We start from the raw sequence: 144,179 nt of genomic DNA, 5'->3' as shown, positions 1-144,179 counted from the left end.
CAATGTCCCAATATTTATGCACCTGACTGTATATGAAGCTGATGGTGAAATAGTTTAAACAGGGAGACCGGGTGTTATTCACCCTAATCTATGTAGGGGGTGTTTACCATATCACTGTTTTGTCTTACAAAATCCTGTCTGTCCCAGATGTACATAGAGATAACTCACTACACACTGTCTGAGCTATGATTGCAAAACTACGGCCATCTTATCAGACAGGTATTAGTAATGCTCTGACACAGCGAGGCGCTGGCATCACACGCTGCCCAGGAATGTACAGGTAGTAACATCTGCCGGGGTGCACGGTGTCCTCGCGTTATCAGGAATCCCACGCGTCAGGCGGTGCCAGCATCCAGCTTGCATGTACTAGGCTTCATCTGTTCCCCATGTTCTCACTCTGCTTCTCATTTCTCATATCTCTTAAAGTGGGCGACTCCGGGAGCGGCGCTCTGTTATTTTTGGAAGAGGCGCGGAGAGCCTGACGCTAATTGAGTAAGCATGTTCACTGCAGCGGGGAGGCAGAATTGGGTTACTGGGACAAAAGGTGAGCCGTGGCCAAACCCCAGTAAGCGCAGGGATCTGCTTTCAGTTACTCGGGCAGAGCGGAGGCTGACAGACTGGGCACATTTTCTCATCCCAGGATGCCCATGCACGGCTTAACCCTTGCCGGGCAGGCAGCATAGGACTGTCCGTAGAATATGCATGCCTCATGCCTCTCCGGGCACGGTAATCATCGGGACACCTGTCCACCACAATTGAGACGCATGCGCAGTATTTACGTGCGTTTAGCGCCCAACTCAGAATCAGGCCCTTTGTCTTTGTAAACTCCTTTGGTTTAGAAAGACAATCTGGGGGTGTAATGGGGGATACTGTAACAAGGAGCTTACCATCTCTTGGCACCATTATAGAATCTGATCCAAAGAGCTTACATTTCAATGCGGTAATAGTTTACTGTAACAATATTTTACAGTTTTATTGTAGAATCTGTTCCAAAGAGCTTACATTTCAATGCAGTAACTTAGAATTGTAGAGTCAGACCCAAGAGCTTACTTTTACCCAGCATAACAAGAAAGGTAGAATCTAGTGGTATAGCTGGTGACTCTGATCCAAAGAGCTTACATTTCAATGTAGTAATTGGAAACAGTGACAAGAAGACAGCAGAAGATCTTACAATCTAAAGACATCCGTACTAACAGTTTACATTTTTGATCTACTAAAGACAGGAGCTCACAGAATTGCAATCAAGCTTTATAGAGGAAAGAGTTGTGACACGGAGCTTACAATTCTCTGACACATTTGTTTGAAAAGACACATGCAGCTTACATACTAATAATATAATGGCAAATACTGACCCACCAAGCTTGCACTCTAGTGACCTACAGAGAGACCCTCTGACTAGGATATTACAGTATGGTGGTATAATGGGAGACTTTCATATAGATAGCTAGCTGTCTATTGGTATAGTGGGGTGACTCTCGTCCAAGGAGTTTGCAGTCTAGTGGTACAACAGATTATTCACAGCATATTCTGTAGCTTAAGCTGGCCACACACATAGCGATATGTTACCCGATCTGGCCGATTCCGATACATTGGAACGACATCGTGTAAAATATGGGTAAATCGTGAGTCCCCTGTCACGATTACGATGCGATGCGAGTCCCCGCTGGTCGCACCTCGCATCATCAGATCTGCCGTGCAGTAGGGCAGATCTGACAATCTAGGACACAATATACTGTGACAGTCTGGATGCAGGAGAGATCGTATGAAGATTGGACACCATATTGTGTGGAGATCGTGTACAGAGCTGCCGGGGAGAGTTTCAAGTGTAATCGTACACAAATCGTGCACATCCGCTGATCGTGTGCAGATCGCCATGTGTGTGGCCAGCTTAAGTGTGATTATTGTCCTGTATACATTCAGTGCTGAATGAGAGGAAGGCCTGAACACTCCCTGCAGAGGTTAATATCCGCAGGAGAAGTCTAGAGAGTGGGACGGAAAATGAAAAGTGCCCAAAATGAGAGGAGTGTTGTAGGCCGGACGGATGGAAACGCTGAACTCTGGCACAGCGTGCATTGTCTGTGGTCCGGGCAAGACAACCACAAACGTAGGTCTGCAGTCCAGGACTGGCACAGAGTACATATCCCATACCTTCCTGGGAGACCAAGTATCACCATCTGTTATACAGGGAGCAGATCTATCTGTTATACAGAGAGCGGATTTCCTACCTGTGTTATACAGGGAGCGGGTCTCCTACCTGTGTTATACAGGGAGCGGGTCTCCTACCTGTGTTATACAGGGAGCGGGTCTCCTAGCTGTGTTATACAGGGAGCGGGTCTCCCAGCTGTGTTATACAGGGAGCCGGTCTCCCAGCTGTGTTATACAGGGAGCCGGTCTCCTAGCTGTGTTATACAGGGAGCCGGTCTCCTAGCTGTGTTATACAGGGAGCCGGTCTCCTAGCTGTGTTATACAGGGAGCCGGTCTCCTAGCTGTGTTATACAGGGAGCCGGTCTCCTAGCTGTGTTATACAGGGAGCCGGTCTCCTAGCTGTGTTATACAGGGAGCGGGTCTCCTACCTGTGTTATACAGGGAGCCGGTCTCCTAGCTGTGTTATACAGGGAGCCGGTCTCCTAGCTGTGTTATACAGGGAGCCGGTCTCCTAGCTGTGTTATACAGGGAGCCGGTCTCCTACCTGTGTTATACAGGGAGCGGGTCTCCTACCTGTGTTATACAGGGAGCGGGTCTCCTACCTGTGTTATACAGGGAGCGGGTCTCCCAGCTGTGTTATACAGGGAGCGGGTCTCCCAGCTGTGTTATACAGGGAGCCGGTCTCCCAGCTGTGTTATACAGGGAGCCGGTCTCCTAGCTGTGTTATACAGGGAGCCGGTCTCCTAGCTGTGTTATACAGGGAGCGGGTCTCCTAGCTGTGTCATACAGGGAGCGGGTCTCCTAGCTGTGTCATACAGGGAGCGGGTCTCCTAGCTGTGTTATACAGGGAGCCGGTCTCCCAGCTGTGTTATACAGGGAGCCGGTCTCCCAGCTGTGTTATACAGGGAGCCGGTCTCCCAGCTGTGTTATACAGGGAGCCGGTCTCCTAGCTGTGTTATACAGGGAGCCGGTCTCCTAGCTGTGTTATACAGGGAGCCGGTCTCCTAGCTGTGTCATACAGGGAGCGGGTCTCCTAGCTGTGTTATACAGGGAGCCGGTCTCCTAGCTGTGTTATACAGGGAGCCGGTCTCCTAGCTGTGTTATACAGGGAGCCGGTCTCCTAGCTGTGTTATACAGGGAGCCGGTCTCCTAGCTGTGTTATACAGGGAGCCGGTCTCCTAGCTGTGTTATACAGGGAGCGGGTCTCCTACCTGTGTTATACAGGGAGCGGGTCTCCTACCTGTGTTATACAGGGAGCGGGTCTCCCAGCTGTGTTATACAGGGAGCCGGTCTCCCAGCTGTGTTATACAGGGAGCCGGTCTCCCAGCTGTGTTATACAGGGAGCCGGTCTCCTAGCTGTGTTATACAGGGAGCCGGTCTCCTAGCTGTGTTATACAGGGAGCGGGTCTCCTAGCTGTGTTATACAGGGAGCCGGTCTCCTAGCTGTGTCATACAGGGAGCGGGTCTCCTAGCTGTGTCATACAGGGAGCGGGTCTCCTAGCTGTGTCATACAGGGAGCGGGTCTCCTAGCTGTGTCATACAGGGAGCGGGTCTCCTAGCTGTGTCATACAGGGAGCGGGTCTCCCAGCTGTGTTATACAGGGAGCCGGTCTCCCAGCTGTGTTATACAGGGAGCCGGTCTCCCAGCTGTGTTATACAGGGAGCCGGTCTCCTAGCTGTGTCATACAGGGAGCGGGTCTCCTAGCTGTGTCATACAGGGAGCCAGTCTCCTAGCTGTGTTATACAGGGAGCCGGTCTCCTAGCTGTGTTATACAGGGAGCGGGTCTCCTAGCTGTGTTATACAGGGAGCCGGTCTCCTAGCTGTGTCATACAGGGAGCGGGTCTCCTAGCTGTGTCATACAGGGAGCGGGTCTCCTAGCTGTGTCATACAGGGAGCGGGTCTCCTAGCTGTGTCATACAGGGAGCGGGTCTCCTAGCTGTGTCATACAGGGAGCGGGTCTCCTAGCTGTGTTATACAGGGAGCCGGTCTCCCAGCTGTGTTATACAGGGAGCCGGTCTCCCAGCTGTGTTATACAGGGAGCCGGTCTCCTAGCTGTGTCATACAGGGAGCGGGTCTCCTAGCTGTGTTATACAGGGAGCCGGTCTCCCAGCTGTGTTATACAGGGAGCCGGTCTCCTAGCTGTGTCATACAGGGAGCCGGTCTCCTAGCTGTGTTATACAGGGAGCCGGTCTCCTAGCTGTGTTATACAGGGAGCCGGTCTCCTAGCTGTGTTATACAGGGAGCCGGTCTCCTAGCTGTGTTATACAGGGAGCCGGTCTCCTAGCTGTGTCATACAGGGAGCGGGTCTCCTAGCTGTGTTATACAGGGAGCCGGTCTCCTAGCTGTGTCATACAGGGAGCGGGTCTCCTAGCTGTGTCATACAGGGAGCGGGTCTCCTAGCTGTGTTATACAGGGAGCCGGTCTCCTAGCTGTGTTATACAGGGAGCCAGTCTCCTAGCTGTGTTATACAGGGAGCCGGTCTCCTAGCTGTGTTATACAGGGAGCGGGTCTCCTAGCTGTGTTATACAGGGAGCCAGTCTCCTAGCTGTGTTATACAGGGAGCGGGTCTCCTACCTGTGTTATACAGGGAGCGGGTCTCCTACCTGTGTTATACAGGGAGCGGGTCTCCCAGCTGTGTTATACAGGGAGCGGGTCTCCCAGCTGTGTTATACAGGGAGCCGGTCTCCTAGCTGTGTTATACAGGGAGCCGGTCTCCTAGCTGTGTTATACAGGGAGCCGGTCTCCTAGCTGTGTTATACAGGGAGCCGGTCTCCTAGCTGTGTTATACAGGGAGCCGGTCTCCTAGCTGTGTTATACAGGGAGCCAGTCTCCTAGCTGTGTTATACAGGGAGCCGGTCTCCTAGCTGTGTCATACAGGGAGCGGGTCTCCTAGCTGTGTTATACAGGGAGCCGGTCTCCTAGCTGTGTTATACAGGGAGCGGGTCTCCTAGCTGTGTCATACAGGGAGCGGGTCTCCTACCTGTGTCATACAGGGAGCGGGTCTCCTAGCTGTGTTATACAGGGAGCGGGTCTCCTAGCTGTGTTATACAGGGAGCGGGTCTCCTAGCTGTGTTATACAGGGAGCCGGTCTCCTAGCTGTGTTATACAGGGAGCCGGTCTCCTAGCTGTGTTATACAGGGAGCCGGTCTCCTAGCTGTGTTATACAGGGAGCGGGTCTCCTAGCTGTGTTATACAGGGAGCGGGTCTCCTAGCTGTGTTATACAGGGAGCGGGTCTCCTAGCTGTGTTATACAGGGAGCGGGTCTCCTAGCTGTGTTATACAGGGAGCCGGTCTCCTAGCTGTGTCATACAGGGAGCGGGTCTCCTAGCTGTGTTATACAGGGAGCGGGTCTCCTAGCTGTGTTATACAGGGAGCGGGTCTCCTACCTGTGTTATACAGGGAGCGGGTCTCCTAGCTGTGTTATACAGGGAGCGGGTCTCCTAGCTGTGTTATACAGGGAGCGGGTCTCCTAGCTGTGTTATACAGGGAGCGGGTCTCCTAGCTGTGTTATACAGGGAGCCGGTCTCCTAGCTGTGTTATACAGGGAGCGGGTCTCCTAGCTGTGTTATACAGGGAGCCGGTCTCCTAGCTGTGTTATACAGGGAGCCGGTCTCCTAGCTGTGTCATACAGGGAGCGGGTCTCCTAGCTGTGTTATACAGGGAGCGGGTCTCCTAGCTGTGTTATACAGGGAGCCGGTCTCCTACCTGTGTTATACAGGGAGCGGGTCTCCTAGCTGTGTTATACAGGGAGCCGGTCTCCTAGCTGTGTTATACAGGGAGCGGGTCTCCTAGCTGTGTTATACAGGGAGCCGGTCTCCTAGCTGTGTTATACAGGGAGCCGGTCTCCTAGCTGTGTTATACAGGGAGCCGGTCTCCTAGCTGTGTTATACAGGGAGCCGGTCTCCTAGCTGTGTTATACAGGGAGCCGGTCTCCTAGCTGTGTTATACAGGGAGCCGGTCTCCTAGCTGTGTCATACAGGGAGCGGGTCTCCTAGCTGTGTTATACAGGGAGCCGGTCTCCTAGCTGTGTTATTAAGGGAGCGGGTCTCCTAGCTGTGTCATACAGGGAGCCGGTCTCCTAGCTGTGTCATACAGGGAGCGGGTCTCCTAGCTGTGTTATACAGGGAGCGGGTCTCCTACCTGTGTTATACAGGGAGCGGGTCTCCTAGCTGTGTTATACAGGGAGCGGGTCTCCTAGCTGTGTTATACAGGGAGCCGGTCTCCTAGCTGTGTTATACAGGGAGCCGGTCTCCTAGCTGTGTTATACAGGGAGCGGGTCTCCTAGCTGTGTTATACAGGGAGCCGGTCTCCTAGCTGTGTTATACAGGGAGCCGGTCTCCTAGCTGTGTCATACAGGGAGCCGGTCTCCTAGCTGTGTTATACAGGGAGCCGGTCTCCTAGCTGTGTTATACAGGGAGCGGGTCTCCTAGCTGTGTTATACAGGGAGCGGGTCTCCTAGCTGTGTTATACAGGGAGCCGGTCTCCTACCTGTGTTATACAGGGAGCGGGTCTCCTAGCTGTGTTATACAGGGAGCCGGTCTCCTAGCTGTGTTATACAGGGAGCCGGTCTCCTAGCTGTGTTATACAGGGAGCGGGTCTCCTAGCTGTGTTATACAGGGAGCCGGTCTCCTAGCTGTGTTATACAGGGAGCCGGTCTCCTAGCTGTGTTATACAGGGAGCGGGTCTCCTAGCTGTGTTATACAGGGAGCCGGTCTCCTAGCTGTGTCATACAGGGAGCGGGTCTCCTACCTGTGTTATACAGGGAGCGGGTCTCCTAGCTGTGTTATACAGGGAGCGGGTCTCCTAGCTGTGTTATACAGGGAGCCGGTCTCCTAGCTGTGTTATACAGGGAGCCGGTCTCCTAGCTGTGTTATACAGGGAGCCGGTCTCCTAGCTGTGTTATACAGGGAGCCGGTCTCCTAGCTGTGTTATACAGGGAGCCGGTCTCCTAGCTGTGTTATACAGGGAGCGGGTCTCCTACCTGTGTTATACAGGGAGCCGGTCTCCTAGCTGTGTTATACAGGGAGCGGGTCTCCTACCTGTGTTATACAGGGAGCCGGTCTCCTACCTGTGTTATACAGGGAGTGGGTCTCCTAGCTGTGTTATACAGGGAGCGGGTCTCCTAGCTGTGTTATACAGGGAGCCGGTCTCCTAGCTGTGTTATACAGGGAGCCGGTCTCCTACCTGTGTTATACAGGGAGCCGGTCTCCTAGCTGTGTTATACAGGGAGCCGGTCTCCTAGCTGTGTTATACAGGGAGCCGGTCTCCTAGCTGTGTCATACAGGGAGCCGGTCTCCTAGCTGTGTTATACAGGGAGCCGGTCTCCTAGCTGTGTCATACAGGGAGCGGGTCTCCTACCTGTGTTATACAGGGAGCCGGTCTCCTAGCTGTGTTATACAGGGAGCGGGTCTCCTAGCTGTGTTATACAGGGAGCCGGTCTCCTAGCTGTGTTATACAGGGAGCCGGTCTCCTACCTGTGTTATACAGGGAGCCGGTCTCCTAGCTGTGTTATACAGGGAGCGGGTCTCCTAGCTGTGTTATACAGGGAGCCGGTCTCCTAGCTGTGTTATACAGGGAGCCGGTCTCCTACCTGTGTTATACAGGGAGCCGGTCTCCTAGCTGTGTTATACAGGGAGCCGGTCTCCTAGCTGTGTTATACAGGGAGCGGGTCTCCTAGCTGTGTTATACAGGGAGCCGGTCTCCTAGCTGTGTTATACAGGGAGCGGGTCTCCTAGCTGTGTTATACAGGGAGCCGGTCTCCTAGCTGTGTTATACAGGGAGCCGGTCTCCTAGCTGTGTTATACAGGGAGCCGGTCTCCTAGCTGTGTTATACAGGGAGCCGGTCTCCTAGCTGTGTTATACAGGGAGCGGGTCTCCTACCTGTGTTATACAGGGAGCGGGTCTCCTAGCTGTGTTATACAGGGAGCGGGTCTCCTAGCTGTGTTATACAGGGAGCCGGTCTCCTAGCTGTGTTATACAGGGAGCCGGTCTCCTAGCTGTGTTATACAGGGAGCCGGTCTCCTAGCTGTGTTATACAGGGAGCCGGTCTCCTAGCTGTGTTATACAGGGAGCCGGTCTCCTAGCTGTGTTATACAGGGAGCGGGTCTCCTACCTGTGTTATACAGGGAGCCGGTCTCCTACCTGTGTTATACAGGGAGTGGGTCTCCTAGCTGTGTTATACAGGGAGCGGGTCTCCTAGCTGTGTTATACAGGGAGCCGGTCTCCTAGCTGTGTTATACAGGGAGCCGGTCTCCTACCTGTGTTATACAGGGAGCCGGTCTCCTAGCTGTGTTATACAGGGAGCGGGTCTCCTAGCTGTGTTATACAGGGAGCGGGTCTCCTAGCTGTGTTATACAGGGAGCCGGTCTCCTAGCTGTGTTATACAGGGAGCCGGTCTCCTAGCTGTGTCATACAGGGAGCGGGTCTCCTACCTGTGTTATACAGGGAGCGGGTCTCCTAGCTGTGTTATACAGGGAGCGGGTCTCCTAGCTGTGTTATACAGGGAGCCGGTCTCCTAGCTGTGTTATACAGGGAGCCGGTCTCCTACCTGTGTTATACAGGGAGCCGGTCTCCTAGCTGTGTTATACAGGGAGCGGGTCTCCTAGCTGTGTTATACAGGGAGCGGGTCTCCTAGCTGTGTTATACAGGGAGCCGGTCTCCTAGCTGTGTTATACAGGGAGCCGGTCTCCTAGCTGTGTTATACAGGGAGCCGGTCTCCTACCTGTGTTATACAGGGAGCCGGTCTCCTAGCTGTGTTATACAGGGAGCCGGTCTCCTACCTGTGTTATACAGGGAGCCGGTCTCCTAGCTGTGTTATACAGGGAGCGGGTCTCCTAGCTGTGTTATACAGGGAGCGGGTCTCCTAGCTGTGTTATACAGGGAGCCGGTCTCCTAGCTGTGTTATACAGGGAGCCGGTCTCCTAGCTGTGTTATACAGGGAGCCGGTCTCCTACCTGTGTTATACAGGGAGCCGGTCTCCTAGCTGTGTTATACAGGGAGCCGGTCTCCTAGCTGTGTTATACAGGGAGCGGGTCTCCTAGCTGTGTTATACAGGGAGCCGGTCTCCTAGCTGTGTTATACAGGGAGCGGGTCTCCTAGCTGTGTTATACAGGGAGCCGGTCTCCTAGCTGTGTTATACAGGGAGCCGGTCTCCTAGCTGTGTTATACAGGGAGCCGGTCTCCTAGCTGTGTTATACAGGGAGCCGGTCTCCTAGCTGTGTTATACAGGGAGCCGGTCTCCTAGCTGTGTTATACAGGGAGCGGGTCTCCTAGCTGTGTTATACAGGGAGCGGGTCTCCTAGCTGTGTTATACAGGGAGCCGGTCTCCTAGCTGTGTTATACAGGGAGCCGGTCTCCTAGCTGTGTTATACAGGGAGCCGGTCTCCTAGCTGTGTCATACAGGGAGCGGGTCTCCTAGCTGTGTCATACAGGGAGCGGGTCTCCTAGCTGTGTCATACAGGGAGCGGGTCTCCTAGCTGTGTCATACAGGGAGCGGGTCTCCTAGCTGTGTCATACAGGGAGCGGGTCTCCTAGCTGTGTTATACAGGGAGCCGGTCTCCCAGCTGTGTTATACAGGGAGCCGGTCTCCCAGCTGTGTTATACAGGGAGCCGGTCTCCTAGCTGTGTCATACAGGGAGCGGGTCTCCCAGCTGTGTTATACAGGGAGCCGGTCTCCCAGCTGTGTTATACAGGGAGCCGGTCTCCTAGCTGTGTCATACAGGGAGCCGGTCTCCTAGCTGTGTTATACAGGGAGCCGGTCTCCTAGCTGTGTTATACAGGGAGCGGGTCTCCTAGCTGTGTTATACAGGGAGCCGGTCTCCTAGCTGTGTTATACAGGGAGCCGGTCTCCTACCTGTGTTATACAGGGAGCGGGTCTCCTAGCTGTGTCATACAGGGAGCCGGTCTCCCAGCTGTGTTATACAGGGAGCCGGTCTCCTAGCTGTGTTATACAGGGAGCCGGTCTCCTACCTGTGTTATACAGGGAGTGGGTCTCCTAGCTGTGTCATACAGGGAGCGGGTCTCCTAGCTGTGTTATACAGGGAGCCGGTCTCCTAGCTGTGTTATACAGGGAGCCGGTCTCCTAGCTGTGTTATACAGGGAGCGGGTCTCCTAGCTGTGTTATACAGGGAGCGGGTCTCCTAGCTGTGTTATACAGGGAGCGGGTCTCCTAGCTGTGTTATACAGGGAGCCGGTCTCCTACCTGTGTTATACAGGGAGCCGGTCTCCTAGCTGTGTTATACAGGGAGCCGGTCTCCTAGCTGTGTTATACAGGGAGCCGGTCTCCTAGCTGTGTCATACAGGGAGCGGGTCTCCTAGCTGTGTTATACAGGGAGCGGGTCTCCTAGCTGTGTTATACAGGGAGCCGGTCTCCTAGCTGTGTTATACAGGGAGCCGGTCTCCTAGCTGTGTCATACAGGGAGCGGGTCTCCTAGCTGTGTTATACAGGGAGCGGGTCTCCTAGCTGTGTTATACAGGGAGCGGGTCTCCTAGCTGTGTCATACAGGGAGCCGGTCTCCTAGCTGTGTTATACAGGGAGCCGGTCTCCTAGCTGTGTTATACAGGGAGCGGGTCTCCTAGCTGTGTTATACAGGGAGCCGGTCTCCTAGCTGTGTTATACAGGGAGCCGGTCTCCTAGCTGTGTTATACAGGGAGCCGGTCTCCTAGCTGTGTTATACAGGGAGCCGGTCTCCTAGCTGTGTTATACAGGGAGCCGGTCTCCTACCTGTGTTATACAGGGAGCGGGTCTCCTAGCTGTGTCATACAGGGAGCCGGTCTCCCAGCTGTGTTATACAGGGAGCCGGTCTCCTAGCTGTGTTATACAGGGAGCCGGTCTCCTACCTGTGTTATACAGGGAGTGGGTCTCCTAGCTGTGTCATACAGGGAGCGGGTCTCCTAGCTGTGTTATACAGGGAGCCGGTCTCCTAGCTGTGTTATACAGGGAGCGGGTCTCCTAGCTGTGTTATACAGGGAGCGGGTCTCCTAGCTGTGTTATACAGGGAGCGGGTCTCCTAGCTGTGTTATACAGGGAGCCGGTCTCCTAGCTGTGTTATACAGGGAGCCGGTCTCCTACCTGTGTTATACAGGGAGCCGGTCTCCTAGCTGTGTTATACAGGGAGCCGGTCTCCTAGCTGTGTCATACAGGGAGCGGGTCTCCTAGCTGTGTTATACAGGGAGCGGGTCTCCTAGCTGTGTTATACAGGGAGCCGGTCTCCTAGCTGTGTTATACAGGGAGCCGGTCTCCTAGCTGTGTTATACAGGGAGCGGGTCTCCTAGCTGTGTTATACAGGGAGCGGGTCTCCCAGCTGTGTTATACAGGGAGCGGGTCTCCTAGCTGTGTCATACAGGGAGCCGGTCTCCTAGCTGTGTTATACAGGGAGCCGGTCTCCTAGCTGTGTTATACAGGGAGCGGGTCTCCTAGCTGTGTTATACAGGGAGCCGGTCTCCTAGCTGTGTTATACAGGGAGCCGGTCTCCTAGCTGTGTCATACAGGGAGCCGGTCTCCTAGCTGTGTTATACAGGGAGCCGGTCTCCCAGCTGTGTTATACAGGGAGCCGGTCTCCTAGCTGTGTTATACAGAAGAGAACACATGTAATGTTGTTATACATAGATAATGTATCTATTATTTTATTTTATTAACAGTTTCTTATATAGCGCAGCATATTCTGTTGCGCTTTACAATTGTAAACATTAATAGAACAAAACTGGGTAGTAACAGACAGATATATAGGTAGGAAGGCCCTGCTCGCAATCTTACAATCTATAGGGAAATAGGTATTGATACACAAGGATAGGTGTGTTATACAGAGAGCGTGTATCTAATCTGTTATACAGAGAGCGTGTGTCTAATCTGTTATACAGAGAGCGTGTGTCTAATCTGTTATACAGAGAGCGTGTGTCTAATCTGTTATACAGAGAGCGTGTGTCTAATCTGTTATACAGAGAGCGTGTGTCTAATCTGTTATACAGAGAGCGTGTATCTAATCTGTTATACAGAGAGCGTGTGTCTAATCTGTGTTATATAGTCTAATCTGTTATACAGTGTGTCTAATCTGTTATACAGTGCATCTAATCTGTTATACAGTGTATCTAATCTGTTATACAGAGAGCGTGTATCTAATCTGTTATACAGAGAGCGTGTATCTAATCTGTGATATAGAGCGTGTATCTAATCTGTGATATAGAGCGTGTATCTAATCTGTGATATAGAGCGTGTATCTAATCTGTTATACAGAGAGTGTGTACCTAATCTGTGATATAGAGAGTGTATCTAATCTGTGATATAGAGCGTGTATCTAATCTGTTATACAGAGAGTGTGTATCTAATCTGTGATATAGAGCGTGTATCTAATCTGTTATACAGAGAGCGTGTATCTAATCTGTGATATAGAGCGTGTATCTAATCTGTGATATAGAGCGTGTATCTAATCTGTGATATAGAGCGTGTATCTAATCTGTTATACAGAGAGTGTGTATCTAATCTGTGATATAGAGCGTGTATCTAATCTGTGATATAGAGCGTGTATCTAATCTGTGATATAGAGCGTGTATCTAATCTGTGATATAGAGCGTGTATCTAATCTGTTATACAGAGAGTGTGTATCTAATCTGTGATATAGAGAGTGTATCTAATCTGTGTTATACAGAGAACGTGTATCTAATCTGTTATACAGAGCGTGTATCTAATCTGTTATACAGAGCGTGTATCTAATCTGTTATACAGAGCGTGTATCTAATCTGTTATACAGAGCGTGTATCTAATCTGTTATACAGAGCATGTATCTAATCTGTGATATAGAGCGTGTATCTAATCTGTTATACAGAGAGTGTGTATCTAATCTGTGATATAGAGCGTGTATCTAATCTGTGATATAGAGCGTGTATCTAATCTGTGATATAGAGCGTGTATCTAATCTGTGATATAGAGCGTGTATCTAATCTGTTATACAGAGAGTGTGTATCTAATCTGTGATATAGAGAGTGTATCTAATCTGTGTTATACAGAGAACGTGTATCTAATCTGTTATACAGAGAGCGTGTGTCTAATCTGTTATACAGAGAGCGTGTGTCTAATCTGTTATACAGAGAGCGTGTGTCTAATCTGTTATACAGAGAGCGTGTATCTAATCTGTTATACAGAGAGCGTGTGTCTAATCTGTGTTATATAGTCTAATCTGTTATACAGTGTGTCTAATCTGTTATACAGTGCATCTAATCTGTTATACAGTGTATCTAATCTGTTATACAGAGAGCGTGTATCTAATCTGTTATACAGAGAGCGTGTATCTAATCTGTGATATAGAGCGTGTATCTAATCTGTGATATAGAGCGTGTATCTAATCTGTGATATAGAGCGTGTATCTAATCTGTTATACAGAGAGTGTGTACCTAATCTGTGATATAGAGAGTGTATCTAATCTGTGATATAGAGCGTGTATCTAATCTGTGATATAGAGCGTGTATCTAATCTGTGATATAGAGCGTGTATCTAATCTGTTATACAGAGAGTGTGTATCTAATCTGTGATATAGAGCGTGTATCTAATCTGTTATACAGAGAGCGTGTATCTAATCTGTGATATAGAGCGTGTATCTAATCTGTGATATAGAGCGTGTATCTAATCTGTGATATAGAGCGTGTATCTAATCTGTTATACAGAGAGTGTGTATCTAATCTGTGATATAGAGCGTGTATCTAATCTGTGATATAGAGCGTGTATCTAATCTGTGATATAGAGCGTGTATCTAATCTGTGATATAGAGCGTGTATCTAATCTGTTATACAGAGAGTGTGTATCTAATCTGTGATATAGAGAGTGTATCTAATCTGTGTTATACAGAGAACGTGTATCTAATCTGTTATACAGAGCGTGTATCTAATCTGTTATACAGAGCGTGTATCTAATCTGTTATACAGAGCGTGTATCTAATCTGTTATACAGAGCGTGTATCTAATCTGTTATACAGAGCATGTATCTAATCTGTGATATAGAGCGTGTATCTAATCTGTTATACAGAGAGTGTGTATCTAATCTGTGATATAGAGCGTGTATCTAATCTGTGATATAGAGCGTGTATCTAATCTGTGATATAGAGCGTGTATCTAATCTGTGATATAGAGCGTGTATCTAATCTGTTATACAGAGAGTGTGTATCTAATCTGTGATATAGAGAGTGTATCTAATCTGTGTTATACAGAGAACGTGTATCTAATCTGTTATACAGAGCGTGTATCTAATCTGTTATACAGAGCGTGTATCTAATCTGTTATACAGAGCGTGTATCTAATCTGTTATACAGAGCGTGTATCTAATCTGTTATACAGAGCATGTATCTAATCTGTGTTATAGAGCGTGTGTCTAAGCTGTTAGACAGAGAGCGTGTGTCTAAGCTGTTAGACAGAGAGCGCGTGTCTAAGCTGTTAGACAGAGAGCGCGTGTCTAAGCTGTTAGACAGAGAGCGCGTGTCTAAGCTGTTAGACAGAGAGCGCGTGTCTAAGCTATTAGACAGAGAGCGTGTGTCTAAGCTGTTAGACAGAGAGCGTGTGTCTAAGCTGTTAGACAGAGAGCGTGTGTGTGAGCTGTTAGACAGAGAGCGTGTGTCTAAACTGTTAGTCAGAGAGCGTGTGTCTAAGCTGTTAGAGAGCGTGTGTCTAAGCTGTTAGACAGAGAGCGTGTGTCTAAGATGTTAGACAGAGAGCGTGTGTCTAAGATGTTAGACAGAGAGCGTGTGTCTAAGCTGTTAGACAGAGAGCGTGTGTATAAGCTGTTAGACAGAGAGCGTGTGTCTAAGCTGTTAGACAGAGAGCGTGTGTCTAAGCTGTTAGACAGAGAGCGTGTGTCTAAGCTGTTAGACAGAGAGCGTGTGTCTAAGCTGTTAGACAGAGAGCGTGTGTCTAAGCTGTTAGACAGAGAGCGTGTGTCTAAGCTGTTAGACAGAGAGCGTGTGTCTAAGCTGTTAGACAGAGAGCGTGTGTCTAAGCTGTTAGACAGAGAGCGTGTGTCTAAGATGTTAGACAGAGAGCGTGTGTCTAAACTGTTAGTCAGAGAGCGTGTGTCTAAACTGTTAGACAGAGAGCGTGTGTTTAAGCTGTTAGAGAGCGTGTGTCTAATCTGTTATACAGAGAGCGTGTGTCTAATCTGTGTTATATAGTCTAATCTGTTATACAGTGCATCTAATCTGTTATACAGAGAGCGTGTATCTAATCTGTGATATAGAGCGTGTATCTAATCTGTGATATAGAGCGTGTATCTAATCTGTGATATAGAGCGTGTATCTAATCTGTGATATAGAGCGTGTATCTAATCTGTGATATAGAGCGTGTATCTAATCTGTGATATAGAGCGTGTATCTAATCTGTGTTATACAGAGAACGTGTATCTAATCTGTGTTATACAGAGAACGTGTATCTAATCTGTGTTATACAGAGAACGTGTATCTAATCTGTGTTATACAGAGAACGTGTATCTAATCTGTGTTATACAGAGAACGTGTATCTAATCTGTGTTATACAGAGCGTGTATCTAATCTGTTATACAGAGCGTGTATCTAATCTGTTATACAGAGCGTGTATCTAATCTGTTATACAGAGCATGTATCTAATATGTTATACAGAGCGTGTATCTAATCTATGTTATAGAGAGCGTGTCTAAGCTGTTAGACAGAGAGCGCGTGTCTAAGCTGTTAGACAGCGTGTGCGAGTCTAAGCTGTTAGACAGCGTGCGTGGGTCTAAGCTGTTAGACAGCGTGTGTGGGTCTAAGCTGTTAGACAGCGTGCGTGGGTCTAAGCTGTTAGACAGCGTGCGTGGGTCTAAGCTGTTAGACAGCGTGCGTCTAATCAGTGTTGTACAGTGAGGGTCCTATTAATTTACTAAGCATCAGTAGCCCCTTTCTCCAGGGTTAAGGCTGGCTTTTTATTGCTGCACCCTATAAATAACACTACTCCTGGGCACACTAGTGGTACTCAGCTGCCCCAGTCATAGTGGCCAAGAGCAGTACATTATAATCTAGCGCTTCCCTGCACCGGCCTCTGCAGCCTGCCCAGTCATGCGCACACAGAGGGGCTCAGAGCCCGCATGTGGCCTTTTGCTTCCATTAAAGGATGAAAATAATTTTTTCAGATAAGAGAACAAGATGTTGGAATCAGGACAGGTATTACACCCTGGTTATTGATTATTATAATGCATAGCCAGCTGTTGGGTAATATCTTTCCCAGGCAGGTGAGAGAAACCAGTCATTTGGGACCAGGTCTGAGACACGTGTAGGTGGAGGACGTGTATCCTACGGATAATAAGGAATCATTCTGCACCCTGGGTGTGAGCGATCTGACCTCCCCAATCTGCATCCTTTGTAGCAGAGCCCTCTTCCTCTGCCCTGCAGGTGACTAGACTGACTCCCCCTTAATCAGACGCCTTATTACACCTCCTGCTGCAGGAAAAGGATGTGCAATGACCGGGCGGGCAGTCCTCACATCACACAGTGGAGGGAAAATCATACAATGCCTTCTCTGGGTTCCCATTACTCAGAACTGCGGCAAGGAAATGACTTTTATCTAATATTGCTTCCTAAATTTCCGTATTGCTGGAGATTGTAACGGAGTGTGTGGGGGGGGGGTGTTTAGTGTGGGCCCTCGCCCTCCATACCAATCGTGACTGAGTGCGCGTCATGTCAGTACCTGGGACAGTTCATAGTGAGCTGAATCTGTAGTCGGGTCTGTACATGGTCACACACTGACCCCCAATGTTACCAATCCACCCCTATCACCGCAGCGTAACAATCACCAGCACACGAGCTGTCCCAGAGGCGGTAAGGGTTATAACATGCTGTTTCTGTAGATTTGCGTATGTGCATTGGAACTGAGAGCCAGGATTTGGGATTTCAGTTCTACTAATAAATAATACATATACAACCATGGCCAAAAGTTCTGAGAATGACACAAGTATTGGTTTGCACAAAGTTTGCTGCTTCAGTGTTTTTAGACCTATTTGTCAGATGTTACTGTGTATACTGAGGTAATGTTACAACATTTCATAATTGTCAGAGGCTTTTACTGAGAATTACATTGTTTATGCACAGAGTGAATATTTGCAGTGTTGACTCTTCTTTTTCAAGACCTCTGCAATTCGCCCTGGCATACAGTCAGTCACCTTCTGGGCCACATACTGACTGATGGCCGCCCATTCTTGTCTAATCAGTGCTTGGAGTTTGTCAGAATTTGTGGGTTTGTTTGTCCACCCGCCTTTTGAGGATTGACCACAAGTTCTCAATGGGATTAAGGTCTGGGGAGTTTCCTGGCCATGGACCCAAAATGTCTGTTTTGTTCCCCGAGCCACTTAGTTATAACTTTTGCCTTATGGCCAGGTGCTCCATCATGCTGGGAAAGGCATTGTCACCACACTGTTCTTGGATGGTTGGGAGAAGTTGCTCTTGGAGGACGTTTTGGTACCATTCCGTATTCATGGCTGTGTTCTTAGGCAGAATTGTGAGTGAGGGAACACAACCTTGATTTAGCTCTTATTTGGTGTACACGGTGTGATCCCAGCCTCGAATACCCTCTCACTGGTTTGTGCTCCGTGCTTTGCTGTGACCCCACTTTGCAGGTTATGGCCGCCTGGGGCAGGGACACAGCATGTGACACATAATTTAGGAGGAGGTGGGACACTCGTGTCTATCAGCAGGGGGAGCGGCAGGTGTGCACTCACCTGAAATCTCTCCTTAACCCCAGCTTGTGTATCCTGGCAGGAAATCTGACAGCATCTGTTATGTTACCTCAGAAGCTGTCATTCTACTTTCTCAGCCCTCACAAAAGTTCCCTCGGAACTGGGTGGGTGGGTGTGTGGGAGAGGGGTGGGTACTGATAACATGATCATGTACTTGTTGGAGGGGCCCAGGCCAACTGCTGACCGCACAAATGTCACTTTTTGCAGCGCGTTGCGCTGCGCATATTATTTTTTAATATTTTTTTCCCCATAGGGGACGCGGCCCACCTCCCTAATTAGACCACGCATCCAGTACTTTGGCCCTTTTCAGCTCTCAGTGGCCCTGTCCCTGTCTACACGCCTGCGTTCCTGTTTGACATGGGGGCGTCCTCTCCGTTGGGTCTGGCAATGGTTAAACATGGTTCGTTTGGTGGTGACTTGCAATGCAGAGGGAGGACAAGGACGGAAAGACAGATGAAAGGGAGGAGAGTGAGGCTTTCCAAAATATAGGAAGAGACCCAGGCGAGAGAACAGTCAGGCCGCAAATATAAATACATCGGGGTAATGAAGAGGGGACAACAGCCAGATGTCAGGAACAAAGGGGGAGGCAGGGAATTAGGAGATAAAACGCAGAATGAGAAGCCACAAAGCTAAATTAACTCTGTCTCCGCTTGTTTGGATTGTATATTAGTGAGACGCATCATCTAGTGACACTGGAAAGGATGCATAGCCTGGGACACGCTGTCCAGTATGGCTCTGTCATGTGTGCTAGCATGGGTCCACACAGGGGAGATCAATATAAGCAGTTACCGAATAGAGAGCATTATGTCTGATGCAAATTACAGTAACACGGGTCCCTCTCATTGCTGGTTGTGCTATGTGATGATGCTAAATTCACAGGGGTCCCTCTCATTGCTGGTTGTGCTATGTGATGATGCCAAATTCACACGGGTCCCTCTCATTGCTGGTTGTGCTATGTGATTATGCCAAATTCACACAGGTCCCTCTCATTGCTGGTTGTGCTATGTGATGATGCTAAATTCACATGGGTCCCTCTCATTGCTGGATATGCTATGTGATGATGCCAAATTCACACGGGTCCCTCTCATTGCTGGTTGTGCTATGTGATGATGCCAAATTCACACGGGTCCCTCTCATTGCTGGTTGTGCTACGTGATGATGCTAATATAACACGGGTCCCTCTCATTGCTGGTTGTGCTATGTGATGATGCTAAATTCACACGGGTCCCTCTCATTGCTGGTTGTGCTATGTGTTGATGCTAAATTCACACTGCTCCCTCTCATTGCTGGATGTGCTATGTGATGATGCCAAATTCACACAGGTCCCTCTCATTGCTGGTTGTGCTATGTGATGATGCCAAATTCACATGGGTCCCTCTCATTGCTGGTTGTGCTATGTGATGATGCTAAATTCACACAGGTCCCTCTCATTGCTGGTTGTGCTATGTGATGATGCCAAATTCACACGGGTCCCTCTCATTGCTGGATGTGCTATGTGATGATGCCAAATTCACACAGGTCCCTCTCATTGCTGGTTGTGCTATGTGATGATGCTAAATTCACACGGGTCCCTCTCATTGCTGGTTGTGCTATGTGATGATAAATTCACACGGGTCCCTCTCATTGCTGGTTGTGCTATGTGATGATGCTAATATAACACAGGTTCCTCTCATTGCTGGATGTGCTATGTGATGATGCTAAATTCACACGGGTCCCTCTCATTGCTGGTTGTGCTATGTGATGATGCCAAATTCACACGGGTCCCTCTCATTGCTGGATGTGCTATGTGATGATGCTAAATTCACATGGGTCCCTCTAATTGCTGGTTGTGCTATGTGATGATGCTAATATAACACGGGTTCCTCTCATTGCTGGATGTGCTATGTGATGATGCCAAATTCACACGGGTCCCTCTAATTGCTGGTTGTGCTATGTGATGATGCTAAATTCACACGGGTCCCTCTCATTGCTAGTTGTGCTATGTGATGATGCTAAATTCACACTGGTCCCTCTCATTGCTGGTTGTGCTATCTGATGATGCTAAATTCACACGGGTCCCTCTCATTGCTGGTTGTGCTATGTGATGATGCTAAATTCACATGGGTCCCTCTCATTGCTGGTTGTGCTATGTGATGATGCCAAATTCACACTGGTCCCTCTCATTGCTGGATGTGCTATGTGATGATGCCAAATTCACACTGGTCCCTCTCATTGTTGGCTGTGCTATGTGATGATGCCAAATTCACATGGGTCCCTCATTGCTGGCTGTGCTATGTGATGATGCCAAATTCACACGGGTCCCTCTCATTGCTGGATGTGCTATGTGATGATGCTAAATTCACACTGGTCCCTCTCATTGCTGGTTGTGCTATGTGATGATGCTAAATTCACATGGGTCCCTCATTGCTGGCTGTGCTATGTGATGATGCTAAATTCACACTGGTCCCTCTCATTGCTGGTTGTGCTATGTGATGATGCTAAATTCACACGGGTCCCTCTCATTGCTGGTTGTGCTATGTGATGATGCCAAATTCACACGGGTCCCTCTCATTGCTGGTTGTGCTATGTGATGATGCTAATATAACACGGGTCCCTCTCATTGCTGGTTGTGCTATGTGATGATGCTAATATAACACTGGTCCCTCTCATTGCTGGTTGTGCTATGTGATGCCAAATTCATATGGGTCCCTCTCATTGCTGGATGTGCTATGTGATGATGCTAAATTCACACGTGTCCCTCTCATTGCTGGTTGTGCTGTGATGATGCCAAATTCACACGGGTCCCTCTCATTGCTGGATGTGCTATGTGATGATGCTAAATTCACACGGGTTCCTCTCATTGCTGGTTGTGCTATGTGATTGTGCTAAATTCACATGGGTCCCTCTCATTGCTGGATGTGCTGTGTGGTGATGCCAAATTCACACGGGTCCCTCTCATTGCTGGATGTGCTATGTGATGATGCCAAATTCACACTGGTCCCTCATTGCTGGTTGTGCTATGTGATTGTGCTAACTTCACACGGGTCCCTCTCATTGCTAGATGTGCTATGTGATGATGCCAAATTCACACTGGTCCCTCTCATTGCTGATTGTGCTATGTGATGCTAAATTCACACGGGTCCCTCTCATTGCTGGTTGTGCTATGTGATGATGCCAAATTCACATGGGTCCCTCTCATTGCTAGATGTGCTATGTGATGATGCCAAATTCACACGGGTCCCTCATTGCTGGTTGTGCTATGTGATGATGCCAAATTCACACGGGTCCCTCTCATTGCTGGTTGTGCTATGTGATGATGCTAATATAACACGGGTCCCTCTCATTGCTGGTTGTGCTATGTGATGTTGCTAATATAACACTGGTCCCTCTCATTGCTGGTTGTGCTATGTGATGCCAAATTCATACGGGTCCCTCTCATTGCTGGATGTGCTATGTGATGATGCTAAATTCACACGTGTCCCTCTCATTGCTGGTTGTGCTGTGATGATGCCAAATTCACACGGGTCCCTCTCATTGCTGGATGTGCTATGTGATGATGCTAAATTCACACGGGTTCCTCTCATTGCTGGTTGTGCTATGTGATTGTGCTAAATTCACATGGGTCCCTCTCATTGCTGGATGTGCTGTGTGGTGATGCCAAATTCACACGGGTCCCTCTCATTGCTGGATGTGCTATGTGATGATGCCAAATTCACACGGGTCCCTCTCATTGCTGGTTGTGCTATGTGATTGTGCTAACTTCACACGGGTCCCTCTCATTGCTAGATGTGCTATGTGATGATGCCAAATTCACACTGGTCCCTCTCATTGCTGATTGTGCTATGTGATGCTAAATTCACACGGGTCCCTCTCATTGCTGGTTGTGCTATGTGATGATGCCAAATTCACATGGGTCCCTCTCATTGCTAGATGTGCTATGTGATGATGCCAAATTCACACGGGTCCCTCTCATTGCTGGTTGTGCTATCTGATGATGCAAATATAACACGGGTCCCTCTCATTGCTAGATGTGCTATGTGATGATGCCAAATTCACACGGGTCCCTCTCATTGCTGGTTGTGCTATGTGATGATGCCAAATTCACAGTGGTCCCTCTCATTGCTGGTTGTGCTATGTGATGCTAAATTCACACGGGTCCCTCTCATTGCTGGTTGTGCTATGTGATTATGCCAAATTCACATGGGTCCCTCTCATTGCTAGATGTGCTATGTGATGATGCCAAATTCACACTGGTCCCTCTCATTGCTGGTTGTGCTATGTGATGATGCCAAATTCACACGGGTCCCTCTCATTGCAGCCCGGTAAGGGTGAAGATCCCGATCGTTAAAAAGGTAAGTATCGCCAACCCTATTTTCCCCCCTAACCGTCCTTTAGGGGTGCCTAACCCTAACCTCCCCCCAAGTGCCTAACCCCACCCCCTTCCCCGCAGCCTACCCCGAAGTCTCCAGGGGTGGGTGCCAATCCTCACCTCCCCCCGGGGGTGCCTAACCCTAACCCCCCCTTCCCCTAGCCTAAACCTAACCCTCCCGGGGGTGCCTAACCCCAAGTCCCCCAGGGAGCCCTAAAACGTAACCCTCCCACCCGCAGCTGTCCACGTCCGGCTTACCTTCGTTCAGTATGTTGGGCGTCTGTCTCTCTCGGCGTAGGTCTCATGACAGGTGTCGAGTTTTTGCTGGGATTAGAGAGTCGGGAAGCCGGCGGTCAGGATTTAGACCGTCTGCTTCCTGACTACATCCCACTATGTGATGATGCTAATATAACACGGGTCCCTCTCATTGGTTGTGCTATGTGATGATAATATAACACGGGTCCCTCTCATTGGTGGCTGTGCTATGTGATGATAATATAACACGGGTCCCTCTCATTGGTTGTGCTATGTGATGATAATATAACACGGGTCCCTCTCATTGGTGGCTGTGCTATGTGATGATAATATAACACGTGTCCCTCTCATTGGTGGATGTGCTATGTGATGATAATATAACACGGGTCCCTCATTGCTGGCTGTGCTATGTGATGATAATATAACACGGGTCCCTCTCATTGGTTGTGCTATGTGATGATAATATAACACGGGTCCCTCTCATTGCTGGCTGTGCTATGTGATGATAATATAACACGGGTCCCTCTCATTGCTGGTTGTGCTATGTGATGATAATATAACACGGGTCCCTCTCATTGGTTGTGCTATGTGATGATAATATAACACGGGTCCCTCTCATTGCTGGTTGTGCTATGTGATGATGCTGAATTGATGGTAAAAAAACAAAGGTAAGGGTGAGGGGGACCAGATGCGGACTCCCAGCTGCCCATCCCTAGTCAAACAGCACAACCTATTATAATGCTTATATATTACATACTATGCGCTGATTAGCATGTGCTGTATAGTCTCAATGGCCAAGAATGTCATAGACCAGTGGTTCCCAAACTTTCCTGAATCACAGCGCCCCAGAGTATCAACACATTTTTTTCATGACACCCCTGGGCCAAAACCTGAGCAATGCAGTAAAAGTGATTAAACTAAGAAACCTGTCATCCTTAGGGTCAGATATTTGGTGGTGGACAATATTAACGTCTGCTCTCCGGGAGACGCCCAGAAAGGCGATTCGGATGACCACTTTAGGGGATGGGGACAGACTGTCGCATAATTATACCAAAATGCCGCGAATGGCAGGTCCGTGCAGAGTGGGAATGCTGAAATGGCGCAGTTTGAGTCATTTTGGTCCCACCCTCTCCATATGGACCCTCGATCATCTCCTGGTCCTACCCACTTCCCTGGGAAATAGGTGGGATGCCAGAGATCCGGCTACTCTTCCAGGGGCGCATTCATGAGTCGCCCGCAACTTTTGGGAAAGTAGGCAAGTATGAAGTGGAGGCGTTGTCCTTGGCAACTAATCAGATTCCCGCTCTTATTATATAGAACGTACTAGACAAATGATAGCTAGAAGCTGGTTGCCGTGTGTTGAAGGTTAATGACCAGCATGTTATGATATGACTGGCCACAGTGACCAGCGTGCTACGCATGCACAATGACCAGTATGTACTTTGTACAACCACCTAGTCCTGTGGCTACTGATTCCCCCCCCAACCCCCTCCTATTACCAGGACTTGGCCAGGACTTGAGGATGCTGCTATTATTGGCTATCTCATTAACTTGTAGTAAAGTGTATCCTCTGCACCTAAATTATCATGTAAATAAGCCCCAGAGCCTGCACAGTCCGTCAGAGCCACGCTATGGCCGACAGCGGGGGCAATATGCCCTAAATGTTGTACGATCTGTGCCCAGGGTTTCCCCCAGCTGCAAAACATGTCCTTTCGGAGCCCCTGTCGCCTGCATTGTGCTTTTTCATACATGTGATCAATGATAAATGGGCCACAAAGCGTGATCAGGCCTGGGCAGAATAGTCTGCAGTTCTCAGGAGCTTGCAGTCTACTTAGGCTGGGTACACACCTATTTATTGGCCGATCAATTGCTTGGCCAGCATATCTGCCAATGTGTACCCAGCAATAGGGTGCCTGGAATGCAGAGACAGAGAGATAGCAATACAGATACACAGGTAGTCAGAGCCCCCGGGAGCCCGAGACACCGTTACTTGCACGGGGTTCCACCTTCCGCTTCTCTCTCATTGCACCATCCCAGTGACAGGGAAGAGAGCCCCATACTGACGGAAGGATTGGGAAGTCCTGGGCTTGCACGCTTTCCCGCCAGCTGAGCCTGGGAACAGCCTGTTCTGACGTCTGACTCTGTGCTCATTCCTGGGGAGATGCAGAGAGCCTGCGAGCAGCCTGTAGTCATTACGTGTCCGCTCCGACTATTCCTGACGTCGTGTTCTGTACCAGGGGGATGAGTAATTATACAGCAGATCGCGAGGTCTGAGGATGTACCGTATGGGCATAGATAAACTACCCTGTACTGTAGTATAAGCAGGGAGGTTTTTCACAGTTGCCTGTAACATAAAGCACCAACCTGTCAAATGACCGGAGCGGATTGGTTGGTACTTTATCTCTACTTTTTTTCTCTCCAAGGCTTAGTACATAGGGCCTGATTCAGCAAGCAACACACGGGAGAGAACGCACGCACTTGGCCGATGGTTCCGTGCTGCGCATGAGCTAACTAGCCAGTGCGATGGGATAAGTGTACGCAGACTACACGCAGAGTGTACGCAGACCCCTTCAGATAATGATTGACAGGAAGTGCCGTTTATGAGTGGTGACGGGGGGGGGGGTAAAGGGAGATGGGCACTTTAATGTGGGGCTGGGCGTCTGCATCTTGTGCTGCGGTCTCTGTGCGTACGCATTGTTTAGCATATTCTTACAGTGGTTGGGTGCGTTCGTCTGCTGACGTGCGATCTTTGATGAATCAGGCCCCTAGACCCCTTACCTGCTAAAACGCAAACAGTGTTCACAATGGCGCAGCAGAAATATCTTGGATTTATATGAAATAGAACAATTTTAAATAAGAGCCTTTAAAAGGTGTTGTCTACTCTTCCTCAGAAACCCTCCCTCGTCTGTCGTACCCCTGGCACCTCCTCATTAGTGGGCACCAGTGGGTGACCTGCTGGGATTGGACACAGACATCCAGCGACAGAGCAGCTGCTGATGTGAGGCAAATGGCAACTGTGCGATGACAACTGCAGAGGGACCGTTTTATGTCCTGGTATAACACCGTAACCCCTTGTGTCCTGTATAATCAGCCAGAGCAGGCGTATTGCTCCCCAACTGTGCACCGACAACTGCAGAGGGACCGTTTTATGTCCTGGTATAACACCGTAACCCCTTGTGTCCTGTATAATCAGCCAGAGCAGGCGTATTGCTCCCCAACTGTGCACCGACAACTGCAGAGGGACCGTTTTATGTCCTGGTATAACACCGTAACCCCTTGTGTCCTGTATAATCAGCCAGAGCAGGCGTATTGCTTCCCCAACTGTGCGACAACAACTGCAGAGGGACCGTTTTATGTCCTGGTATAATACCGTAACCCCTTGTGTCCTGTATAATCAGCCAGAGCAGGCGTATTGCTCCCCAACTGTGCGATGACAACCGCAGAGGGACCGTTTTATGTCCTGGTATAACACCGTAACCCCTTGTGTCCTGTATAATCAGCCAGAGCAGGCGTATTGCTCCCCAACTGTGCGACGACAACTGCAGAGGGACCGTTTTATGTCCTGGTATAACACCGTAACCCCTTGTGTCCTGTATAATCAGCCAGAGCAGGCGTATTGCTCCCCAACTGTGCGACAACAACTGCAGAGGGACCGTTTTATGTCCTGGTATAACACCGTAACCCCTTGTGTCCTGTATAATCAGCCAGAGCAGGCGTATTGCTCCCCAACTGTGCGACAACAACTGCAGAGGGACCGTTTTATGTCCTGGTATAACACCGTAACCCCTTGTGTCCTGTATAATCAGCCATAGCAGGCGTATTGCTCCCCAACTGTGCGACGACAACTGCACAGGGACCGTTTTATGTCCTGGTATAACACCGTAACCCCTTGTGTCCTGTATAATCAGCCAGAGCAGGCGTATTGCTCCCCAACTGTGCGACGACAACTGCAGAGGGACCGGTTTATGTCCTGGTATAACACCGTAACCCCTTGTGTCCTGTATAATCAGCCATAGCAGGCGTATTGCTCCCCAACTGTGCGACGACAACTGCAGAGGGACCGTTTTATGTCCTGGTATAACACCGTAACCCCTTGTGTCCTGCATAATCAGCCAGAGCAGGCGTATTGCTCCCCAACTGTGCGACGACAACTGCAGAGGGACCGTTTTATGTCCTGGTATAACACCGTAACCCCTTGTGTCCTGTATAATCAGCCAGAGCAAGCGTATTGCTCCCCAACTGTGGTAGAACTACAAGTCCCAGCATACCGCTACAACCTCTTCCCTGGACATATTCTGCCACTATGTACTCTGGAAAATTACTCCCTCCACCTGAAAGGCAGCTCCAGGTATCCACTACCTGTGGCAAAGCTGCAATGCATTAGCGAGACCACATCCGCTATATGGTATGTGAAAGTCTCTCACATCCCCTGTAATACAGGATGGGGGGGGGATATTACACACATTACACAAACATCCTACTACCTGGATATGGCAATAGAGTTGCATCATATTACAGCAACAACAACAAAACAATGAAACAACCTTGCCTGTATAATAGTGACATCAATAGGGTGTAAGCTCCTAAGACAGGGTCTTGCAGCACGTCAAATCCTCAGGACACAGGACCTGATACTAAGTTGCACGCAAATCTGAATGGGAACGCATCTCGTGTTTTGTTTTGTTTTTGCAAACTGCACATGCGTTGCGGCCTGCTTAGAGCGTCTACAAACGAGTCATACAGCTGAATGCGCGTTACTGTGTGGCAATGGGGTATAGCATGTAGGAAAAGCGTTCCGTGGCTGTACATACAGAATTCCAACTTATTTTGAATTGAGCGTGGTGTAGATATTTAAGTGATGTTACTGGTGATGGCGGCTCGATGCGGTCGTATGGATGCGTCCAACTCTAGGCAGATGTTCGCATAGGACTTCCAGACCATGGAAGCGCCGGAATCCCAGCTACAGTATCTTATTTAACCACTAGATTGTAAGCTCTTAGAGACAGTGTCCATCATCACAGAGTAAGCCTGTGTTTTATATGGTTTTGTTTATACCACTAGATTGTAAGCTCCTGAGGATAGAATCTGTCATTATACAACTATACTGTAAATCCTGTAGCCTGGGAGGTCACGTAATACCATTATAAGCTAGCCCATGCGCTGCATTATCGGCCTGGTTCGGAGGTGGACAGTAACGTCTTAATTATGTGAATGCTGCAGCTGATGGGAGAGACCCCCACCTTCTGAGCCTCAAATTCGCCACTTTGTGTAATAAGTTGCATATCGATTGCACCATCGGGCATTAGAGCAGCCCTATTGTTGCTCATAATGTGCGTGGAAACATTGTACCAGTGCAACTGCAAAATAAAACGCAGTCGCCGGCCACGACACTCACAACACGCCCACCCCCCTGCTACCATCCAGTAGTGCCCACTGAGATGGTCTTTCTGCGTCCAAACTCGTTCTGCGTCCCCCAGCAGTAACCAACGGAATGCATGCGCAGTGCAACTCCGGATACGCAGACTGAAAACATCGGTCGCTTGCGACCGAAATCAACGCCGCATACACCCCTGAATCAGGCCCCGTATCACTTTACTTTACATATATAGGTACATTGATTGGTATTTCAGGAGCTGGTAACCTAGCAATCGGTGACGTGTAATTGGTGGAACAGTCTCCTGATACAGTTTGTCTCCATACTGTAACTTTACGTTTCTAAGTTAGACGCTGTCTGCTTTTTGAGTCTGAGACAATGGCTCCAAATTCCTGGTAAATTATAGCTTTTTGGGGAACAATAAACTTAGCAATTTAAATTTGTACAATACATAAATACATTTTTATTCCAGCATGTAAATCTCGTTAGTCCTGTCTTATTGCAGTTCAAGAGTGTTTTTATACAAGCAAACTCGATTTTTTTTTTTTATCCATAAACCAATTTCTCTTTATACAGTATGCAAGGGAAAAGAGGATCAATCAGTCTCCTAGGCTAGCGATATCTCGTGTGGTGGTCACTGAGGTCATATGAGAGAAATGGCTCTAGAGAGAGATGGACTAGGCTAGTGATATCACGTGTGGTGGTCACTGAGGACACACAGGAGAGATATAGCACAACGGAGAGATGTACAAGGCTAGTGATATCTCTTGTGGTGGTCACTGAGGCCACACAGGAGACATAGCACTAGAGAGAGATGGACTAGGCTAGTGATATCTCGTGTGGTGGTCATGTCACACAGGAGACATGGCACTAGAAGAGATGGACTAGGCTAGTGATATCACGTGTGGTGGTCACTGAGGACACACAGGAGAGATATAGCACAACGGAGAGATGTACAAGGCTAGTGATATCTCTTGTGGTGGTCACTGAGGCCACACAGGATACATAGCACTAGAGAGAGATGGACTAGGATAGTGATATCTCGTGTGGTGGTCATGTCACACAGGAGACATGGCACTAGAAGAGATGGAAAAGGTTAGTGATATCTCGTGTGGTGGTCATGTCACACAGGAGACATGGCACTAGAAGAGATGGACTAGGCTAGTGATATCTCGTGTGGTGGTCAGGTCACACAGGAGACATGGCACTAAAAGAGATGGACTAGGCTAGTGATATCATGTGTGGTGGTCACTGAGGACACACAGGAGAGATATAGCACAACGGAGAGATGTACAAGGCTAGTGATATCTCTTGTGGTGGTCACTGAGGCCACACAGGAGACATAGCACTAGAGAGAGATGGACTAGGATAGTGATATCTCGTGTGGTGGTCATGTCACACAGGAGACATGGCACATGGCACTAGAAGAGATGGACTAGGCTAGTGATATCTCGTGTGGTGGTCAGGTCACACAGGAGTCCTGGCGCTAGAAGAGATGGACTTGGCTAGTGATGTAATGTGTGGTGATCACTGAAGACACATAGGAGACAGTACTAGAGAGAGATGGACTAGGCTAGTGATATTACGTGTGGTGGTCACATTGGAGACATAGTACTAGAGATAGATGAACTAGGCTTGTGATATCTTGTGTGGTGGTCACTGAGGTCAAACGAGAGAAATGGCACTAGAGAGAGATGGACTAGGCTTGTGATATCACATGTGGTGGTCACTGAGGAGACACAGGAGACATAGCACTACAGAGAGATGGACAAGGCTAGTGATATTGTGTGGTGGTCACTGAGGTCATACGAGAGAAATGGCACTAGAGAGAGATGGCCTGGGCCAGTGATATCTCGTGTGGTGGTCACTGAGGACACACAAGAGACATAGTACTAGAGAGAGATGGATAAGGCTATTGATATTGTGTGTGATGGTCACATAGGCAACATAGCACTAGACTAGTGATATCTCATATGGTGGTCACTGAGAGAGTAATAGACTGGACTGACTATATAACAGTCTTTTGAAGACCCATTCGAAGAGCGACAAGGACCATACAGTAGATTAAACGCTTAAGATAAATGGAGAAGTGATGTCACATGTGGTAATCACTGGGGACATATTATCTGAGCAATATGGATGAGACGGGTGTTATTACTAGTGCCAGCCAGTGATGCCAGTACAACTAATCTTCTTCCATTTCCTCAAAATCTTTCCCTAAACACAACGGGATATTCAGCACAGGCTCCCTTCTGTTTCATGTTTGTGTGCTTTTTTTTAATAATTGTTTTTGTTTTTTTTCCCCTGAAGCTGTAGACATGTGTTGGCACATTATCAGAAAGGTGGCTCTACCTGTTGGCCAAGAGCTCAGTTTTAAGGTCAACTTTTTGTTTGTATCTGTAAAGAAACTGCTAAGAACATGTCCGGACCCACCTATATCTGGGTAAATGGGCATATGCCAGCCCCACATGGTGGCAAAGATTGGTAGAGTGTGACAGAGGCTTCTCCCCAAGGCCTATATGCCCTATGCCACCCCATACCATAGTGTAATGTATCTCAGATAGCTTTTGTGTCTTTGCCCTTCAGCACTGCTTAGTAAATGACCCTCTAAATATAATTATTGTATAAAAAAGAGCATTCATCAAAGGGACAGAGAAATATGGTTCAGAATCCAGAATTTCATTTAAACAGTTTATCGGTTGTCCAGCGTTTTACAAAAAGCCCATTCTCAATTGGGTGGTCCTGTACGGTCCGCCGGAGTAATCTTCATTGTAGAGAAAGTTATGGCAGGGCGGAAAACAGGGCGACAAAGAGGAGAGGGACACAGGCGGTTTGAGCGCAGTTATTCCGAGCTGGGAACGAAAGGCGAATGAGAGCAACTCAGACATACATTAAAACAGCTGTGTCAGAATTTGGCTCCTCGCCTCAATCTTTGTTTCTGCTGCCTTCTGAACTTCATAAAATATCCCAGGACTGTTGCCAACTTAACCCTATACTCGCTTAACAATTTCCTTTACAAGTTTTTTTTTTTTTATTTGCTCTGGCTATTTTTTTTTTTCTTCTTAAAAGAGGAGGATATTAATCATAATTTATAACCTGAGTTAAACAACAAGAAGACGAAAGCAAAAAAAAAGCTTGGACTCCCCCAACTGCGTCTGAGTTACATCAGTGCAATTTCTGTTTAGAGAAAAAAAAAAACAGTTCAACCAATCTCCGCTTCGCTGAGACAGCTGTTAAATAGAGCAACGCGGCTAAATGATCAGTCAGTTTGGAGAACAAGAGGAAAGGAGGCAGAGAGAGAGAGAGAGAGAGAGAGAGAGAGAGAGAGAGAGAGAGAGAGAGAGAGAGAACTTCTTGAAAGCAAATAAAGGCAAAGGGACTTCAAATATTTTCCAAAAATTCTCTCAAGAAAAATTGATTCACAGATCAAGACTTTATCTGGTTTATTCCACTGTGGATTCAATTGCCAGGGGTTTTTATTATTTTTTTTTCCCCCTCTCTCTTTTTGCAAGCTATAACTTTAAAAGCAAGAGAAATCGGCGTGTGGCAGGGAAACAGTGAAACATCATTTCTAAGAAGAGGGAAAAAAAAAAACATAAAAAATAGAGACTGCCCAGAAATCTGCTGAGTCCAAGGAGCTTGTTCAACATTCAAGATCCAACTTCTCCTAAGAAAATTACGTTATCATCTTGACTTCAAGTAACTTTGTTTTAATTCGGGTATAGTTTTTTTTTTTTTTTTTCAATTGATAGTTTTTATACTTATTTTGTATCTGCAGCCTCATATATATATATTTTTTTTATATCATTAGATTTATTAACAGTAGAAACAAAAAAATTCTAGATCCTTTTGTGTGAGTGCAGTTGAGTTGCTGTACAATGATGCTGTACATCAGTGTTGCTATTACCACTTGGGTACACGTGGTACTTGCTCTTGGAGAGAGATCCCAAGCCGGTTACAAGGAGGAAATAGTGTTTCCGGAAAGACTAAACTCAAGCTTCCGCCCGGAGCTGCCTGACTGGCCTGGAAATGGTTACGAGGCATCCTTGGACAGCCACCTAATTTTCCGACTTCGTGCTTTCGGAGAAGAACTGGTGCTGGATTTGGAGAGGGACCCAAGCTTCCTGGCGGAGGACTTGACGGTGCAGTACGTGGGCAAAAATGGACAGTCGGACGCCGATGGTCTTTCCGAATCTGGCAGCTATTTCACGGGAACTGTAAATTCCGACCCGGAATCTATCGTCGCGGTTAACTACAATAGTGCATCTCTCCTGGGAGTACTCCAGTTCAGGGGTACAGAATATCACATCCAACCATTGGACGGTGGAGGACAAAACAGCGTCGAGGGTGTTGGGGCACACGTAGTTCGAAAGAAGGTGCCGGAGAAGAGCAGCGGTCCTATGTGCAATGTGGGACCGCAGGTTCCCCTGAGAGTGATGGGAGAAGTCGGTGACCGTAATAATATTAATGCAGAGCACAAGGCAACCTCATCCAAAAGATCTAAGGTAAGAGCATGTGCATGGCTGAGAAATCTGTTTTCATCAAATCAAAAAGTTGTCTGACCCATTTTTCATCGAATGATTTACACTTTAAAGGTAACATGACTGCCAAAAAGATAAATAATGACTTTCTCAATTTAGGAGCATTGGTTATATGTGTCACTGTCCTGCTAACTCTTCCAGTAGTTGTTACTAATCCTATGTATCAGGAACAGTTAGTTAAAGCTGCACTCACTGGTAAGGATATTATGTAGTGGTCAGGCACTAACTGACTGCGTCTCTACACCAACATGACCTCATCCTGCCATGTCTACATGAGGCACCATAGAAATAATGACATCCCCAAGTCCTCTTGCGCCCCAGGCGGGTGCCTTGCTGCTGACCCACAGTCCAATTCACCGAATTTTGCCCGTCATTCTTTCCTCCCCCCCAAGCTCCAGTCATTGACCGCCACAGCCTTGTCCTTTTTTATTTTCTCTGGGAAAATGCATTTTAAATTTAAAAGTGAATCTTTTGTAACTTTTTGTTTTTCAAGTTCCATTGCTCCATTGGCAAATTGCAAGACTTATGAACACACTAAGGGGTATATTTACCAAAGTGCTGTTTTTTAGAAGTGGAGATGTTGCCCATAGCAACCAGTCAGTTTCTGCTTATCTTTTATGTAGTACCTTCTAGAAGATGGTACCTTCTAAAAACCTGCACTTTAGTAAATTTACCCATAGGAGTCTTTTTTTTTTTTGCATCTACCATCGTTTTAGTGGCTGAAGCAAGTTCCCCCCCCCCCCCCCACCAGGGTATGTCAGCATGCATACATCTCTTTCATCTGTATCTCGCCGCCTGGTACTCAAGGGGAGGTGCTTGGAGAGGCTAGTGGGCTGGTCGCGGCATTCAAAGAGATGTCTTGATTGTCCATTTAAATCATGATGGCAATATGGCTCCCCCATACACTGATTAGCTTGTGAAGGGAATGTGGGCAAGCTATAAATGTCCTCAGTTACACAGAGGCTGGAGAACTGGACAGATAGAGCAGCTGAAGTTCTGCTGGGTCCTACACATGGGAGGGGGGGGGAGGTAGACCATAAAACTCCCTCTGCTCTGCACGGATCATATAACGGATTAGAGCACACAGTGCTTGGTGCCAAGATGTGGGTTTTTACGTATTAAGGTAATTATAACTTAATAAGACAAGGGAGATGGGACAATTCTGTCCGTTGGAGCATGAATGGGGCTCTTGTCTTCTGCAGGGCTCACCGCGAAGGGTTCAGTTATAGAGAGACCCACTCAAGCTGGGGTTTTGTTTTTTTTCACCTGTCTTTGAAGTCTTGTAGTTTATTAATTTAATGATTGTTATATTGCCGCAGTGTATGATACACATGGGGATGTTGCGGCACTTATGCAAACTCCGTTTCTCTGCCTGGAGAGAGAAAGATGGAGGGACATGGTTTTTATTCAAGGCTCTCAATAATGGGCTGGTATCTAAACGTTACCATCTGATAGATGAGAGCAGCCGAATGATAATGAGAGGCCTCTTTCCATTCATCTCAGGCTAAAACACACACAGGGAATGGGCTCAGGGGTAGTGCAGGGATTATTTCATGATCTGGTTAGTGGAGTGTTTTAAGTTACATATAACTAATGCTGATTAAAGGTATAAACCGCTCAGCTCCCTGCCTCAACCTGCCCTACATTCCTCCCGATGTTCCTAAGGACAGATGCAGCGTACGGTGTCTTTGAACTGCGTAAACGAATCTTTCAATACCGTATCCATTGGACTGGCTGCTGTTCTGAGCCTTGACGAAGGGGGCAATGGACGTCTGCCATATTCGGTCACTCTGGTGCTGAACTTTTACCACTCTTTGCCAGCCTGTCGTTGGCTTGCTGCCACGGCAAATATCTCTGTTAAGCTGGAACAGGTGTATTTGTTATTAAACCTTCTAGAGAGGATAGGTTGAGAGGCTGCTCTTGGCAACCAATCGGCTCTCATGTTATGGAATGTACTGGGGAAATAATACCTAATAGCTGGTTGGTTGCTATGGGTAACTTCTCCATCTGGCCTCTTTAGAAGGTTTGATATTCCCCCTAAGTTAGTACCTTTTTAATAGGTAAGTGTTTTGGGCTTAGACTTCTGAAGTACTTGCACGGCCTAATTGATCCATTGAGATTCACCAACTAGTGATCTCCAAGTCAATTTATATAAATGTTTTTACTACAATCAGAGTTGTCAACATTTTAAAACTCGCGGCACGCTTTGCTAAGACCGAGTGCAGGCGTCGCTGCCTCTGCGGGCCATAACACTACTATTGTATGTCTAGCAGTGTACTTGTGGTCCCAATGGTAATGAAGTTTCCACTTAAACACCATTGGTGATGATTTTCCAATATCATTATTTTTTCAAGGTATTTTTTTAAAAACACAGACCTCAGTAAACAGGGCGCCTCCCCGTAGTTTGGAAACTTTGGAGTGAGAATGGTGGGAGGACCCTTCCGAGGTTGGTGTAGACGGAAGGCCGCTGGTAATGAGCGGAAGGATACCGGTAGACATTCCACTCCAGCAAGGAAGGAACTAGCCCATAAAGCCGACTGATGACTACAGCCATTGATGTCTCCCACTGGTTTCTGTCTGAGACTACTGTGGGGGCTGATGGGAGACGGAAAACTGACATCTCCTCATCTCTGGGAGCTTTGTGGAGACTTGGCTTGTCTGGGCCTGAGCCAAAGAATGTAAGGTTGCGTTGGTTAATGTCTTTACCACAAACCTATTTTCCTACAATCATCTGTTTTCCAACGGGTTGTTACCAAGACTGTATTTTCCGTCTAACCCAGATATACGAGTAAAAACGGAAAACCTTATTTATAACACAGCCCATCAAGTAGTTTTTTTTTCCTTTCCCCAAGCTCTGTTATATCTTCCGCAATTTCTACTTTACCATATTGGGTAGTGACATGAAATATGATGGACTCCAATCTGATGTACAGTCTGCCCTGAACTGCAGCAACCAGTCAGCAATCGGCTTTTATCCATCAGGTGCAAGTTAGACAATGAAAGCAAGTGTCTTATTGGTTGCTGTGTTTTAGTGGCCAGTTTGCACCTAAGTGTCACTACCTTCGCTGTTGCTACCATACATTTGACGTGTCACTAATCGGATGAGATCTGTTTATGTCTATAGCTCTAATAAAGAGCTTTAAACCAATGAACCCATTATTTGGAGACTTGGGCCCGATAGCAGACCCTAGAAACATCCCTTTACTTTCTACTACTAAAGAGCAGAGACATCATAACCTCTCAGCAGCCATCTTGGCTTTGCTAGGTATGGTCTCCCAAACACGGCCCTAGCCTATGGCGCCCACCTGAGCCATCCCCCTGTGTTTATTCCCATTTTTATAGAGATCCACATAATTGACCACGAAAAAGTTTTTTTTTTTTTTTTTTCTGCAACTCTCTTTAGTCCTTGTTTCCTAGAAAATCTATACTTGGATAATGTCCCTGGCCCAGAGACTAGCTCCTTTGTTTCGATCTTGCCTGCGACTGCAGAACGGCACAATCCGACCCCGCCTCTTGCCGTCTGGATTCGGCAGCCCAGCCCTGAGATCTGATACACTAATAATGTTGTATTTGTTGTTTGACTCCCAATAAGCTGACGATAATGAAAAGGGAGAGCTCGTGTCTCTTGTGGAGCCGCAGCAACAAAGTCGCAGAGCAGCTGACCAGATCTGTACTCGGGCCAAGTTACCTGCCCGGTCCCCCCACCCCCCGCTAGGCCTCCTGCCTGCCATCACTCACAGGCGGCCTATCAAGGTGTCTGTGATGTCTTTGATGTCCTGTAGGTTGCGTTGGCCAGAAAAAGCCTCTGGAGGAGAACTGGTGTTCTGCTACGGGGTCCTGCAACCTGGGCATGACAATGGCAGTGTCTTGGCACATTCGCAAAGGAAGAGCGTAGACAACATGGTGTGGACGCTTGCCAGGTATCACTCAAGGAGTCCAAACACGGGGCTCCAGTGTACGGTTCCTTACGCCGTCCCCGCAGACAGTGAATGAAAGAGTGTTCTCTTTGTACCTCTTGCAGGGATAGGGTTACAGCACAATGCTGAATAGGTGAGCAGCGTCCAGGTCATTCACCCATAAAATCCTGTGATGAGCGACAATCCCGTGCGGCTGGGATAGGGATACTTCAGGAAATGAATGGAGGGGGGAAAACGGGAGAGAGAGGAAATAAGTCTTTTGTCTGTGTAACTATACCGTGCAGATAACATCTCCAGCTAGGCCACTCAGAGGCTCCAACTAAACCAATGTCCTACATTTTATGGTGCACTTTGTATTATTTGTATGGAGATCTGGTTTCTCCACTTTTGAAGGGGATGACTTAATAGTTCCCGGCAGTGGCCCTATATCTCAAGAACCTATTGCCATCTGAGAGACAACCGTACAAGGTGACGGCAAGAGACGTACAACGCTGATGAGTCCAAACTTAAACTTTTATTTTTATTTGTCTTTTTCCGGGATTGCATGGGACATTTTACAAGGAACGCGCCGTTCCCATCATTTGTCTCCCCCCCCCCCCCCTCATGACACACACATACACACACATGCGTTAATGTCTATTACGCACTGTTTATGTAACACACGGCAAGGACATCCCATTAATACAGGATTTGCGCAAGTCCTTACACAACCAGACGTACTGTAGCAGGCGGCTGCCGGAGACCCTTCCAGGAAACTGTCATCATGATACATTGGGATGCGCCGGTAGATGGGGAGCCCCGCTCAGTGTTTGGGTATAGGCTCAGATGACTTACACTAGTGAGAGGTAGCAGTGATGCGATATGTCAGCAGTGATGTCATCCTTATATACAGAGTTGTATACAGCCAGATTCTGCTCCCAGGCCCCCCTCCCTTCTCCAAGTTCTTGGGATTAAGGCATTTCCAAACTCATAACTCACTGTGTGCAGCATTGCAACACTGCGTTCCTGTCCTCTGCTCTCGAAGTATCTGCCTAGCCTTTCCTAGTAACTATTTCAGGCCCATTATCTATGAGATTGTGTGTTGTATTGTTGCATCCTCCCCTATTTCAAGCATAGAACCCCCCTACGCTGCGCCCTCGCTTATCACGCATTTGCACTGATATGGAGGGAAGGTACCGATCCAGCGTTTTGGATGACGATTAAAACAAAAATTGCAGATAAACCGAGAAGATGTTTTGGGCCCTGCAGCTTGCAACACTGTGCCTTTAAATGAGATAACCCTATGCGCAGTCCTGCCAGGAGCTGGCGATAGGACAAATTAATAAAGGATCATTGGATACAGGACAGGCACACTGCAGATTTAAGTATTTAGCAGGGCCGAATGGCCCGCATGAGATTCTGAAAAGCCTGCCTGATAAATTGTATGCTAACAGTTCTATTCTTTATTTTTTTTATTTTTTCTTTCTTTTATTGTGTTGATACTCCATGAAATGATTTTCGCTTTTTTTCTTCTCCTCCAGCGCTTCGCCTCGGTCCCTCGTTATGTCCAGACACTGGTTGTCGCCGACGAGACGATGGCAACCTTCCACGGGGCAGGCCTCAAGCGCTACCTGCTGACAGTCATGGCGGCTTCCGCCAAGTTCTTTCGCCACCCAAGTCTGAAGAACCCAGTCAACGTGGTAGTGACACGGCTGGTGGTCATAGGCCACACGGACAAATCCCACACCTATGCGGGGCTGAAGATGACCACCAACGCCGCTGAGATGTTGAGGAACTTCTGTGAGTGGCAGAAAGGACTGAACAAGCCCAGCGACGACGCTGAACACTTCGATACAGCCATTCTCTTCACCAGGCAGGTGAGTGGTCGGTCGCTTGCACTACCAGGATTTCAGGAAGAAGCCAGTCTCAGACCGGTGCATAAGCCACACGTATGTTGACCTCATAAATGTGTTTTTGTATACAGAACCTCTGTGGAGTCTCCACGTGCGACACTTTAGGGATGGCCGACGTTGGCACCGTTTGTGACCCATCACGCAGCTGCTCCATCGTTGAAGATGACGGCTTGCAGTCCGCGTTTACCGCTGCGCATGAGCTCGGTAAGACCATATAGACTGATTGCAAATTAAACCGACTTGTTACTATTTAAAAGATAAATAAAAAAATAATTTCTATGTATGAATCCTGTGTCTTAGGCCACCCTGGTGCTCATTTTGAATGATTATTTCTTGTTTATATTGTAGGCCACGTCTTCAATATGCTTCATGACAACTCGAAGCCATGTGCGGATCTCAACCGCCAGGCTAGCAATACCCGACACATGATGGCACCGGTCATGTCTTACGTGGACCCAGAGGAGTTGTGGTCACCTTGCAGCGCCAAATTTATCACCGACTTCTTGGACAATGGGCATGGTAAGTCACGCCTACGCGCCATTCAGTCATCTTTTACCCCCCTGTGTGAACATGTTAGGCCTGGTTCTTCATCAAGACCTCTCTGTGTAATGTCATCTCTCTTGGAACGTCAGAGCAACCATGAAACGCGCCGTTAACCACATTTCCCTTCCCCCACAGGTCACTGCCTCCTGGATAAGCCTCGCTCTCCCCTCCGCTTACCAGTTCCCTTCCCGGGTAACGATTACGACTCTGATCGCCAGTGCCAGCTGACATTTGGTTCCGATTCTCGGCACTGCCCCAACCTGCACACTCCCTGCTCGTCTCTGTGGTGTACGGGCAAGATCGATGGACACTTCATGTGCCAAACCAAGCATTTCCCATGGGCGGACGGGACTCAGTGCGGAGTGGGCAAGACGTGCATGAACGGGCGGTGTATCAGCGTGGTGGAGATGAAAGCTTACAACGTGAGTACATTCCGCTGCTTCGTATTATGCCATTGCTGGAGACCACAAGACGGGCTGGTGGCGGCATGGTGTATATAAATATACAGCTATACTGTGTGCTAGCAGTTCTGTTGAACCTACAGTAGATCATTCTACTCTCTCAGCTGGCCAAATCCATACCCCCTCAATACTTTGCTTTACTATTGAAGGGGAGGATGCTGATTGGTCGCTTTGTACAACTGCTCCAACGGTTATTTCAAAGACTCTGCTAGATAAGTGACAGATGCTGATTGGTTGCATTGGACGAGGCTTTGATACATATCCCCCTCACAGTGTGTTTCACTTAAAGATCTAATACAGTAAATAGCTAAGTGCAATACTATGTTATACTTATTATCGGATGGGGGAGGCCTGGCTGGGAGGTGCAAGGAACGCAATGGCGTAAATCATGTCACTTCTCCGGTGAAGCGGGTGGATCAAGAAGGCTGGTTTACTCTTGTGGGAGCCCGGGAGATGTATCCAAAAATTCAGGAGTCTCCCGGGCATTTTGGGAGATTAATGATGTGGATTAGAGAGGATGAGAAAGAGCAGTGATTGGACGGAATAGTTTACGCTGTCATATTACATTTATGTATCTGTTACATGTCACGGAAAAGCAGTCTTTAGAACATTTGCACCCATCTTTCCTTACAGACACCAGTGAACGGAGGGTGGGGCTCGTGGGGTCCCTACGGAGAGTGTTCCCGGACGTGCGGCGGTGGAGTGCAGTTCTCTCACCGTGAATGCAACAAGCCTGTCCCGCGTAATGGTGGCAAGTACTGCGAGGGAAAGAGGACCCAATATCGCTCCTGCAACACCCGGGAATGCCCCTCCGGAAATGGTGAGTTGGACTTGGACATGCTCTTGCACTGAACACCAAAGAGTTTCTATCAAAGGATTCATCTTCACTCCATTTGTTGGAGCACTGTGAGGTGGTGCACCTGGCTTGTCCCGGGCCGCTGCCACATCACGTTCAGTGTGTTCTTACAATGGGGTTATTTAGTTTCATGAATTTTCCACCTCTAAACGACTGTAATTTGCTCAATGCTAATTTATATACATGCCTTCCTGCGATTATTACAAAGCTCCTTTTCCTATCTGGCTTCATCTTGTGATATTTAATAATGTCTTTATAACACTAGACAGATCTCTATATTGCCTTGGTATATAACGAATCTGCTAAAATTCCAATTCAGGGAGCAGAGTAGATCTCTGCCATATCCAATGGCAATGGACATAAGCAACCTTACTTGTTTCTGCCTAATCCTAACCTGATAAAGTAACGGGAAGGCGTGTACAATAAAATCATCTGAAGGTGTATGATCACTTTAAGAAGCGCTAAGACCTCTCCTTCCGTCCCTATGCAGCATTGACCTACAGAGAGGAGCAGTGTGCAGTGTACAACCACAGGACCGACCTCTTTAAGGGCTTCCCGTCTCCCATGGACTGGGCACCACGTTACAACGGGATTGCCAAGAAGGATCAGTGTAAACTCACCTGCCAGTCACGCCCCTTGGGATATTACTACGTGCTGGAACCACGGGTGAGTGTGAAACATAAATACTGGGCACGTAACCCCCATAGTTCTGTGGACATATAACAGAGGTGGTAACATCTGTAAGCATTTAAAGAGTTTTCCTAATGAACGCTGGAGTGATGACATCACAACTTACTGATTAGGAGCGATGACATCAGAGCCCAGTGTTTATACAAATATCACTGACCGTAGTTTATAGATCACTCGTCTTTTATATGTAATTACAGAATATTGGGTCTGCGGTAGATAGGTCTGGGGCATGGTGGTGCCCGCCTATAACTCACTAACGTTGGCGCTTTACCCCGCCCTCTACAGGTGGCAGATGGAACACCGTGCACTCCTGACTCTACCTCAGTGTGTGTCCAAGGACGCTGCGTACACGCCGGGTGCGACCGCGTCATTGGCTCAAAGAAGAAATTCGATAAGTGCATGGTATGCGGAGGAAACGGCTCCGCCTGCACGAAGACCTACGGATCCTTTGCCAAACCCAGGTGAGAGCTGTCTGGATTTCCCTCGGTCTTGCAGTGGCGTGACATAATGAGGCAGCGTTAGCGGCTGGTTTATTTGCGGAATACATCTTGCGTATTTTCACTCTGCACATGTTCCGTAGGCAAGCAATGCATAGTCGTACGCAGCTCGTCTGCGTCTCCACTTCCGAAGGAAGGGGCATAGTGGGGTTGTTGTTATAGGGCATTCTCACTAGTACTGAGACCCCTACTGGAGGCTTCGCAGATCCAAGCAAGTGCGTACAAATACTCAGCGGTAGTAGCAGATCCTTCTGTAATCAACCGTCGGAGTAACCCTGTGGTGGCGCAGAATGGCCGCAGTATCGGAGACACTGGTGCCAAATTTCCTGCGTACGGGATTATGCAGTCATATGCTGAGACATGCCCTGCAAATAGTGACAACACGACTGCATTTTTGCCGCCACCCCCAAATCATCCCTAAATGTCAAACAAGACCTCCTTGTGAACGACAACGGTAATGTACCTTGGCGCGTGCGCACTGTGACCATGCGCAGTTTGACGATCGCTGAAATGCGTAAATATCGGCATTGGATACATCTCTGAAACAGGCCCTCATTTCCCGGGACGGCCTGGATCTGCGTACAACTCTGCATTCGGACGCGTATGCGCTTTTAGTTTCTCTTTCGCAATTCAGGAGCGACTACGGCTGACTTGCGTTCCAGTCTGAACCCCCCCCTTCCCCCAAACACACACACTCACCCCTCCCCTTGAGGCTCTACAGGAAGTTTACACTTATAAAACGAACAATTTATTCTGTGCATATTAACGTTCAGGAAGCCCAGTGTGATATTCCCGCAGGCTGGAATTACACCAAAAAATTTTGTTAAATGTGATTATACCTCATTGCATTCCTAATTTACAAAAGAACAAGCCCCCTTACATAGAAAATGATTTGTACTTGTGTGGCCTCGAGGGATTACATCTCCCAAGAACGCACTTATGCACGCTTTGCAACCATTGCTGCTTACCGCAAGGCAATCCAAACAATAATATACAGTAAATGGTCAGATTTTTGGGAGAGTATCTATAGACGTGATGTACTTAACATTTACATTTGTTCTCCTCAGGTATGGATACAATGATGTGGTCACTATCCCAGCCGGCGCTACAAACATACTGATACGACAGAACAGCGGTTCATCGGCCACAAGTGATGGTGTCTACCTGGCCTTGAAACGGCAAGACGGGTCCTACGCCCTCAATGGTAACTACATCTTGGTGCCGTCGGAAGTGGATGTAAATATAGGAGGGCTGACCGTGCGGTACAGCGGGGCAACCAAATCCATGGAGACAATAGTAGGACGTGGACCCCTGAAAGAGCCTTTGACTGTTCAGGCTTTGGTAGTGAGTGACCAGAAGGCCCCACGTCTCAAGTACACCTTTTTTGTCCCCAAGCCCACCACACGCTTGACCCAAGCCAAGAAACCGGAAGAAAACTGGGTGAAGCAGAAAGAACAGATCTTCGAAATCCTGAGGAAGCTCAGAACCAAATGAACAGCACTTTCACTGGAGCATTGGTGACCGGAGAGCATCTTCTAGCCTTATTATATGAGGCCGGACATTGAGGTGTTTTGAAGACCATACATCTTCAAGCTATGTACACACATAAGGACTGGACGCAAGCACCTTACTAGCTGGTTCTCAAGTGTCCAGATCTGATTTTATGGCTGCCCGCTGTAGTCCATCATCAGGTTGGGCCATTTAATGATCTATCTTCTATGCTTGACTCCTAGAGCAAGTAACGTTCGCCACACAGACACTGGTAAATAATGGGTGATCAGCGGGAATACGGACCCGTTACTGGGAAAACTCTAAAACAAACTGGCTGACCTTTTTCAGTAGATCAAACGGACCCTGTACCTGGATCAAACTAGACTCTCCTAAGTCAAACATATACCTGTACGGTTGGCTGGTCCACCATTGGTGACTTCTCTCCAGACTTCATCCTCTTGACCTTCTGTTTTATTGGGTCATTCTTTTCTATGCCCTGTGGACTTTCAATGACTAAGGCATCAAAGGGACCACAACAGAATGTCTTCTCCAGTAGAACTTTGGGAGTCATAAATGCTCAATGCAGTGTGATGCCTCAAGCTCTATGGTAGCTTGTTAGAGGAGTTGGCTCCTCACCTTGGACTGAAAGTAGGGTCTGGATACCCGAATTATTTAATATGAACATGGAATTAATAGGATAAATGATAACTGATCCCTGAGTAACATCCTGAGAGTATAGGAAGCTATCCCCAACACCACGTCCCAGTTGAAGGATAACATTGATAGGTCACGGGAAGGTGCTCAGAATTCGTCAATAGCTACCCCGATGCCCAGTAGCCTTTGGCAGCCTCGAGGGTGTGATTAATGGATCTGATGGACCCTTTGCTACAGCAAGTGTGAGCACAGCAATCCCAAGCCCGATGCACTGTGCTGCTTAGGTGCAGCGTTAGCATATTAGACCATCGGGGGCCATTTGATTGTAGGTGTCCATGACGACACTTCCACCATACGATCTAGAGGTGCTAGATAGGGTTCTCCCTATCACAAGCCAACCTTGGTGCTAAAAATTGAAATGAAAATTTGCTTTACAAAATGCCAGGAGCATCCAAAAAACAACATCACGGTGGGAGGGCAAGAGCGTGGGACAATGACACTCAACCGAAAACCTGCTGCTAGGGATACATCAAGCCTTTAAATGGTGCTATTGTTACAAGGAAAATACAAATTACATGTCCATTACAGATCACTAATATGTAGCCACGGTATAGCCGATTCTATATTTATTCTGTTACCCCATTCTTAAGAGTAGGGCGTACAAGCTGGGCAATACGAGCGCACTTTTTATTATAGTGGCGATCTTTTACGGGAGACCTCGGGCTCACACTTAGAGCACCAATTCTACCGTAAAGCTCAATCCCGCTCAGTGCGCACAAAAATTTGATCTATTTTTCGATTTATTGCCTGTCTTGACTTTTGATGGCGTAACAGCCCCGGGTAACTGCAGAACACCGAGATCTATGCACACAGCTCAGACACTCTCGCCCCACCCACCCACCCACCAAAAAAAACAGCGTTTAAGATATTATAAAGGTATTTTGTTATTAAGATTACAAATAGGCTGAAGTGATATTACAGTGTAATAGGATTGTAATATCGGCATGTAGAAATTTGTCTGTCTCTGAAGCTGAATGTTGAGCAATTTTCAATTATTCAGCCCATGCAACAAGTGTTAGGATTCCTAAAGAAGGTACTACCCCACTCAGACTACTGCTTACAGTGACGGAAACCAGGCATCTATCTATGGTGACCTACGTGTTATGTACGCGCAGCACAGACCGGACTGGAGCCGCGGGAGGACCCCATGCACACAGCAGTGTGACCGCTGGTAACCGGGCTCCTCATGTAGATGGGACTCTCAGGACTGGTGCAGGGTTAGCGTCATGAAGGGACAGAGAACAAATCCTCAATTCAGTGTTCAATAATGATTTTTTATATAATTGTACTGTTTTGTATTGTAAAAAATGCACAAGATTATTTAAAAGCTATTTATATAAAATCAGAGTGTGCTCCTTCATGTGTCATGTGTTATTTCCTGCTGATCTATCTACTTATCATATCTATCTACTTATGTATCTATTTCATATGTATCTCATAGCTCCCTATTTCATATCTAGCTCACATCTCTTATATCTATTTACTTATCTATCTCATATCTATCCATCTATCTCATATCTATCCATCTATCTATCTATCTAGCTATCTCGTGTGTGTGTGTGTGTACATATATATATATATATATATATATTATATATCCATCCATCTATCTATTGACTAATGTATTTATCTCATATCTCCCTATTTCATATCTAGCTCGTATCTCTCTCTCATATCTATTTACTTATGTGTCTCTCTCATATCTATCTATATCTATCTCATTGCTATCATATTTATCTCTTATATATCTCGTATCTCTGACCGATCTCTCTCTCTGTCTGACCGATCTCTCTCTCTGTCTGACCGATCTCTCTCTCTGTCTGACCGATCTCTCTCTCTGTCTGACCGATCTCTCTCTCTGTCTGACCGATCTCTCTCTCTGTCTGACCGATCTCTCTCTCTGTCTGACCGATCTCTCTCTCTGTCTGACCGATCTCTCTCTCTGTCTGACCGATCTCTCTCTGTCTGATCTCTCTCTCTCTCTGTCTGATCGATCACTCTCTCTGTCTGATCGATCACTCTCTCTGTCTGACCGATCTCTCTCTGTCTGACCGATCTCTCTCTCTGTCTGACCGATCTCTCTCTCTGTCTGACCGATCTCTCTCTCTGTCTGACCGATCTCTCTCTCTGTCTGACCGATCTCTCTCTCTGTCTGACTGATCTCTCTCTCTCTCGGTCTGATCGATCTCTCTGTCTGATCGATCTCTCTGTCTGATCGATCTCTCTCTCTGATCGATCTCTCTCTGTCTGATCGATCTCTCTCTGTCTCGATCACTGTCTCTCGATCTCTCTCTCTCTCGATCTCTCTTATAGATCTATGTCGATCTCTCTCTTTCTCTCGATCTCTTAGATATAGATCTATGTCGATCTCTCTCTCGATCTCTTAGATATAGATCTATGTCGATCTCTCTCTTTCTCTCGATCTCTTAGATATAGATCTATGTCGATCTCTCTCTCTCTGATCGATCTCTCTCTCTCGAGATCTCTTAGATATAGATCTATGTCGATCTCTCTCTCTCTCGATCTCTTAGATATAGATCTATGTCGATCTCTCTCTCTCTCTCGATCTCTTAGATATAGATCTATGTCGATCTCTCTCTCTCTCTGATCGATCTCTCTCTCTCGATCTCTTAGATATAGATCTATGTCTATCTCTCTCTCTCTCTCTCTGATCGATCTCTCTCTCTCTCTGATCTCTCTCTCTCTGATCGATCTCTCTTAGATATAGATCTATGTCGATCTCTCTCTCTCTCTGATCGATCTCTCTCTCTCGATCTCTTAGATATAGATCTATGTCGATCTCTCTCTCTGATCTCTCTCTCTGATCGATCTCTTAGATATAGATCTATGTCTATCTCTCTCTCTCTGATCGATCTCTCTTAGATATAGATCTATGTCTATCTATCTCTCTCTCTCTCTGATCTCTCTCTCTCTCTCTCGATCTCTTAGATATAGATCTATGTCTATCTCTCTCTCTCTCTGATCGATCTCTCTCTCTGATCTCTCTCTCGATCTCTTAGATATAGATCTATGTCTATCTCTCTCTCTCTCTCTCTCTGATCGATCTCTCTCTCTGATCGATCTCTCTCTCTCTCTGATCGATCTCTCTCTCTGATCTCTCTCTCTGATCGATCTCTCTTAGATATAGATCTATGTCGATCTCTCTCTCTCTCTGATCGATCTCTCTCTCTCGATCTCTTAGATGTAGATCTATGTTGATCTCTCTCTCTGATCTCTCTCTCTGATCGATCTCTTAGATATAGATCTATGTCTATCTCTCTCTCTCTGATCGATCTCTCTTAGATATAGAGCTATGTCTATCTCTCTCTCTCTGATCGATCTCTCTCGATCTCTTAGATATAGATCTATGTCTATCTCTCTCTCTCTCTCGATCTCTTAGATATAAATCTATGTCGATCTATATCTAAGAGATCGAGAGAGAGAGAGAGATAGACATAGATCTATATCTAAGAGATCGAGAGAGAGAGATCAGAGAGATCGATCAGAGAGAGAGAGATAGACATAGATCTATATCTAAGAGATCGAGAGAGAGAGATCTATGTCTATCTCTCTCTCTCTCTGATCGATCTCTCTCTCTGATCTCTCTCTCTCGATCTCTTAGATATAGATCTATGTCTATCTCTCTCTCTCTCTCTCTCTGATCGATCTCTCTCTCTGATCGATCTCTCTCTCTCTCTGATCGATCTCTCTCTCTGATCTCTCTCTCTGATCGATCTCTCTTAGATATAGATCTATGTCGATCTCTCTCTCTCTCTCTGATCGATCTCTCTCTCTCGATCTCTTAGATGTAGATCTATGTTGATCTCTCTCTCTGATCGATCTCTCTCTCTCTCTGATCGATCTCTCTCTCTGATCTCTCTCTCTGATCGATCTCTTAGATATAGATCTATGTCTATCTCTCTCTGATCGATCTCTCTTAGATATAGAGCTATGTCTATCTCTCTCTCTCTCTGATCGATCTCTCTCGATCTCTTAGATATAGATCTATGTCGATCTCTCTCTCTCTCTCGATCTCTTAGATATAAATCTATGTCGATCTATATCTAAGAGATCGAGAGAGAGAGAGAGAGAGAGAGATAGACAGATCTATATCTAAGAGATCGAGAGAGAGAGATCAGAGAGATCGATCAGAGAGAGAGAGATAGACATAGATCTATATCTAAGAGATCGAGAGAGAGAGATCTATGTCTATCTCTCTCTCTCTCTGATCGATCTCTCTCTCTGATCTCTCTCTCTCGATCTCTTAGATATAGATCTATGTCTATCTCTCTCTCTCTCTCTCTCTGATCGATCTCTCTCTCTGATCGATCTCTCTCTCTCTCTGATCGATCTCTCTTAGATATAGATCTATGTCGATCTCTCTCTCTCTCTGATCGATCTCTCTCTCTCGATCTCTTAGATATAGATCTATGTCGATCTATATCTAAGAGATCGAGAGAGAGAGAGAGATAGACATAGATCTATATCTAAGAGATCGAGAGAGAGAGATCAGAGAGATCGATCAGAGAGAGAGAGATAGACATAGATCTATATCTAAGAGATCGAGAGAGAGAGATCTATGTCTATCTCTCTCTCTGATCAATCTCTCTCTCTGATCTCTCTCTCTCGATCTCTTAGATATAGATCTATGTCTATCTCTCTCTCTCTCTCTGATCGATCTCTCTCTCTGATCGATCTCTCTCTCTCTCTGATCGATCTCTCTTAGATATAGATCTATGTCGATCTCTCTCTCTCTCTGATCGATCTCTCTCTCTCGATCTCTTAGATATAGATCTATGTCGATATCTCTCTCTGATCTCTCTCTTAGATATAGATCTATGTCTATCTCTCTCTCTCTGATCGATCTCTCTTAGATATAGATCTATGTCTATCTCTCTCTCTCTCTCTGATCGATCTCTCTCTCGATCTCTTAGATATAGATCTATGTCGATCTCTCTCTCTCTCTCGATCTCTTAGCTATAGATCTATGTCGATCTCTCTCTCTCTCTCGATCCCTCTTAGATATAGATCTATGTCGATCTCTCTTTCTCTCGATCTCTTAGATTATTATTATTATTATTATTATTATTATTATCCTTTATTTATATGGCGCCACAAAGGTTCCGCAGCGCCTTACACAGTACATAAATGAGCACACAAGAAAAACAGTTAATAGTAATACAAAACAATGCAGGACAAGGACAAGGTTATAAACTCAGCTGCAAAACACAAGCAGCAGGACATGAGCAACCAGGTGTTAGGTGCCGTTGTGGGGAGTTAGGAGTAAATGATACTATAAGTAGGGGGAGGAGAAACACGAGAGGATGAGGGCCCTGCTCGTGAGAGCTTACATTCTAAAGGGGAAGGGCAGACAGACAGGGGCGACACAGAGGGGTAGATAGTGAAGAAGGAGCATGGAGCAGTGGGTTAGGATATGTGCTGCGGAATGTGTGTGTATAAGACGACCTGATGTTATGTAAAAATTAAGTCATTCATACATCTATCTCTATGATAGAAAATAGATTGTTTGTGTTATTTACATGAGAGATGTACAAAGTAAAGTAGAAGCACTTTAATTTGTGTGTTACATTTTAGCATCTATATACAGCCTGACAAGAAATGCAGCTATTATGGGACTGTCCCGCCATCCTAATACAGTAGTGACTACTTTAGTTCCAGCTGCTGGGTGCTATGCCATGCTCCTGTGAGTGGGTGCATCTCACATGCTAGACCCACTCACAAATGGGTGCAGCCATACATGATGTGGTCCCACAGGATGTTGCAGTACCCGGGCCCAGAATTTCTCTTGGCAGCCCTGGAGGTGACAGACAGAACGAGGAGGGAATGGGGCTTAGTAGTGGGGTAACAAGACCATGGAGGGAGGTGGTTGAGAGTGGAGGTATAGGAGAGGTGGGGGAAAGAAGCAGAGGGTTGGAAGCAGACTGATGAGAGAAAAAAAGGAAGAACAGCAAGTGGAGGAAACAGGAGGGGGAAGAGAGGGATGGATAAAGTAGAGGATTATGTGGACATAGAATATGGGGGTTGTGTGAAGTAAGGGTGTTCATGCTGTGGTCAAGGTAATAATTGAGATGTAAACTGGAGTGGAGGCTGTGAGATATAGAGTCAGTGTGGATTAAAGTTGTTAAATGTTCAAAAATACATGTAAAGAACAGTGCTGCTAATGTATGAGCGCAGCTCCAAAAGTGATATATAAAGGAGAGGTGTGTGAGTAGTGGGTGTAGGAATTAGTTTTTAAACAAATGATTAAGATATAGATCTATGTCGATCTCTCTCTTTCTCTCGATCTCTTAGATATAGATCTATGTCGATCTCTCTCTCTCTCTCAATCTCTTAGATATAGATCTATATCGATCTCTTTCTCTCGATCTCTTAGATATAGATCTATGTCGATCTCTCTCTCTCTCATCGATCTCTCTCTCTGATCGATCTCTCTTAGATATAGATCTATGTCGATCTCTTTCTCTCGATCTCTTAGATATAGATCTATGTCGATCTCTCTCTCTCTCTGATCAATCTCTCTTAGATATAGATCTATGTCGATCTCTCTCTCTCTGATCGATCTCTCTCTTTCTCTCGATCTCTTAGATATAGATCTATGTCGATCTCTCTCTTTCTCTCGATCTCTTAGATATAGATCTATGTCGATCTCTCTCTCTGATCGATCCCTCTTAGATATAGATCTATGTCGATCTCTCTCTTTCTCTCGATCTCTTAGATATAGATCTATGTCGATCTCTCTCTCTCTCTGCCTCTCATTGATTGGTCTCTCTCTCTCTCTGATCGATCTCTCTCTCTCTGTCTCTGATCGATCTCTCTCTCTGATCGATCTCTCTCTGTCGATCCCTCTTAGATATGGATCTATGTTGATCTCTCTCTCTCTCTGATCGATCTCTCTCTCTCGATCCCTCTTAGATATAGATCTATGTCGATCTCTCTCTCTCTCTCAATCTCTTAGATATAGATCTATGTCGATCTCTCTCTCTCTCTCTCGATCCCTCTTAGATATAGATCTTTGTCGATCTCTCTTTCTCTCAATCTCTTAGATATAGATCTGTCGATCTCTCTCTTTCTCTCGATCTCTTAGATATAGATCTATGTCGATCTCTCTCTCTGATCGATCCCTCTTAGATATAGATCTATGTCGATCTCTCTCTTTCTCTCGATCTCTTAGATATAGATCTATGTCGATCTCTCTCTCTCTCTGCCTCTCATTGATTGGTCTCTCTCTCTCTCTCTGATCGATCTCTCTCTCTCTGATCGATCTCTCTCTCTGATTGATCTCTCTCTCTGATCGATCTCTCTCTCTCGATCCCTCTTAGATATAGATCTCTCTCTCTCTCTCTGATCGATCTCTCTCTCTGATCGATCTCTCTCTCTCGATCCCTCTTAGATATAGATCTATGTCGATCTCTCTCTCTCGATCTCTTAGATATAGATCTATGTCGATCTCTCTCTCTCTCGATCCCTCTTAGATATAGATCTTTGTCGATCTCTCTTTCTCTCGATCTCTTAGATATAGATCTATGTCGATCTCTCTCTTTCTCTCGATCTCTTAGATATAGATCTATGTCGATCTCTCTCTCTCTCTCGATCTCTTAGATATAGATCTATATCGATCTCTTTCTCTCGATCTCTTAGATATAGATCTATGTCGATCTCTCTCTCTCTCTGATCGATCTCTCTTAAATATAGATCTATGTCGATCTCTTTCTCTCGATCTCTTAGATATAGATCTATGTCGATCTCTCTCTCTCTCTGATCGATCTCTCTTAGATATAGATCTATGTCGATCTCTCTCTCTCTGATTGATCTCTCTCTTTCTCTCGATCTCTTAGATATAGATCTATGTCGATCTCTCTCTTTCTCTCGATCTCTTAGATATAGATCTATGTCGATCTCTCTCTCTGATCGATCCCTCTTAGATAAAGATCTATGTCGATCTCTCTCTTTCTCTCGATCTCTTAGATATAGATCTATGTCGATCTCTCTCTCTGATCGATCTCTCTCTCTGATCGATCTCTCTCTCTGATCGATCTCTCTCTCTGATTGATCTCTCTCTTTGATTGATCTCTCTTAGATATAGATCTATGTCTATCTCTCTCTTTCTCTCGATCTCTTAGATATAGATCTATGTCGATCTCTCTCTGATCGATCTCTCTCTCTGATCGATCTCTCTCTCTGATTGATCTCTCTCTTTGATTGATCTCTCTTAGATATAGATCTATGTCTATCTCTCTCTCTCTCGATCTCTCTTAGATATAGATCTATGTCTATCTCTCTCTCTCTCTCGATCTCTCTTAGATATAGATCTATGTCGATCTCTCTCTCTGATCTCTCTCTCTGATCGATCTCTTAGATATAGATCTATGTCTATCTCTCTCTCTCTGATCGATCTCTCTTAGATATAGATCTATGTCTATCTCTCTCTCTCTCTGATCGATCTCTCTCTCTCTCGATCTCTTAGATATAGATCTATGTCGATCTCTCTCTCTGATCGATCCCTCTTAGATATAGATCTATGTCGATCTCTCTCTTTCTCTCGATCTCTTAGATATAGATCTATGTCGATCTCTCTCTCTCTCTGCCTCTCATTGATTGGTCTCTCTCTCTCTCTCTGATCGATCTCTCTCTCTCTGATCGATCTCTCTCTCTGATCGATCTCTCTCTCTCGATCCCTCTTAGATATAGATCTCTCTCTCTCTCTCTGATCGATCTCTCTCTCTGATCGATCTCTCTCTCTGATCGATCTCTCTCTCTGATCGATCTCTCTCTCTCATCGATCTCTCTCTCTTGATCCCTCTTAGATATAGATCTATGTCGATCTCTCTCTCTCGATCTCTTAGATATAGATCTATGTCGATCTCTCTCTCTCTCTCTCTCTCGATCCCTCTTAGATATAGATCTATGTCGATCTCTCTTTCTCTCGATCTCTTAGATATAGATCTGTCGATCTCTCTCTTTCTCTCGATCTCTTAGATATAGATCTATGTCGATCTCTCTCTCTCTCTCGATCTCTTAGATATAGATCTATGTCGATCTCTTTCTCTCGATCTCTTAGATATAGATCTATGTCGATCTCTCTCTTTCTCTCGATCTCTTAGATATAGATCTATGTCGATCTCTCTCTCTGATCGATCCCTCTTAGATATAGATCTATGTCGATCTCTCTCGATCTCTTAGATATAGATCTATGTTGATCTCTCTCTCTCTGCCTCTCATTGATTGGTCTCTCTCTCTCTCTCTCTCTGATCGATCTCTCTTAGATATAGATCTATGTCGATCTCTCTCTCTCTCTGATCGATCTCTCTCTCTCTCTGATCGATCTCTCTCTCTCTCTCTGATCGATCTCTCTCTCTGATCGATCTCTCTTAGATATAGATCTATGTCGATCTCTTTCTCTCGATCTCTTAGATATAGATCTATGTCGATCTCTCTCTCTCTCTGATCGATCTCTCTCTTTCTCTCGATCTCTTAGATATAGATCTATGTCGATCTCTCTCTTTCTCTCGATCTCTTAGATATAGATCTATGTCAATCTCTCTCTCTGATCGATCCCTCTTAGATATAGATCTATGTCGATCTCTCTCTTTCTCTCGATCTCTTAGTTATAGATCTATGTTGATCTCTCTCTCTCTCTGCCTCTCATTGATTGGTCTCTCTCTCTCTCGATCCCTCTTAGATATAGATCTATGTCGATCTCTCTCTCTCTCTCTCTGATCGATCTCTCTCTCTGATCGATCTCTCTCTCTGATCGATCTCTCTCTCTGATCGATCTCTCTCTCTGATCGATCTCTCTCTCTCTCTGATCGATCTTAGATATAGATCTATGTCGATCTCTCTCTGATCGATCTCTCTCTCTCGATCCCTCTTAGATATAGATCTATGTCGATCTCTCTCATTGATTGGTCTCTCGCTGCTCGTCACATTTATGAATCGGCCAATAGCAGGCAGGTATGATGAAGAGCCGTGTATGGAGGAGGCAGTAGACTACAATTCCATGTGTGATGAGGCAATTATACACCCAGTCATTGTCATGTGCTTGGGGTAGTTATCCAGAAATATTGCAATTAAAATTAGCTGAATTTGTGAATTATAACCACAATGGGGGAATACTAAATGTATGTCCAATAAAAGATGTCAGGTCAAGGAGGCAAAGTTCTGGGTGCTAAAGTCTACACCTGCTTCCCCCCCCCCCCCCCTTCCAAGGAAATGAGCATGGCCTTTATGTCTGAGTTACACTTCTGCTTTCAGCCTTACAATGCATGATGGGATAGTTCTACAAGATATACTCTATTAATTTTACCATACTAAGGGGTATGAGTGTAAATGTTAAGCCACTATGTGACACGATTACATGTGTTTTTCTGTGTATTACTACTCACCTGTGTTCATTGTGATGGGTGGAGCTTGTGTGGTGGCGCAGGTGTTGGTGTGGGCACAGAAAAGTTAGGTGTAGATGGTGCCTTACAGATGAGAGACCTGCTCCTGCGGATTTACCTTCTCCTTTGTCAATGACTACATGATGCTTACCTACCTCAGGCTATAGCAGAGAGGCTAGCCCCATACACACAGTAACATGACGGCCTTGGTAAAAAGAATAATCTAGTAGATTTATTAAAGGGGGTGGGAGGGTGTAGAAGCAGGGACGGTCACTGTGTGAAAATAATGATCGCTGCAGTTACAAGCTCCTGTGAGAATCGTTGTCTCTCTAGGTTGAATGGGAAGTCTCCCCTTCATGCTAAATATGTACATAATGCCCTCTCGCTCCGCTGTAGGAGGTTGCCATGTTAGTAGGGAAACCTGAGCAGATACAGTGACTTGTAGCCCAGACTTGGTTTGCTGAAATGCACTGTGTCGATTGGTCAATTCATACACAGAGACGGGGCCAGTGATCGCTCCCATGCTGGTGGAATCAGCTTTTTTTGGGGGGGGGACCTGCAGATGTTCAGTTGTGGAAGGCCAGGGCAGCACCTGACTTGTCTGCTCTCCTGGAAGATCCGGAAGCTCAGGTGGTGCTCTCGTCTGCCTGGAAGAGTATTCAAGTCTCCCACACCTGGCTATGTCCCCCCGGCACCAACCACTTCCCGGAGTAAAGTGTGTGGTCCAGGTGGATGATGACGTGATTTGTGGGGAATTACATCATCATAACCTCACCCCAAACTTTACAATGCTGGTAATTCTGTCCTTGTATAGCACGTGGGGGGCCATGATCGCACCCTCCCCTGCCATGCCTGTGATTTCTCCACTAAGCACATTTACTGCTGACTATGTCCTGGAGTAGTCTGTAACCAGGGCTCTACAATAACATATCGCAGCGCGCTCCGGCGTTACACCGCCCACAAGCTCTCTCCGCTGGATGTAACTGGTCCTGGTAAAATATCCTTTATTTACTGGGGAAACTAGCGGAAAAGTCTGCCAATGGAATATTACATGGCGTGCGTGAGTGTCATGGAGGAGCAGGCACCTCGCTGACACGTCATTTAGGCTCCTATTTTGTTTGGGTGAATCAGAATCCGATGCTTCAAAAGAAAATATTTATCGGCCGGGTCTCACCTTGTACTTGTGCCATTTACCATGGTGCCAACATGGTGGACGGGGGTATGCCCGCTGGTCATTGTACTCTCTACTGGCAGATAGATCCTACTACAAATACTTTTTTATATATAAACCCCACCCTTCCCTATATTATGACTTAGTGGAGATGTATCAAACCTTCTAAAGATGACAAATGGAGGTCTCACCCATAGCAACCAATCAGATTACAGCTGTCATCTTATAGTCTGTACTAGATAAATGAGAGCTAGAAGCTGATTGGTTGCTATAGGACAACTTCTCCACTTGTTCTCTTTAGAAGGTTTGGTCCATCTCCCCCTTACTGTGCTACGTTATTATCTAGGATGTCATTAGCAGCCCAGTCTCTGATGTGTCCCTAGAGCCAGATTAGGGGCCACATGGGCCTGGGGCAGAATATGATCCAGCGCCTATTGTGATAAGTGGAGGTGTGACCAGTGCTGTGTGGGTGTGGCCAGTGCCATGTGGGCGTGTTCACCCCTACAATATCAACCCCAATGTCTCACTAAGGGGCATCGTTTTGTGTGGGGGGCGGCTGGTCATCATTACGCTGTCATAACGGTGGGCCTTTATTTATGTGACGACTTGGGACTTCATAGGCATACTGGGACATATACATGTTCTTTTCTTTTTAACGATCACTGGCCTACATCCTCCTTGTATGTGGCTCCAGCCTTGTACATGTCATAGATAAATGTCTCTCCATCTGCACAGAGCATGGGTTGGAGACGCCGGATGGTGGGGGCTGGCTCAGATGGCTATTGGCCCGTGTAGCTGCTTTGGTAGAGGTCACGGTGTGGCTCCCCTGGCAGGGTCTCTGTTACTACCTTGGATAATGGGCCTGTCTGGTTGATGGCAGAAAGATGCCCGGTTACCTTATGCTGTGAGAGATGTCAGTGAGCTAGTACAGGTGTCTGATATATGGTATGAGGCACAAGGTGAGCTTCAATGATGACTGATGACACTGAGTAATATCTCAGCCTAGAAGTAATGTGTGACATAGCTCAGTCAGCGTATAGCCAAGTACACTGCCGGCTTTGGCGCTTGCTGCTCTGGATCACACACTCACATGGGCTTGAAGTGTAGACCTCCGGCTCCTCTGTTAGATGCCCTGATCATTATATGACTGCAGTATGACTTGTGTAATACAATAACAGGCTACAGGCCCATGATAGCACAATGATATTGTAGCTGGTTACATTACTGGCCATGATGTGCAATGTCCTCACTCATACCTCCAGCTTGGGGCGGCTTCCTGCCCTCATTGGCTGTGGGGTGCACACTAGCGCCTAGCACACAGCCATACGTTCTGATAGTGATTGTGTGCTAGGCGCTAGTGTGCCCCCACGGCCAGCCGTACGTTCTGATACAATGATTGTGTGCTAGGCACTAGTGTGCCCCCACAGCCAGCCATACGTTCTGATACAATGATTGTGTGCTAGGCACTAGTGTGCCCCCACAGCCAGCCATACGTTCTGATACAGTGATTGTGTGCTAGGCACTAGTGTGCCCCCACAGCCAGCCATACGTTCTGATACAGTGATTGTGTGCTAGGCACTAGTGTGCCCCCACAGCCAGCCATACATTCTGATACAGTGATTGTGTGCTAGGCACTAGTGTGCCCCCACAGCCAGCCATACATTCTGATACAGTGATTGTGTGCTAGGCACTAGTGTGCCCCCACAGCCAGCCATACATTCTGATACAGTGATTGTGTGCTAGGCACTAGTGTGCCCCCACAGCCAGCCATACATTCTGATAGTGATTGTGTGCTAGGCACTAGTGTGCCCCCACAGCCAGCCATACGTTCTGATACAATGATTGTGTGCTAGGCACTAGTGTGCCCCCACAGCCAGCCATACGTTCTGATACAGTGATTGTGTGCTAGGCACTAGTGTGCCCCCACAGCCAGCCATACATTCTGATACAGTGATTGTGTGCTTGGCACTAGTGTGCCCCCACAGCCAGCCATACATTCTGATAGTGATTGTGTGCTAGGCACTAGTGTGCCCCCACAGCCAGCCATACATTCTGATACAGTGATTGTGTGCTAGGCACTAGTGTGCCCCCACAGCCAGCCATACATTCTGATACAGTGATTGTGTGCTAGGCACTAGTGTGCCCCCACAGCCAGCCATACATTCTGATACAGTGATTGTGTGCTAGGCACTAGTGTGCCCCCACAGCCAGCCATACGTTCTGATACAGTGATTGTGTGCTAGGCACTAGTGTGCCCCCACAGCCAGCCATACGTTCTGATACAGTGATTGTGTGCTAGGCACTAGTGTGCCCCCACAGCCAGCCATACGTTCTGATACAGTGATTGTGTGCTAGGCACTAGTGTGCCCCCACAGCCAGCCATACGTTCTGATACAGTGATTGTGTGCTAGGCACTAGTGTGCCCCCACAGCCAGCCATACGTTCTGATACAGTGATTGTGTGCTAGGCACTAGTGTGCCCCCACAGCCAGCCATACGTTCTGATACAGTGATTGTGTGCTAGGCACTAGTGTGCCCCCACAGCCAGCCATACGTTCTGATACAATGATTGTGTGCTAGGCACTAGTGTGCCCCCACAGCCAGCCATACGTTCTGATACAGTGATTGTGTGCTAGGCACTAGTGTGCCCCCACAGCCAGCCATACATTCTGATACAGTGATTGTGTGCTTGGCACTAGTGTGCCCCCACAGCCAGCCATACATTCTGATACAGTGATTGTGTGCTTGGCACTAGTGTGCCCCCACAGCCAGCCATACATTCTGATAGTGATTGTGTGCTAGGCACTAGTGTGCCCCCACAGCCAGCCATACATTCTGATACAGTGATTGTTGCTACAGGCAGGTAGATGACACAGTTACATGTCACCCCCACCTACACGAGGCATGAGCTGGCTGAGTGCATTAGTATCTGTCATGGTGGTGGTCTCAGTTACATACACAGGAAAGTTTTCTCTTAGCACTTCAGGTGCTGCATGTGTCTGGTTCATGAAAGGAAAAGTCTCCACCTGCGCTGTAGGAATGAGATGGCACAATGGTCTAGTAGGCTGGCTGCAGGCTTGGTTTCGGATTCCATGCTGTGCTTGTTTTGCTGTATATTGGCCATTGCACTGGTGTTAATTGATGACATCGAGCTATTTCAGGTTATACGAAAATTTTAAGATTTTTCTCAGTCTGTATGTCGGCTGTTGGAGTTTACGGTTCAAGTCCCACACTGAGCTTATTTTGTTGAATATTGCCCATTGCACTGGGAAACTCTGTGCTAGAGGAAAGGCCTTCAGGAGATTTGAACCGGGGGTTCCGCCAACATTGCCAGTTGGCAGATCAGCGTCTAACCCACTAAGCCACACGGGCTTCAATCACATAGAGAGATATTTCTTAGTTTTATCAACGAACCTGGTGCAAAATCCATAATACTAAATGGAAACCTAATTGGGGACTAGAACCTGGGACTCCACTAACATCACCATTAGTGCATCAGGGTATTAGTGCACTATACGGCTCTTACACAGAGTCTAGCACTTTTTAATGCCATTCATCAGCCATGTGCACCATTTAAGGCACTGAAAGGAAGTCAGACTTGGGGACTGATGGTGATTGATAACTTTGAGAAAAATCTTCTTCTCACTATAAAATCTGAGATGGCTCAGTTGGTTGGCAGGTCCTCTATGGCGGTGGAGTCAGGGGTTCGAATCCCATTGAGATCTTGTTTTGTTGTATATTGCACTTGGTTGATTGATAATAGTGAGAAAAATCTTCCTGTCACTATAAGACCTGAGGTGGCTCAGTTGGCTGGCTGGTCCTCTATGGTGCTGGAGTCTGGGGTTCTAATCCCATGGTGAACTTGTATGGGGCAGTTTGTTACTTTTTATGGTGCTCCAAAAAAAAACGTTTAAAAAAACAGAGCCCGGACTTCCTATCGCTGACCTCCCTACTGGCAATGCTGGCGGATGCCCTGTCTGGTGGGGGATGCTCCTTGCAAGCTCTGATTGTGTTTTATACACCTCAGAGCTGCTAGGAGCATCCTCCACCGACGTGCCCATAGAGACACCTAGCTACATGAGCCATTCATCATCCAGCCACATACTACATTCATACACATGCCGCATTCATCCACATACAGCATGCAGACATACTGGGGGCTAAAGCAGAGTTTCCGAAACTCCGCCATTAGAGTCCAGGTTTAAGGCTATCCATGCATGAGCGCATGTGACTGAAATATTACATCAGTCTATTTGATTTAATCATCTGGACCGTAATAGCAGAGTTTGGGAAACTCTGTGCTAAAGGGAAGGCCTTCAGGAGATTTGAACCGGGGGTTCCACCAACATTGCCAGTAGTGAGATCAGCGTCTAACCCACTAAGCCACACGGGCTTCAATCATATAGACAGATATTTCTTAGTTTTATCAACGAACCTGGTGCAAAATCTACAATACTAAATAGAAATCTACACTGGGACTAGAACCAGGGTCGCCACTAACATCAGCCTTAGTGCATCAGGATATTAGTGCACTGAGCTATACGGCTCTTACACAGAGAACAACACTTTTTAATGCCATTCATCAGCCATGTGCACCATTTAAGGCACTGAAAGGAAGACAGACTGGGGACTGACGGTGATTGATAACACTGAGAAAATTCTTCTCACTATGAGACCTGAGATGGCTCAGTCTGTATGGTGGCAGATCTTCAATGGTCTTGGAGTCTGGGGGTTCTAATCCCATTGAGATCTTGTTTTACCCATTGTACTGGGGTGATTGATAACACTGAGTACAATCTTCTTGTCACTTACATAGAGCTCAGCACTTTTTATGTCAGTAATCAGCCATGTGCACCATGTAAGGCACTGAAAGGTAGACAGACTGGGGACTTTGTCCATGATCAGCCCAATGAGGCACCTGGCTACATGGAATTACTCTGTCAGTGGGAGGCTGCTCCTGGGTTACGTAAGCAGGGAGACTCTCATCATCCAGCAAGGTGCTAAAATAAAAGCCCATCAGGGGATATGACCCTCCCATTACTACCAGTACAGGAGCTGTCTATTAGCCCACAAAGCTACATTAGCTTCCCCGAGTAAGGGGGCTTTTCCTCAAGTGTCATTAATAAGACTGACACATTTGAAAACATCCACAGATTGCCCCAGTGAGTAATGAATGCACCTGTGCACCTGCTGGGTGACCTGAAAAATGGGAACTGTGTGGGGTCCTGAGGACCAAGTTTGAGAACCACTGCTCTATGGTAATGTAAGCCAGGGGCAGGCCCATCACTAGCAGCAGAGGCCCCGGTTACTCGCTGACTGCAGTGGCGTCCCTCCCCGTGGTAACGCCTAGTGCGGGGAGGTATGCTATGCGCGCGGCCCATCAGTTGCCGTGTGCAACGCCGGAAAGGTGTGGTCTCTGGGAAGGGGCATGGTCACGGGGAGGGGGCGTGGTCTCGTGTCCAAACCCGGTCCCCAGCCCGTGGTTAAACTTATCAATGGGGTGGTGGGGGGTGTCGAAGGTGCCGGTTCCCTCACTGTCACAAGAGCTGAGTGCTGCACTTAATCACAGGAGCCGGGTGCTGCACTATGAGGGTGAGCCCGCACCTTGTTGTCACCCCTCAGCAGGTGACACCCGGGTGCGGCCCTCACCTCCCTTGTGACGTCGCTGGCTGACTGTGCCATGACTTGTATATGAGTGGAGACTATAATAATATTATCATGCAGCGATGATCAACAGATGGAGAGAAAGAAGCCTAACATGGGACCCAAAGCAGGAACCACCCAATACTGCTGAGGGTATGAGCAGGATATTAGCCTGCTGAGCTTACACTCTACGCTGGACGGTTAATTTTGTCAGTGTCAATAATTGACCTGTTGCAAGATTCAGGGATCTAAAAGGAAAGCCCAGATGGACAGTGGTTCTCAAACTCGATCCTCAGGACCCCACCCAGGTCACCCAGCAGGAGCACAGGTGTAGTCATTACTCACTGACACATCCCAGGTCACCCAGCAGGTGCACAGGTGTAGTCATTACTCACTGACACATTCCCCAGGTCACCCAGCAGGTGCACAGGTGTAGTCATTACTCACTGACACATATCCCAGGTCACCCAGCAGGTGCACAGGTGTAGTCATTACTCACTGACACATATCCCAGGTCACCCAGCAGGTGCACAGGTGTAGTCATTACTCACTGACACATTCCCCAGGTCACCCAGCAGGTGCACAGGTGTAGTCATTACTCACTGACACATATCCCAGGTCACCCAGCAGGTGCACAGGTGTAGTCATTACTCACTGACACATTTCCCAGGTCACCCAGCAGGTGCACAGGTGTATTCATTACTCACTGACACATTTCCCAGGTCACCCAGCAGGTGCACAGGTGTAGTCATTACTCACTGACACATATCCCAGGTCACCCAGCAGGTGCACAGGTGTAGTCATTACTCACTGACACATTTCCCAGGTCACCCAGCAGGTGCACAGGTGTACTCATTACTCACTGACACATATCCCAGGTCACCCAGCAGGTGCATAGGTGTAGTAATTACTCACTGACACATATCCCAGGTCACCCAGCAGGTGTACAGGTGTAGTCATTACTCACTGACACATATCCTAGGTCACCCAGTAGGAGCACAGGTGTACTCATTACTCACTGACACATTTAAAAAAAAATCCACAGGTGGAGCTAATTATTTAATTTTTGATTCTGTGAACTAGGACTCCAGTTCTCAAACTCGGTCCTCAGGACCCCAAACAGTGCATGTTTTCCAGGTCTCCTCACAGAATCACACGTAAAATAATTAGCTCCACCTGTGGCTCTTTTAAAATTTGTCGGTGAGTAATGACTGCACCTGGTAGGTGACCTGGAAAACATGACCTGTGTGGGGTCCTGAGGACCGAGTTTGAGAACCACTGAACTAGGACATACACCACTAACACCAGTAGAAGAGCTAATTACAAGCTGGCTGAGCCATGTCAGGATTCAGGCAGCTTTTCTCATTGTCACCAATCACCAGGGGCCACATGGGCCTGGGGCTGAGAATGACACAGCGCCTATACGGAGAAACGGAGGCAGCATTATCAGCGCTGTGTGGGCGTGGTCAGTGCCATGTGGGCGTGTACACCCCCTACCCTGTCACACCCAATATCTCACTAAATACGTAAAAGAGAAAAATTGTATTTCTAGTTTCCTCACAAAATGCTACAATTGTAATATGTATGATTTATGCCTGACCAAGTGGCCAGCAAGTCCTCATTACGCTGTCGGGCCTATGTTTATGTGGAGGCCTGGGGCTGCACTTTCATCAACCCCATTGTAAGTCTGGCCCTGCAATCACCCTCAGTGCAACCTTTCGCACGCGGCGGTCATTGCTAAATCTTCCTTCTTTCCACAGTGTATAACGCATACTTACCTATTTCTGTATTCTGTCCTCCAGGAGATGCATAGAACTAGTGGTGGGGTCAGACGCTTTGTGTTATTAGGAACACATCGCATTGCCCCCGCCCGCTCCCCAAGTACTCCTGATTCCCGGCCACTGCACTAGATGTGGGAGGGCCGTCTACTCTTCTGGGGTTTGGGGAGACTGCCTGCAAATTCAGCAGTCTCCTGGCTCTCTGGGAGAGTACGGAAGTATGCTTTCAGATGAGGAGAGGCCCTGCGCATCCACACTGTATAGGTAACTGAGCCGCGGTGTCTAAGCCTTACCTCTAACATGCGCTACAGCGAAACTGCGCCCTGTTGGCGCTTTTCTCCTTCCTATAAAGAAATGCTCTCAGAGGGGTCTATTTACTAAGCAGTGTTAGGAGACAGAGTGAAAAGTGGTAAGAAAGTGATAAGGTGTCAGCCAATCAGCTCCCAACTGTCATCTCACAGGCTGTGTTTGTAAAACGACAGTTGGGAGCTGATTGGCTGGTACCTTATCACTTTATTATCACTTTTCACTCTGTCTCCTAACACTGCTTAGTAACTAGACCCCTAAGACTCCCGCAGACAGAGCCCTACGGGTAAGTATCCTGTACCACCACCGCTTACATAAGGTGTTACAGCGCCGCTAACCACCAGGGTGCTTGTTATCATGACGCCTGCCGCACTACAGCACACAGCAGTACCTTGCGCTCCAGGCTGCTCTATACATTTACTATACCTGTACATCGCTGTGTCTCTATGCTGCATGTTGTTTCTACCTAGTTATATAAGCCTAAGACCTGGTTAAGCTGTATCCCGTGTGGGCTAACCGCCACCAGCACAACATGCCGAATACCATTATAACCTATGGCCAAGTGCATCGTCTTCTAACTGGACAAATATAATAAGACCCACCTGGTAACAGGCTACAGCCGCAGCACAGCAGCCACAAGTTACTAGGTTGCGGACTCCGGCGTCCTACCCCTGCAGCACAAATAGGGTTAGCGTTCTGCCAACATCAGCGATGACTGTAATTTGCTAATATAACTCAGCTCTTACTAATCCCGTTACACATGTATCAGAGGGGAGCACACGTGGGCTGCGCAGGTCTGTATACGCCATAACGGCCGGATTAATCAGTATTTCTGCATAGTGTCTGAGGATGATCAGTACATACGTTAGGATGCAGAGGACGTACACTACCTATCAGCTTGGGTTACACTGTATAATAACCAGAGCCGGTACTGGGCCTACGGATTATAAATCACAGAGCAATGTTATAGCAGTCTCTGCTATAGGGGCAGTAGCATGAGATAAAGACCAATATTATCCTGAGCTGGCCTGTGGTCCCAGGTCTGATCTCACTGTGATCAGACTGGTGCAGTTTCCGCTGGATCCCTACAAAGAGTCCGATTACGTATTACAGCGCCAGGAGGGTGCCGAACAGCGCAAAAGGTGATCGGCAAAGGTCCTGGTCAGAGCAAATGGGGAAGGGCCCAGGAAGGCTAACACAGAAAATGTATTTGAAGGCTTTGTTCATGTACAGAAATGTACGTACATAGGGAGAATCGGAACAAAATCAGCCCCACCTATAACCCATGTAAATCTCGTCCTTCAATGAGCACAAATACACCCAATCCTCGCAGTCACACCCACTTTGTGGTAAGCCACACCCTCTTTGCCTTTAAGCCACACCCTTTCAAGGAACACAAAATGGACTTTCGCTGAAATCGGAGCAGCTGGACGGTAATAACTAACCCGCCCAATCAATGTACACAATTACTATGTAGGGCCATGGGAGAAGTGCCTAGTTCTGTGTAGTACCCCCTCCCGCCCGGCGAGGTGCAGCAACTCGACGTAGCATTGGTCCCACAAGTAGATAGAAATTATGGAGAGCCGCCAGGCTTTCCCGGGAGAGCAGGTCAGCCTCCTGCATCCTACCAACCTCCTAGTGAAAAGGGTCAGGACAGGGGGATAATGGGGGTTTCAGCACATCCCCACCCACTCAGTGTGAGTGGCTAAATTGCATTGAGGGGGTGTGACAATGACACGATTTATCCATAGCAACCAATGAGATTCTAGCAATCATTTATCTCGTACAGTCTATAAAACGTGAGGCATTGCTACGGCAATCATTTATCTCGTACAGTCTATAAAACGTGAGGCGTTGCTACGGCAATCATTTATCTCGTACAGTCTATAAAACGTGAGTCGTTGCTACGGCAATCATTTATCTCGTACAGTCTATAAAACGTGAAGCGTTGCTACGGCAATCATTTATCTCGTACAGTCTATAAAACGTGAAGCGTTGCTACGGCAATCATTTATCTCGTACAGTCTATAAAACGTGAGGCGTTGCTACGGCAATATCTCGTACAGTCTATACAATCATTTATCTCGTACAGTCTATAAAACGTGAGGCGTTGCTACGGCAATAATTTATCTCGTACAGTCTATAAAACGTGAGGCGTTGCTACGGCAATAATTTATCTCGTACAGTCTATAAAACGTGAGGCGTTGCTACGGCAATAATTTATCTCGTACAGTCTATAAAACGTGAGCCGTTGCTACGGCAATTATTTATCTCGTACAGTCTATAAAACGTGAGCCGTTGCTACAGCAATTATTTATCTCGTACAGTCTATAAAACGTGAGCCGTTGCTACGGCAATCATTTATCTCGTACAGTCTATAAAACGTGGGCCGTTGCTACGGCAATCATTTATCTCGTACAGTCTATAAAACGTGAGTCGTTGCTACGGCAATCATTTATCTCGTACAGTCTATAAAACGTGAGTCGTTGCTACGGCAATCATTTATCTCGTACAGTCTATAAAACGTGAGGCGTTGCTACGGCAATAATTTATCTCGTACAGTCTATAAAACGTGAGGCGTTGCTACGGCAATCATTTATCTCGTACAGTCTATAAAACGTGAGCCGTTGCTACGGCAATCATTTATCTCGTACAGTCTATAAAACGCGAGGCGTTGCTACGGCAATCATTTATCTCGTACAGTCTATAACACGCGAGGCGTTGCTACGGCAATCATTTATCTCGTACAGTCTATAAAACGTGAGCCATTGCTACAGCAATCATTTATCTCGTACAGTCTATAAAACGTGAGGCGTTGCTACGGCAATCATTTATCTCGTACAGTCTATAAAACGTGAGCCGTTGCTACGGCAATCATTTATCTCGTACAGTCTATAAAACGTGAGCCGTTGCTACGGCAATCATTTATCTCGTACAGTCTATAAAACGTGAGCCGTTGCTACGGCAATCATTTATCTCGTACAGTCTATAAAACGTGAGTCGTTGCTACGGCAATCATTTATCTCGTACAGTCTATAAAACGTGAGCCGTTGCTACGGCAATCATTTATCTCGTACAGTCTATAAAACGTGAGGCGTTGCTACGGCAATCATTTATCTCGTACAGTCTATAAAACGTGAGTCGTTGCTACGTGAGCCGTTGCTAAGGCAATCATTTATCTCGTACAGTCTATAACACGTGAGGCGTTGCTACGGCAATCATTTATCTCGTACAGTCTATAAAACGTGAGGCGTTGCTACGTGAGCCGTTGCTAAGGCAATCATTTATCTCGTACAGTCTATAACACGCGAGGCGTTGCTACGGCAATCATTTATCTCGTACAGTCTATAAAACGTGGGCCGTTGCTACGGCAATCATTTATCTCGTACAGTCTATAAAACGTGAGGCGTTGCTACGGCAATCATTTATCTCGTACAGTCTATAAAACGTGAGTCGTTGCTACGGCAATCATTTATCTCGTACAGTCTATAAAACGTGAAGCGTTGCTACGGCAATCATTTATCTCGTACAGTCTATAAAACGTGGGCCGTTGCTACGACAATCATTTATCTCGTACAGTCTATAAAACGCGAGGCGTTGCTACGGCAATCATTTATCTCGTACAGTCTATAAAACGTGAGCCGTTGCTACGGCAATCATTTATCTCGTACAGTCTATAAAACGTGAGGCGTTGCTACGGCAATCATTTATCTCGTACAGTCTATAAAACGTGAGGCGTTGCTACGGCAATCATTTATCTCGTACAGTCTATAAAACGTGAGCCGTTGCTACGGCAATCATTTATCTCGTACAGTCTATAAAACGTGAGCCGTTGCTACGGCAATCATTTATCTCGTACAGTCTATAAAACGTGGGCCGTTGCTACGACAATCATTTATCTCGTACAGTCTATAAAACGCGAGGCGTTGCTACGGCAATCATTTATCTCGTACAGTCTATAAAACGTGAGCCGTTGCTACGGCAATCATTTATCTCGTACAGTCTATAAAACGTGAGGCGTTGCTACGGCAATCATTTATCTCGTACAGTCTATAAAACGTGAGGCGTTGCTACGGCAATCATTTATCTCGTACAGTCTATAAAACGTGAGCCGTTGCTACGGCAATCATTTATCTCGTACAGTCTATAAAACGTGAGCCGTTGCTACGGCAATCATTTATCTCGTACAGTCTATAAAACGTGGGCCGTTGCTACGGGTAAGTCAGAGCTATGAGAAGCACCATACACAGGGATCTGACAGGATTCCCGCCATAAGCCTGTGCGTGTGGCAGCAGCTGGCGGCTTGGCCTCTGTGAATAATGATTGTCATCACTGATTCTACTTCAGCCCTGTAATGTCCTCCATGTGGTCCTGCTCTCGGTGTCATGCATGAGTTAGGGAGAAGGATGGGGGTCTCCTCATTATACGGCATTACACGCCCTCCTCAGTGTCACATACACATATAAAGGGCCGGATTATACCACACGCGCCACGTTACATTGGTCTGACCAGCTGTAATACCCCACAGCAGCTTCTGTCTTCCATTCACCCATAATGGGGTGGTCCCGCCCAGGACCTGCCCCCCCCCCAAAGCTCTGTCTCGCTCTGGTTATCAGGACAGCAGGGGGCCGCTCCTGTCAGAAGTTTCTCATTTTCCAGACATCACAGGAAAAGGCAGAAATACAAAAGAGCGTTTTAAAAATGGATTGTGTACGATGTGTCGCCCCCCGCAGTCACCTTCCTGATCCAATCAGCTGCCCCGGTCATTGTCACTACCCCATCCGCTAGGAGGCAGCACCGAGCAGCGAGGGGCATTTCTGCATCTCAGTAATAAGACACTGTGCTTGGGTTCCATGCCAGGAATGGTGAGGAGCTACATCTGGATTCGCAGATAAACACGATCTGGTTCAGTCTTTTCTGCGGACGACATCTGTGGAGGAACGGCAGGCTTTGTATATGGGGGGGGGAGCACATGCAGCTGCGTGCAGGGGTCGCTCCCTCATGTATAAATGCCTTAAAGGGCCATCGTCACGCTGCGCATGCTCCGAAATGAAGTGCGATGCAGGTTTGTATGAGGGGAACCTATAACGATGTCATCCAAGCACACTGACAAAGTGACCGAACGAGATAGTCTATCAAATCATAGTGCAAGAGTGATCGTGCAAATACATCTATACATAAGGGCCCGCAGGCCGAAGCCTCCCAGTACCCCTCCCTTCTTATATCTAATTCTCGCAGATGTCTTGTCTCTGGTACCTACCTGTTATACTTATGGAATTCACCACCATTCACATCTTTATAAGAGCTTACACTCACTCCCACCTATACTGCCCACCAGTGGCGTAACTAGGGGATTTGGAGCCCAGGGCAAATGTAAATATGGAGCACCCCCCCCCCCCCTTCGGTGTGCTGTGAAAAATGGGCGTGGTCAAAAGGGCCGTGGTCACTTAAAAATGGGGCGTGTCAACATGACACACATACCCCTTTCTCGTCACTCTGAACATTCCTTTCCATTCTATATGCACCTTAACCCCAGTAGTGCCCCTTATACAGTCCCCCCTATGCAGTGCCCCCAGTAGTGGTCCCTCTTATGCAGGCCCCCAGTAGTGCCCCTTATACAGCCCCCCCTATGCAGTGCCCCCAGTAGTGGTCCCTCTTATGTAGGCCCCCAGTAGTGCCCTTTATACAGTCCCCCCTATGCAGTGCCCCCAGTAGTGGTCCCTCTTATGCAGGCCCCCAGTAGTGCCCCTTATACAGTCCCCCATATGCAGTGCCCCCAGTAGTGGTCCCTCTTATGCAGGCCCCCAGTAGTAATCCCCCCTATCCAGTGCCCCCAGTAGTGGGCCTCCCTATTCAGTCCCTTGTGCCTCCAGTGGTAAGCCCCTTATATAGTGCCCCCAGTAGTAATCCCCCCTATCCAGTGCCCCTGTAGTGGGCCTCCCTATTCAGTCCCTTGTGTCCCCCCCCAGTAATAGACCCCCCTATGCAGTGCCCCAGTAGAGGTCCCCATGTGCAGTGACCCTTATATAGTGCCCCCAGTAGTAGACCCCCCGCCTATGCAGTGCCCCAGTAGAGGTCCCCATGTGCAGTGACCCTTATATAGTGCCCCCAGTAGTAGACCCCCCCCTATGCAGTGACCCAGTAGCAGTCCCCCCAGTAGTAGCCCCCCCCATGCAGTGCCTCCAGTAGTGGTCCCCAATGGAGTGTCCCCAGTAGTGGTCCCCCCCCATTAGTGCCCCCAGTAGAGGTTCCCCCCATTAGTGCCTCCCGTATAGGTCCCCTCCATTAGTACCAGCAGTATAGGTCCCCTCCATTAGTACCAGCAGTATAGGTCCCCTCCATTAGTGCCCCCAGTATAGGTCCCCTCCATTAGTACCAGCAGTATAGGTCCCCTCCATTAGTACCCCCAGTATAGGTCCCCTCCATTAGTACCAGCAGTATAGGTCCCCTCCACTAGTGCCCCCAGTATAGGTCCCCTCCATTAGTACCAGCAGTATAGGTCCCCTCCACTAGTACCCGCAGTATAGGTCCCCTCCATTAGTACCAGCAGTATAGGTCCCCTCCACTAGTGCCAGCAGTATAGGTCCCCTCCATTAGTGCCAGCAGTATAAGTGCCCTCCATTAGTGCCAGCAGTATAAGTGCCCTCCATTAGTGCCAGCAGTATAGGTCCCCTCCATTAGTGCCAGCAGTATAAGTGCCCTCCATTAGTGCCAGCAGTATAGGTCCCCTCCATTAGTGCCAGCAGTATAGGTCCCCTCCATTAGTGCCAGCAGTATAGGTCCCCTCCACTAGTGCCAGCAGTATAGGTCCCCTCCATTAGTGCCAGCAGTATAGGTCCCCTCCATTAGTGCCAACAGTATAGGTCCCCTCCATTAGTACCAGCAGTATAGGTCCCCTCCATTAGTACCAGCAGTATAGGTCCCCTCCATTAGTACCAGCAGTATAAGTGCCCTCCATTAGTGCCAGCAGTATAGGTCCCCTCCATTAGTGCCAGCAGTATAAGTGCCTCCACTAGTGCCAGCAGTATAGGTCCCCTCCATTAGTACCAGCAGTATAGGTCCCCTCCATTAGTGCCAGCAGTATAGGTCCCCTCCATTAGTACCAGCAGTATAAGTGCCCTCCATTAGTGCCAGCAGTATAGGTCCCCTCCATTAGTGCCAGCAGTATAAGTGCCTCCACTAGTGCCAGCAGTATAGGTCCCCTCCATTAGTGCCAGCAGTATAGGTCCCCTCCATTAGTGCCAGCAGTATAGGTCCCCTCCACTAGTACCAGCAGTATAGGTCTCCTCCATTAGTGCCAGCAGTATAGGTCCCCTCCATTAGTGCCAGCAGTATAGGTCCCCTCCATTAGTGCCAGCAGTATAGGTCCCCTCCACTAGTGCCAGCAGTATAGGTCCCCTCCACTAGTGCCAGCAGTATAGGTCCCCTCCACTAGTGCCAGCAGTATAGGTCCCCTCCATTAGTGCCAGCAGTATAAGTGCCTCCATTAGTACCAGCAGTATAAGTGCCTCCATTAGTACCAGCATTATAGGTCCCCTCCATTAGTGCCAGCAGTATAGGTCCCCTCCACTAGTGCCAGCAGTATAGGTCCCCTCCATTAGTGCCAGCAGTATAGGTCCCCTCCACTAGTGCCAGCAGTATAGGTCCCCTCCATTAGTGCCAGCAGTATAGGTCCCCTCCACTAGTGCCAGCAGTATAGGTCCCCTCCACTAGTGCCAGCAGTATAGGTCCCCTCCACTAGTGCCAGCAGTATAGGTCCCCTCCATTAGTGCCAGCAGTATAAGTGCCTCCATTAGTACCAGCAGTATAAGTGCCTCCATTAGTACCAGCATTATAGGTCCCCTCCATTAGTGCCAGCAGTATAGGTCCCCTCCATTAGTGCCAGCAGTATAGGTCCCCTCCACTAGTGCCAGCAGTATAGGTCCCCTCCATTAGTGCCAGCAGTATAGGTCCCCTCCACTAGTGCCAGCAGTATAGGTCCCCTCCATTAGTGCCAGCAGTATAGGTCCCCTCCATTAGTGCCAGCAGTATAGGTCCCCTCCACTAGTGCCAGCAGTATAGGTCCCCTCCATTAGTGCCAGCAGTATAGGTCCCCTCCACTAGTGCCAGCAGTATAGGTCCCCTCCATTAGTGCCAGCAGTATAGGTCCCCTCCATTAGTGCCAGCAGTATAGGTCCCCTCCACTAGTGCCAGCAGTATAGGTCCCCTCCACTAGTGCCAGCAGTATAGGTCCCCTCCATTAGTACCAGCAGTATAGGTCCCCTCCATTAGTGCCAGCAGTATAGGTCCCCTCCATTAGTGCCAGCAGTATAGGTCCCCTCCACTAGTGCCAGCAGTATAGGTCCCCTCCACTAGTGCCAGCAGTATAAGTGCCTCCATTAGTACCAGCAGTATAAGTGCCTCCATTAGTACCAGCAGTATAGGTCCCCTCCATTAGTGCCAGCAGTATAGGTCCCCTCCACTAGTGCCAGCAGTATAAGTGCCTCCATTAGTACCAGCAGTATAAGTGCCTCCATTAGTACCAGCAGTATAGGTCCCCTCCATTAGTGCCAGCAGTATAGGTCCCCTCCACTAGTGCCAGCAGTATAGGTCCCCTCCACTAGTGCCAGCAGTATAGGTCCCCTCCATTAGTGCCAGCAGTACCAGTACCAGCAGTATAGGTCCCCTCCATTAGTGCCAGCAGTATAGGTCCCCTCCACTAGTGCCAGCAGTATAAGTGCCCTCCACTAGTGCCAGCAGTATAGGTCCCCTCCACTAGTGCCAGCAGTATAGGTCCCCTCCACTAGTGCCAGCAGTATAAGTGCCCTCCACTAGTGCCAGCAGTATAGGTCCCCTCCAATAGTGCCAGCAGTATAGGTCCCCTCCACTAGTGCCAGCAGTATAGGTGCCCTCCACTAGTGCCAGCAGTATAGGTCCCCTCCATTAGTGCCAGCAGTATAGGTGCCCTCCATTAGTGCCAGCAGTATAGGTCCCCTCCATTAGTGCCAGCAGTATAGGTCCCCTCCATTAGTGCCAGCAGTATAAGTGCCCTCCACTAGTGCCAGCATTATAGGTCCCCTCCATTAGTGCCAGCAGTATAGGTCCCCTCCATTAGTGCCAGCAGTATAGGTCCCCTCCATTAGTGCCAGCAGTATAAGTGCCCTCCATTAGTGCCAGCAGTATAGGAACCCTCCATTAGTGCCAGCAGTATAAGTACCCTCCATTAGTACCAGCAGTATTAGTGCCAGCAGTATAGGTCCCCTCCATTAGTGCCAGCAGTATAAGTGCCTCCATTAGTGCCAGCAGTATAAGTGCCTCCAGTATAGAAACCCCCCCAACAAATACACACTGAAAATAAAACAATAAATAGAAGAATACTTACCGGAACCCACGCTCCTGCTCCCGCCACCGTCCGCACGTCAGTCCTCCTGGGCTGGCGCGCTCTGCATTATGGGAGAGACGTCATGACGTCTCTCCCATTACCCACTGCAGGAGGCGGAAGGGAACCAGCTCTTGCAGTGGGCGCTGCAGCAGCCAATGAGAGTCTGTCTGACTCTCATTTGCTGCTGATTATCACACACATCACCGCCACGCTGGCGGCGATGTGTTAGAATGCACAGCATGAGCCCGTCTGCCACCCTCCTCCTGGCGCTATTGGGCAAGCGCTCAGGGGGAGGGAAAGGGCTCGGCTTTGCAGCACAGGACTGGCGCTAGGAAACCTAGCGCCGGTCCTGTGTTAATGTGTAGTGCTGACCGCACTCACTGTGGTTGGCACTACACTGGCTAACTAGGACGGGCCGAACCATGGCCGACCCCCGATGGCCAGGGCAAGTGCCCCGCTCGCCCTGCCCTAGTTACGCCACTGCTAACCACACACTAATGTCACCTTACACTGGTATATCCTCACACCGGTACGCCCTCACACCCACCCTACCCCTCACACATACTACTCACACTGGTACGCCCTCACACCTACCCTACTCCTCACGCTGATGTGCCCTCATCCGTACTACTCACGCTGGTACACCCTCACACCTACCCTACCCCTCACGCTGATGTGCCCTCATCCGTACTACTCACACTGGTACACCCTCACACCTACCCTACCCCTCCCCTATACTACTCACACTGGTACACCCTCACACCTACCCTACTCCTCCCCTATACTACTCACACTGGTACATCCTCACACCTACCCTACTCCTCACGCTGATGTGCCCTCATCCGTACTACTCACACTGGTACACCCTCACACCTACCCTACCCCTCCCCTATACCACTCACACTGGTACACCCTCACACCTACCCAACCCCTCACCCGTACTACTCACGCTGGTTCGCCCTCACACCTACCCTACCCCTCCCCTGTACTACTCACTCTGGTACACCCTCACGCCTACCCTACCCCTCCCCTGTACTACTCACGCTGGTTCGCCCTCACGCCTACCCTACCCCTCCCCTACTCACGCTGGTACACCCTCACGCCTACCCTACCCCTCACCCGTACTACTCACGCTGGTTCGCCCTCACGCCTACCCTACCCCTCACCCGTACTACTCACGCTGGGACACCCTCACACCTACCCTACCCCTCTCCCCTATACTACTCACGCTGGGACACCCTCACACCTACCCTACTCCTCACCCGTACTACTCACACTGGGACACCCTCACACCTACCCTACCCCTCCCCTATACTACTCACACTGGTACACCCTCACACCTACCCTACTCCTACCTATACTACTCACGCTGGTACACCCTCACACCTACCCTACCCCTCACCCGTACTACTCACGCTGGTACACCCTCACACCTACCCTACCCCTCACCCGTACTACTCACGCTGGTTCGCCCTCACACCTACCCCTCCCCTGTACTACTCACGCTGGTACACCCTCACGCCTACCCTACCCCTCACCCGTACTACTCACGCTGGTTCGCCCTCACGCCTACCCTACCCCTCACCCGTACTACTCACGCTGGTACGCCCTCACACCTACCCTACCCCTCACCCGTACTAATCACGCTGGGACGCCCTCACACCTACCCTACCCCTCACCCGTACTACTCATGCTGGTACGCCCTCACACCAACCCTATCCCTCACCCGAACTACTCACGCTGGTACGCCCTCACACCTACCCTACCCCTCACCAGTACTACTCACGCTGGTACGCCCTCACACCTACCATACCCCTCACCTGTACTACTCACGCTGGTACGCCCTCACCCGTACTACTCACGCTGGTACGCCCTCACACCTACCTCACCCCCACCTGTAGCATTTTGAGGCTATTCTGGTGGTCACAGGATATAGCAGATGCATCATCTTAAGGCATGATGAGGTTTATTGCTCAGTGCCTTCAAAAAGACAATTCCCCTCGCTGCTGGTGCTCAGCGTAATCACAGCATACAGATGTACAATCCTGCCTGATGGGCAAAGGATACCCACACTTTATAATATTCCCATAGACATAACACGGGGCAAGTCTACCTCAGGGACTATTAACCAGTCACGTTAAGTGCATGTGGGTGTGTATACATACATTTAACATTGTCCCTAAATGGACACTGGGGAGTGGTCCCTGCTCTAGGACTAGATCACAGACAACCGTCTCACATAATATATACAAATGACAAAGGAACTGAACAGCTTCCCCTCTCCTTACATACATAAACCTGCTTGTAAACAATTCTGCTCCCGCATTAGACACATCATTGTATATACATTTACAGTACCTGGCGCCTAGCACCGGTAGGTTATATGAAAATGGTGTGGCAGAGCAAGGGATGGACCGCCATCTTGACCACGGTTTCTGGCCACTCTCGCCTTCCTGTATATGAAGTAAGCATGGAGTATTGGTGCTATGTCCGCGGTAGCCGTGCGTACAGCATTGTGTATGTTTGGTAATAATTCTCCTCCGTGTACACAGGAGCCTGGGCCCCAGACCAGCAGGATGTCACCCCAATCCCAGAGCCTACCAGTCATCCAGCCATGGGAAGGGTGAGGAGCGCAGACAGGAGGTGCCAGCTGTCGGAGCAGGCGACCAGCAGAGGTGGTGGAGTATAAAAGCGGGGACTGAAGCGTGCGGGATAACGGGGCATTTAGCAGCGTCTGGACTCTGGGGAACCTAATGATGTATTTTAGGACAAGGCCTAAAGCTCCTGGCGCTGACACCTTGTTGTACTGCGAAGCACTGAGTGAAGTAAAATCATAAATGTGTCATCTGGATAATAAACATCACATGTCTCTGCAGTGCTTCAGCAGTTCTGCCCATTACATGCACTGTTATTCTACATATTCGCATTTGGACAGGGCTCCTCGCTGTCATTTCCACGCTTAGTACATAGACCCTTTGGCCTATTATGAAAAATAATTTATTCTCTTTTTTTCGGCTCTGCCACAATGTGAGAAGAGTGTAAGCTCCGTGGGTCAGAGATTCCAGCATACCATTAGTAGCTTGCAACAGTATCTCCTGTTAAGCCGACAATGTAAACTGCCTGCGACGGAATCTATCCTATACAGCAGAGTGTAAGCTCCATTGGTTCAGCTCTCAGTAAATTAGTATCAACTTGGATCATTTCAGCATTATACAGTAGGATATGGGAAAATAGCAGCAACACTAGATTGCTACATGCAGTGAGATAAAAACCTGGACACATTCATTTCTTTTATTTAAGAACCACCAGAAAAAGAAAAATGTACATTATTTATACATCAGAAAAACACAAAGCAATAAATATTTTTACAGCAAGACACTTTATACCACTTACTGAGTTATCGGACATGGGTCACGCGGTAGTGATACCTTTCAGTGGAAAAACAGACTTTAGTGGTATTTAAAAAAAAAAAAAAAAAAAAAAGGTATTTTGGTGAAGAAGCTGTTGTTGTAATACTGCGGCAATAATACAGATTAACACCATTCACCCTCAGCTATTCCCCAAAACAGGCTCCAGCTGACCAAATTTACCACACCCGTGTCACCCACAGAGAGGAGGGGACAATATAATTACTGTGAGTGACAGATCATTATCTCCAAAGCATTATGGGTAACATAATATTGTGTGTGTGTGCGCGCATTGCTACATACACACTATACATATATGGAGCATGAAGGACACAGATGGGCAACTTGATAGCTCCCAGGGCATGCTGGAACTTGTAGTTCCACCATAGCTTTCACAAAGTTCCAAATCCTGTTATGTTAAAAATAAAAAAAATGGGTAGGGTGTGTAACGTGGCTCCTTGTGTAACAGGCCAATGCTAAAAGCAAATTAGTGTGGGCAGACTGGTGGGAGGATATCGTGGGTAAGCAGCACCCCCCGCTGTTGGCTCGGGAAAGTGCACCTTTGGATTCCAGCTATACAGTAGACCTGTTCCCTACCACAGGCTGCTGGCAGAGATGGACTCCATTTAAATACTTAAATTATGTACTTTGCAGTTGAAAGAAAAACACTTTGCATCAGAAACAATTGAGCAGTCAGTAAGGGACATCTGACCATATATCGTGTCTGCTCTGCTGCCACAGATAACATAGGTCTGTGTATAACACAGAGGTTGCAGCGTTGAAGTTCACACTGGGAGAGGAGAGGGATTTCTGCTGCCTGTCATGGCGAGATATATTATTACATATCTATATTACACAGCTGGTATCTCAGGGTTACACTGCACAGTGTATTGTACCTTTAAAGGATTAAAAACAAAATGTAACAGATCAGGGCGCGTTGGTCCTTATAAGATCAATAGATCCCAGGAATTTTCGGATTACGGTCTCATATAATACTACTTATATTATATAACGCACATAATATTACAGATAAAGATTTGCCCCGTATAAAATAATAAATAAATGGGAGACAGCTGTAGACTTGGAACAGCCGAGTACATTGGCTCTATAACGAGATGGTCCCTTCATTCAGGTGACGTCACCCAGCTGGGTACAAGGTGCGCCATACCGGGACCTCCCCATCAGTCAGGGTAGAAGGTATGTCCAGCTAGCAGCAGCCGCTATCATGTCATTACAGACATCCATCAGACTGTCATTACACAACATAAATAACAACAACGGCAAAATATACACAACATTTCATCTGGAAAATCCCTAAATTGGGGAAGGTTGTACGCTGTCGCCTAGAGGGAGAGGACGTGAGCCAAGGCAATATTCAGAATATCGTCACAGAAATCCGCCTCCACTCGCAACAGGTACCTTTTACATACGCCATTATTAAGTCATTGAGTGCGACAAGGAGAACTGCCCATGGAATGCTTCGTTTATAGTGAACAGACCCCAGGCCACCTACAGACCAGCGCCCCCCACTGGACACCGGCACCAACTACAGGATGACAGACCAGTGTTGCTGAGATTTAAGAATGTGCTGATTTTTCACAACTTAGTGCAAGAGAAAACGCACAGAACCGTTCCACCGCCAGCAATAACACAGAGAATACTATGGTGGATTCTAATGAGGATGAGAGGTCTCTTAAGGGTCTGCAAACGACCACTAAAGATGGCTGAACGCTAAGAATGGGACTTTGTACGTGTAACAATGTATCCATAGTGTGACGTCATTCAGTGCAAAGATAACATGTGTCAGTGAACCTTCCTAGGCGTGGAGAACAAGGTGACCAGGCCCTATTAATACCATCAGGTTATACTGACCAATAACAGCTCCCTGGGGTGTCAGAGAGAGTGCTCCTGCAAGGATCGGTACCGGAGTTGGGGAGAGGATGACGAGAGAGAGAGAGAGAGAGTCGTTTTTAGCTCCAGGACTCCCAGGACCGGGAGAAGAGAGAATTGGCCCCTTTCTTACACATCATAGTCTGGGAGGTAGCTGTACGCAGGACCCCCAGAGGACGGGGGGCTGTTGCACGGGAAAAGCCAGCAGATCATGTAACCTGGATGGGAAGAGGAAGATGTGACAGGTGACTCAGGATTGGGCCATACTGAGCTGGATCCTCGGAATGAAATATGATGCATTGTATTTTATAAATGTATTGCGGCAGATTGAATTACCGCATGGGGCAAGTTCCAGGTTTACCGACCAGAGCTATTCAATCATTAGTCAATATCCCCGCACAGCAAAACCATTCTTCATTAAGTGCCGGAATCTATGGGTTTCCCCTCGCAGCTCCGAGGCTACGGAGAAAAATCCATTTGTGAAGTGCATCCCCTGTGTAACAGGCAGAGATGCAGTGATTGATTTAATTATACAGCCTGATCTTTATAGTATCTTCCCTCATCTCTCATCTCATGCTAAAATGCAGCTGTCTCTTACATCATCCTACACAATATTCATGACAATGCAGCCTGTCAGTTCACCAATATCCTAGGCTCTACTCTAGAGACTGGATAGGCTACACCCTCAGTGATGTCACTGGCTCCTAGTGACTGGTTAGGGTACACCCTCAGTGATGTCACTGGATCGTAGTGACTGGATAGGCTGCACTCTCAGTGATGTCACTGGCTCCTAGTGACTGGATAGGCTACACCCTCAGTGATGTCACTGGCTCCTAGTGACTGGATAGGCTACACCCTCAGTGATGTCACTGGCTCCTAGTGACTGGATAGGCTACACCCTCAGTGATGTCACTGGCTCCTAGTGAATGGATAGGCTACACCCTCAGTGATGTCACTGGCTCCTAGTGAATGGATAGGCTACACCCTCAGTGATGTCACTGGCTCCTAGTGAATGGATAGGCTACACCCTCAGTGATGTCACTGGCTCCTAGTGAATGGATAGGCTGCATTCTCAGTGATGTCACTGGCTCCTAGTGACTGGATAGGCTGCACTCTCAGTGATGTCACTGGCTCCTAGTGACTGGATAGGCTGCACTCTCAGTGATGTCACTGGTTCCTAGTGACTGGATAGGCTGCATTCTCAGTGATGTCACTGGTTCCTAGTGACTGGATAGGCTGCATTCTCAGTGATGTCACTGGCTCCTAGTGACTGGATAGGCTGCACTCTCAGTGATGTCACTGGCTCCTAGTGACTGGATAGGCTGCACTCTCAGTGATGTCACTGGCTCCTAGTGACTGGATAGGCTGCACTCTCATGAATTTTGGCTGTGCTGTCTACACTTGATAAATATAACATTTAGTGTGAAGTGCTCAGAGATACTATGGTAGGCATTTGTTTGAGTTGTCTAGGTGTAATATTTCCAGTCATTTACACTAGAACAAAAACAGCAATTTAAAAACATAAATAAACTTTAAAAAAAAAAAAAAGAAACCCAGAAGAAAGCCTTTAGGTACATTTTCTATAATGGTTTTCTAATGTAAAGAATTTAAGAGGGTGACAAATTCCATATCAATTTAGAAAACATTCTTAAATATTTTGGGGGAGAACACACAAAGGTGTATATTGACCAACAGGGTTCACGGCCTCCAAGCATGACCCTTTCACACCCGGGTTTTTTTTGCTGTGCACACGCATCGACCCAGGGGTCGGAGTCCAGGGTGAGCGACCCTGGATTCAACCAGGGTTATTCCCGAGACTTGCAACCCAGGTCAGTGCCGCTGCTTAAGTCCGAAAGGCATAACCCATATCTTGATGACCCGGGTCATGCCTAAAAAGATTTAATTGGGGGGCACAGTAGCGCTTGGAAGACCCGGGTCTACTGTGAAGGGTGACGATTCAGGGATAACCCAGGACCTTCACCCAGGTGTGAAATGGGGTCAGTACAGAGACCCCAGTTCCATCCTGTGTTCAGTGTCCAGGGTTCCAAGCCGGGGTATAAATCTCATGAGCCCTCTGCATCCTCTGTCAGCCAGCGACAGGAAGCGACCACTGCCGGGGGCCAGGACAGGCGTCTTACCTCTGCCGAAGACTTCCCGCAGGAGAGCCATCTTTGGTTTGCGCGTGTGAGCGACCTCTTTGCGTGCCTCTTTCAGGAGTCTGTTCCGTAGCTGCTCGATTGGGGTCTCATCCATAATGATGGACATGATCTGTGAAGGAAAGCCCCAACGTGAGACAGGCAGAGAGCTACTCCCGTATTGCCGAGAGCGCTGATGTGCGTGGGATGAATGAGAGACACATGAACGGAACACTAACCTGATCATAAAAAATAACAGTGACGAAAAGTCCGAAGAGCACCGATTCCACCAGCAGCAGGATGCAGTGAGCGCTGAGGAGAGACCAGGACAGGAGGGGAGCCGGGTTAGCTGGATCATTCCTTCTAACAGGACATTTTTTTGGGGAGGGGGAGACTAACAGTCATGGAGCATGGGTAAAACATATCCCATAATTACTTACAGCTGTACGTGGCTGTGAGCAGGGCCCCCCGTCTTTGCCTCCTCCACCAGCCCCTTCTTGTCCGGCCATAGCCAAGCAGCCAATACTAAGCTCATTGCATAGAGGCTGGTCAGCCCTGTAAAAACCAGAAGAGACTGAAGACACTGCCACCTGCAGGATATAAGCAGCATCTACCAACATACTAAAAAGAGGACTGACTGCAATGCCAAGCATATGGTCACACTGTACTTCCATTTATTAATGCGGCAATGGTGCTCGAGTGGACGAGATAATATTTAATTTACTTTAAAGAACAGCGCCACCTTCTGGCGAAATATCTACAGCTTTTTGCCAGCCATTTCCCTAAGAACTTAATAAAAGTTGTTTTCTCGCTTGGTGCTTTCCATCACCGGTATCTGCCATTGTATAATCCCTACTCTCATCCCTCTAGAACCCCATGTGACAGCTGACTGATGAGCCCCTTACCTGTATAGAAGAGGAACTGGATGAAGTATTTTTGATTTAGTTCCCCAACGCAGTTATTGATCCTACAGGAGACAAAGATGAGAAAACATTAGATAAGGATGTGGTGAATACAGGGAGATAGAGGAGATAAGACCCATACCAGGGGCAGTGGTGATCCATACGACGGACACAGCGATGGCAAATCCGGCAGTGGTGAGCTCGCGGAGGGCGGTAGGTCTCACAGCGGTTACACACAGTCCAGTCCTCGTTGCTCTGCCAAGACATGGGTACTTAGAGAACGGGAGGCCAGGACTATCTGCATCAGTACATTCATTATATACACACACATTTGGCATTTCCTACACAGTTGAAGAGCAATCGTCACCTCTTACAGCCTTAGAAAAGGTGTCGGAACGTTGTCTGTGGATACGCCGGGCTTAGCAGCCGCTTCTGGTGTCTCAGGCCCATCTGTTGAAGAGGAACTAGACACAACACATATAAAATGCTGACCAGGAGGTCAGCGTTCAATGACGGCAGAGCTTCTGTGTGCGTGCTAAGGAAAATCATTCACAGGTTCCTTGCTGCCTGCTGCCATATTTGTGTGAAAGTTCATTGATATGGATGATAAACACAGCCCTGCTCGCACCTATGTCAGATGCAGCATAACAAACTCAGATCTGGTTACACATAGCATCAAGACAGCCGATGTACGTCCAATTCAGGACCAGCCCCAGTGTGTGCCATAGCACCGCCCACATCACGGCACCACCCACATCACCGCCCACATCATCAGGGCACCACCCACATCACCAGGGCACCACCCATTCAGCAAAAACGTGATTTTCACATTGATGTAAAATGTGTTCTTGAGTTTTAGGGTTAATTACACAGCGAAAGGCAACTTACCCGGTCACTTTTGCGTGGAGTACTGCGCAAGTCTGAGAAATCAATGGCAGTTTCCGGCAATGGGACTGTACCTGTAAGATTCAAAGACGTCTTGTTAACCATGCGAGTGCCAAGTTCTACTCGCAACGAAGGAGGCATACTTCTATTGGCCAATGCATGCGGCTGAGGTCATTACTTAATCAGCCCATGGCTAAAGCGAACTCACTGTTTGAAGATGAGCCCTTTATCCCCAGATAATGCAGTAATGTCTCCTCTTATTTCCTATACTGAAGGCGGAGGAATAAGTTACCTGGGTCAGAGAACACCGCCCTAGTGTGACAGGCCAGCAGCAGGAATACGATCAGGTTAAACCCAGCAGCATGGATGGGAAACCAGATGCTTAAAATTCGGAGATCAACAATTAATAAATATAAAAATTATTAGAACAACCCAACCTTCTCCCTCTCCCCATGTAACTATGTACTGTGCAACCCAACCTTCTGTCTCTCCCCATGTAACTATGTACTGTACAACCCAACCTTCTCCCTCTCCCCATGTAACTATGTACTGTGCAACCCAACCTTCTCCCTCTCCCCATGTAACTATGTACTGTGCAACCCAACCTTCTATCTCTCCCCATGTAACTATGTACTGTGCAACCCAACCTTCTGTCTCTCCCCATGTAACTATGTACTGTGCAACCCAACCTTCTGCCTCTTCCCATGTAACTATGTACTGTACAACCCAACCTTCTGCCTCTTCCCATGTAACCATGTACAACCTAACCTTCTTCATGTCACTATGTACAACCCAACCTTCTGCCTCTTCTCCATGTCACTATGTACTGTACAACCCAACCTTCTGCCTCTTCTCCATGTCACTATGTACAACCCAACCTTCTCCCTCTTCTCCATGTCACTATGTACAACCCAACCTTCTACCTCTCCTCCATGTAACTATGTACACCCCAACCTTCTGCTTCTTCTCCATGTCACTATGTACAACCCAACCTTCTCCCTCTTCTCCATGTCACTATGTACACCCCAACCTTCTGCTTCTTCTCCATGTAACTATGTACACCCCAACCTTCTGCTTCTTCTCCATGTCACTATGTAAAACCCAACCTTCACCCTCTTCTCCATGTAACTATGTACACCCCAACCTTCTGCTTCTTCTCCATGTCACTATGTACAACCTAACCTTCTCCATGTCCCTATGTCCAACCCAACCTTCTCCCTCTTCTCCATGTCACTATGTACAACCTAACCTTCTCCATGTCACTATGTACAACCCAACCTTCTCCATGTCACTATGTACAACCTAACCTTCTCCATGTCACTATGTACAACCCAACCTTTTCCCTCTTCTCCATGTCACTATGTACAACCCAACCTTCTACCTCTCCTCCATGTAACTATGTACACCCCAACCTTCTGCTTCTTCTCCATGTCACTATGTACAACCCAACCTTCACCCTCTTCTCCATGTAACTATGTACACCCCAACCTTCTGCTTCTTCTCCATGTCACTATGTACAACCCAACCTTCTCCCTCTTCTCCATGTCACTATGTACAACCTAACCTTCTCCATGTCACTATGTACAACCCAACCTTCTCCCTCTTCTCCATGTCACTATATACAACCCAACCTTCTCCCTCTTCTCCATGTCACTATGTTCAACCCAACCTTCTCCCTCTTCTCCATGTCACTATGTACTGTACAACCCAACCTTCTGACTCTTCACATGTCACTATGTGCCACCCAACCTTCTCCCTCTTCTCCATGTCACTATGTACAACCCAACCTTCTCCATGTCACTATTTACAACACAACCTTCTGCCTCTTCTCCATGTCACTATGTACAACCCAACCTTCTCCATGTCACTATGTACTGTACAACTCAACCTTCTGCCTCTTCCCATGTAACTATGTACTGTACAACCCAACCTTCTCCCTCTTCTCCATGTCACTATGTACAACCTAACCTTCTCCATGTCACTATGTACAACCCAAACTTCTGCCTCTTCTCCATGTCACTATGTACAACCCAACCTTCTCCCTCTTCTCCATGTCACTATGTACAATCCAACCTTCTGCCTCTTCTCCATGTCACTATGTACACCCCAACCTTCTGCCTCTTCTCCATGTCACTATGTACACCCCAACCTTCTGCCTCTTCTCCATGTCACTATGTACAACCCAACCTTCTCCCTCTTCTCCATGTCACTATGTACAACCCAACCTTCTCCCTCTTCTCCATGTCACTATGTACAACCTAACCTTCTCCCTCTTCTCCATGTCACTATGTACAACCCAACCTTCTCCCTCTTCTCCATGTCACTATGTACAACCTAACCTTCTCCCTCTTCTCCATGTCACTATGTACAACCCAACCTTCTCCCTCTTCTCCATGTCACTATGTACAACCTAACCTTCTCCCTCTTCTCCATGTCACTATGTACAACCCAACCTTCTCCCTCTTCTCCATGTCACTATGTACAACCCAACCTTCTCCCTCTTCTCCATGTCACTATGTACTGTACAACCCAACCTTCTGACTCTTCACATGTCACTATGTGCCACCCAACCTTCTCCCTCTTCTCCATGTCACTATGTACAACCCAACCTTCTCCATGTCACTATTTACAACACAACCTTCTGCCTCTTCTCCATGTCACTATGTACAACCCAACCTTCTCCATGTCACTATGTACTGTACAACTCAACCTTCTGCCTCTTCCCATGTAACTATGTACTGTACAACCCAACCTTCTCCCTCTTCTCCATGTCACTATGTACAACCTAACCTTCTCCATGTCACTATGTACAACCCAAACTTCTGCCTCTTCTCCATGTCACTATGTACAACCCAACCTTCTCCCTCTTCTCCATGTCACTATGTACAATCCAACCTTCTGCCTCTTCTCCATGTCACTATGTACACCCCAACCTTCTGCCTCTTCTCCATGTCACTATGTACAACCCAACCTTCTCCCTCTTCTCCATGTCACTATGTACAACCCAACCTTCTCCCTCTTCTCCATGTCACTATGTACAACCTAACCTTCTCCCTCTTCTCCATGTCACTATGTACAACCCAACCTTCTCCCTCTTCTCCATGTCACTATGTACAACCTAACCTTCTCCCTCTTCTCCATGTCACTATGTACAACCCAACCTTCTCCCTCTTCTCCATGTCACTATGTACAACCTAACCTTCTCCCTCTTCTCCATGTCACTATGTACAACCCAACCTTCTCCCTCTTCTCCATGTCACTATGTACAACCCAACCTTCTCCCTCTTCTCCATGTCACTATGTACAACCCAAACTTCTCCCTCTTCCCATGTAACTATGTACTGTACAACCCAACCTTCTCCCTCTTCTCCATGTCACTATGTACAACTCAACCTTCTGCCTCTTCCCATGTAACTATGTACTGTACAACCCAACCTTCTCCCTCTTCTCCATGTCACTATGTACAACCTAACCTTCTCCATGTCACTATGTACAACCCAACCTTCTGCCTCTTCTCCATGTCACTATGTACTGTACAACCCAACCTTCTGCCTCTTCTCCATGTCACTATGTACAACCCAACCTTCTCCCTCTTCTCCATGTCACTATGTACAACCCAACCTTCTACCTCTCGTCCATGTAACTATGTACACCCCAACCTTCTGCTTCTTCTCCATGTCACTATGTACAACCCAACCTTCTCCCTCTTCTCCATGTCACTATGTACAACCCAACCTTCTCCATGTCACTATGTACAACCCAAACTTCTCCCTCTTCCCATGTAACTATGTACTGTACAACCCAACCTTCTCCCTCTTCTCCATGTCACTATGTACAACTCAACCTTCTGCCTCTTCCCATGTAACTATGTACTGTACAACCCAACCTTCTCCCTCTTCTCCATGTCACTATGTACAACCTAACCTTCTCCATGTCACTATGTACAACCCAACCTTCTGCTTCTTCTCCATGTCACTATGTACAACCCAACCTTCTCCCTCTTCTCCATGTCACTATGTACAACCCAACCTTCTCCATGTCACTATGTACAACCCAACCTTCTCCCTCTTCTCCATGTCACTATGTACAACCCAAACTTCTCCCTCTTCCCATGTAACTATGTACTGTACAACCCAACCTTCTCCCTCTTCTCCATGTCACTATGTACAACTCAACCTTCTGCCTCTTCCCATGTAACTATGTACTGTACAACCCAACCTTCTCCCTCTTCTCCATGTCACTATGTACAACCCAACCTTCACCCTCTTCTCCATGTAACTATGTACACCCCAACCTTCTGCTTCTTCTCCATGTCACTATGTACAACCTAACCTTCTCCCTCTTCTCCATGTCACTATGTCCAACCCAACCTTATCCCTCTTCTCCATGTCACTATGTACAACCCTACCTTCTGCTTCTTCTCCATGTCACTATGTACAACCCAACCTTATCCCTCTTCTCCATGTCACTATGTACAACCCAACCTTCTCCATGTCACTATGAACTGTACAATCCAACCTTCTGCCTCTTCCCATGTAACTATGTACTGTACAACTCAACCTTCTGCCTCTTCTCCATGTCACTATGTACAACCCAACCTTCTGCTTCTTCTCCATGTCACTATGTACAACCCAACCTTCTGCTTCTTCTCCATGTCACTATGTACAACCCAACCTTCTGCTTCTTCTCCATGTCACTATGTACAACCCAACCTTATCCCTCTTCTCCATGTCACTATGTACAACTCAACCTTCTGCCTCTTCTCCATGTCACCAGTATACGTCCTCCAGATCCCATCCGTACACCCCCATAGCTGTCACCTGCTAATCATCTCTCCTGTATACCTCCCCGACACCTCTATAGCTGTCACCTGCCTATCATCTCCCCCTTTATACCTCCCCCAGACCCCATCCCTACAACCCCATAGCTGTCACCTGCTAATCATCTCTCCTGTATACCTCCCCGACACCTCTATAGCTGTCACCAGGCTATCATCTCCCCCTGTATACCTCCCCCACATCCCATCCCTACACCCCTATAGCTATCACCTGCCTATCATTCCCCCCTGTGTACCTCCCTCAGATCCCATCCCTACACCCCTATAGCTGTCACCTATCATTCCCCCCGGTATACCTCCCCCAGATCCCATCCCTACACCCCTATAGCTGTCACCTGCCTATCATTCCCCCCTGTATACCTCCCCCAGATGCCATCCCTACACCCCTATAGCTGTCACCCATCATTCCCCCCTGTATACCTCCCCCAGATGCCATCCCTACACCCCTATAGCTGTCACCTGCCTATCATTCCCCCCTGTATACCTCCCCCAGATGCCATCCCTACACCCCTATAGCTGCCTCCTACGAATCATCTCCTCCGTATACCTCTCCAACACCACTATAGCTATTACCTGCCTATCATCCCCCCTTAATAACTCCCCCTAACACCATTGTAGCGGTCACCTGCCTCTCCTCCCCTTCACCCGGGACCCCCCCTCACCTCCCGGAGAAGGTGTGCAGCAGGATGTGCCGCAGGATGACGTAGTCGGCGTAGCCCAGACTCAGGTAGGTGAGCAGGATGCAGAGGAGCCCGCAGGGGTCCCGTACACAGCTCGCCATGGCCAGCACGGAGACTTCCGGGTACCAGGTCCCGCCCACCAGTCTGCTGCTCCAATCAACGACATCAATGTCCTGGTGACCACGCCCAATACACTGCGTGATTGGCAGGAGCGTCACCGATCAGCTGTCAGGAGGCCGAGGCGGACTTCCGGTGTATGTGGTTGTCATGGAGACAGCTGGTGCTGGGTAGCAGTCACTTCCGGTATCATGTGAGCTGGGTGGAGTCAGTTATTATGCAACATGTGATTGTGCTCAGGAGGGGCCACCTATATATATATATATATATATACATACATACACTCCCACACAAGGCAGCAGCAAGGCTGGCCTGGTACTGAATGAGTGCCAGCTGGCCCCTTACCCCCATGATTGTTACTACACACACATACATACACACACACACATATATACACACACATATATACACACACATACATACACACACATATATACACACACATATATATACACACACATATATACACACACATACATACACACACATATATACACACACATATATACACACACATACATACACACACATATATACACACACATATATATACACACACATATATACACACATACATACACACACATATATACACACACAAGCAGCTGATGCTGATTACAATGCTATGCGGCATGCCTATATTCTGTGCGTGACTAACGTAGCGTTTCGCATGCAGAGACAGACGCAGTTGCACACAGAATACAGGCATGCTGCATAGTTTAATCAGCGAATAAGATGCATTTTATGGGGAAAAAAGTCACAATAAGACGCTGGGCGCTCCGAGTCACGGCATGGCGCGACTAGGTGCAAAAGAGAGCGCCTCCTAACAGGCTTACATGTGCATAATCGCCGGTCTGCATAGGCCGTGTTTATGCCCTTACTGAATTTAGCCTACATGAGAACAGGCCTTATCTGCTCCCCCTTTTTACAGTCATATGTGTACACACGCCCGGAATGCCTTGCATGTAAGTGCGCTCGTTTTGAGAGGTCACACAAGATACGCTGCACAAACTGGCGTATGTTCAACTCTGTATCAGGATTCAGTAAAAGTAAAATACTGGAGCAGGGGCCAAATGCAGATAACGATGAAGGGCCCCAAGGCCGCCAAACTCCAAACCTGTACATAGAGTCTGGCTAATTAGTGGGGGCTGTCCAAAATGGGGGCTTCTGTAACCCAAACAGATGCAACTGGATCCACAGAAAGAGACACAACTCCGTACTTCTCATTGCTCTGCAAGGGATAAAATGGGGGAAAATTTATACTTTGCCATAAAAGAAAAGTTTGGGAATGCAATTACATCAGACACTATACGCTCTATCATAGTGAAAGTCTCCTCTGTCCCTGCTACGATAGACTGATTAGGGGTGGCCGGCGGGACGATCGATCGCCCTATCCGATGCATCGTGTATTTTGGATCGATCCTGGAGCCGATTCACAGTCGATGTTTTCGCAAATGGAGCAATTTATAGCCACTGCGCACGTGTCAAGTTACATTAATGTAATCGCACGCAGACAGTCTTTAATCGCAGTGTGATTGACGGAGCGTTTGGGGGAGGCAGCGGAAAGCATCAGTTAAAAACGCAGGCGTGACACAACTGTACCGGGGGGGGGGTGCGCGTCACATCTAGCATCTGTGATCCCGTGCGCAGGAGACAGGGCTCCAGCGTCTCAGTTACGGCGCCCATTCCGAGTGGCCAGACTCACTGAAGGAGCCAATGTGTGCTGGATGCGTCCGATGCTGTGTATGTGAACGCAGTTACGTACAGCTGCGATGGCTACGTTGGGCGTCTCAGTACAAATCAGAGCACATCCACAGCTCTGAATATCGCAGCTGCGGGAACATGTGGCGACGACGATGTTCTTACAGGGGAAGATCCACATTATTTCCACAATATTTCAGTTTCAGAGGTCTATTTACTAAGCAGTGTTAGGAGACAGAGTGAAAAGTGATGTCTGTGATAAGGCGCCAGCCAATCAGCTCCCAACTGTCATCTCACAGGCTGTGTTTGAAAAATGACAGTTGGGAGCTGATTGGCTGGTACCTTATCACTTTTCACTCTGTCTCCTAACACTGCTTAGTAAATAGACCCCTTAGATCCTGTGTCGTTCCAGTAGATGAATACAGGAGCTGGGATTAGCCCCCCTAATACTGACCCTGCACAGCCCCATCAGCAGTAGCCAGTGTATGTGTGTGATAGTGTAATCTGCTAACCCCAGACACTTCCTGCTGCACCCGTCAGTCATGCAGCATTAGCTCTGTGATTGGCTGCTGGCAGCTAGACACACCCCCCTGTGCTCCAGCCTCCTCTCAGCATGTGGGTGTCTGCAGTCAGTGTGGCTGGGAGAGAGCTCTTCTGTGTGACTGCTGGGTAAGGTTACATTGTATTTATTGTCTTATATCTCCCTCAGTGCCAGTGGTTCCTCTGTATATGGTGTGTCTGAGGGCGCATTGTCTGCTTTCCTAGTCTCATGTGTTATATTTACTCCCAGGATCTGGAAATGTTCAGCTATAAACTTTGTCACACGGAACCTCATATGACATAGTATAATAAGTAACGGGGAGGTCTTTATAATAACTGGTCACAATTCCTCAGTTTACTAGCTTCTATAGAGGTCTGCAGAACATTGCTCTGTCCCATCTACCTCCTGGCAGGTACACAGTGATATATTCTGCAGATTATTACATTACTGACCTCTCTAGTGATCTGCAGAACATTGCTCTGTCCCATCCGCCCCCTGACAGTTCTAAACATAGTGATATATTCTGCAGATTATTACATTTACTGACCTCACTAGGGATCTGCAGAACATTGTTCTGTCCCATCTACCCCCTGACAGGTACATAGTGATATATTCTGCAGATTATTACACTACTGACCTCTCTAGTGATCTGCAGAACATTGCTCTGTCCCATCTATCCCCTGACAGATACATAGTAATATATTCCGCACTATAAAATCACCAGAGTCTGATTGCTGGATCTCGGTTGTGTGACCCCGCTGTGGATCTCGGTTGTGTGACCCCGCTGTGGATCTCGGTTGTGTGACCCCGCTGTGGATCTCGGTTGTGTGACCCTGCTGTGGATCTCGGTTGTGTGACCCTGCTGTGGATCTCGGTTGTGTGACCCTGCTGTGGATCTCGGTTGTGTGACCCTGCTGTGGATCTCGGTTGTGTGACCTTGCTGTGGATCTCGGTTGTGTGACCCTGCTGTGGATCTCGGTTGTGTGACCCTGCTGTGAATCTCGGTTGTGTGACCCTGCTGGGATCTCAGAGCTGTATGTTTTATAACCTAGGTGTATCTTTGTTCTGTCTGCAGGAGCTGCCGATATTCGGATGCAGCGGTCAGTGGTAGTAGCTGGCGGTGGCATCAGCGGGCTGACAGCCTGTTATCACCTCATTAAAGATGCCACAGTGTCTAAGGTAAGTATGTGTACTGCTCATGGACTGCCCACCAACAGGATCCTCACTAGGGGATGCCTATAGATCGCTCCCAGGACCTACACTCTTATCAGCCTATAGACTATAGGGATTTATCCACAAATTAGCTGGGACTGTTACTTACACACAGGCGATTCTTTCCCGGTGCTATAAGATTGAGTGGTTTTATTAAATGCTTGTAGTATATTTAATTTAGAGTCCTGGGATATAAATGCCCAGATATGTGAATGACTATAGTGTATGGGGTGTTGAGATGCTGTGATGTGTGATGCAGGTGATATTGCTGGAGGGGAGCAATAGGCTGGGGGGCTGGATGCGCTCCACCCGGACCGAAGACGGCGCTGTATTCGAGCATGGTCCTCGCGGGATGCGGCCGGCAGGAGTGGTGGGGAAGAATACGCTGTGTATGGTGAGTCGCAGCTTCAACTGACCTCTAACACTAACAGCTTCTCTCTGGCTCATAGAGAGCGGAGCCGGGCTTTGTCTGACCGGCACTCTAATCACACACAGATCTCGGAGCTCGGATTAGAAGGGCAACTTCTTCCAGTCCCAAGGGACCACCCGGCCGCCAAGAACCGTTATCTCTACGTCAAGAAGTCCCTGCACAAACTGCCTTCTAGCATAGGGTGAGTGCATGTATTTATCTAGCACAGGGTGAGTGCACGTATTTATCTAGCACAGGGTGAGTGCACGTATTTATCTAGCACAGGGTGAGTGCACGTATTTATCTAGCACAGGGTGAGTGCACGTATTTATCTAGCACGGGGTGAGTGCACGTATTTATCTAGCACGGGGTGAGTGCACGTATTTATCTAGCACGGGGTGAGTGCACGTATTTATCTAGCACGGGGTGAGTGCACGTATTTATCTAGCACGGGGTGAGTGCACGTATTTATCTAGCACGGGGTGAGTGCACGTATTTATCTAGCACGGGGTGAGTGCACGTATTTATCTAGCACGGGGTGAGTGCACGTATTTATCTAGCACGGGGTGAGTGCACGTATTTATCTAGCACGGGGTGAGTGCACGTATTTATCTAGCACGGGGTGAGTGCACGTATTTATCTAGCACGGGGTGAGTGCACGTATTTATCTAGCACGGGGTGAGTGCACGTATTTATCTAGCACGGGGTGAGTGCACGTATTTATCTAGCACGGGGTGAGTGCACGTATTTATCTAGCACGGGGTGAGTGCACGTATTTATCTAGCACGGGGTGAGTGCACGTATTTATCTAGCACGGGGTGAGTGCACGTATTTATCTAGCACGGGGTGAGTGCACGTATTTATCTAGCACGGGGTGAGTGCACGTATTTATCTAGCACGGGGTGAGTGCACGTATTTATCTAGCACGGGGTGAGTGCACGTATTTATCTAGCACGGGGTGAGTGCACGTATTTATCTAGCACGGGGTGAGTGCACGTATTTATCTAGCACGGGGTGAGTGCACGTATTTATCTAGCACGGGGTGAGTGCACGTATTTATCTAGCACGGGGTGAGTGCACGTATTTATCTAGCACGGGGTGAGTGCACGTATTTATCTAGCACGGGGTGAGTGCACGTATTTATCTAGCACGGGGTGAGTGCACGTATTTATCTAGCACGGGGTGAGTGCACGTATTTATCTAGCACGGGGTGAGTGCACGTATTTATCTATCTATATACAGTATTTATTATCAGACGGCCTGTACGCCATACAGTATTTATTATCAGACGGCCTGTACGCCATACAGTATTTATTATCAGACGGCCTGTACGCCATACAGTATTTATTATCAGACGGCCTGTACGCCATACAGTATTTATTATCAGACGGCCTGTACGCCATACAGTATGGCGTACAGGCCGTCTTGGTGTCTTCTTTAATCTCACAACTGAGGGTATTTGCTGTATTACAATAGCAGAAGGTTCCTAGGTTGACTAGACCTGGTTTATACACCAATTATTTCTTTCATAAGACATTTGATAACATCGGAAATTATTTTTCAACACCTCTGATGGGCATTATCCACATCACAAACTCAGGGCCTGATTCAGAGCCGCCCGCTAGTGCTGTGCGTTCGCAAGCGGCCCGATCGTCTGCGCACGCACGCCTCGTTCTGCGCATGCGCAAACTGCACAGTGCATTCAAAACCCTCTCACTCACCCAGCAAAGCCTGCCCAGGGTAATGAGTGACAGGGGAGGCCGTTTGTGGGTGGTAACAGGGGCAGGACACTAATAACGGGGGTTGGAGATGTCAACGCAGGCGTGTCTGGGTGTTTCAACGCCGTTTCAGAGGCATGCATAATTATCAGGCAGCGTCATAGTACACGGCACCAGCCATTTTTTTACACTGATTTCCTCGCGATGCTTGCGGTAGGGTAAAGCTACCTCAAGCACTGCGTCTGCATCCGATGGTGCTCGATGTACCAATGTTTTAATACACTTCCTGGAGATGACGTGTTGCTGGTGGGCGGCTCTGCCTGTGCGATTGGGCGTACGCTCACACACAGTGGCCGCTTGCTAAGACATAGTGGCCGTGATTATGCCTTGGCGAGCGATCGCTTCCAGTGCCGTCACTTTGAAAAATTAGCATACGCATGTAGCGAGCGTACGCAGATAGCGATTGGCTCTGAATCAGGCCCTCAGTCAGTTAAAAATAAAAAATGGCACCAGTTGGAAACCATTGTGTAAATAAAAAGGTGACCGGATAATCCTAAGTATAACACGTGACAAGTCTGATCTCTCCTGGCGCCCAAAGAGCCCTTACGTATACATCAGGAATCTGTTACTATAACCGTTACTATAGGATCCCTGATGCTTGTGTAAGGGCTCTTTGAGCCTAGGTTGGTGGAAGTTTTAAAGAAGATCATAGACAGCAAATAGATCAGATAACTCCACTAAGGACACAAGGGGCCCATTAGGCTGGGTCACCGCTATTTGTTTTTCTATAGAGAGACTTGAGATGAAAATGGTTCTCTTCTGAGGTACCAATAGTCTTAGGCCATCTCGTCATAAGACCCCCCGTGTGACCACCTGTGTTCTTTTCAGTGAGGTCTTGTGCACCATCCCGCCGTTCAGCAGACCCCTGTTCCTTTGTGGCCTCAGAGACCTGACGGCTCGGCGGGGACCCCAGGAGGACGAGACCATCCATGATTTCTTCACACGCCGCTTTGGGAAAGAGGTGCGGACCTAGTGTATCTGATGGCTGCAGTTCTGGGGTATGAGGCAAGAGGGCGTGATGGTTCCAATGATTAGAATGACCACTAAACTTTATATGTACATGAAGTTTTCAGATGCAAATCTAGCAAATAACAGTATGAGGGGACTTTGTTCATATTTTGATGAAAACATTGAAGCTTGCAGACCATCGCCAGGGTACACCAATTCTCTGCACGCCCCACACTGGCACATATGCCCAACACACGATCACACTGCAGTTACCTGCACTGACCTCTCAGGTACAGAGGGGAACATCTGTACAGGGGCTGACATGTGAGCTGCGCCCAGCTGGGCCTTATGTAGCCGAGATCGGGAGCAGCCATGACAGCACTGGGCAACATTCTGATAACAAGACAGAAACTAAATCTGCCCTTGTACATGGTACCAGCTGTGCCGCAGTATCAATACCATATATGTGTGTGTGATGGGGGAATGGTGGTACAGGCTGGTATAATGTGGGTGTGTGATGGGGGTACAGGCTGGTATAATGTGGGTGTGTGATGGGGTACAGGCTGGTATAATGTGGGTGTGTGATGGGGTAAAGGCTGGTATAATGTGGGTGTGTGATGGGGTAAAGGCTGGTATAATGTGGGTGTGTGATGGGGTAAAGGCTGGTATAATGTGGGTGTGATGGGGGTACAGGCTGGTATAATGTGGGTGTGTGATGGGGCACAGGCTGGTATAATGTGGGTGTGTGATGGGGCACAGGCTGGTATAATGTGGGTGTGTGATGGGGCACAGGCTGGTATAATGTGGGTGTGTGATGGGGGTACAGGCTGGTATAATATATATATGTAATGGGGCACAAGCTGATATAATATATATGTGATGGGGCACAAGCTGGTATAATATATATGTGATGGGGCAGAAGCTGATATAATATATATGTGATGGGGCAGAAGCTGGTATAATATATATGTGATGGGGCAGAAGCTGATATAATATATATGTAATGGGGCAGAAGCTGGTAAAATATATATGTGATGGGGCAGAAGCTGGTATAATATATATGTGATGGGGCAGAAGCTGATATAATATATATGTGATGGGGCACAAGCTGATATAATATATATGTGATGGGGCACAAGCTGGTATAATATATATGTGATGGGGCACAAGCTGGTATAATATATATGTGATGGGGCACAAGCTGGTATAATATATATGTAATGAGGCAGAAGCTGGTATAATATATATGTAATGAGGCAGAAGCTGGTATAATATATATGTAATGGGGCAGAAGCTGGTATAATATATATGTAATGGGGCAGAAGCTGGTATAATATATATGTGATGGGGCAGAAGCTGATATAATATATATGTGATGGGGCAGAAGCTGATATAATATATATGTGATGGGGCAGAAGCTGATATAATATATATGTAATGAGGCAGAAGCTGGTATAATATATATGTAATGAGGCAGAAGCTGGTATAATATATATGTAATGGGGCAGAAGCTGGTATAATATATATGTGTGATGGGGCAGAAGCTGGTATAATATATATGTGATGGGGCAGAAGCTGATATAATATATATGTGATGGGGCAGAAGCTGATATAATATATATGTGATGGGGCAGAAGCTGGTATAATATATATGTAATGAGGCACAAGCTGATATAATATATATGTAATGAGGCAGAAGCTGGTATAATATATATGTAATGAGGCAGAAGCTGGTATAATATATATAGGTAATGGGGCAGAAGCTGGTATAATATATATGTGTGATGGGGCACAAGCTGATATAATATATATGTAATGAGGCAGAAGCTGGTATAATATATATATATGTGATGGGGCACAAGCTGATATAATATATATGTGATGGGGCAGAAGCTGGTATAATATATATGTGATGAGGCAGAAGCTGGTATAATATATATGTGATGGGGCAGAAGCTGGTATAATATATATGTGATGAGGCAGAAGCTGGTATAATATATATGTAATGGGGCAGAAGCTGGTATAATATATATGTGATGGGGCAGAAGCTGGTATAATATATATGTAATGAGGCAGAAGCTGGTATAATATATATGTAATGGGGCAGAAGCTGGTATAATATATATGTGATGGGGCAGAAGCTGGTATAATATATATGTGATGGGGCAGAAGCTGATATAATATATATGTGATGGGGCAGAAGCTGGTATAATATATATGTAATGAGGCAGAAGCTGATATAATATATATGTAATGAGGCAGAAGCTGGTATAATATATATGTAATGAGGCAGAAGCTGGTATAATATATATGTAATGAGGCAGAAGCTGGTATAATATATATGTAATGGGGCAGAAGCTGGTATAATATATATGTGTGATGGGGCAGAAGCTGGTATAATATATATGTGATGGGGCAGAAGCTGATATAATATATATGTGATGGGGCAGAAGCTGATATAATATATATGTGATGGGGCAGAAGCTGGTATAATATATATGTAATGAGGCACAAGCTGATATAATATATATGTAATGAGGCAGAAGCTGGTATAATATATATGTAATGAGGCAGAAGCTGGTATAATATATATGTAATGGGGCAGAAGCTGGTATAATATATATGTGTGATGGGGCACAAGCTGATATAATATATATGTAATGAGGCAGAAGCTGGTATAATATATATATATGTGATGGGGCACAAGCTGATATAATATATATGTGATGGGGCAGAAGCTGGTATAATATATATGTGATGAGGCAGAAGCTGGTATAATATATATGTGATGGGGCACAAGCTGGTACAGTGTTGGGTGTATAATAATTTGAAGTAAGTTATATGCCAGTGAGCGCTATGTACTGGCCACCATACTGCACCCACATCTCTACAGACTGATCCCGCTCCTGGCTCCTAACTGCTGATACGCCCTTCCAGGCCAGTCACTCAGACGCCCATCCAGGCCAGTCACTCAGACGCCCTTCCAGGCCAGTCCCTCAGACGCCCTTCCAGGCCAGTCCCTCAGACGCCCTTCCAGGCCAGTCCCTCAGACGCCCTTCCAGGCCAGTCCCTCAGACGCCCTTCCAGGCCAGTCCCTCAGACGCCCTCCAGGCCAGTCACTCAGACGCCCTTCCAGGCCAGTCAGACAGACGCCCTTCCAGGCCAGTCCCTCAGACTCCCTTCCAGGCCAGTCCCTCAGACTCCCTTCCAGGCCAGTCCCTCAGACTCCCTTCCAGGCCAGTCCCTCAGACGCCCTTCCAGGCCAGTCCCTCAGACGCCCTTCCAGGCCAGTCCCTCAGACGCCCTTCCAGGCCAGTCCCTCAGACGCCCTTCCAGGCCAGTCCCTCAGACGCCCTTCCAGGCCAGTCCCTCAGACGCCCTTCCAGGCCAGTCACACAGACGCCCTTCCAGGCCAGTCACACAGACGCCCTTCCAGGCCAGTCACTCAGACGCCTTTCCAGGCCAGTCACTCAGACGCCCTTCCAGGCCAGTCATACGTAATAAAATGAGGGTCCTCCTATCTGTGAGATATTTTATTCTTAAGTTTTCAACTGTTAGACCCGTTTTTTTTCTCTCATTTTGCATTGTGAACACTGGGAAAGGTGTGATCCTGCCTGTTACCTAATAGTAATGATCATATGCTGAGAAAGGGGATGTACATAAACATGTATATAACATGACGGCATGGAAGACAGTCAGTATATAATGAGAAAGGGGATGTACAGCTGGCAGTGAGGTCAGTTCCCCTGTAATGTATGTATATATATAACATGACGGCATGGAAGACAGTCAGTATATAATGAGAAAGGGGATGTACAGCTGGCAGTGAGGTCAGTTCCCCTGTAATGTATGTGTGTATATATAACATGACGGCATGGAAGACAGTCAGTATATAATGAGAAAGGGGATGTACAGCTAGCAGTGAGGTCAGTTCCCCTGTAATGTATGTATATATAACATGACGGCATGGAAGACAGTCAGTATATAATGAGAAAGGGGATGTACAGCTGGCAGTGAGGTCAGTTCCCCTGTAATGTATGTGTGTATATATAACATGACGGCATGGAAGACAGTCAGTATATAATGAGAAAGGGGATGTACAGCTGGCAGTGAGGTCAGTTCCCCTGTAATGTATGTGTGTATATATAACATGATGGCATGGAAGACAGTCAGTATATAATGAGAAAGGGGATGTACAGCTGGCAGTGAGGTCAGTTCCCCTGTAATGTATGTGTATATATAACATGACGGCATGGAAGACAGTCAGTATATAATGAGAAAGGGGACGTACAGCTGGCAGTGAGGTCAGTTCCCCTGTAATGTATGTGTATATATAACATGACGGCATGGAAGACAGTCAGTATATAATGAGAAAGGGGATGTACAGCTGGCAGTGAGGTCAGTTCCCCTGTAATGTATGTGTATATATAACATGACGGCATGGAAGACAGTCAGTATATAATGAGAAAGGGGACGTACAGCTGGCAGTGAGGTCAGTTCCCCTGTAATGTATGTGTATATATAACATGACGGCATGGAAGACAGTCAGTATATAATGAGAAAGGGGATGTACAGCTGGCAGTGAGGTCAGTTCCCCTGTAATGTATGTGTATATATAACATGACGGCATGGAAGACAGTCAGTATATAATGTAATTGGCCTCAGTGTCATCTCATCCTTATCTCAGTTACCAGCCCTGGGTGCGACCAGACTGATATTCCTGTGCTAAGTGTGCAGTTATATAGGGGCCGGCCACAGCCCCCTATCCCGGGACCACCCTGATAACCTGTACAGTACATAGATCAGCTGTATACAGTATCAGTAGTGACATCTTATGTTATGTACATCTGATAGCTAAATGTATGATCAGTTCTACTCTGCTGTTACACTGTATTCATTTACTATTACTATGATTATTACACTCCAAAAGGACTGGACAAGGCCAATCATAGGTGGGAGGCAAATGAAAAATCACAGACCTCACCCGATACAGGTCAGAGGGTGAGGTACATCAAGCCACCTTTTATTATAATCATGCATTAATGTGACTGGAGCCTCTACTCTGTGCTGCTGGGAGACTCTGTTCCTGCCATTATATAACTCTGTATATGGCTTCCTGCTGCCTCCATTCCCCCCCTCATATCATGTCACTGCCCCTGTCACATGCAGCCCTGTCCTCACTAACACATCACTCATCTCCTGATATACTCTGTGCTGCTGGGGACCCTGCTCCTCCCACTATATAACTCTCAGTCTGTGACTTCCTGCTGCCTCCATTCCCCTCATCACATCATGTCACTACCCTGTCACATGCAGCCCTGTCCTCACTAACACATCACTTATCTCCTGATATACTCTGTGCTTCTGGGACCCTGCTCCTCCCACTATATAACTCTCAGTCTGTGGCTTCCTGTTGCCTCTATTCCCCTCCTCACATCATGTCACTGCCCCTGTCACATGCAGCCCTGTCCTCACTGACACATCACTCATCTCCTGATATCCTCTGTGCTGCTGGGGACCTTGCTTCTCCCACTATATAACTCTGTCTTTGGCTTCCTACTGCCTCCATTCCCCTCCTCACATCATGTCACTGCCCCTGTCACATGCAGCCCTGTCCTCACTGACACATCACTTATCTCCTGATATACTCTGTGCTGCTGGGGAACCTGATCCTCCCACTATATAACTCTCAGTCTGGAACTTCCTGCTTCCCCCATTCCCCTCCTCAAATCATGTCCCTGCCCCTGTCACATGCAGCCCTGTCCTCACTGACACATCACTCATATCCTGATATACTCTGTGCTGCTTGGGACCCTGCTCCTCCCACTATGTAACTCTGTATATGGCTTCCTGCTGCCTCCATTCCCCTCCTCACATCCTGTCACTGCCCGTCACATGCAGCCCTGTCCTCACTGACACCTCACTCATCTCCTGATATACTCTGTGCTGCTGGGGACCCTGCTCCTCCCACTATACACCTCTCAGTCTGTGGCTTCCTGCTGCCTCCATTCCCCCCCTCATATCATGTCACTGCCCCTGTCACATGCAGCCCTGTCCTCACTAACACATCACTCATCTCCTGATATACTCTGTGCTGCTGGGAGACTCTGTTCCTCCCACTATATAACTCTGTATATGGCTTCCTGCTGCCCCCATTCCCCCCCCTCATATCATGTCACTGCCCCTGTCACATGCAGCCCTGTCCTCACTAACACATCACTCATCTCCTGATATACTCTGTGCTTCTGGGGACCCTGCTTCTTCCACTATATAACTCTCAGCCTGTGACTTCCTGCTGCCCCCATTCTCCTCCTCACATCATGTCACTGCCCCTGTCACATGCAGCCCTGTCCTCACTGACACCTCACTCATCTCCTGATATACTCTGTGCTGCTGGGGACCCTGCTCCTCCCACTATATAACACTGTCTGTGGATTCCTGTTGCCTCCATTCCCCTCCTCACATCATGTCACTGCCCCTGTCACATGCACCCCTGTCCTCACTAACAGATCACTCATCTCCTGATATACTCTGTACTGCTGGGGACTCTGCTCCTCCCACTATATAACTCTCAGTCTGTGGCTTCCTGCTTCCTCCATTCCCCTCCTCACATCCTGTCACTGCCCCTGTCACATGCAGCCCTGTCCTCACTGACACATCACTCATCTCTTTATATACTCTGTGCTGCTGGGGACCCTGCTCCTTCCACTATATAACTCTGTGACTTCCTGCTGCCTCCATTCCCCTCCTCACATCCTGTCACTGTCCCTGTCACATGAAGCCCTGTCCTCACTGACACATCACTCATCTCCTGATATACTCTGTGCTGCTGGGGACCCTGCTCCTCCCACTATATAACTCTCAGTCTGTGACTTCCTGCTGCCTCCATTCCCCTCCTCACATCCTGTCACTGTCCCTGTCACATGAAGCCCTGTCCTCACTAACACATCACTCATCTCCTGATATACTCTGTGCTGCTGGGGACTCTGCTCCTCCCACTATATAACTCTCAGTCTGTGACTTCCTGCTGCCCCCATTCCCCTCCTCACATCATGGCACTGCCCCTGTCACATGCAGCCCTGTCCTCACTGACACATCACTCATCTCCTGATATACTCTGTGCTGCTGGGGACCTTGCTCCTCCCACTATATAACTCTCAGTCTGTGACTTCCTGCTGCCTCCATTCCCCTCCTCACATCATGTCACTGCCCCTGTCACATACAGCCCTGTCCTCACTAACACATCACTCATCTCCTGATATACTCTGTGCTGCTGGGGACCCTGCTCCTCCCACTATGTAACTCTCAGTCTGTGACTTTCTGCTGCCTCCATTCCCCTCCTCACATCATGTCACTGCCCCTGTCACATGCAGCCCTGTCCTCACTGACACATCACTCATCTCCTGATATACTCTGTGCTGCTGGGGACCCTGCTCCTCCCACTATATAACTCTCAGTCTGTGACTTCCTGCTGCCTCCATTCCCCTCCTCACATCCTGTCACTGTCCCTGTCACATGAAGCCCTGTCCTCACTAACACATCACTCATCTCCTGATATACTCTGTGCTGCTGGGGACTCTGCTCCTCCCACTATATAACTCTCAGTCTGTGACTTCCTGCTGCCCCCATTCCCCTCCTCACATCATGGCACTGCCCCTGTCACATGCAGCCCTGTCCTCACTGACACATCACTCATCTCCTGATATACTCTGTGCTGCTGGGGACCTTGCTCCTCCCACTATATAACTCTCAGTCTGTGACTTCCTGCTGCCTCCATTCCCCTCCTCACATCATGTCACTGCCCCTGTCACATACAGCCCTGTCCTCACTAACACATCACTCATCTCCTGATATACTCTGTGCTGCTGGGGACCCTGCTCCTCCCACTATGTAACTCTCAGTCTGTGACTTTCTGCTGCCTCCATTCCCCTCCTCACATCATGGCACTGCCCCTGTCACATGCAGCCCTGTCCTCACTAACACATAACACATCTCCTGACAGGTCATCAGGCAGCAACTGAGCTTTGTAATGCGTGTGACAAGCTGGCGTGTAATCTCCGTCACGTGACTCGTCACTTGATCACATGACCTGAGAGGGATCATTGCTCCTTACACAGAGTGGTACAGTGGTTAGGACATGGTGTCTGCACCTTCTCCTCAGTTCCTGGCAGGACCAGGCTGCAGTATTACTAATAACCAGCATTTATGTGAATGTTTCTGTACCTCAGCAGAGCGTGAGCTGTGCGACACTGTACTTACCTGGTTATTATCATCACTGCTAGTGTATTATACTATGGGAGCTGTGTGACACTGTACTTACCTGGTTATTATCATCACTGCTAGTGTATTATACTATGGGAGCTGTATGACACTGTACTTACCTGGTTATTATCATCACTGCTAGTGTATTATACTATGGGACCTGTGTGACACTGTACTTACCTGGTTATTATCGTCACTGCTAGTGTATTATACTATGGGACCTGTGTGACACTGTACTTACCTGGTTATTATCGTCACTGCTAGTGTATTATACTATGGGAGCTGTGTGACACTGTACTTACCTGGTCATTATCATCACTACTAGTGTATTATACTACGGGAGCTGTGTGACACTGTACTTACCTGGTTATTATCATCACTGCTAGTGTATTATACTACGGGACCTGTGTGACACCGTACTTACCTGGTTATTATCATCACTGCTAGTGTATTATACTACGGGAGCTGTGTGACACCGTACTTACCTGGTTATTATCATCACTGCTAGTGTATTATACTATGGGAGCTGTGTGACACTATACTTATCTGGTTATTATCATCACTGCTAGTGTATTATACTACGGGAGCTGTGTGACACTGTACTTACCTGGTTATTATCATCACTGCTAGTGTATTATACTACGGGAGCTGTGTGACACTGTACTTACCTGGTTATTATCATCACTGCTAGTGTATTATACTACGGGAGCTGTGTGACACTATACTTACCTGGTTATTATCATCACTGCTAGTGTATTATACTACGGGAGCTGTGTGACACTGTACTTACCTGGTTATTATCATCACTGCTAGTGTATTATACTATGGGAGCTGTGCGACACTGTACTTACCTGGTTATTATCATCACTGCTAGTGTATTATACTATGGGAGCTGTGTGACACTGTACTTACCTGGTTATTATCATCACTGCTAGTGTATTATACTATGGGAGCTGTATGACACTGTACTTACCTGGTTATTATCATCACTGCTAGTGTATTATACTATGGGACCTGTGTGACACTGTACTTACCTGGTTATTATCGTCACTGCTAGTGTATTATACTATGGGACCTGTGTGACACTGTACTTACCTGGTTATTATCGTCACTGCTAGTGTATTATACTATGGGAGCTGTGTGACACTGTACTTACCTGGTCATTATCATCACTACTAGTGTATTATACTACGGGAGCTGTGTGACACTGTACTTACCTGGTTATTATCATCACTGCTAGTGTATTATACTACGGGACCTGTGTGACACCGTACTTACCTGGTTATTATCATCACTGCTAGTGTATTATACTACGGGAGCTGTGTGACACCGTACTTACCTGGTTATTATCATCACTGCTAGTGTATTATACTATGGGAGCTGTGTGACACTATACTTATCTGGTTATTATCATCACTGCTAGTGTATTATACTACGGGAGCTGTGTGACACTGTACTTACCTGGTTATTATCATCACTGCTAGTGTATTATACTACGGGAGCTGTGTGACACTGTACTTACCTGGTTATTATCATCACTGCTAGTGTATTATACTACGGGAGCTGTGTGACACTATACTTACCTGGTTATTATCATCACTGCTAGTGTATTATACTACGGGAGCTGTGTGACACTGTACTTACCTGGTTATTATCATCACTGCTAGTGTATTATACTATGGGAGCTGTGCGACACTGTACTTACCTGGTTATTATCATCACTGCTAGTGTATTATACTATGGGAGCTGTGCGACACTGTACTTACCTGGTTATTATCATCACTGCTAGTGTATTATACTATGGGAGCTGTGTGACACTGTACTTACCTGGTTATTATCATCACTGCTAGTGTATTATACTATGGGAGCTGTGTGACACTGTACTTACCTGGTTATTATCGTCACTGCTAGTGTATTATACTATGGGAGCTGTGTGACACTGTACTTACCTGGTTATTATCGTCACTGCTAGTGTATTATACTATGGGAGCTGTGTGACACTGTACTTACCTGGTTATTATCGTCACTGCTAGTGTATTATACTATGGGAGCTGTGTGACACTGTACTTACCTGGTTATTATCGTCACTGCTAGTGTATTATACTATAGGAGCTGTGTGACACTGTACTTACCTGGTTATTATCGTCACTGCTAGTGTATTATACTATGGGAGCTGTGTGACACTGTACTTACCTGGTTATTATCGTCACTGCTAGTGTATTATACTATGGGAGCTGTGTGACACTGTACTTACCTGGTTATTATCGTCACTGCTAGTGTATTATACTATGGGAGCTGTGTGACACTGTACTTACCTGGTTATTATCATCACTGCTAGTGTATTATACTATGGGAGCTGTGTGATACTGTACTTACCTGGTTATTATCATCACTGCTAGTGTATTATACTATGGGAGCTGTGTGACACTGTACTTACCTGGTTATTATCATCACTGCTAGTGTATTATACTATGGGAGCTGTGTGACACTGTACTTACCTGGTTATTATTATCACTGCTAGTGTATTATACTATGGGAGCTGTGCGACACTGTACTTACCTGGTTATTATCATCACTGCTAGTGTATTATACTATGGGAGCTGTGCGACACTGTACTTACCTGGTTATTATCATCACTGCTAGTGTATTATACTATGGGAGCTGTGTGACACTGTACTTACCTGGTTATTATCATCACTGCTAGTGTATTATACTTTGGGAGCTGTGTGACACTGTACTTACCTGGTTATTATCATCACTGCTAGTGTATTATACTATGGGAGCTGTGTGACACTGTACTTACCTGGTTATTATCATCACTGCTAGTGTATTATACTATGGGAGCTGTGTGCACCCAGCAGTAACAGGTCTGTGTCTCCTCTGCAGCTGGCTGACATCGTCATAGATAGCCTGTGCCGGGGAGTGTTTGCCGGTGACTGCCGCCAGCTCAGCCTGCGCTCCTGCTTCCCCTTCCTGCACGAGGCAGAATGCAGGAGGAGGTCGGTCATCCTGGGCATGGCGACCAGCGGAGGTATAACCCCTTTCCCATTTCTTACCTTCATGTACAGAGAATTACCATGGAAGTTGTAGTGTTCATTCTAGCACCTGTCACAGCCCATGCAGTTCCTCTTCCCTGCCTGGGGTGTCGCTGTCTGCTCTGGTGCTTCTAGCACCCTCAGCTGGTGTATCAACGGAGCGTATCTTGTATGTTCTCACATCAGGCCCACTGTGTTATACCAGGCCTGGTGTCCTCTGTATAAGTGTTATGTGTCATCTGTATCATTGCCACAGGCGAGTCCCCGCTAATTGACTCTGCGCTCATCCAGAGATCCAAGAAAGAGCGTTGGAGCCAGTGGTCCCTGCGGGGCGGCATGCAGACCCTCTCCGATGCCCTGGCGGACTACATCAAGCAGAAAGGGGTGGAGATTCACAAGGACACCCCGGTGGAGGGACTGGAGATAGGAGGCGACAGCCGCTGGAAGGTGCTGGTTTTGGGAGGGGTTAGAGGTCACAATGGACACGGTGCCGCCAGCGTCTTCTTACCTCTCCTGTATTTGTAGGTCCAACTTCCAAATGGCAGCGTTGCGGCAGATCACGTGTTCAGCGCAGTCCCGGCTGCAGGTAATACACGCGTGTGCAGACAGAAGGTCCCGTGTTTATCTGTGGTGATATTACTCGGTTCAGACATGAGCCTGACTTGCTGCCATTTTGTCTCCAGTTCTAAGTCGGCTGCTGGCCCCCATTGCCAAGCCCATGGCGAATACCCTGAGTGAGCTGAGCGCCGCCTCCGTGGCCGTGGTGAATCTGGAGTATGATGGCGACATTTTACCTATATCTGTGAGTGTGCCCGGGGTCTCTGGGTCCAACTTTACAGTGCAAAATACTACCAACAGTCCCTATTATCGTGGAACAGTCCCCATTTTTAGGGGTGGTGATGTGGGCGATGAGAAATGGGCACGGCCTTGTGGGAAATGAATGTAAGGTCAGATTGGGCATGGCATCAGTGGTCATGTGAGTTTCCATGGAGACTGTAGCGTTACAGTGTACCAGTCTTGGTGGCCATGTTATTGGCTGAACCAGATTCCATGACGCTGCAGCCTGACTGGTGCCCTCACCGAGAGCGGGTCACAGCGTCCCTCCATGATGTTCCCAGTTGAGTTAGAGGCTGAATATTCGTCCGTCCCACAATATGGCTGCATCACCGGTGTTATGGCGACGGTGTGACAGGACACATTACCGACTCTCAGATCACAATGACCTATAGACCTGGGGGCGCCCTTCTCTAACGGTCTATCTTTACATCCCCCCCAGGGTTTTGGGCACCTGATCCCATCCTTTGAGGATAGCGCTGTGCTGGGCATCGTGTACGACTCGCTGGCCTTTCCAGAACACGACAGACGCGGCACCGCCTCCACCCGGCTAACGGTAACCACAAAATCACCGAATGGAACAGTACCACAGCGCTGACAATCTAATTACAAATCAATATTATATGCACAAACATTCATTTAAAACGTACTCATTAGTCTTTGTATATAACCAGAGCAGCGCTTCTGTTTTCTGTGTAAGTATAAGAATATTTATCTGTTTTATTTACAGGGGAAGGAATTGGGAACTACATTGTGGGCGCGGTGCTCAGTGTCCTAGTTGGTATTTGAGATATAGGGGTTTATTTATCACCATTGGCAACGGTCTACGATTTCCGGCATTTTTAAAGCTACACTTATGACGGGTTACGCCTTTAAAAACCGCCTGCCAAATCGGTGCTAAATCGGCACTTTTGATAGGTTGCTATTAGAGAAATTAGCCTCATAGACTGTTTCCTACCACACTCCCGTGTCTCTCCATCCTGGTGTGAGGAGGGGGGCAGCTATAGGAGGAAATGGCTGAATGTAGAGTAATTAGGATATATGAGCAGACCTGTCCGGGTGTCTGACCCGCTGTCACCCTGTCCTTCCCCTCAGGTGATGCTGGGTGGCGCCTGGTTTGAGAGCAGCCTGGGTGACCCGGACAAGGTGCCCCTGGAGAGGCTCTTGAATCTGGCAATCGAGGCAGCAAGGACACAGCTGGGAGTGAGCGGGAAGCCGAGCCGAGCCATTGCCAGCCTGAATAAGGTAGGTGTTCCTATGCAGTGTATATCCACTTCCCCGGTGTGCCTATGGGAGAGGTGTTTGTATTGGGGTAACCGCTCTCACCCTGCATCTAGAACACGAGTTGTTACTAGGAGCCATACTGTACATAGTGCTTTCATTACAAAGTCAGTGTTCTATAACTGGAAGCTGCTAACACACCCTAATTTGCTCAAACAGTGCTAACAGAAAACATGTAATGAAATGGTAAGTCATGGTAATGTCCAAATCTTTGACCTCCTATAATATAGGCCTGGCCAACCTGTGACTCTCAGGCTGTTGTGAAACTACAAGTCCCAGCGTACCCTCCCACTGATTAGCTGGTAAAGCACACTGGGACTTGTAGTTTCACGACAGCCGGACAGCCGCAGGTTGGCCAGGCCTGGTGTAGTATCAGAGCTGCAGGCCCTTGTTACTTACATGGAAGCAGCTCAGGTGGGTAATGGACTAACACAGCTCACCTGAATCACTGGGCCCCTCACACCTGGCCACGTGCTGCCTCTTCCCTGCAGGATAATACCTACAACACTCCTTCTCCCTCACCTGAATCACTGGGCTCCTCACACCTGGCCACGTGCTGCCTCTTCCCTGCAGGATAATACCTACAACACTCCTTCTCCCTCACCTGAATCACTGGGCCCCTCACACCTGGCCACGTGCTGCCTCTTCCCTGCAGGATAATACACACAACACTCCTTCTCCCTCACCTGAATCACTGGGCCCCTCACACCTGGCCACGTGCTGCTTCTTCCCTGCAGGATAATACATACAACACTCCTTTCTCCCTCACCTGAATCACTGGGCCCCTCACACCTGGCCACGTGCTGCCTCTTCCCTGCAGGATAATACATACAACTCTCCTTCTCCCTCACCTGATGACTCTCAAAATGGAGGTAGAAACCTGCAACAAAATGGTGGCTGCTCCGGCCTATCAGCTATAGCGAGGAGACGTCACGCCTTTCTTTCTCTCAGCATATGTCACACTTGCAGTTTACTCACAGAAAAGCTTCTTTACCTCAGTCCCAGAACCCCGTGTGCCTCTCCTGCACCATTACCCTGGGAACTTGTACACAGTCCTACAAAAGAGTTTTTAAATGTGTGTGTCTGGATCCTCCCCACCAATTCCCTATATAAGCGACTGTAGGCACAAATCTCAGTCCCAGAACCCCGTGTGTCTCTCCTGCCGCTCTCAGCCTCCTGCAGTCACCGCCTCCTCTCATTCTCTAGGCTCTGAGTAATGCAGCTTCTCTCTGCTCTATAGCGCCCCCTTTCTGCTTTCCCAGTTACACACAGCCTTCCCACCCCTGACCACTGTCTCACCCCGAGGCAGTCTGGGGGATGTAGTTTCCTTACAACATCACTGCGTTCTTTATCGCCCGCGCTGCCTGTCACAGGTAGCTCCGTAACAGGTGTGCCCTGTGCCGCTCCCTCCGCAGAACGCATGCCATCGTAAGGCTGCGCCCTAGGGGGTAGGTGGGCTAGAGCGCCATGACTGGAGAAGCGCACGCTAGCTGCAGAAGGATGCCCTGAGCAGCCGTACAGGCTTTGCCGGAGTTTTAACACTGTTGCGACGCAAACTCGCACCCTCCTCCTATAGGGGTCAATCCAATTATAAGCGAAGGGTGCAATTTGCGTTATAAACGCCGACAGCGAACCGGCAGCCTTCACGGCCCTCCCTGGTTTGTGTGTAACGGCTGCATGTACATTACAGAACATTTATAGTAACATAACTAAAGGCCCCCATACTGTACATCAGCAATTGTGCAATTTGCAATCGATTGAAAAGGGAAAGATTTTTATATACAATCGATTGCTGATGTTTGGGGGCCTTAAGGCTGGTACACACGTAAAGTGATGTTTGGGAGCCTTAAGGCTGGTACACACGTAAAGTGATGTTTGGGGGCCTTAAGGCTGGTACACACGTAAAACAAGAGATATGGTAAGAACTTACCTTTGTTATCTCTGTTTCTACGAAGTCCATAGGGTCCACAGGGTTGACCTTGGGGTATAGGTTGGGAACCAAATCCGGGCACCACGCAGTTAAAGCTTTTAGCTCCCAGGATGCACTTGGGTCCACTCTCCCTATAACCCCACCCCCAAGCCAGAGGCACCTCAGTTTGTAAGTAGCCAAAGGCCGGAGGAGGAGAGAAAAAGAGAGAGAAAACTGGAACACTCGATAACCATACTCACAGAAATGGGAGACGGAAAACCGGTGACCAGCCACACAGCCCATTCGAAGCCAGGTGCGTCAGGGCGGGCGCCCTGTGGACCCTATGGACTTCGTAGAAACAGAGATAACAAAGGTAAGTTCTTACCATATCTCTTGTTTTCTACTTCAGGGTCCATAGGGGGTCCACAGGGTTGACCTTGGGGATGTCCCAAAGCAGTTCAACCAAGGGAGGGGACGCTCCTGTGCTGAGAGGAGAATCCGCCGCCAAAAAGGAAGCATCCGGAGAGGCAAAGGAAACCAATGCCTAGAACCTTAAAAAGGTGTGGACAGAAGACCACGTGGCCATCTAGCAAGGCAAAACAGCCAAGGCGCCACAGCGAGCCACCCACGAGGGTTACATGGCCCGAGAAAAAACAAGCATCAACAACTGAAAGGCCTACCCATGGGTAGGCCCCTGAAGAAGACATACGAGGCCGTCCAGCCAACATTTGGCCATAGGCCGGCCATCCTTTCCTGTTAAAACCAGAAATTTCAGACCACCAATAAGGAGTCCGATTTCCGTCAGGAACCTGAACGGATCACATAAATCCACAGAGGCCGGACCACAGTCAATGAGGCCACACCAGCCGAGAGGACTGGGGACTGAATGGCCTCACCATAAGTTCCAGAATAATATGGAACCTAAAAATCACTAAGAAGAAACACAGGGTGAGAGCAACTCCCACCCTGACAAGATGCCCTCCAGAAGAGGGAGCCACATGAGAACGCTCCCAATTCCGACACTCACCTGGGTGATATAAACTCCCTGAGAGAAAGAGAGAAAGCCAAAGCAATAGACCATGTAATGGCTATCACAACCAGCGGTTCCATTAACTTTCCCCGGAGTTAACGAAGAACCACTACTAACTCCCAAGGAGTCCCTAGGGAGGACAAATGGAGGCATAATCCAGAAAACACTCCAAAGGATGAACTGGATATCAGAGCGGAGCAATTCCATATCTTAATCATACTGACAGTGTAGAGATCCGCACTGTCAGGAAGGCCAGGCCGAGGGTGAAACCCAAGCCAGCCGGAAGGAATGCCAGAATATCTGGAAATCCTGGACCCCAGAGGATCATATCGACAGGTATAATACCATAAGAATTATGGCTGCCACAGTTTGTGGTAGGTCCCAGCAAAAGCTGATCCATGTGCTCTAATCATTCCAACGATGACAAAGCCAGGGAAGCCGTAAGACCACTGTAGGGATGCTGTCAAAGACAAACTACCCAGGTCCAAGGCAAACCCCAGGACCCTGAGAAAACAGGTCTGGGCAGTGAAGCATCAGGAATGGAGTATCGATGGAGAGACTCCGAAAAACCAAGTACCCCTGACATCTGGGGCAATCAGGAGCCACCAGCAGGAAAGCATCTCCGTCTCGATTGAAACACTTCCCTCGAGGAAGAATGGAGACCGGAGAACACAGGTACGCAAATTGGAAGAACCACTTCACCGACAAAGAGTCACTGAAGGTTGCTTCAGAAGCCCCAGAGTTGGACTGTAACACCATAGTGTGATAGAGTCAGAAGGCCATGAGGGTCACCTCAGGAGGACCCCCCACCCCTGCTCACCAGGAGATGAAACCTCTCTTGGGGAAGAGACTAGTCCCCTGGATGCACGTCGTGATGGCTGAGGACTCCCGCTTCCCAATGGAGAGCACCTGAAATGAACACTGTCGAGATGGTCGGGAGGAGACCCTCAGACAATGTCCGAATGTATGACATACCTGACATTGCCACCCAACGAACAGTATTGCTAAAAAGGAAGCCACTGTTCTGACCCTGTCGGACTGAACTTTTTCAGGTTCACCGGGAAACAAGGGCTATGCCAGAGTGAAGGCCCAAGACTGGCTAAAGTTCCAACAAGTTAATTGACAGGGTGGAATCGACAGACATCCAACTGCACTGAAATGGATGCGAACCAGACACTGTCCTTAGCAAAGAATACCCTGGACGAGATGGCCATAGTCACCCGAAAAGGGACCGACTTGCCTCCGGGGAGAGCATCATCGTTTGAACAGTGATCAGACAGAAAAAACTTGTTCCATCTGGAGATAAGCCAATTATGGAAAGGCCTGGAATGGAACTAAGCCCATTCCACCCTTCCAAAGGCAGACACTGAATAGTGGACCATGCATCCCAGAGTGTAAAGACATATGTCGACTGCGCAGACATCCATGTACTCCTAATGGAAGAGTGTAGATGCCGTCTTACGCCAGAAGAATTCTCAGATTCTGAGAATCCAGCAGGGCTCCTAGGTGAAGAATACCCAGAAAGGGATGCAGGGAGGACTTTTTCCCCATTGATTAAACGTCTGCACCCTGAAGAAGCCACAGTCAACCTGACTCGGCTGTAAAGTACCCCGGTGATCCTGCTAAGAGCAGGAGGCCATCCAGGTACAGGAGCATTGGGATATACTGAACAGAAGAACTGTCAGAAAATCCAAAACGCTGGTAAACCCCTGTGGGGCTGAGAGCAGTCCCAACAGGCAGAGCCCGAAAAATCGTAAGTGCTGTGATACAGCAAACCTCAGTCCATGCTGAGGTAAGGTCTCTGTAAGTACCCGTAGGCACGCGTCCTGTATATCCAGTGATACCATAAAGTCCCCAGGTTCCAAACATAGTATGATGGAGCATAGGGATTGCCTCCTGAGCCCAGGTAGCTTTAGGAACTGGTTCAGGGAAATGAGACAGAGAATAGGCCAAAGAGGACCATTCAGCCACCGCACCAGAAAGAAAGCAGAACAACCAGTCCCTCGCTGAGAAAGTGGGGATGGCCCAATTAGCTCCGCTTACCGCAACAACTGTATAGCTTTCTGGATTTGTAAGGCCCTGTTCCGAATAAGGGCCTGAGTACCATCACATGGAAATAGGCCGCCTGAGCAAAGAGAGTGCGTACCCTCCTACCCACGTAGCCGCGGCAACTAGACACTAGTACCGGGCAAACTGAGAAATCGCCATCTCCCAGTGGTAGGCCTGTCTCGTCAGGCTGACGATATATCCGTAGGTTCAGAAGCAGGATCGGCTGGCAGTCCAGGCCTGCTCGGAACTGGATATGTCGGCCCTTGTAAAGGCCGACAGTCTATGAAGAAACAGACCTTTAGGCTGACCCAGAGGACAAAAAGACTTAATAGTCTGAGGCCCTATAGTGAGCATAGCTGACGGCGGGAAATTTGTACTGCCACTGTCAAGGTCAGGACCCAACAAGATATACCCTATAGATGGTATCTGCACCTCTGCATTCCCAGAGCGCAGCCATAGGGTATTACGGAGGATACAGTCGCAGCCGGAACTCTGAAAGTTAGGAGACTGGTATCCAATATAGGCATTTCCACCTATGACAACAGCATATATTACGTGAGCGACCAAATACATTTGAACCCCCGACGTGTTGGAGGGGAAAAAACATTACAAATGCATCAGCTCAGTATGCAATAGTATTAACCACCCATGCTATAGCCATGGTAGGATGGGTAACAACTCCTGAAAGCAAGTATACTGATTTCAGGCAGAGTTACCACCTACGAAACCGAAGAATCCGACCACGCAGGAATGGGAGGCGTAGTAACGTCTGTAATCAGACGAGTAACATGCCCATCCACCCCAGGAGGGGCTCGTGATGACCCTCAGGGAATTTGGGACAGGAGGCCAAACACTGTTGTAACACCTCCTATCTGGCAACAGCCAGAGTCCCGCCATGCGATCCACCCGCTAGTCAGCAACAGGGAACCCGAAGGCATGTAAGACTGAGGGTGTATGATACAGGTGCAGGTCAACATTCACTCTAACCAGAATGGACCTGCTACCAGCCCTAAAGCAGGGATAATAATACCTGAAATAGGCTTCCCCCCGTGTAAGAGGGAAAGAGCCCCGAACAGTACCCAGTTCACGGCAGAGCCAAGTGGGAAGTAACCACAGGGCGTCAACCACGCCAATTTGCGTTTCATAGAAAAACGACATCCACCCAGGGTGGCCGTGGGAATCCCTGCAAGGGGAATGACAGACTATGGTGGCACCAGGGGGAATTCATATACTCGAAAACCCCCCGCAGGGATCGGTAGTCTGTGTCACAGGGGATGTGCAAGAAACTGCGAGATACCCTGAGATGAAAAGGGCAGTATGGTGAAGTAACCCCCAGGTGAGGTACAACAATGGGGCCCGCCCGGCAATCCGCAATTGAGAGGATCCCGAGAAAACAAACCGCCCAAGGGGGTCGTGAAAGGGGCCGGCACCCGATGACGCCACATACAGAACCATTTATGAAACAAATCCTCCGCACTAACACCTGCAGCACATGACATGCAGGATAGTAAAAATGGGTGCAGTCTAACGCTCTATCTCCTGGTCAGACATATCTGACCAAGCCTTGCGATCAAGCAGCGCTATACTGGTCCTGACTGATGCCAAAAATTAGCTGCAGGGACCCATTTTCAGCGTATGCAACACACAGTTCCACTCAAAATATGGCAACGTGCAGCACGCAACAGTATGTGACAAACCTCACAAATATTAACAAGTATATAAATGTGAGTCTCAGAACCACCCTAAGTACAGCTGTATTAGGGCAGATAAGGAAAGGGATAGATATACACTGACAGGTGAGAGAATAAAGTACAGTCAGCACTAGCATAAGTCACATACAATGCAGATATACACATATATACATAAACATGTCATATAATATACTGCACTATTACACTGCATGCAACTTACCCAGATTCAGTGTCTGGGATGGCTACAGCGCTGTGTACACTGACCTGATGGTGAGGTACGCAGGGGGACTGGACTCACTGCCATCTCCGGAGATCTCTGCTGCACCACAGAGAAAATGGCCGCTGGAGACCTCAGAAGAAGCGTGGCCCGCGGAGGAAGCAGCTCAGCGACGCCAGACTATGGATACTGAAAGACGCGCTGAGCTGAGGGGAGGAGCCGCTGTAACAGGGAAGGCTGTCTCCCCTGGCCGGCTATTAACCCCCGGGACGCCGGCTCCCTGCACCGAACACTAAGTCCCTGGTGGTCTAGTGGACACACGGGGTATGGGGGGCCCGCCGCCACTGCCGGCGCCTCCGGTCTGTCCCCAGAGACCGGAGGCACAGGACTGCATTTCAAATGCGCGGATCACCGCAAGCGGTGACCCGCGCCTTACCTGCTCCCCGTGGATCCGGCAGCAGTCCTGGGCGCCCGCAGAGTCCGGCTAGTACAGACTCTGGGGTCCCGCTGAGATCCCCAGATCTGTACTGGCGTCTCAGCGCAAGCGGGGTGACGGAGTGGCAGCTTAGACGTCCTATGGACAGTCTGACGCTGCCGCTCTGAAGAATCCAAAGTAAAAATAAAAAACTCTGTCCTTTAGAAAAAATAAAGCTTAGGGGCTGCTAATCAGCCCCCACTGCACTAAACGGTGACCCGACTCCGGCCGGGCACCAACTTAAACTGAGGTGCCTCTGGCTTGGGGGTGGGGTTATAGGGAGAGTGGACCCAAGTGCATCCTGGGAGCTAAAAGCTTTAACTGCGTGGTGCCCGGATTTGGTTCCCAACCTATACCCCAAGGTCAACCCTGTGGACCCCCTATGGACCCTGAAGTAGAAAGATTATCTGTCCAACCATCCAGCTAGTTGACTGGTTGGAATGACAATCTGGTAACGTATGGGAGTATCTGATGATCAGCAATTTGCTCCTAAATGGCAGAAAGCGGATGAAAATGGCGTCAGACAAGTTTGTTAAATGTTTGATCTAAACTATTTGTTCCAACAACAGTTTTAGTCCAAATTGCTGATCATCAGTTACTCCCATACGTTACCAGATTGTCATTCCAACCAATCACCTAGCTGGATGGTTGGACAGAAAATCTGTACCTGTGTATGCAGCTTTAGCGCTATTTCACACATGCCGGTTTTGACTGGGCGGCAAAAAGCCGCCCGGTATTTAACCGGCTGTGAAATATAGTACTGCAGGGAAAGGACAGGCTCCCTTCACACGGCACGGTCACCGTGATATAGCCGGGAAAAACTACTATACAGGACAGTGCCATGGCCGTACCGTCCCTGCACGCCAGTAGTGTGTAGGAAACAATGTTTCCTTACACACACACTGGCTTCTGCCGGCCGGGCGTGCGCTGCTGCTGCGCATGTCTAATAGGGAAATAAAACACCTGACATAAAAACGTCTCAAAGCCGCTGCTTATGAAAAAAGCCGTCCGGTTCTTGCCTGACCGGCTGAAACCGGCATGTGTGAGATAGCTCTTAGTCTTTGCCGGATCCCTGGGCTCTCATTGTTGTGTTACTCAGTAACCAAATGGCGTCTTTTGTTCCCTCACAGAGCTGCATTCCTCAGTACACGCTGGGACACTGGAGACGGCTGGGTAAGGGGACGACTGCACTGCTGTTATGTACTGTATATCACTACGCTGTACACGTCTGTCTGTGAGGTGCACTTACTGCCATCTTGTGTGTTTACTTATTGCCTGCAGGCAGCCATCTTGTGTGTTTAGTTATTGCCCGCAGGCAGCCATCTTGTGTGTTTAGTTATTGCCCGCAGGCAGCCATCTTGTGTGTTTAGTTATTGCCCGCAGGCAGCCATCTTGTGCGTTTTATTTATTTCCAGCAGGCAGCCATCTTGTGCGTTTAGTTATTGCCAGCTGGCAGCCATCTTGTGCGTTTTATTTATTTCCAGCAGGCAGCCATCTTGTGCGTTTAGTTATTGCCAGCAGGCAGCCATCTTGTGCGTTTAGTTATTGCCAGCAGGCAGCCATCTTGTGCGTTTAGTTATTGCCAGCTGGCAGCCATCTTGTGCGTTTAGTTATTGCCTGCAGGCAGCCATCTTGTGCGTTTAGTTATTGCCAGCTGGCAGCCATCTTGTGCGTTTACTTATTGCCCGCAGGCAGCCATCTTGTGCGTTTAGTTATTGCCAGCTGGCAGCCATCTTGTGCGTTTACTTATTGCCCGCAGGCAGCCATCTTGTGCGTTTAGTTATTGCCCGCAGGCAGCCATCTTGTGCGTTTAGTTATTGCCCGCAGGCAGCCATCTTGTGCGTTTAGTTATTGCCCGCAGACAGCCATCTTGTGCGTTTACTTATTGCCCGCAGGCAGCCATCTTGTGCGTTTAGTTATTGCCAGCAGGCAGCCATCTTGTGCGTTTAGTTATTGCCAGCTGGCAGCCATCTTGTGCGTTTACTTATTGCCCGCAGGCAGCCATCTTGTGCGTTTACTTATTGCCCGCAGGCAGCCATCTTGTGCGTTTACTTATTGCCAGCAGGCAGCCATCTTGTGCGTTTAGTTATTGCCAGCTGGCAGCCATCTTGTGCGTTTAGTTATTGCCAGCTGGCAGCCATCTTGTGCGTTTAGTTATTGCCAGCTGGCAGCCATCTTGTGCGTTTACTTATTGCCCGCAGGCAGCCATCTTGTGCGTTTACTTATTGCCCGCAGGCAGCCATCTTGTGCGTTTAGTTATTGCCAGCTGGCAGCCATCTTGTGCGTTTACTTATTGTCAGCAGGCAGCCATCTTGTGCGTTTAGTTATTGCCAGCTGGCAGCCATCTTGTGCGTTTACTTATTGCCCGCAGGCAGCCATCTTGTGCGTTTACTTATTGCCCGCAGGCAGCCATCTTGTGCGTTTAGTTATTGCCAGCAGGCAGCCATCTTGTGCGTTTAGTTATTGCCAGCTGGCAGCCATCTTGTGCGTTTACTTATTGCCCGCAGGCAGCCATCTTGTGCGTTTACTTATTGCCCGCAGGCAGCCATCTTGTGCGTTTAGTTATTGCCAGCAGGCAGCCATCTTGTGCGTTTAGTTATTGCCAGCTGGCAGCCATCTTGTGCGTTTAGTTATTGCCAGCTGGCAGCCATCTTGTGCGTTTAGTTATTGCCAGCTGGCAGCCATCTTGTGCGTTTAGTTATTGCCAGCTGGCAGCCATCTTGTGCGTTTAGTTATTGCCAGCTGGCAGCCATCTTGTGCGTTTACTTATTGCCCGCAGGCAGCCATCTTGTGCGTTTACTTATTGCCCGCAGGCAGCCATCTTGTGCGTTTAGTTATTGCCAGCTGGCAGCCATCTTGTACGTTTACTTATTGCCAGCAGGCAGCCATCTTGTGCGTTTAGTTATTGCCAGCTGGCAGCCATCTTGTGCGTTTACTTATTGCCAGCAGGCAGCCATCTTGTGCGTTTAGTTATTGCCAGCTGGCAGCCATCTTGTGCGTTTAGTTATTGCCAGCTGGCAGCCATCTTGTGCGTTTACTTATTGCCAGCAGGCAGCCATCTTGTGCGTTTACTTATTGCCAGCTGGCAGCCATCTTGTGCGTTTACTTATTGCCAACAGGCAGCCATCTTGTGCGTTTAGTTATTGCCAGCTGGCAGCCATCTTGTGCGTTTACTTATTGCCAGCTGGCAGCCATCTTGTGCGTTTACTTATTGCCAGCAGGCAGCCATCTTGTGCGTTTAGTTATTGCCAGCTGGCAGCCATCTTGTGCGTTTACTTATTGCCAGCAGGCAGCCATCTTGTGCGTTTACTTATTGCCAGCAGGCAGCCATCTTGTGCGTTTACTTATTGCCAGCAGGCAGCCATCTTGTGCGTTTACTTATTGCCCGCAGGCAGCCATCTTGTGCGTTTACTTATTGCCAGCAGGCAGCCATCTTGTGCGTTTACTTATTGCCAGCTGGCAGCCATCTTGTGCGTTTAGTTATTGCTAGGAGGATTAGAAATGAAGGGAAATGAAGTCTGAGGACAGATTTGCAGTCCAGTAAGAGCAGCTGTATACAGCACTTATACTATAAACTGAATACATCAATATACCGGCGCCGGATCCCGACCCCTGTCAGAATACGACCGCCGACATCCTGTAGGTAACTGGGTTAGGCACTAGGAAAGGGGGAGATTAAGTTTAGGCACTAGAGTAGGCCTGGCCAACCTGTGGCTCTCCAGCTGCTGTGAAACTACAAGTCCCAGTATGCCTTGCCAGAGTTTTAGCATTCCCTAATAGCAAAACTGTGGCAAGGCATGCTGGGACTTGTAGTTTCACAACAGCTGGAGAGCCACAGGTTGGCCAGGCCTGCACTAGAGGGTGAGGTTAGAGTTAGGATACCTACCAACAGGTGTCTGTACCCTAACCCTGTCGGGATTTTGACCAGCAGGATCCTGAGCACCGACATCCCGTACCCATCCCCTATACACACATAAAAGCTTTATTTATTTAGTACATTCTTACATCTCTTTGTCGGTATCTCCTCTGAGACCTCCCTTTTCTCGCCTACAGAAAACCTCTTCACGTACATACAGCAGAACCACCTACCTCTCAGCCTCATCGGCGCCTCGTATGAGGGCGTATCAGTCAATGACTGCATCTATAACGCCAAGAAATCGGTCTACAGCTTAAAGGGGCGCTAATGGGAAAACTCATCGTGCGATAACCTGCTTGTCCAATTGCTTCCAGACCAGCCCTCAGCACAGCGACCTCTGGGTGTGGTCGGAGATGTCCTGTCCTGAGGTCGGGCGGAAGGTTATTAGTAGCCAGTGATAGAAGTTATCACTGATCTCACTGTACCAATGAAAATAAAGTAACTTTCTATCACTTACTTGTGCTCTTCTTCTAATTGCAAATACCAGATACTTGCGAATACCCTGAAGTAATTGCTCCCTCCCAAGCCTTGGCCGTACACAATCAGCCAGCTGACATGTCCTACCTCACTCTACAAGCTATATTAGCGCCCGATGTCTGCAGAGCATTGCAGCATTATTACTCCTTGTTACCTGGAAGAAAGGTTTCTGGGAAACTGCTTTACTTCAACCTCTCAAACATTGACAAAGCGTAAAGGACTTTCACTTTACAATTTAATGATACCACGTCAGTGACAAATGCTGGGGGAGGGGATGTTGGGGGAGAGCGTGGGGTCTCTCACCTTCGTAGACACTATCCGATCCCTCTTTGCGGAGAGAAAAGTCTTTAAGTTCAATGTCTCTTTCAACTTCATATCATAAATATCAATAAAATATTTAATCCAAGTTCCATTCCAGTGTAACTGTGATACATCACGGCGAGCATTTAAATATTAAACAAGAGAATGAGTTATGTACAGCTAGCATACAGAGGCCGTGATCCGGTGGGAGAGGATACGCCATAAACACTTGGAGCGGTGGAAGGTAAATACTGTCTCACTCGAACTTAAGGTCCAGGTTTTTTTTTTTTTTTTTAAAGTTTGCACCAAACAACTGGTGAAAAATAATTTCCACCTCTTTAAGACACAGCAGCCTGAGGAATCCTTCGTCGTTGATCACACCCAGCGCACAGCACGGAGCATTAAATTACAATTTTTAAAATATATATTATCGTCCAGACATTTATGTACATGTATACATAGAGTCCCCCCCCGCCGGCTATCCAGTAATCAGGATGGACCTACCAGGCAGCAGCGCCATCTTGTGGCAGGGAGGGAGAGTTCAGTGAATGGCCATTCTCACAGTGAGGCACTCTGAAGGCAGGGGCTAAGTGTTACCGCACCAAACACCGCCCGCAGGAGCTGCCATTTTTATTATCCCGTAAGGAGAGTCTGCACCAGGCCCAAATCAGAGTTCTGCTATTTTTCTGATCTATTTAGCTTCCCAAGGCAGGACACTTCAATACGTCAGCAGTAATGATCCCAATTCCTGCAAAGGAACTCCTTCTGTACGCCATAAGAAAATACAAGATGGAGGCAGGGGATCCGCCTCCTGCATTAAACCGATCTTCATTGGAGTTGCCAGCAACAAGCCGTTAACGTTACTCAGAGTTGCGGAGCCTTGTTGCCAGTTTGCAGATCGGACGATAACGTAGGCGGCCTACTGCGAGCCGCGTGCTCCGGTGCTCTCCTACGTAGGTCCTTACTAAAGCTTCCGGCCTCTGACCGGGGCTCCGGTCCTCCAGTGTCTGAGACTGTACCGTTGGTCGCTCTTGCCAAAACTTTCCTTCGCTCCACCCTACTTCTCGCCCTACTTTTTTGGACCAGTTGTGGCGAGCGGATGAGGGAAAGCGTTTCTGTAGCAGGGTTGGGGTTTACAGTAACTGTACCATCCGTGCCCTCCCGCCGGACTCTCTTGGACTCGTTTAAGATGGCCGTAGATTCTGCAGCCTCCTTTACCCGGGCGTAGAAGACATTGCTGGTTTTCTTCCTGGCCGCTGCCGCCATCTCCTTTCCAACGGCAGCAGAGCGATTGGTCAGCGAGTGGACAAACACAGACAGCTTCCCCCTGGTGGAACTATTGGTCGTATAATTGTGTTGATGCTTTACGGGTGGTGGTGTGGGCCCACGCGTCCGTAAGGGCTTCTGCGACCTGGGGTCCATTCCGATATCCACAGTGATGTTGGTGTATAGGGGTTCCAGTTCTTTTGCGAGCAGGGTGTAAGTCAGGGAGTTCATGCCGTCCTGAGTCCACATTCTCTGGGTCCTGATGAGAAGATCAAACCTGCGCGACAAACGTAGACATGTCTAAGTTGTATTACATGCAATGCCTCCTCACAGCCTGCAGGTGTCACTCTGGCACCAGGTGTGGTCTCAGAGAGCCAGTAGCATTAGGCACATTCTCATAGAGCAATGACTTCTGCCTGTGACCGGCCATTCCCGCAATTACCTCTGTCCTACACCTCACTGTATACATCCCCTCGGTGACTTTCCTGCTGAACCAGATCTGCCATCCTCCCTTTATCTCAATATCCTCTGCTCAGGTACATACACAGATACTGTACAAGATGTAATGAAGGGGGACAGAATCTAATGACCCTCCAATTATACTGGAATTTTAAGTAGAATCTATAGAAGGATGTGTATGGATGTGTGTACGTTATGTATATATGTGTGTATGCTCTGTACGCGTGTACATTATGTATATATGTGTGTATGCTATGTACATATGTGTGTAAGTTATGTACGTGTGTACGTTATGTATATATGTGTGTTATGTATGCGTGTACGTTATGTATATATGTGTGTTATGTACGCGTGTACGTTATGTATATATGTGTGTATGCTCTGTACGCGTGTACATTATGTATATATGTGTGTATGCTATGTACATATGTGTGTAAGTTATGTACGTGTGTACGTTATGTATATATGTGTGTTATGTATGCGTGTACGTTATGTATATATGTGTGTTATGTACGCGTGTACGTTATGTATATATGTGTGTATGCTATGTACGCGTGTACGTTATGTATATATGTGTGTATGCTATGTACATATGTGTGTAAGTTATGTACGCGTGTACGTTATGTATATATGTGTGTATGCTATGTACGCGTGTACGTTATGTATATATGTGTGTATGCTATGTACATATGTGTGTAAGTTATGTACGCGTGTACGTTATGTATATATGTGTGTATGCTATGTACGCGTGTACGTTATGTATATATGTGTGTATGCTATGTACATGTGTCTAAGTTATGTACGCGTGTACGTTATGTATGTGTGTGTATGCTATGTACATATGTATCTACATATGTGTGTAAGTTATGTACATATGTGTGTAAGTTATGTATGCGTGTACGTTATGTATATGTGTGTATGCTATGTACATGTGTGTAAGTTATGTACGCGTGTATGTTATGTATATATGTGTGTACGTTATGTACACGTGTATTATGTATATATGTGTGTATGCTATGTACATATGTGTGTAAGTTATGTTCGCGTGTACGTTATGTATATATGTTATGTACATATGTATCTACATGTGTGTAAGTTATGTACACGTGTACGTTATGTATATATGTTATGTACATATGTATCTACATGTGTGTAAGTTATGTATATATGTGTGTATGTTATGTACATGTGTCTAAGTTATGTACGCGTATGCTATGTACATATGTATCTACATGTGTGTAAGTTATGTACATGTGTCTAAGTTATGTACGCGTATGCTATGTACATATGTATCTACATGTGTGTAAGTTATGTACATATGTGTCTAAGTTATGTATGCGTGTACGTATGTACACATTTGTGTACGTTATGTATACATGTGTGTATGCTATGTATACATGTGTGTAAGTTATGTATATATGTGTGTACGTTATGTATATATGTGTGTACATTATTTGTGTGTATGCTATGTACATGTGTGTAAGTTATGTACGCGTGTACGTTATGTATACGTGTGTATGCTATGTATACATGTGTGTAAGTTATGTACGCGTGTACGTTATGTATATATGTGTGTACGTTATGTATATATGTGTGTACATTATTTTTGTGTATGCTATGTACATGTGTGTAAGTTATGTACGCGTGTACGTTATGTATACATGTGTGTATGCTATGTATACATGTGTGTAAGTTATGTACGCGTGTACGTTATGTATATATGTGTGTACATTATTTGTGTGTATGCTATGTACATGTGTGTAAGTTATGTACGCGTGTACATTATGTATATATGTGTGTATGCTATGTACATGTGTACGTTATGTACATTTGTGTAAGTTATGTACGCGTGTACGTTATGTATATATGCGTGTACGTTATGTATATATGTGTGTACATTATTTGTGTGTATGCTATGTACATGTGTGTAAGTTATGTACGCATGTACGTTATGTATATATGTGTGTACGTTATGTATATATGTGTGTACATTATTTGTGTGTATGCTATGTACATGTGTGTAAGTTATGTACGCGTGTATGTTATGTATACATGTGTGTATGCTATGTATACATGTGTGTAAGTTATGTACGCGTGTACGTTATGTATATATGTGTGTACGTTATGTATATATGTGTGTACTTTATTTGTGTGTATGCTATGTACATGTGTGTAAGTTATGTACGCGTGTACATTATGTATATATGTGTGTATGCTATGTACATGTGTACGTTATGTACATGTGTGTAAGTTATGTATATATGTGTGTACGTTATGTACGCGTGTATGTTATGTATATATGTGTGTATGCTATGTACATGTGTGTAAGTTATGTATGCGTGTACGTTGTGTGTGTACATTATGTATATATGTGTGTACATTATGTACGCGTGTGTTATGTATGTGTGTACGTTATGTATATATGTGTGTATGCTATGTACATGTGTGTAAGTTATGTACGTGTGTACGTTATGTATATATGTGTGTACATTATGTACGCGTGTGTTATGTATATATGTGTGTACATTATGTACGCGTGTATGTTATGTATATATGTGTGTATGTTATGTACATATGTATCTACATATGTGTGTAAGTTATGTATATATGTGTGTACATTATGTACGCGTGTATGTTATGTATGTGTGTACGTTATGTATATAAACTATATATGTGTGTATGCGTGTTTATACACATGTGTATTTATTATTTTAGTTTAGTGTTTGCTGGGGTCTCGCTTACTGGCTCCTATCTCCCATTTTCTGTAGAACAGAATTGGGAACCTTATTGGGACGTCTATTACAGTGTTGTAGGATGACTTAATTAGTTATGTGCTGCTAAATACTGTAACGGATTATGTATTATTATTGGGATGATTTTGTATTATCTATAAAAATCTACCATTCTGTTTTCAGATGTTAAACTGGAATTGTAATAATGATTTCTCTATTTTCTGTATGTTATATTCGGTGTTTCAATAAAAAATTATTTAGAATAAAAATAAAGAAATCATCAGTTGGGATTGATCGGGTGCCATCTGCAACCCCCTTATATGACATATACACTGTATCCAGGCTATATACACCATGCAGAATCTGTTATTAAGGTTCTGGTGTTACCTCACACCCCATAAACCTTTCCAATAAGCCCAGACGCACATTTAATGCCCCGTCTGAGGGTACAGAAGGCAGCAATCACTTTTTTGGGGGGCAGGTTAGGAACCGGGCCCTAGAGTAAAGTGGTGACCCCCTGCTAGACACTAGGTAATATAGTGTATAATCATGTGACCAATTAGTGTATTAGAAGAAGAATAATAATAATATAAAGATATTATTAATCACATAAATGGTCACATGCTCGCAGTGTTATTACACCCAGCTGCTGCCCTCCTAATAAGCATGATTACACCTCCAGGCAGCAATGACCATCTCACCTGTGCGGGTTTTCTTCATTGCCCGTGTCACCCCTGTGCTTCACCATCTTATAATGGCCCACTGATACAGGCGGGCGGCTGATCTTCATGCCAGCCAGGCGGACCCTGGGCAGAGGAGAGACAGTGTTAGTGAGTGACTAACGCTATAATGACCATATGGATAAGGGAGGTCTCAGGGGGCACTGTATATACAGGGCCGACGCACCACGGACTGGGCGGGCGGGCAGGCAAAGGCGAGACAGAACAGGACAATGGGCTTCTGGAGCGCACGCTCTGTGAGAGAGCAAACGCCAACCTGGGCTTTGTAAGTTTTTGGGGTCAGGACAGAAAGAAACTCAGTAAAACCTCACTTACAAAGGTTATAGAGGACGAGGCAGAGGCTCCATGCTGGGGCATGCTGTTATCAGAGGAAATTCACCTTTATCCAATCATTTATATGATGGGTTATAGACAAACATACAATAACTTTGAATAGTGGAGAGACAGGCAGGGAGCGTTTAGTGTGTGTGAGGGGGTAATAGGGGGTAACGGGGAGTGTCAGCTAAAACCACGTGTGAAAGTGGACTAGGTTCATATAATAGGAACTGGTCCAAAACGGCCTCAATACCAATAGACCCTCTGTTCCCCCCTCACCGCAAGACACACCTAAAGGGAGGAATAACCCCAGACCCACAACGGGGAAATAACCGGGAGAAGCCTTTGAATAACGTCAGGGTGAGTAACGCTCAGTGGTTCCCCTGGTCGTACGGTTACATTGCAATATAAACTCCCTCAGCAGGAATTGCTTTGAGACCGTTCTGGACGAACAGCGGGAGATCCCGGTTTTGGACACTGGGCCTGATTCAGAGCTGGACGCTATTTGCGGACGCTCGTTCATTAAAAGGGGCTGGCTATTTAAATTAAGCGCTCGCTCTTTGCGGTCTGTTGACGCCTCTATGTCTGAACGAGCGAACAAAACATGCGCTCACTATTTAAGAAAAAACGTCCCCTGGCCGCTCGCATCCTACGTCATCACCGCTATTAGATTAATCGAGTACATCGAAAGGCGTATGAACTGCTCGCAGTGCTTGTGGTAGGGTTTTCCTACCGCAATCATGCGAACAGTTCAGGCTAAAAGACAACCAAGTGACGTGGTCGATGACGCTGCTGTAGTAATTATGCACTCCCATAAAACGCCCGTTTTGACCTTTAAGCACGCCTGCGTTCGGATCTCCACTCCCCGTTTTCAAGCACCTTCCCCTGTTACCACCCACATACGCCTCCTCCTGTCACTCAAATTAGCAGGCATTCGCTATTTTGTGAGCACACGATTTTCGACCGCACTGACTGGTTCGCGCATGCGTATTACAATCCGTATGCATGCGCAGTTGGGCGAACATCGCTCGGAACGAACGAGCGGCCGCTTACGAGCGGCTCTGAATCAGGCCCACAGACTGATTCACCAGTTCCTATTATATGAATCTAGTCCTCATTCACATCCGATTTCAATTTGAACCATTGTCAAGTGACCTATATATATATATATATATATTGTCTGTCCATGTTATACGTTGTTTGTATATTGCATAATGGTATTAGGTACATATAGATCCATATTTCCATTCAAACTGTATTATATTGCATACACCATTGTTTTTAGTATTCCCTAAATCCTTTTAATAAATATATAATTTTTCCATTTTAATGGTAGTATTTAACCTTTTGGAATAAACAGTTATAGAATGTTCTATTGAATCTCTACAGATGTATAAATCTACATAATACGTCACCTATGGATATACTGCACATGTATATGGGATGTGCTATTGTCATATTATTATAGAGGGAGTATAGAACCCCTCAATGTCTGCGGCTGGGGCCTATGTGAGATCCCGTATAGACGCGTTCAGCTCTGCGGCTGGAGCCTATGTGAGATCCCGTATAGACACGTTCAGCTCTGCGGCTGGGGCCTATGTGAGATCCCGTATAGACACGTTCAGCTCTGCGGCTGGGGCCTATGTGAGATCCCGTATAGACACGTTCAGCTCTGCGGCTGGAGACTGTTAGATCCCGTATAGACACGTTCAGCTCTGCGGCTGGAGCCTATGTGAGAACCCGTATAGACACGTTCAGCTCTGCGGCTGGGGCCTATGTGAGAACCCGTATAGACACGTTCAGCTCTGCGGCTGGGGCCTATGTGAGAACCCGTATAGACGCGTTCAGCTCTGCGGCTGGGGCCTATGTGAGATCCCGTATAGACGCGTTCAGCTCTGCGGCTGGGGCCTATGTGAGATCCCGTATAGACACGTTCAGCTCTGCGGCTGGGGCCAATGTGAGATCCCGTATAGCCACGTTCAGCTCTGCGGCTGGAGCCTATGTGAGATCCCGTATAGACACGTTCAGCTCTGCGGCTGGAGCCTATGTGAGATCCCGTATAGACACGTTCAGCGCAGACTATTCTCACTATTTGCACAACCAATGTACAGAAGGACTAGAATCACAATAACATGATATAATCACCGGCTGAGCGCGTGTAACGTTCTCATCTAGTAAGAAGGTATCTCGTAGGATGTGTGTCAAAAGCATACAGAAGAGTAGGTACCAAAACACACTTCTGATAAAGTTGCTAGTACCTTGATAAACCGCCCGTGTTCATATTCTGGTACAGGTTAGATATGGGATCCCGGCTGTCAGAATACCGACACTAACCGGTAAGTTTCCTAACCCTAACCCACCCTCCCCAGTGCCTGAATCTAACTTCCCCCCCTAGTGCCTAACCCTAACCTTCCCCTCACCGCACCCTAAACCTAACCTCCCCCCTAGTGCCTAACCCTCCCCGCACCCTAAACCTAACCCTCCCCGGTGCCTGAACCTAACCTCCCCCCTAGTGCCTAACCCTCCCCTCCCCGCACCCTAAACCTCCCTCCCCAGTGCCTGAACCTAACCTCCCCCCTAGTGCCTAACCCTAACCTTCCCTCCCCTCCCCGCACCTCACCTCACCTCACCCTAACCCTCCCTCCCCGGTGCCTGAACCTAACCTCCCCCCTAGTGCCTAACCCTAACCTTCCCCTCCCCGCACCCTAAACCTCCCTCCCCAGTGCCTGAACCTAACCTCCCCCCTAGTGCCTAACCCTAACCTTCCCTCCCCGCACCTCACCCTAAACTTAACCCTCCCTCCCCGATGCCTGAACCTAACCCTCCCCACTTATTGCCTAACCCTAACCTTCCCCTCCCCACACCCTAAACCTTCCCCTTCCCACTTAGTGCCTAACCCTAACCTTCCCCTCCCCCTAAACCTTACCCTCTCCACTTAGTGCCTAACACTAACCTTCCCCTCCCCACTTATTGCCTAACCCTAACCTTCCCCTCACACTAAACCTTCCCCTCCCCACTTAGTGCCTAACCTTCCCCTCCCCCTAAACCTTCCCCTCTCCACTTAGTGCCTAACACTAACCTTCCCCTCAACCTATCCCTCCCAACTTAGTGCCTAAGTCTAAACATCCCCTCCCCACACCCTAACCTTCCCCTCCCCACTTAGTGCCTAACCCTAACCTTCCCCTTACCCTAAACCTTCCCCTTCCCTCAACCTTCCCCTCCCCACTTAGTGCCTAACCCTAACCTTCTCCTCCCCTCACCCTAAACCTTCCCCTCCCCACTTAGTGCCTAACCCTAACCTTCCCCTCCCGACAACCTAAACCTTCCCCTCCCCTCACCCTAAACCTTCCCCCTCCCCACTTAGTCCCTGACTCTAACCTTCCCCTCCCCACTTAGTGCCTGACTCTAACCTTCCCCTCCCCACTTAGTGCCTGACCCTAACCTTCCCCTCCCCACTTAGTGCCTAACCCTAACCTTCCCTCCCCCTAAACCTTCCCCTCCCCTCAACCTAACCCTCCCCACTTAGTGCCTGACCCTAACCTTCCCCTCCCCACTTAGTGCCTGACCCTAACCTTCCCCTCCCCACTTAGTGCCTGACCCTAACCTTCCCCTCCCCACTTAGTGCCTGACCCTAACCTTCCCCTCCCCACTTAGTGCCTAACCCTAACCTTCCCCTCCCCCTAAACCTTCCCCACCCCTCAACCGAAACCTCCCCACTTAGTGCCTGACCCTAACCTTCCCCTCCCCACTTAGTGCCTGACCCTAACCTTCCCCTCCCCACTTAGTGCCTGACCCTAACCTTCCCCTCCCCTCCCCTCAACCTAACCCTCCCCACTTAGTGCCTGACCCTAAACCTTCCCCTCCCCACTTAGTGCCTGACCCTAACCTTCCCCTCCCCTCCCCCTAACCCTCCCCACTTAGTGCCTGACCCTAAACCTTCCCCTCCCCACTTAGGGCCTGATTCAGACCCACTCGCGAGCGGCTGTCCGCTCGCAAGTGGGTCGATGGCCTGCACTGCGCATGCGCACGATGGAGGGAGCTCCGTCGTGCGCATGCGCGAGACGCAACGAGCGAAGGACGTTCCTTCGCTCGTAGTGTCTGATCAAAGGGGGCGTGCTGTCGATGTTGATTGACAGCATGCCCCCTTTGGTGGGCGTGCCTGCGAGACGGAGGCGTTCCCAAGGGAATGCCTACCGTCAGAAGCCGGCCCCACTGACATCACTAGTGATGTCAGTGGGAGTGATTTTGGCTCTGATAGAGCCAAAATCACTCCTGGCCCTGCGGTTGAAAAACTCAACCGCAGGCTTCTGCTCGCAGTGACGATGGTCGCGATGGTCAAGACCATAGTGACCATCATCCTGCACGCTCGTATATGCTGTGGGTGGTGACCCACAGCTATACGAGCGTCCAGGAGGACGCTCCATTTTAATGGAGGTGGGCCCTGATTCAGAGCGAGCGCTCTGGTCAGAGCATCCGGCTCTGAATCAGGGCCTTAGTGCCTAACCCTAACCTTCCCCTCCCCACTTAGTGCCTAACCCTAACCTTCCCCTCCCCACTTAGTGCCTGACCCTAAACCTTCCCCTCCCCACTTAGTGCCTAACCCTAACCTTCCCCTCCCCACTTAGGGCCTAACCCTAATCTTCCCCTCCCCTCCCCCTAACCCTCCCCTCAACCTAACCCTCCCCACTTAGTGCCTGACCCTAACCTTCCCCTCCACGCACCCTAAACCTAACCCTCCCCACTTAGTGCCTGACCCTAAACCTTCCCCTCCCCACTTAGTACCTAACCCTAACCTTCCCCTCCCCGCACCCTAAACCTATCCCCCTATACTTACCTTTGGGATCCCGGCAGACGGTATTCTGGAGCCGAGATCCCGACTGCTGTCAGGATTCCAGCTTCGGTATTTAGACAGTCGGCGTCCCGTCCGCCGGGATGCCGACTACATCCCTCCTGGCACAGTTAGAACAGGAATATATATAATTTTTTTTTCTATAACTACTATAAATTATAAGTTTGACTATAACCCATCTTTTTAAATAATTCAATAAAATGTCATTTTTAATTTCACAACTCTATCATATAACCATACCCCAACATAGAGTCTCTCTGTATCTTCCGCTGTAGCCACAAGGCCGTAACGAGCGCTCTATGGGCGGTAGCGTCTCTGCCCCGTGGCCCATGCTTCTGGAATGGGACCCTACAGCCACTATTGATGCGACAGTGCCACCCAGAGCGTCCTCAGGACAGTGCCGCACTTCCTGGTAATCTGCACGACGTTGTGCACTCAGGGGGCGGAGCGGACACACGGTGCACTGCGCCCTGTTACTGCGCGGGTATGCTATGTACAACACGGACTCTAGGAAGCACCACCGACAAGTTTAACCCCCCACATGGAGTATTACTATGATATATGTTGGGTAAATATTACATTTTTTTCAACATTTGAAGATTTTACTCCAATGTGGAAAACTTTTGTCCTTTGAAATTGCAAAAATCGCCAGTGAAATTAACCAATGTTTTTTACGTCATTTATTTTTTAAACTTTGCACAGATGCGTCAATTTTTACAGGGCGCGCCTGATCTGCGCAATGTGGCGTTGTCGGTGGGGTGTTGCGTCTAGCAAAATAAATGTAGCGTTTGCTTTCAGGAGGGGAATAATGCTAAGGCGGCTGGATAAAGAGAAGAAACACAATACACTAACTCATCTAACACATACCGAGTATACACACTGTACTAACACATACCGAGTATACACACCGTACTAACTCATCTAACACATACCGAGTATACACACTGTACTAACACATACAGAGTATACACACCGTACTAACACATCTAACACATACCAAGGATACACACTGTACTAACTCATCTAACACATACCGAGGATACACACCGTACTAGCTCATCTAACACATACCGAGGATACACACCGTACTAACTCATCTAACACATACCGATGATACACACCGTACTAACTCATCTAACACATACCGAGGATACACACCGTACTAACTCATCTAACACATACCGAGGATACACATCGTACTAACTCATCTAACACATACCGAGTATACACACCGTACTAACTCATCTAACACATACCGAGGATACACACCGTACTAACTCATCTAACACATACCGATGATACACACCGTACTAACTCATCTAACACATACCGAGGATACACACCGTACTAACTCATCTAACACATACCGAGGATACACATCGTACTAACTCATCTAACCAAATACCGAGGTTACACACCGTACTAACTCATCTAACACATACCGAGGATACACACTGTACTAACACATCTAACACATACCAAGGATACACACTGTAGTAACTCATCTAACCACATAGAGGATACACACTGTAGTAACTCATCTAACACATACCGAGGATACACACCGTACTAACTCATATAAACACATACCGAGGATACACACCGTACTAACTCATCTAACACATACCGAGGATACACACCGTACTAACTCATCTAACCAAATACCGAGGTTACACACCGTACTAACACATTTAACACATACCGAGTATACACACCGTACTAACTCACGTAACCACATACCGAGGATACACACCGTACTAACTCATCTAACACATACCAAGGATACACACTGTACTAACTCATCTAACCACATACCGATGATACACACTGTACTAACTCATCTAACAAAATCAAATACAACCTAATAACAGGGTCACTTGTCTCCCCTCTAAGTACTCAGTGGTGGGCGTACAGTACACCCAGTAATGGGGTCACTCGTCTCCCCTCTAAGTACTCAGTTGTCGGCGTACAGTACAGCCAGTAACAGGGTCACTCGTCTCCCCTCTAAGTACTCAGTGGTGGGCGTACAGTACACCCAGTAACGGGGTCACTCATCTCCCCTCCAAGTACTCAGTGGTGGGCGTAAAGTACACCCAGTAACGGGGTCACTCCCCTCCCTTCCAAGTACTCAGTGGTGGGTGTACAGTACACCCAGTAACGGGGTCACTCGTCTCCCCTCCAAGTACTCAGTGGTGGGCGTACAGTACACCCAGTAACGGGGTCACTCCCCTCCCCTCCAAGTACTCAGTGGTGGGCGTACACCCAGTAACGGGATCACTTGTCTCCCCTCTAAGTACTCAGTGGTGGGCGTACAGTACACCCAGTAACGGGGTCACTCGTCTCCCCTGTAAGTGCCCAGTGGAGGGCGTACACCCAGTTTTGGGGCCACTTCTCGTCCCTGTATGAGCCCAGTTGCTGGGTAGGGAGCTGGGAATGTTTGAAATCTCCCAGGGACAGCACAGATGGGGCTTTGTGCTGTACACACAATACGGATACACAGAGGGGGGGGCTGGATACATGGAGCGGGGACATTCTGTGCCAGACAGATTACACATACAGAGACACAGCCATTGTTCATCTTCATACTGATACTACCCACAATGCACTGCACAGCGGCTGTCATCCATAATGCTCTCACTTTTCTTTGTATAGAAGCCAAAATATGGAGATTGTTGGTTTTGGGCTAAACCTGTCCTGGATTATTGTCCTTCATATGCAGCCAGCCTTTACCCCCAGTGCTCTGCTCCCATGAATACGGGGATTACCCCCCTAGTGCTCTGCTCCCCTATCTACAGATGACCCCCAGTGCTCTGCTCCCCTGTCTACTGATGACCTCCCAGTGCTCTGCTCCCCTGTCTACCGATGACCCCCCCAGTGCTCTGCTCCCCTGTCTACCGATGACCTCCCAGTGCTCTGCTCCCCTGTCTACAGATGACCCCTCAGTGCTCTGCTCCCGTCTACAGATGACCCCCTCAGTGCTCTGCTCCCCTGTCTACCGATGACCCCCCCAGTTCTCTGCTCCCGTCTACCGATGACCCCCCAGTTCTCTGCTCCCGCCTACAGATGACCCCCCCAGTTCTCTGCTCCCCTGTCTACAGATGACCCCCCCAGTTCTCTGCTCCCTGTCTACAGATGACCCCTCAGTGCTCTGCTCCCCTGTCTACCGATGACCCCCCCAGTGCTCTGCTCCCCTGTCTACCGATGACCCCCCAGTGCTCAGCTCCCGTCAAAAGATAACCCCCAGTGCTCGGCTCCCCTGTCTACAGATGACCCCCCCAGTGCTCTGCTCCCCTGTCTACAGATGACCTCCCAGTGCTCTGCTCCCCTGTCTACAGATGACCCACCAGTGCTCTGCTCCCCTGTCTACAGATGACCCCCAGTGCTCTGCTCCCCTGTCTACAGATGAACCCCAGTGCTCTGCTCCCCTGTCTACAGATGACCCCCCAGTGCTCTGCTCCCCTGTCTACAGATGAACCCCAGTGCTCTGCTCCCCTGTCTACAGATGACCCCCCAGTGCTCTGCTCCCCTGTCTACAGATGACCTCCCAGTGCTCTGCTCCCCTGTCTACAGATGACCCCCCAGTGGTCTGCTCCCCAGTCTACAGATGACCTCCCAGTGCTCTGCTCCCCTGTCTACAGATGAACCCCAGTGCTCTGCTCCCCTGTCTACAGATGACCCCCCAGTGCTCTGCTCCCCTGTCTACAGATGAACCCCAGTGCTCTGCTCCCCTGTCTACAGATGACCCCCCAGTGCTCTGCTCCCCTGTCTACAGATGACCCCCCAGTGCTCTGCTCCCCTGTCTACAGATGACCTCCCAGTGCTCTGCTCCCCTGTCTACAGATGACCCCCCAGTGGTCTGCTCCCCAGTCTACAGATGACCTCCCAGTGCTCTGCTCCCCAGTCTACAGATGACCCACAGTGCTCTGCTCTCCTCAATATACACCTTGCTCTCAGTGCTTGCTCAGTAGTCACCGGTCTGCTCTGGAGAGTCACAGGTTTATGCCGATGTCCCGGTCACCTACCTGCTCTCGTCACCTGGTTCTTAGATAAACGATGTGAAAAAAAGAAAAATGAGATGAAGGAAAGAAAATGAATCCAGCTGATGGCAGAGAGAGGAGCATGCGGGTCCCAGCGTGAGGAGCGACAGCGAGGAGAGAGAGAGAGAGAGAGACGTAGAGATGAGACAGACACCATGAGAACACAGCACTACACAATGGACGCCGCCCCAGAATCCTTCACTGGGGCTTATTGTATTCATGTCATTTAAGAGTAAAATAAATCTGAAAAATATTTTAATACAAGATGTAAGCTTTAGCCAACATGGCGTCCCCCTCTTCCCCAGGGGGCATACGGGGGAACCGCGTCAGCGCTGCAACACTTCTCCCAGCGTGGGGAAACTTAAAATTCAATCAGTGCCAAGACAGTATCTAACGATTGTGCTGATTGGACGGCGTTGTGGCTCTGATCATTGACCCGAAACTCACACAACGCTGCCTCAGTGTCGCCTCCTGACGGCCCGGGAAGAGTTGGGGCGCTGACGGGCGAGTTCTGCCAAATTACAGGCTTGTCTGGCATGTGACCCCTACATCTCTGCTAATCGGGGGAGATGGCGGTCACAGCTAGATTTTACATTTCATGGGAATTTATTACATTACAGAAAGTGTAAGGAACATAAATAAAACTAAATAAACTGTAAATGTGAAATACGTGATAATATTCCTGTAGTTACTTACACGGAGCCAAGAGATAAAGGCGGGGGGGGTCAGATAGAGAGAAGGAGAGCGCATGGAGCCAAGAGATAAAGGTGCGTACGGGGGGGGCAGATAGAGAGAAGGACAGCGCATGGAGCCAAGAGATAAAGGCGGGGGGGGGGGGGGTGTGTGTGTGTCATATAGAGAGAAGGACAGTGCATGGAGCCAAGAGATAAAGGTGGGGGGGGGGGGTGTCATATAGAGAGAAGGACAGCGCATGGAGCCAAGAGATAAAGGTGGGGGGGGGGGGGGTCAGATAGAGAGAAGGATAGCGCATGGAGCCAAGAGATAAAGGCGGGGGGGGGTCAGATAGAGAGAAGGACAGCGGCACATAGAGCCAAGAGATAAAGGCGGGGGGGGGTGTCAGATAGAGAAGGATAGCGCATGGAGCCAAGAGATAAAGGTGTGGGGGGGGGGTCAGATAGAGAGAAGGATAGCGCATGGAGCCAAGAGATAAAGGTGGGTGGGGGGGGGAGGTGAGATAGAGAGAAGGACAGCGCATGGAGCCAAGAGATAAAGGCGGGGATGGGGTCAGATAGAGAGAAGGACAGCGCATGGAGCCAAGAGATAAAGGCGGGGATGGGGTCAGATAGAGAGAAGGACAGCGCATGGAGCCAAGAGATAAAGGCGGGGGGGGGGTCAGGTGCACGCAGATGGAGAAGTGCTGGATGACGAGAGAGAGGGGGAGGACAGGTGCGCGCAGATGGAGAAGAGCTGGATGACGATAGAGGGGGAGGACAGGTGCGTGCAGATGGAGAAGAGCTGGATGACGAGAGAGGGGGAGGACAGGTGCGCGCAGATGGAGAAGAGCAGGATGACGATAGAGAGGGGGAGGACAGGTGCGCGCAGATGGAGAAGAGCTGGATGACGAGAGAGGGGGAGGACAGGTGCGCGCAGATGGAGAAGAGCTGGATGACGATAGCGGGGGGGGTCAGGTGCGCGCAGATGGAGAAGTGCTGGATGACGAGAGAGAGGGGGAGGACAGGTGCGCGCAGATGGAGAAGAGCTGGAAGACGATAGAGGGGGAGGACAGGTGCGTGCAGATGGAGAAGAGCTGGATGACGATAGAGAGGGGGAGGACAGGTGCGCGCAGATGGAGAAGAGCTGGATGACGATAGAGGGGGGGAGGACAGGTGCGCGCAGATGGAGAAGAGCTGGATGACGATATAGAGGGGGAGGACAGGTGTGTGCAGATGGAGAAGAGCTGGATGACGATAGAGGGGGAGGGGGCTTATGCAGGCAGAAGAGCAGCTACCCACCTGGTGGCAATATCGTCGTCCTCCCCGCCCCAGCCCCAATACTCGTTCGGGAAGCCATTCATTTTCATATATTGTTCAGGGGTGAGGGCGGACACCCCCCCAAAATACTGCGGGTACGGGAGGCTGTTGGTGAGACAGATTACATAACAAGAGAGCAGAGACAGACAGTGGGAGGATACTGGGAAGGAGAGTGGAGAAATGGAGCAGATGGTGGGTGGGAGACCGGAGGAGACGGGAGGGGGGGATTTGGGATGAGCAGGGACACGAGAAGCAGATCCGCCTCGCACCTGTATCTGAACTTGTTCATGGCGATGGAGGCGTGCTTAGGGCTCCAGGGATCGCACACGTACAGGTTGTGGTCGTTCTCGGGGATGAGATCTACGTCATGGAGGAAGAGACAGTCCCAGTCCTCGTCCCGCATCGCTTCCTTCACCCCCACGTTTAGCAGCTTCGCACGGTTGAATGTCGAGTTCCCCGACTATGACAATAATAAGAGAGATATGGAAGAAGCACACAAAGGCGGAGGGAGGGAGAGAGGTAGGAGGCACAGCGGTGTGGAGAGAGTGATACTGCTGCGTATCTAGCAGAGGGGACAGTCACACCACAGCGGAGGGAGGGACAGAGGCAGGAGGCACAGCGGTGTGGAGAAAGTGATACTGCTGCGTATCTAGCAGAGGGAACAGTCACACCACAGCGGAGGGAGGGAGAGAGGCAGGAGGCACAGCATTGTGGAGAAAGTGAAACTGCTGCATATCTAGCAGAGGGGAGAGACACACCACAGCGGAGGGAGGGAGCGAGGCAGGAGGCACAGCGGTGTGGAGAGAGTGATACTGCTGCATATCTAGCAGAGGGGAGAGACACACCACAGTGGAGGGAGGGAGAGAGGCAGGAGGCACAGCGGAGTGGAGAGAGTAATACTGCTGCGTATCTAGCAGAGGGGAGAGACACACCACAGTGGAGGGAGGGAGAGAGGCAGGAGGCACAGCGGTGTGGAGAGAGTGATACTGCTGCATATCTAGCAGAGGGGAGAGACACACCACAGTGGAGGGAGGGAGAGAGGCAAGAGGCACAGTGGAGTGGAGAGAGTAATACTGCTGCGTATCTAGCAGAGGGGAGAGTCACACCACAGCAGAGGGAGGGAGAGAGGCAGGAGGCACAGTGGAGGGAGGGAGGTAAGAGGCTGCCTACTGAGAGGAGAGTTACCAAGTGGTGGAGGAACAGGAAAGGGCTGAGGGTGCCCCTCACAGCGATATATGGGGCGGTCTCACCTGGTGGATAATGTATATGCCGTAGTGCAGTTGCTGGCGTTGCAGGAACGGGTGCAGGTAATAGAGCAGGTGTCTCAGATGGGTCTCCCTGTTCCGGTGCGGGATGATAATGGCGGTGCGATGCCGGGACTCACAGCTCGGTGGCCGGTATCTACCTCCTTGTGTTACCATGGGATTCTTCTCTCGTATCTGTTGGAATGTGGGGGTCCGGCTAAAGGTCACAGTAATGGGACCCACTGTATAAAAGGTAAAACACAGTCAGTAAGCGGGATAGATGCGGTGTGCCGGCCGTGTATATGCAGGGAGGGGACAGAAATGTAAATACCAATATAAAGTCAGCTATTACGGTGTTGGGCCACTATGAAGTCAGTACGGCCGCTATACGCCGTGGCATCGAGCCTACCAATATGTGAGACTGAATTATGGTGGTGGGAAAAGCTGTCTGAGGGGTCTCCTTAGGATATCTCTTATATGCTCTATTGGGTTCAGGTCTGGTCACAGTGAAAGCATGGCACATTATCACGCTCCTCAGACCATTAGGTGACCACAGGCTCACTCAGGACCAGTGGTGGTGGGGGGGGGGGGGACCAGGCAGGCTCACTCAGGACCAGTGGTGGTGGTGGGGGGGGGGACCAGGCAGGCTCACTCAGGACCAGTGGTGGTGTGTGGGGGGGGGGGAGGATCAGGCAGGCTCACTCAGGACCAGTGGTGGTGTGGGGGGGAACCAGGCAGGCTCACTCAGGACCAGTGGTGGTGAGGGGACCAGGCTAGCTCACTCAGGACCAGTAGTGGGGTGGGGGAGGACCAGGCAGGCTCACTCAGGACCAGTGGGGGGGGGGGACCAGGCAGGCTCACTCAGGACCAGTGGTGGTGTGTGGGGGGGGGGAGGATCAGGCAGGCTCACTCAGGACCAGTGGTGGTGTGGGGGGGAACCAGGCAGGCACACTCAGGACCAGTGGTGGTGTGGGGGGGAGGATCAGGCAGGCTCACTCAGGACCAGTGGTGGTGTGGGGGGTGGATCAGGCAGGCTCATTCAGGACCAGTGGTGGTGTGTGGGGGGGGGGGGGGGTGACCAGGCAGGCTCACTCAGGACCAGTGGTGGTGTGGGGGAGGATCAGGCAGGCTCACTCAGGACCAGTGGTGGTGTGGGGGGAGGCCCAGGCAGGCTCACTCAGGACCAGTGGTGGTGTGGGGGTAGATCAGGCAGGCTCACTCGGGACCAGTGGTGGTGTGGGGGGGAGGATCAGGCAGGCTCACTCAGGACCAGTGGTGGTGAGGGGACCAGGCTAGCTCACTCAGGACCAGTAGTGGGGTGGGGGAGGACCAGGCAGGCTCACTCAGGACCAGTGGTGGTGTGGGGGGGGGGGGACCAGGCAGGCTCACTCAGGACCAGTGGTGGTGTGGGGGGAGGACCAGGCAGGCTCACTCAGGACCAGTGGTGGTGGTGTGGGGGGGGGACCAGGCTGGCTCACTCAGGACCAGTGGTGGTGGTGTGGGGGGGGGACCAGGCTGGCTCACTCAGGACCAGTGGTGGTGGTGTGGGGGGGGGACCAGGCTGGCTCACTCAGGACCAGTGGTGGTGTGGGGGGGGGACCAGGCTGGCTCACTCAGGACCAGTGGTGGTGTGGGGGGAGGACCAGGCAGGCTCACTCAGGACCAGCATTACTGTACATGGCCCATGCTGGGATGTTGCAGTAATGGCGCAGAGTGCAGCTCTGTTACAGTTACATATTACCCCCGTCTCTATTAGACAGCTGAACCCTGACAATCAGGCAGCAGGGGATTATGGGTGAGACGGGTTGTACTCTCTATGTATGTGCTGCACTTTGCGCGCCAATGTTTCCATCCACAAATATCATCCGTTGTGCGCCCCAGACACAGGGACCGTTTCCCTGGCACAGCGAACGGGAACTCACACAAGTGCGGAGACCTCTCCGGGCACCACGGAAGAAGCCCCGTCGCCTGGGTCCCGGGATGAAGCGTGCCCTGCAGGCGGGTGAGGTTGGTGTAGACATCGTGGGTGCGAGTGTAGTCAAAGCTGGGCTCCGAAGATCGGCCAAAGATGGAGGCCAGGCTGCGCAGTCCACCGAACGAGAAATACACCATGAACGCGAACTGGAAACCGATCAGCATGGCCAGCGTACATGGGCGCTCCAGGACTCGCCGGATCATCCTCTCCACCTGCCGGTGACAGACAGGAGAATTATAGCACAGGCTGGCACACCGGCACAACCCGTGCACCTGGCACAACCCGTGAGATACAGACCAGAGTGTGCTAGAAGAACCAGAGCAGAGAGCGACACCCCAGGCGGGAGAGAGGAACTGCACGGGCTGTGACAGGTGCAGGGTGCTAGAATGAACACTACGTATGCATTATGAAGTAAGAAAATAAACTAACAGCGTTAGCAGAACAAATAGGAGGTGGGATCTGAGGTGGGATCTTAGGAGATCTAAATAAAGAGTGTACCAGATAAATGGGAGCTAGAATTTCATTGGATGCAGCGGTCAACGCCTCCACCTGTCCCTTTTCGCTCTACAGACTATAGTGCCGTGTACGTGTAGTGACTTATCCCTGTACAGACTGGTGCCGTGTACGTGTAGTGACTTATCCCTGTACAGACTGGTGCCGTGTACGTGTAGTGACTTATCCCTGTACAGACTGGTGCCGTGTACGTGTAGTGACTTATCCCTGTACAGACTGGTGCCGTGTACGTGTAGTGACTTATCCCTGTACAGACTGGTGCCGTGTACGTGTAGTGACTTATCCCTGTACAGACTGGTGCCGTGTACGTGTAGTGACTTATCCCTGTACAGACTGGTGCCGTGTACGTGTAGTGACTTATCCCTGTACAGACTAGTGCCGTGTACGTGTAGTGACTTATCCTTGTACAGACTAGTGCCGTGTACGTGTAGTGACTTATCCCTGTACAGACTATAGTGCCGTGTACGTGTAGTGACTTATAGCTGTACAGACTAGTGCCGTGTACGTGTAGTGACTTATCCCTGTACAGACTAGTGCCGTGTACGTGTAGTGACTTATCCCTGTACAGACTATAGTGCCGTGTACGTGTAGTGACTTATAGCTGTACAGACTGGTGCCGTGTACGTGTAGTGACTTATCCCTGTACAGACTAGTGCCGTGTACGTGTAGTGACTTATCCCTGTACAGACTATAGTGCCGTGTACGTGTAGTGACTTATAGCTGTACAGACTGGTGCCGTGTACGTGTAGTGACTTATCCCTGTACAGACTGGTGCCGTGTACGTGTAGTGACTTATCCCTGTACAGACTAGTGCCGTGCACGTGTAGTGACTTCTGGGCACCTGGCTCTCCCTTAGGGCGTGCTTTTAATTTGCATTTCACCTGCATGAAGGTGCAGACAGTGTGTATTATGTCACCAGTGTACTTGTAGCCTTAGACCAGACCTTAGACTTCCATAGGATTAGTGAATAATAAATCATGGTCATTAATGCACAATGTTAACACCCCAGAAAAACTAAATGTGGTATTTTGTGTTAATTACAAAGTAACTGAGCTAGGAAAAAGACGTGACGAGGAACACGGTGGAGCGCATTTGCCGGGCGCACACAAGAGGGATTGGCGGAGGGGATGGAGATGACCCCTTACATACAAGAGGGCTTAGCAGGGGGGGATGGAGATGACCCCTTACATACAAGAGGGCTTGGCGGGGGGGATGGAGATGACCCCTTACATACAAGAGGGATTAGCGGGGGGGATGGAGATGACCCCTTACATACAAGAGGGCTTAGCGGGGGGGATGGAGATGACCCCTTACATACAAGAGGGCTTAGCGGGGGGGGGATGGAGATGACCCCTTACATACAAGAGGGATTAGCGGGGGGGGGATGGAGATGACCCCTTACATACAAGAGGGATTAGCGGGGGGGATGGAGATGACCCCTTACATACAAGAGGGATTAGCGGGGGGGATGGAGATGACCCCTTACATACAAGAGGGCTTAGCGGGGGGGATGGAGATGACCCCTTACATACAAGAGGGCTTAGCGGGGGGGATGGAGATGACCCCTTACATACAAGAGGGCTTAGCGGGGGGGATGGAGATGACCCCTTAAAAACAAGAGGGCTTAGCGGAGGGTTTATATGGTTGATATGGTTTTTTCCAATGCTTGTGTAGGAATAACAAAAAGCCGTTTAGGAGGACTGTTTCCCACATGGACAGGAAGGAGCGAGGGACAGGTCAATTCTCTGCTTTCCAGCAAGTTTTTTTTTGCTTTAGGCTGAACTTAACCACTTAACTGAGGATTTTTTTCTGGCAAAACCGGTCAGAAACGGCCGGGTCCGGGGAGTCAGAGTAGATCCGTTCTGCACACGAGTAACATGAATTTCCCCTTCAAAAACATAGCGTGCGCTGCGGCCGCACCTCGTCAGCTGAAGCACAGCTGGCTGCATTCGCATCCCATGCCACCACGTCAGTTAAGTGGTTAAGGGACCTTAAATGGTGGTCTAGTGAAGAGCAGGACTAGTTGCCAGTATGATCTCCTGGTCTACGTGGCCTATGGCGTAAGATCTCGGAGGTAGCAATATGTAACATGAAAGTAGGGCACAGGGGGTCCTTGGTCCTCACACGAGCCGCGGACACTGAAATATTGCATAGAACGGGTATTGGGAATGGGCAAAAATTCCCAACGCACTGAGTGGTCTACCCTTAGCTCCAGTGACGTGAGTGAGGTCTATGGCTGGGGAGGCTGACATGTATAAACACTCTGGAGCATGTCCCTGCTTAGCTCTCTCCTCATGGGAAATGCTAGGTTAACGGAAAAATAAAACAACGTAGGATGAGGATCAGGAAGACTTGAGAGATTGAGCGGCAAAGGGTCTCCACGGACCTCTGATGGACCGTCCCTTCACCATGCAGGTATACAAAGAGGAGTCTCGTGCCTTAGGTTGACCAGAGGGATCCTTGGGGTTAGAAGCCATAATGACCACCCATTAATTTGAACTACTACTTTTCCTTTCTGACGTATCACATCGATGGGGAATGGCGCAGTCACGTCACTACTAAACACAAAAACTCTTCACCTGCCAGACGGGGTGGTCACAACATTTTGGGTGACTTTTCATGCCCCACTGGAGCTTCAAGTCTATGATCCCTGCACAATAATTCTACATGCTTAATTCCATTTATATAGCGCGCACATATTTCGCAGCGCTGTACAGAGAGTATTTCAGTCCCTTCACCAGTGGAGCTTGCAATCTATATTCCCTACCACATGCTCACACACACTGGGGTCCATTTGTGTCAGGAGCCAATTAACCTACCAGTATATTTTGGATTGAGAGAGGAAACTAGAGTACCCGAAGGAAGCCTGCGCTAACAATGGGAGAACATACAAACACCACACAGGTAGGTCCATGATGGGAATCAGGTCCAAGACCTCAGTGCTGTGAGGCAGTAATGCTAACCATTACACCAACCGTGCTGCCATAACATCTCTCCGCATATAAAAAAAGAATTAAGGAACAGATGCTAATAAAATGAAGGAAATAATAAATCCTGTTTTAACTAAGCGCAAGTGACAATTACCCTCTGGTCTGAGGGCAGTGCCCAGGGTGGGTTTCCACAGACACTCTTAGGCAAAGAACAACAAAAAAACTCACAAAAACTCGCGTCGCAAACAAAAATGTATTAAGCCAGCGATAACGCCCACCAAGACATACCCAGCGAGATCTGATGCGATTAGCTTTGCCATGCAGATAACGGGCAGCCACGAGGGGTAACAATAATTACCACACAGCAATATGACATGCAGATATGAATGCCCTGCGAGATGTCATGTACAGTTACAGGGATGGACGAGACCACCAAATACTTTCCCATAAGTAGTAATGTGACACCAAGGGGCCAATTCTGATACGGGTGTAAGACAAGAGCCAGTAACTGTGCCCCTGGGTAACACCGCGCTGCGCTGCAGGGGGCAGAGGTAGATGTGTGCAGGGGGCAGAGGTAGATGTGTGCAGGGGGCAGAGGTAAATGTGTGCAGGGGGCAGAGGTAAATGTGTGCAGGGGGCAGAGGTAAATGTGTGCAGGGGGCAGAGGTAAATGTGTGCAGGGGGCAGAGGTAAATGTGTGCAGGGGGCAGAGGTAAATGTGTGCAGGGGGCAGAGGTAAATGTGTGCAGGGGGCAGAGGTAAATGTGTGCAGGGGGCAGAGGTAAATGTGTGCAGGGGGCAGAGGTAAATGTGTGCAGGGGGCAGAGGTAAATGTGTGCAGGGGGCAGAGGTAAATGTGTGCAGGGGGCAGAGGTAAATGTGTGCAGGGGGCAGAGGTAAATGTGTGCAGGGGGCAGAGGTAAATGTGTGCAGGGGGCAGAGGTAAATGTGTGCAGGGGGCAGAGGTAAATGTGTGCAGGGGGCAGAGGTAAATGTGTGCAGGGGGCAGAGGTAAATGTGTGCAGGGGGCAGAGGTAAATGTGTGCAGGGGGCAGAGGTAAATGTGTGCAGGGGGCAGAGGTAAATGTGTGCAGGGGGCAGAGGTAAATGTGTGCAGGGGGCAGAGGTAAATGTGTGCAGGGGGCAGAGGTAAATGTGTGCAGGGGGCAGAGGTAAATGTGTGCAGGGGGCAGAGGTAAATGTGTGCAGGGGGCAGAGGTAAATGTGTGCAGGGGGCAGAGGTAGGTGTGTGCAGGGGGCAGAGGTAGGTGTGTGCAGGGGGCAGAGGTAGGTGTGTGCAGGGGGCAGAGGTAGGTGTGTGCAGGGGGCAGAGGTAGGTGTGTGCAGGGGGCAGAGGTAGGTGTGTGCAGGGGGCAGAGGTAGGTGTGTGCAGGGGGCAGAGGTAGGTGTGTGCAGGGGGCAGAGGTAGATGTGTGCAGGGGGCAGGGGTAGATGTGTGCAGGGGGCAGATGTGTGCAGGGGGTAGGGGTAGATGTGTGCAGGGGGCAGAGGTAGATGTGTGCAGGGGGCAGAGGTAGATGTGTGCAGGGGGCAGAGGTAGATGTGTGCAGGGGGCAGAGGTAAATGTGTGCAGGGGGCAGAGGTAAATGTGTGCAGGGGGCAGAGGTAAATGTGTGCAGGGGGCAGAGGTAGGTGTGTGCAGGGGGCAGAGGTAGGTGTGTGCAGGGGGCAGAGGTAGGTGTGTGCAGGGGGCAGAGGTAGGTGTGTGCAGGGGGCAGAGGTAGGTGTGTGCAGGGAGCAGGGGTAGATGTGTGCAGGGGGCAGATGTGTGCAGGGGGCAGGGGTAGATGTGTGCAGGGGGCAGGGGTAGATGTGTGCAGGGGACAGAGGAAGATGTGTGCAGGGGACAGAGGTAGATGTGTGCAGGGGACAGAGGTAGATGTGTGCAGGGGACAGAGGTAGATGTGTGCAGGGGACAGAGGTAGATGTGTGCAGGGGACAGAGGTAGATGTGTGCAGGGGACAGAGGTAGATGTGTGCAGGGGACAGAGGTAGATGTGTGCAGGGGGCAGAGGTAGATGTGTGCAGGGGGCAGAGGTAGATGTGTGCAGGGGGCAGAGGTAGATGTGTGCAGGGGGCAGAGGTAGATGTGT

The 144,179-nt window shown here is 48.4% G+C and overlaps 4 protein-coding genes across 5 annotated transcripts; 2 read left to right on the top strand and 2 right to left on the bottom strand.

Annotated features, from left to right (window-relative positions):
* The first annotated feature begins 31,715 nt into the window (after positions 1-31,715).
* ADAMTS4 (ADAM metallopeptidase with thrombospondin type 1 motif 4) lies at positions 31,716-44,756 on the top strand. The gene is made up of 9 exons (XM_088465821.1): positions 31,716-32,342; positions 37,816-38,151; positions 38,259-38,391; positions 38,536-38,706; positions 38,866-39,152; positions 39,825-40,011; positions 40,538-40,713; positions 41,023-41,198; positions 42,302-44,756. The coding sequence occupies exons 1-9, from the start codon at positions 31,716-31,718 to the stop codon at positions 42,726-42,728; spliced, it is 2,520 nt and encodes an 839-aa protein (XP_088321947.1). The 3' UTR covers positions 42,729-44,756.
* Positions 44,757-75,374: 30,618 nt separating this feature from the next.
* LOC148433697 (palmitoyltransferase ZDHHC3-like) lies at positions 75,375-86,959 on the bottom strand. Its single transcript, XM_088465822.1, has 9 exons — positions 86,816-86,959; positions 81,609-81,697; positions 81,320-81,390; positions 80,574-80,686; positions 80,435-80,496; positions 79,970-80,084; positions 79,769-79,841; positions 79,533-79,662; positions 75,375-77,612 (listed from the first exon to the last, which is right to left on the bottom strand). Exons 1-9 carry the CDS (start codon positions 86,932-86,934, stop codon positions 77,524-77,526), a joined length of 861 nt encoding a protein of 286 aa, XP_088321948.1. The 5' UTR covers positions 86,935-86,959; the 3' UTR covers positions 75,375-77,523.
* Positions 86,960-89,250: 2,291 nt separating this feature from the next.
* Positions 89,251-118,690, top strand: PPOX (protoporphyrinogen oxidase). 2 transcript variants are annotated; one of them, XM_088465824.1, is made up of 13 exons: positions 89,251-89,320; positions 90,268-90,371; positions 90,664-90,798; positions 90,900-91,015; positions 93,420-93,552; positions 104,688-104,832; positions 105,093-105,283; positions 105,362-105,422; positions 105,520-105,638; positions 106,113-106,226; positions 106,766-106,915; positions 115,453-115,495; positions 118,376-118,690. In XM_088465824.1, the coding sequence occupies exons 2-13, from the start codon at positions 90,285-90,287 to the stop codon at positions 118,504-118,506; spliced, it is 1,425 nt and encodes a 474-aa protein (XP_088321950.1). In that variant the 5' UTR covers positions 89,251-89,320; positions 90,268-90,284; the 3' UTR covers positions 118,507-118,690. The 2 variants fall into 2 exon arrangements, with proteins under 2 accessions (XP_088321950.1, XP_088321951.1); XM_088465825.1 differs by lacking the exons at positions 89,251-89,320; positions 90,664-90,798 and having other exon boundaries at positions 90,274-90,371; positions 90,854-91,015.
* Positions 118,691-118,932: 242 nt separating this feature from the next.
* Positions 118,933-138,831, bottom strand: B4GALT3 (beta-1,4-galactosyltransferase 3). The gene is made up of 6 exons (XM_088465823.1): positions 138,571-138,831; positions 136,655-136,890; positions 135,674-135,864; positions 135,387-135,509; positions 124,174-124,278; positions 118,933-120,558 (listed from the first exon to the last, which is right to left on the bottom strand). Exons 1-6 carry the CDS (start codon positions 138,824-138,826, stop codon positions 119,880-119,882), a joined length of 1,590 nt encoding a protein of 529 aa, XP_088321949.1. The 5' UTR covers positions 138,827-138,831; the 3' UTR covers positions 118,933-119,879.
* Between the last annotated feature and the right edge of the window lie 5,348 nt (positions 138,832-144,179).

Source organism: Taudactylus pleione, unplaced genomic scaffold (genome assembly GCF_031769625.1).
Source record: "Taudactylus pleione unplaced genomic scaffold, aTauple2 ptg002166l, whole genome shotgun sequence".
Lineage (NCBI taxonomy): Eukaryota > Metazoa > Chordata > Amphibia > Anura > Myobatrachidae > Taudactylus > Taudactylus pleione.
The sequence above is the reverse complement of the archived record's forward strand: the minus strand, read 5'-3'. Positions and strand labels throughout refer to the sequence as shown.

Coding starts and splice junctions, on each gene's coding strand:
- ADAMTS4 (XM_088465821.1), top strand. CDS start 31,716: ATGATGCTGTACATCAGTGTTGCTATTACCACTTGGGTACACGTGGTA. Junction 39,153..39,824: donor TGGAGATGAAAGCTTACAAC/GTGAGTACATTC, acceptor CTTTCCTTACAG/ACACCAGTGAACGGAGGGTG. Junction 40,714..41,022: donor ACTACGTGCTGGAACCACGG/GTGAGTGTGAAA, acceptor CGCCCTCTACAG/GTGGCAGATGGAACACCGTG.
- LOC148433697 (XM_088465822.1), bottom strand. CDS start 86,934: ATGGCGAGCTGTGTACGGGACCCCTGCGGGCTCCTCTGCATCCTGCTC. Junction 81,698..86,815: donor CTGCACACCTTCTCCGGGAG/GTGAGGGGGGGT, acceptor CCGAATTTTAAG/CATCTGGTTTCCCATCCATG. Junction 79,842..79,969: donor GCTCACAGCCACGTACAGCT/GTAAGTAATTAT, acceptor GTCTCTCCTCAG/CGCTCACTGCATCCTGCTGC.
- PPOX (XM_088465824.1), top strand. CDS start 90,285: ATGCAGCGGTCAGTGGTAGTAGCTGGCGGTGGCATCAGCGGGCTGACA. Junction 105,284..105,361: donor GAGGCGACAGCCGCTGGAAG/GTGCTGGTTTTG, acceptor CTGTATTTGTAG/GTCCAACTTCCAAATGGCAG. Junction 105,423..105,519: donor CAGCGCAGTCCCGGCTGCAG/GTAATACACGCG, acceptor TTTTGTCTCCAG/TTCTAAGTCGGCTGCTGGCC.
- B4GALT3 (XM_088465823.1), bottom strand. CDS start 138,826: ATGATCCGGCGAGTCCTGGAGCGCCCATGTACGCTGGCCATGCTGATC. Junction 135,865..136,654: donor GCATATACATTATCCACCAG/GTGAGACCGCCC, acceptor TTATTGTCATAG/TCGGGGAACTCGACATTCAA. Junction 135,510..135,673: donor ATGAACAAGTTCAGATACAG/GTGCGAGGCGGA, acceptor TCTCACCAACAG/CCTCCCGTACCCGCAGTATT.